Source organism: Engystomops pustulosus, chromosome 1 (genome assembly GCF_040894005.1).
Source record: "Engystomops pustulosus chromosome 1, aEngPut4.maternal, whole genome shotgun sequence".
NCBI lineage: Eukaryota > Metazoa > Chordata > Amphibia > Anura > Leptodactylidae > Engystomops > Engystomops pustulosus.
This window is the reverse complement of record NC_092411.1, coordinates 67,872,518-67,984,782: the sequence shown is the minus strand read 5'-3', so window position 1 is coordinate 67,984,782 and position 112,265 is coordinate 67,872,518. Positions and strand designations below refer to the sequence as shown.

At 41.0% G+C, this 112,265-nt stretch overlaps 4 protein-coding genes across 5 annotated transcripts in view; 1 reads left to right on the top strand and 3 right to left on the bottom strand.

Annotated features, from left to right (window-relative positions):
- PPTC7 (protein phosphatase targeting COQ7) overlaps positions 1–14,475 on the bottom strand; it is a 15,875-nt gene extending 1,400 nt beyond the window's left edge. Inside the window, exons 1-5 of the mRNA XM_072143145.1 lie at positions 13,976–14,475; positions 4,605–4,784; positions 2,273–2,471; positions 1,653–1,776; positions 880–1,009 (exon numbers count right to left, since the gene is read on the bottom strand). Coding sequence (XP_071999246.1) covers positions 880–1,009; positions 1,653–1,776; positions 2,273–2,471; positions 4,605–4,784; positions 13,976–14,177 — 835 coding nt within the window. The 5' untranslated portion in view covers positions 14,178–14,475. The remainder of the gene's footprint in view (positions 1–879; positions 1,010–1,652; positions 1,777–2,272; positions 2,472–4,604; positions 4,785–13,975) is intronic.
- A 10,452-nt stretch (positions 14,476–24,927) lies between these two features.
- Positions 24,928–56,304, top strand: TCTN1 (tectonic family member 1). Of its 2 annotated transcripts, XR_011854313.1 has the most exons (16): positions 24,928–25,337; positions 27,927–28,047; positions 30,327–30,454; positions 32,507–32,661; positions 37,850–37,937; positions 38,249–38,355; positions 39,605–39,625; positions 43,583–43,708; positions 44,855–44,974; positions 46,762–46,846; positions 48,382–48,520; positions 52,963–53,134; positions 54,249–54,371; positions 54,477–54,628; positions 55,280–55,360; positions 55,481–56,304. XR_011854313.1 is itself a non-coding variant. In XM_072143116.1 (15 exons), the coding sequence occupies exons 1-14, from the start codon at positions 25,007–25,009 to the stop codon at positions 54,618–54,620; spliced, it is 1,860 nt and encodes a 619-aa protein (XP_071999217.1). In that variant the 5' UTR covers positions 24,929–25,006; the 3' UTR covers positions 54,621–54,628; positions 55,481–56,304. The 2 variants fall into 2 exon arrangements, 1 of the variants encoding a protein (XP_071999217.1); XM_072143116.1 differs by lacking the exon at positions 55,280–55,360 and having other exon boundaries at positions 24,929–25,337.
- HVCN1 (hydrogen voltage gated channel 1) lies at positions 56,152–79,685 on the bottom strand. The gene is made up of 6 exons (XM_072143133.1): positions 79,508–79,685; positions 61,119–61,377; positions 60,834–60,938; positions 59,394–59,625; positions 59,089–59,201; positions 56,152–57,702 (listed from the first exon to the last, which is right to left on the bottom strand). Exons 2-6 carry the CDS (start codon positions 61,299–61,301, stop codon positions 57,622–57,624), a joined length of 714 nt encoding a protein of 237 aa, XP_071999234.1. The 5' UTR covers positions 61,302–61,377; positions 79,508–79,685; the 3' UTR covers positions 56,152–57,621.
- Positions 79,686–91,888: 12,203 nt separating this feature from the next.
- Positions 91,889–111,692, bottom strand: PPP1CC (protein phosphatase 1 catalytic subunit gamma). The gene is made up of 7 exons (XM_072143103.1): positions 111,424–111,692; positions 105,330–105,461; positions 102,395–102,625; positions 102,002–102,106; positions 100,358–100,581; positions 94,667–94,801; positions 91,889–92,873 (listed from the first exon to the last, which is right to left on the bottom strand). Exons 1-7 carry the CDS (start codon positions 111,476–111,478, stop codon positions 92,784–92,786), a joined length of 972 nt encoding a protein of 323 aa, XP_071999204.1. The 5' UTR covers positions 111,479–111,692; the 3' UTR covers positions 91,889–92,783.
- Between the last annotated feature and the right edge of the window lie 573 nt (positions 111,693–112,265).

Sequence of the window (112,265 nt, the reverse complement as noted above, 5' to 3'; positions counted from 1 at the left end):
ACAGATGGCAATAAGTGGTCAAGAATGCCCCCAAAAAAACCACAAACTTAATCCATGGCCAACACTTAACTGCATAAAAAAAAGAAAAAAAAATCTATAGCATCAACCATATTGTGCAGTGTCTGGGTTATTCCTTCTAGTGAATAAGTAGTAGTCAGCTAAGTGTGTGGGTACCAGCAGGGGACGCTCATTTGGAAATAACTCAACTTACTAAAAGCAATAAGAAACTAGCTGAATGGCAAAGAATACAAAAGGATGATCCATAATCATTTGTTCTATTCTCCATAAGACGTCAGTAAGAGGAGAGGTCATGCCCTGGCACAGGTTCAGCACAGCAAGTGGTAGTAATATGTATACAGTTGCACCATTAGCCATAAATTAAAACCCAATGTATTTATTGGGGCATCATCAACAGGTTAAGGGATGTTAGCAAATGTGCAAAACCGCTGTGCCGGATACAATAGGATAGTTTGAGATTGTATCAAAAATATTTAATATTTTTGGGGGATATATTTTTATCTACAGAGATAGTTACTACAAGTGCATGGTCCAGCACCTTACTAATCAGATGTTGACATGTGAACGTTGCTACTAATTAGATGTTTACATAAAGGTATTTTGACATATGTTACACTGTGATACACTGGTATTGCTGTGTTTTAATAAATAACCCCCTATAATTGAGGAAACAGTCTTTATTGGCATAGAAGCAGGTGCTGCATAGTGCAACTCTTTATATTTTTTAATTAAAATCTGCAGATCAGAATCATAGTACTCTGATATACAGTATGTATCCATTTTTATACCCACAAATTCTAACTTTCTTTAAGCATCTTTGAACACGCATTGTTGGTATCGATGCAAAATGTTCATTCTCACCTCGGACATTCAATCCATAATCGCAAGCAAACTGTGCAAATGGCGACATGTAATTGGGATCGTAGGCCAGGTCATGGGCTTGCTCTGCAATGCTGCGTGCCGTCTGTTGTATACTCTCATAGTTTGTATTCTAGATAGGAGGAAAGTTGCCAGAAAAAAGGTCATACAAAAACACACAATTAAATTACATGTTAAAAATGACAGTTTCTAACGTTTGCTGCTCTTAGGACAAGTTTTGGACAAGTCTAATCTAATAAAGTTCCTTGAGTAGGCAGCAGGGCTGAAATGTATTCTTTGCCATAACGCTATCCATATCATAAGATAATAGAATGGAAAAACACATTTAGCACGGGTCTAGAAAATTATTCTCTGGTACAACAATTTGTTGAGAACAACCCTGGATACAGTAATAATCCTTCATAGCCAATGTACGTTGCTTGTAGGAGGGCTGGGGGGGGGGGGGTTCTTTGAATACATAATCATAGCCAGCATTCAACCTGTATGGACTGGACATATCCCCTTCTAGGTGAAGTCCCCTATATAATAAGCCTTCCTTGAGACATTTGTGGCCTGAATGCAGAGAAACCCTCTGGTTTTATTTATATGCAAATTTTGGTGAACCAGGGGCACGGCCATTAAAGTGAGACAGGACCAGAAAGGGAGAGCCTTTATTATAATCCTCCATCCACTGTATTCTGAAAGGCGTTTTGCACCCAGTATTGTTCTTATCATTAGCTATGGCAGAAGGTGCTAGCGTTTAGAGATCCACGTACCTTTAGCTTTTTTAACTCCTGAAGAATCATATAATCAGGCATATTATCAAAGAGACCATCAGTCGCTGTGAGAATGATGTCACCGAGCTGAACGTCAAATGAACTACTGTCTGCAGCGTCCGGGCTGTAACAAACAAGACCAAAGTGAACACAACTTGTTTGCTCAAAATACATTAAATAAATCTCACCTCAATCTTCTACCCTGAATAGACATTTTTATGAAAGGTTACAACTTACTGATCTTCTACAACTTGTCATTATTACTTTTATTTTTTGTCTGTGCTAGAACATTTTCATTTACATATCAAGGTTCAGTTCAATGGTCATCCTCCTGCTGAATGTGCATTGTGTGCCATGTGAGGGGCTGGGGGGAGCGAGGCTGCACGCATCCTATGAACAGTCTGGCTTCTGAACACTCCCATCTAAACCACAGCTTGCTGCCAAGTGTACTGTTGCTTTCCCTTGCAAGAACACAGTGTGCTGCTGGAAATTCTTTCACACTGATGCGAAAGCAACATGAGACCACTTAGATCACATGCCTACACATCTACTAAAGGAAACGAGGGACCCTGCCCAGCACCCGCTCACCAGAACACAACCCTATGTCATCAGATACCTACCTGTCACTGAGTACAACACCTTCAGCTTCAGGAGGGGCTATAGACAGCTGGAATGGAGTGTTGAAGTAATGCTGCTGCTCATCTGACCGGTGCACTACTTCTCCTGCTCGTACCACTAAGAAACCAGAATCCCCTAAGTTTGCCGTGTGTAAACGATGACTACTTCTGTCCAGGACGACTAGGCAGGCCGTGCTGCTTCCTTATAGAAAAATGAGAAAAATGAGAAGAATGCAATAATTGTACACAGAACAAGACTCTGTAATACGCCATGCAATAAGCTGAGTTACAGGAATGTGAAGTGCACATTTATTTTCATATAACCTCTTCCCTTGCATGGGATTAAAATTTCAGCAAACTATTTATGTAAAGTGAAAGGACAATACACATTTAGTGTAATATTCACTACCAGTGTCAAAATCAAGCATTATAAACCAGGGACACCAACTCATGTTATCCATACACAAGTTCTTTCCAACATCAAATAATGATGCTAATGAGTGACAAGGCGGCAGGGGTGGGTAGTTTCCAGAGCCACTCTGCTGTAGTTTCACAGGCTGTTACACTGAGCAGGAACAAGTCTTCCTCTGCCTGCTGTAATCTCAGTGGGTGGGAGGTTGTGTTCCTGTACAGTGTAAAAAAGTCTGGGAAGCCACAGAATAGATGGGCTCTTATAACGCTGACAGAGTGAGGGAGGGAGTGTGAGGGAGCAGAGGGGTGGGTGAGAGCCTAGAGTACACAAGGGCTGTGGCAACGCCCCCTAAGAGCCCTTCTGGTTCTTCAGCATAATTTTAAAATGCTGATTTTAGAAGGAAGGCGGCCATGGATATCAGATACAAGATGATTGCCACAGTTAAAAAACCCGGATCTATGATGTCCCCAGTTTATCATCATACTTGATTCTGATGGTAGAGGTCTTAATTTCATTGCCCTATTAAAATATAACAATCATAATTTATAGCAAGCCCTTGTCCGGCCAAAAAAAAAAACACACAAAAAAAACACGACTTCTGTAAGATCATGCAAAACATTTCAAAACAGGCACCATTCAAAACTCTTCCTTGCCTGCCTGAATCTCTATATTAGCTGCCCCACACAACACTGAGTGGAGGTTTCGGAAGGGTAGCCATAATACATCAGCTTATTTGCTAGATACAAACTTCACTTCTATTAAACATTTTTTTTTGCAAAACAACAAAAAAAACACCCCAAAAACGGCTTGTCCAAAGCACTTGGAGAGTCACAGGATTCTGCTACCTGCCAAACCACTCCAAATATAGACGACACTCTGCATGTCATCCTAACATTTCACTTCTGGGAGAGTAGAGCGCCAAGCACGGGCAAGATTAGGACCTGCTCCCACAGGCAGTGGGCTCAGACACGGTGCAGAGGACTCCTCCGCCATGGAGCCATAGATAGAATAATTCTTTATATAACAGCTTATGCCTCATCAAGAATTTTTAGAATAATTTGTACTAATGATTTCTATTTCAATGTAGCTATATATTTATTATAAACACAAGCCTGTGGCTTTTTCCACATGAACATGTTCCTAAAGCTCTCATTAAGTCATCTGAACCTGTTCAGCCACATAGAACGAAACCACTGAATCCCATCTGTCCCAAGAACCCATTTGTCTAGTGCAGCAAGTTATTTATATGATCTCCTATACTTGGAAAGTCATAAAATGGATCTTCGTACTTCGGCAGAACATGCTGCTCCTTTCTGACCTTTACATTGAGATTAAATAGAACCTATTCTCCATCACAAGACCCACCAGATACATTTCACTTTAAACCTCTCCAGGACAGGAAAAAACACACACACAAACATAAAAAACACAAAAATTATCATCGCACACGGCAATAGGCAGCATGTGAGGACCATATCAATCAAACACATAAATTTGTTATGCCTAGGTTAACATTTTAAATTTACTCAAACATTTACACACATTTGACATTTCTACAAATCAGCATAAAATGTTTTGTTTCATCATGCATGTAATTCAGCACATTGAGAACTAGTCAAAATGTTATAAGCATATTTTACCTCCCTAATATACGTGCATGATCTGCTCAGCCAAATTTGCAAATGTAAATAATGGACAGCGCCAGACATCTCATTGCTAAGGAACAAAAGTCTTGTCTCCTCTCATGGAGGAAGTTACTCGCTTTGCAACTTTGAGGTTATAGTGGGAAAAGTTAGGGCTAAACCTCAATTTAATGGGATGGTTCCGCCATTCAGAACTGCAGTCAAAATTAGAAGGGAGTATTCTCTATAGACGATGCTTATAAGACAATGTAAAGTACAATGAAATGGTCCTGCCATTTACCTAGTAAGGGTACTTTGTTCTGGAGCAGCTCACAGTAACTTGAGGTCAGGATTCCAACAGGATTCGTTGGCACAAACCGTCCTTCTTTGACTAAACGTTCACATGTGCGCATAAGGGTCTCAGAAAACTGAGATGGGTCAACTCCATAGTCTCTCCATCCACCTACTCCGTCTGCCACACCTGGAAATAGAAGGACAAGTTCTAGTCAAACAGTGTATAATCAACAGGGGGAGTTGGGGGTTTGGCCCAATAAAGTATTGTTAGATTAATGTCACACAGCATAAAACCTTCTAGTTTTTGTTTCTTTCATGGCCCATGGTGATGGCATCATCCAGAAAATCTACTTTGAAGAGAGTTGCTAATTGGTTGTATAGTCAAGGAGGAAGAGAATTTAACATTGAAGTTAAGGTGGAAGGCTCTGAACAACACCTCTGATTGAAATCATGATTTCAGCAGATCTGGTCAATGATGTTGCTGGATATAGAACCATCAATTACAGTAAAGGGCACTTGACTTTAGTATTAAACTCTCCGCCTCCTTGACTTTATACAAGCAATTTACATCTCACTTCTGATTTTTTGGATGAGGCCACCGCACTGGGCCATGAAAGAAACATGACCTGTAAGGTGTTCAGCTGCTTGACAACATACTGGTAGTGGTTCATTAGGTCAATTACTGCTGACAGGTTCCCTTTAAATTCATATTTTATGTATACATTTACTATTAGGACTTATATTCTGTTTACTCCAAAACATTAAAAATCAGAAGTGTTTTGATGGAACTGAATTGTTTTTGCTGCATGAGCAGGGTGTTCTGGGGGTTACTTTTTAAATTTTATTTACACAATGGAGCCCTAGGGGGTATGAACATAACAGTGTATAAGCATCTCCCTCAGGTTAAGTGCTGCGCCACCCGTCACCCATTTGTATACCGAGGCTCAGCATTGAAAGCCGCACGCCTGCAACTTGCAGAGGGTGCGTGTACTGTTGAAGTAGCTAGACTGCTGAACCACTAAACAGACACTGACTGATGGGCGGAAGTGCACTGTAACAGAGGGAGGCAAGTATACACGTATGTTCACATACCCGAGGGCACCACAGAAAATATAAATAATCCTTGGCAACCCCTTTCACACACTTACGCATTATTGTGCAGTCTATAAGACTGGTGAGAAATGCTTTTATTTAAAATCAATATTAAAAAATTAGCAAATCTAAATATGTTTAAAAGCTTATTATGGTTACAAGAAATAACTTCTCATCACTCGGTTTCATTAGCCATGTGCATGGCAATAAAGCATCAATATCCATGCTTGGGCTGTATTCATATAATGCATTTGAACTACATTTTGGGAACTAGCACCACACGTTTGCCATGGTTTACAGATTTAACTTCTGTGAAGCATGGTTGAAAAGAAGTGTCTGCCTTTCATTTGTTATTTTCATAGAAAGCCACTTCAATTTTTTACTTCTGCCAGATTCAAGTTATTTCTGTGACCATTGTGGGGGTTTCTTTCATTAAACGAGGGGTACAAACAATTATGTCTATGTGTGTATAATGTGCCATGCATATAGCTGGAGCACCATGTCCTTCATATGGTACCTTGATGGACCGAGAACAGGATTTTTGCCTTGCCCCAGCTATAAACCCTGTAATCTGTCAGAAACACGTTGCCAGACTAACGCCGGGACAGATTAATCAGATTGTAAGAAATAGAGGTCAGCCTTTCAACCACCTGCTCCTCGAGGAAAAGGAACAGCTCCTATATACAGGTCATCCCCGCACTGACATTAGGAAAGGTTTCTATAGAGAGATTGCTACATTTTAATATGAAAACATTATGTATTGTGCATCATTTGGATTTGTCTGTTGCAAGGGAGTCACTTTCAGAACTAGAATAAAAGTTACAGGTGAAGTGTGACAGCATTAAATACATAGGGTCAATCCACACCTCATAGTATGTGCATGTCACAACGTATATCTGCTACAGAACACAAGGGATTAGAGGTCAGTGCACATGACATATCTACACATGTCTAGAAGTATGGGGACACCACCCAATACCTTACAAAACTGTAGCTTCTCTGCCAAGTATATGCAGCACAACACTAACAACTTTGTATTGATGCAGATTTATTCCAAAATCACGTTACATCACAGGCGATAAGAAACCCACAATACAAAAATGTTTTGCAGGATTTCAAAGGATGTGTCTTGCAATAACATTTCCATATCTTATAATGAATGGTATACTTGAAAACCAATAAAAATATTGTGAAAACAAAACCTCAATACAAATGAAACCAACATGAAATATACACAGACTGTAAATACATACAATTTTTCAGTGTAGTCTAAGCACACTAGACTATCATGTAAAACTTTTGCAGAAAACACATATGGATTCCCACAGGTTATATGCAGATTTACCATGCAGGTCACCAGAGGATTATTCCCTTACCATAGAGAGAAGAGGGATAGGCTGCAGATTTTCAGCAAAAACATTTTAGATTGTGGAACTAATCTGCAGCATGGCCAAGGGTCCCATCCATTCCTCACCACAGATAAGAGTGCGTTCTTTGCCAGTGGTGTGAATAAGGCCCTCATAATACAGAACAGCTGTACAATAAAACGTGTGTACTGACACAAATGAGAGATTACAACATTCGCTAACACCCTGTCCTGAGGCGAGAATAAGAAACAAATTACACTATGACACACCGTCTTCTATCAGACGCCTCAGCGCAGAAAGAAAGTAACAACGACACCAATGTTAAAGGGAACCTGTCACCAGGGACCTCATGTTCAATAGAGACAGGTTGTAGAAGCTCAACACAACTGCAGTGCAAATATGTCTTTCTGCCTTCTCTAAGTATATGCATTACAATATAATTGTGTTATAACTTACCTTGCACCCTGACAGAATCCTCTGTGTAGTCCCAGGAGTTGGGCTTTGATTTGGATACATTTTCAACATGTGACTTGGCTGTGCTGCAGACTCCTCAGCTCTCAGTCACCACCTTTGTGCTCCTGTAGTGCTGCTCCCTCTGCCACTGATGTCAGCTCACCTGGCTTTGACCTCTGTGTGGAAGCAGGAACACAAAGGTTGGGGGCTGAGAGCTGAGCAGTCGGTAGCACAGACAGGTCACATGTTTTTGAAATACATCGAAACCAAAGCCCAACCCCCTAGGACTACACAGAGGATTCTGTCAGGGTGCAAGGCAAGTTATAACACACAGTTATATTGTAAGCAGAAAGGTATATTTGCAATGCAGATGTAATGGGCTTTTGCAACCTGTCTGAAGTGAAAATGAGGTACCTGGTGACAGGTTCCCTTTAAGCACGACACCTCTGTATTATGGCTGTCCCCATAACAAACATGGGTTGGCGGCAAAACATCTATTGACCACCTCCATAATATACATACAGAAAAATGGGAAAAATTAAGTAGTCTACAATCAGACAAGAATTTCTGGTTTTTAATTTGCATTAGAAAATCATTTATTATGAGAAAGGAGTAGTGGAACACATTAAATGGTTGTGAGCCTGGAATAACCTTGAGGGGACTTTTGTAATGTGAAATCAAAAAAGGAGAGGGATTTGCCAAGAGGATGGTTAAAAATTACTTTCATTTATCGACTGCCAGGAGGTAGACCTCTAATGGACAAGGATACTGAATATCAAATTGCCAGTTAACCAGACCAACTATGCCTTAACCCCCGCAGGACTCCATTTAGCAGTTTTTTTGGTTTGTCAGTTCTCTTTTTTTTCTGATTCCGACAATACTTTATTTTTAAAAAGTCATAACATTATTTTTTCATGGACCAAGTTAACTGGGGTGGGGGAGATGTCATTTTACGGTGTGACATTTTAATCTTTATTAATACTTTTCAGGAGTAGATACAACATTTGATCAATTTATATAAATTCTGTTTTGATGGCCACACTGTAATTCAACCATTAGGGCCAAACCGTAGAATAACCAAATACCACAGCACTGCCCAAAACATAACCCCTTAAAATCCAAGAATATGTCAAATACAGCCCAAATACCACCAAAGAAATTAAATTGCAAATCCAGACAACAAATACTTATGCAGTGTAGTCCTCAGACGTTTCCTTTCCCAATCTGCACTGGGTCCTAACATCAAAAGCAGGAAATGGATACAGGCACATACAGCAGACATCAGGTGTAGAGCACCTCCAGAAGACAAGCCATGAGTACTGGTTAGCCTCCTACACCCATTAGATGCTCTACTCCTGATGGCAGGCTGCAATCTGTGCACCCCTGTCCGCCCATTGGTTACCGTGTAGACAAAATATACATGTCAATAGTAGTGCTATAATTGTGTGTCACACCTACAGGTGATAATGCAGCGTGTTAGATTTCCATGGCTAAACTTCTGAAAAAATCTACTTTTCATCCACATGGAGACAGATCAAGGAAAAAAAGCAAAAATCAATGACTTCCAGGCCTGAAAGCAACCTCATTTTATACCTCACTAGCAAATAAACAGCCCACTAAGATCAAAAGGAACAAGCGACAACATTGACCTCCATCAACCAATGTTGTGTAATATTAAACAGCAAAAAAAAAAAAACGCAACAACTTAGAAGTAGTCACATGATGCACCAACCTCGGTGTTACATGACAAATATTAATGCCTCTTGGTGTGAGGTCAGTCATTTTCTCAGCTCCACCACATAAGATTTTTGCAATATTGTTGAAATATGTGCGCCCACTGGTAAACGTCTAAACCCACGAGAGTCTGATGTGACCAACTTGCATTGTGTAAATGACAAAACGCAACAGTAACATTGAGAAGAAACTGGACGTATGTATGTATTGCTTACTTTGTCAATTTGAACTGCTTTGAGGCACCTTTGTACTCTGGTGATGCTTTTTATGTACCGTACTATACTTTGAAATTCAATAAAAATTAAAAAAAAAACAAAAAAAAAAAACTTGCATTGTGTGCGCGTTGTAATGTCCAGGCCGACCACTCAGACTGGAACTGAACTGACATACTGAGATCAGTTCGGGTTTGGGTCCAAGCAGGTCGGACATTCCGGGAAGGGTGCTATGCAAGTTAGTCGCATCAGATTTTCTTGTGAGGTAAAACTGATCAGCTGCATAGCTAAATCAGATCTATTGACACTGATGCATTGGAAGGTGCCAGAATTTCCCCTCAAATTCTGTTGTGTAACAGCCATTTAAACCTAGACACTAAGTATATAACAGTTTGAAGTTCCCCTTAAAACCCTGACTGATGCACAATATTGATCATGTAATCTATACTTCATTCTTTTCAGCCATTACCATTTTCCAAATTAGTTCTGTTATTAATATTGAGCCCCCCCCCCCAATCCATAAGCAGGATATCTAGCTCCATTCAGGATCAACCAATCTTATATTGAGGAGATTAGTACAGTAGGGTAGTTTTAAGAAAATTCCACTCCTAGTAAGCCACGGATCTTCATACTCCCCATGTAGTGGTGCAGACTAATGAAAAGATTTCACCGTTTGCAATGAAAGAAGTGAAACCTGCATGTAACCGGCCTTGGGCTGACTGGTAAGATCACTAATGGCACAACAGTAAGTGATCCTTCTAGCTTACCACCGTTTGCTATTGTTTAACCATTTACATTCCTGCCCCTTTCAATCTTCTGAAACAAAATATAGAACATTTCCAATATAAGATATGTCCTTCCTTTGACCTCCAGCAACACTAAAATGTTGAATTGGGTCACAGCCAACAAAGATCTTTCCACACCTTGAACACCTAGACAACAGAAACAATCTGAATGTGCCAGGCGGATGATGGGGAATACACAGTGCATACAAAATTAAGTGAGTCATACAGGAGACGCAAACCAAATGCAGCTGAAAATACAGAGACCATAATAATGAGAAGTGGTGCATTGTGCTGCCCTCTTATGTTACATGGCACAAGCAGCCTATAAACTGCACTCATCCCTTATATGGCAAAACTGAAATAAGAATTATTCTCCCTCCGCATGAGTCACTGAACGGTGGAAAATCCACACGGCCCAGAGCAGAACATTTCCACAGTGTAGTGAATATCTGGATTCAGGATCCACCGCTCCACACCCCATCCGACAAACATGTTATGTCATAAACAGATTGCTTACCAGAACCAACTAAGGAAATGCGACTCCCCTGCACGCTTTGTTTTACCAAGATGATCGAGAAGTCATTTATTTGCTTGGAACATGTGACACAAACTAACTCCAGAAACTAGATTTCTATAGACCGGCCTTGAGGTCACACTCACACAGCACTTATTAACCCACGATCCAAGATTAAAGATCCGCAGTGGTGACAGATCCAAACGGCCAGGATTTCTGTGTTCTAATGTTCTTTAAACTCCCCATTACAGCAGACCACTAGGTGCCTGTTCCAGTTCTCAGGGGAATAAGCGACACACACACCTAGCAGCTGTTTCCTCCCCACTGGGCACCCATGAATAAATGATACAGTCAGACCGCCAGCAAATCGATTTTCTATACAAGGGATAGGTGCCCAGCATAGGAAAAGCCTGGGATGAACCTCACGGATCATCCAAAGCAGCAGCAAACCGATGTTTATGGAACTGGAAGCTAACAGCTATTGCAATTTTTTTCCTGCCACTTACCACTATTACCCAGAGTGTTCCAAAAAAGAAGAAATAATCTAACAATGTTCTGAGTGGCTCCATTTCGCTCAGGGAAGCCCTACATTCATGGTTGTGTGCGTTACATGCACGACGACTTGGAAATATTTAACCTTACAAGACGCACGGGAATGACGACTTCACGTGGCCTTCACTTCAAAAGCAGTACGAGAGCTGGATGGTTTTGCCCGAATTCTGTAAAGAAAGGTTCTATAACATTTCCAAAGATACTGCTCATCGCTAGAGCAACATATAGAGGACAGGTGATGGGCACCTCCGTACTCACAGGTACAATGTGACTGTTCAACAGGGACCACAGCAGGTGCTCTCAGCCATTGTGGACCTTGTGTACAAAGAATATAAAGGCTCAAAAGGGGACCTGTCAACTATTTATTTTAGTCCCCCCCCACCTAAATAAAGAGCAAAACTCACTCAAGCAGGTGTAGCAATGAACAGCTTTAAATGTGCATCCACTGAACCTCAGGTACATGGACACTGAAGTCATGGTGCCGCCTTGTGTGTTCTTTTGTTATACAATATCGGGTTATGAGAACATTTCCATACACAGTCTGATATGGTCTTGTCTTGTTAGTGGTGATGATCTCTGCAGTGCCCGCTTCTCTTCCAGACCCTACACAAAAGCCAAACCAGTTACCTACCAGTTCCTTCTGGAATAGATCTACTGGTTTGGTTTTAATCTTGCTTCAGGTCATTAGGCTTCCTGAAAGTCTTGATGCTAAGGAAATCTGTCACTAAAGTACAGTAAAATAAGCTAAACATACTCACCTATTGACCTCGACATCCAGTATTGGGACACCCTTTGGGGGTCTTTAAGGGGGGGGGTGACCTACTACAAAGTAGTTAAAGGAGTTGTGGTTTTCCTAATCCCATCCTAGAAATCTTATTCCACATTTTCCCCAGGGGCATGAGTAACAGAATAGCAAGGTCATAAGGGGCTCCAGAATTGTCATTTCATGGGACCCATCACTGCCACTGTCTGTGCACATACAGCAGAGATCTTATTCATGTGTCCTGAACCCAGAGAGATCTACATTAGCTTGAGTGAAGATTTTGGTTTTCTTATCCACAGCCCAGGCTCAGTTATATGGAACACCCAGCCCCTTGTTCATGGTTTTGTGTCTCAAATAACCGTCTCCTGCAAACTGTATTTTCAAAATGCCTCCTCACCGCTACCTGGCATCATCTGTCACATGCAAAGACAGTGGCACAGGTGATCCCTATCATGTGTGACCCTGAAGGGCTACACGACAGAAAACAACACTTCTAGGTTCTAATTGCGGAAAAAAGCATCATCTGCCTGGCATACATTTTATGGGGAAGTTTTATCTCTGCTTCGGTGCCAGTTTTCTGGCATAGACGCAGTGAAATAACCTCAAATTATTGCACAGTTCAAGAATTTACGATTACAATAGGGACTACGCCACCTCCATGTTATATGGGCATTAAGGGGGCAGCGGCCTTTGAAGTGGGTGCTCCCACCCCGTGTCTGCGTTCTTTTTAAAAACTGGCAGATCTGGCATAGTTTTTTCCGGCGGCCACGACGAGGGGACATGACCCCAATCATGCACCAGTACACTCCTGCGCCGGTGTGTGATATATATCCCCCTATGACTCTTCATGGGCGTCATAGACAGCATCACATGATTCTGTTTATGATCACATGACCACCATACGGCTACAAACCAGGAACTGTATTCTCAAGCTTTTTTTTTGTTGTGTTTTTGGGGGGCAGGGTAGGGGAGAGAATGAGGCCCTAAACATAGCCATCAACATGGAAAAAAATTACACCTTCAGAACATCTCCCTGCCCCCTCCCAAAATGGATCAATGGTCCGATAAGTCCAGTACCGATGGCTGCAGCTTATATTCTGCAGGCAACAAAAGGGACACAATGCAAATGACTCCTGAACTGAAAGTGCAAGCAAGTAACAGCAGGTCGCTCCAGAGCAGCCTACCTCAGCTAGTAACATGGGCAGATCCTGTTCAGATCAGTTTACACCAGAAGGTGAGGATTAAGTTTCTTGCCAGGAAGAGGTCAGGACATGAGGACAAGCACTTGTCCTCTGTGGCTAAATGGCTGTCACAGAGGTCATAATGTGAAACAAGGAGGAGAGTTATAACAAGGTGCATCTCAAGGACATTACATTACCCCCAGACAGACTAAACACAAAACAACCAGAGCCTGGATTAAGAAGTGAATGTGTGCGGCGTGCCCCAGTGCTGGCACATCTCCTGCACACAAGTATTACCAAGAGAAGGTATTACCTACCCTACAAGGGCCTGACCTCTGCTCATCACAGGCCTCAGAGACACCACAAGATTTCCTCTATATTGAGGTCTAATCATTGCTGTCCTGTGTGACTCCCTCCTTTTGTGAGCAGGGCCTATTGTTTCCTCTGGTCTATACAACGCTCCAGAATAGGATGGTGCTATATAAAGATTAGTGTATGTTATTACTGCAACCTACTGAGAGGAGAACGTGAGCTCTACATAAAGATATGAAAATAAAACCCTTCCTGTGTCTGCATCCCCAACTCTGCAGTCTGGTAGGTGATGTCCCTTTAAGGCAGGAGTTGCGTTAACGCATTTCACGTGCCTGGTGTGTACACAGTATACAGTAGACATAACGCAGCGCCCATACAGAGCCCCGTACACACCGGCTGCGGTTTGCACTCACCCAGGACATCCGCCGTTCGGTGCCGGGCGATGAAGCACGCGTCGTCCCCGTAGCACATGCCCTTCTTGAGGATCCCCTTCCTGGCATCTTTACCGAAGCCGCAGCTGGCGGTCACCAGACTGTAGTCCCGGGAGTCGGTCTGTGACAGTCCGCCTAGTACGGCCCTGGCCACCAACCTGCCGTACGACAGAACCGAGAACATGGCCCCGGACTGTCCCCCGTGCTTCCTGCTCTCCTCCTTGTCCTCCTCCGTGCTCCCTCCTCAAGGACACACCGGCTCGTCCCCTCCCGGCTCCTCAGCGCTCTCCCTGCTGACCACAGGCCGCCCGGCTCGAGCTCTTCCCCCCCTCCCGGTGGCTCGGTCTGTGTCTTGCACGACGCACTCAGTGCCGGTTTTGAAGAGTCCGGTCGACCTCTGCCGCCATCTTGGACCGCACTGACACTCAGGAGGCTGGAGGAGGGAGGCGACTGCGGCGAAGCACGTGACCGCCTGACGTCATTCTACGTCACCAGGATTCCCAGCAGTAGGTCTGGCGGCTGCTGCTGTCAGCTGGCGGCGTGTATATGATAGGAGCAGCGCTATTCCTGTATGCCTGCCACTTGGAGAACACCTATAATAGCTAAAGATGTGTTCACAAAACAAATTACTAACCAAAAAAACGCAGTGTTGTCACTATATGCAGGTTGCCTCATCATTAATAAAGCTGGCCCATTATCTCAGAAAATTAGAATAATTAGCCCAAAACACCTGCAAAGGCTCCCTAACATTCTAAAAGGTCCCTTAGGCCCCATGCACACAAACGTGTGAAAAACGTATTAAAAGGCCGTATATAAGGGTAGCATACGGTCCCATATTCCAATGGGCAATATGGCCATTCATGGCCGTATTGTCCACCGTACCGTAAGCGAGCCATATAAAAATCTAGAGCATTACCGATTTTCCATTGTGTTTCCATTCCGTTCGACCCATAAAAGTCAATGGGAACCTATAAACTATGGGCTAAATATGTGCTGCATACGGGTGTGCAACGTATGTTGCCGTATATATACGTACTATTTCCAGTACCAGCGGGAGATGCATTCTGTCGGCCAGCCAGTAGTCAGCTATTGATTATTTGCCAGCCCAACATATTTTATATGGTACGGATATGGTGCCATATGGTTGTAATACGTCCCTTATTTATGCCCAGAATACAGACGTATATGCAGAAAAGACCATGTATTCGTGTTCATGAGGCCTTAGTCTGTTTCGGTAGGCGTCTCATCATGGGGAAGATTTCTGACGTGACAGATGTCCAGAAGGCAGTCATTTATCTACTTGGGAGATAAGCCACACAAGGTCATTTGCTAAAGAAGCTGGGGGAGATTCACAAGTAGTGGACTGCTGCAAGAAGCCCCACACAGACGTTTCCAGGACATGATCTACAAGTGTCACGTTCTGTATGTCACACCACTGCTCACCAATATACTCTTACCTGGGCCAAACAGAAAAAGAAATGGACTGTTGCTCAGTGATGCAAGGTTTTGTTTTCAGATGAAAGTAAATTTAGCATTTTATTTAGAAATCAAGTTCCCAGAGTCTGCAGGAAGAGTGGAGAGGCATAATTATTATTATTATAATCCAAGCTGCATGTGGTCTAGTGTGAAGTGTCCACAATCTGTGATGGTTTGGTGAGCCATGTCAATGCAATCAAGCTGAAGGCTGCGAGCAAAGCAACCTGGGCTTCCATAACACCTCTGCAGTCACTGCAGTCAATGCCTATGCAGTCATTCATGCAAAAGGAGCCGTGACCAAGTATTGAGGGCATTTACTGTATATACTTACAGGGTTTTTCCCATGAACAAAAGTTATTGGATAGGGCCTAACTTGCACAGACCCCACAGATCACGAAAATGAGGGGTGAGAGAAATAGAGCAGATAGACGTCCATGACCGTTCTGCTCCATTAATCTCTATGGTGCTGACGGAAATTGCCGAGCACCATGCACGTTATCGTGGTCTATGGGCTCTTATCACTGAGACCCCCACTGATCAGCAGGTTAGGCCCTATCCCGCGGATAGGGCCTAACTTTTGTTTGTGGGAAAACCCCTTTAATATTGGCCAACATTTATACTTACTCCTAGGGTTTGAATTGTTGATCAGTTTATTACTTTGTAATATCCGATTTTATCTGTACCCCTTGAATGTTAAAGTGATGTGGAATATGTTGGTGCTATACGCAATGTTTAATATTATTTAGTGAGAACCTGCCATTGAAATTAACCCACCTAAAATAAATACTTCATTTAAACTATGATTAAAGAGCATTGCTGTTATCCCTAAGGGTGATACAACACAGGGCGTTTTTGGTCCGTTTTTAAACATCCGTTTTCAGTCCGTTTTTGGCCGTTTACCATGCATTTGGCTGCTTACAACCAGTTTATCTATTAAGATAATTGGGAAAAACGGACCAAAAGCGGACCAAAAACGCCATGTGTGGCATCACCCTTAATGGTTCCTTTCCATGGCTGCAAGGTTAAAAAAATAATTTTGTAAACTTATATGCAGCTCACCTGATATGAGTCCAATGACATTAAGTATTTGCATTACCCTGCTTCCTTGTTCCTGATTGACAGGACTCAGTGCTTTGATATGCTGCTGCATGGAACAATGAGAGAGAGCCTCTATTGAAGCTTTCTGTGATTTCATATGATCAGATGCATACACGGGGTAGACGTTGGCGATGTAACAAGACCTTAAATGACATCACCCTGGTCACATGACATGAAGTGCTGAATACTTAGAAGAAGCATTTGACATGGGGAGGAGTAGATGGGAGGGGCCAGCTGAGCAGGACACGCCCCTCTGATGACGGCAAATATAACAAAAAGTTGATTTATGTCAAGGAAATAAATTTTAGCTAAAAGAAGAGTGTTAGTTAAGGCTGTATGTGAACCTGTCACTAGCTGTATTTGTGAAAATATAAATTATATATGAAAAAAATCTATAAGGAAAACCCAGGGTAACAAGTGATGTAATGCCATCTGATAGAAGAGACAGAAGAAGAAATGGAAAAACTGAGGGTCAAGTGTTCCTAGTTTGACGCTTGTCTCCTGAGTTCCAAGGTCACCTGCAGTTCAGGCTAAAATAGGAAACACTTGTACTGCTCTTGAGCTTGCCAGGCACTGTGACCCAGATCTGGGTGAAAGGTGATATACTTATGTCTAGTGAAGCTGCTTTGAAATTATATTCAGTCGCCATTTCTGACTGATCTCCAATTGGGTCTGAGTTCACAAGTGGCGTGTACGTTACATTTTACTATGTCTGTTAACATTTGCGTTTCCAAACAAAATGTAAACCGTATGTTAACATGATATCAACACATTGACCTAGATATATCATTGAGGCACATATACTAAGAACAGTGCAAACAGCAGTAAATGCATTTGCATGTGTATAGTGTAGGGTGCGGCACATTCCGACAGAGTGCACCAATTTTATTTGGTGCACCTTTAACATAAGGCTTGTGACACACTTCGGTTGGACTTCGCATGTTAAATCTGGCGCACGGTCCAACTGAGCACATTTGTGGTGCAGACACCAAATGCCTGTGCAAGCAATTTGCACCTAAAAGAATGTGCAAAGTCCACACTTTGGTGCATGGGCCTTAGTAAAACTGTCTGCTCCTTTGCACTAGAATGTCTTTTCAGCTTGCACATGTATTTATGAAATGTTTGCACTTTTGTGTTGCAGTTGCATTTCGTCCAGCACTTTAGAAAACTGTATACTTTTAAGTGCGTGGTAGCGCTTAGTCAGAGTTTGCAACACTTTTATTACTGCGACCCAACACATTTATGTCACACGTTGTATAAAGAAGGCGCACCAAAAAGAAAAAGATACAATTGTGTCCACACTTTCCACATCAGTGCAAATTGCGCCAGAAAATTGAACAGCGTACGCCGCTATTGAATTATCCAACCTGCACATGAGTAAGGCAAATTGCACCAGGGTAGTTTGCACCACTTTTGATAAATTTGGGCCATTGTATTTTGTAAATGCAAATGTTAACAAAATGGGGCACATTTACTTACCTGGTCCCTGCGCGATCCCTGAGGTGCGTTGTCCGACGAGTATGAAGTCCGCGATTCAACAAGATTGTGCGCCCAAGATCCTGCATGTGTCGCTTCCCCGCTCAGGTCCGCCGGAGTTTACCATCTTCTTCCCGGTGTATGTAAGTGCATGCCCTGTCACACAATTTGAATTTTAAATCCTGCGCTTAGTCCGAATCTGTCAAGTTGTCCGACAGCCACGCCCTCCGATTTGTCCGCGCCAAAATCTGATTGCGTGCGCCAAAAAACACTGTTAAATGCGGCGCTAAATGGAAACCCGACGGCAATGCGATCCGCGGACGCAAAACCAAATATGAAGTCCGGCCAGAAGAGTAAGGAGTAGGCTCTCCTGGGTGTCTGACCAAGCCTGTGTTCTGTGTACTCTGAGGTGGTCCTCATCGGAATTGATGATCGCAGCTACTATTTGGGACTAAATAGTCTAAAGTGAGTCAAAGGGAGGCTAAACAGGCAACACATCAAATGTATCACAAAGGAAAAAAACTTAAGATACATTGCAATGATTAAATATTCCAACTTCAGGAAACTTGAAAAAGTGGCAGCCGAAAAACTATGATACATGTGTCCCACTGTTTGTTTATTGTCCAAAATAATGGCAAACAGTGTTTAACAGCAATAAAGGATCTATCACTGGTGGTAAGCTATGCTTGAGATAAAGAGTGCTTAGGTCCAATGTTGTTCCAACTTCCACAGGCTTGTGTCTGTAAGTGTCAAACTATTTCCTTGCCTCAGGAGTTGGAATACTGCATCAGCACTGCAGTCACAGTCTCCAGGCTGGGTTTCCCTCTGAAGCCTATCTGGCTCTATGTCACACTCTGTCTGCTCTCACTTTCTGACTTTCTCTATCACTTCTCTCTCCCATTACCAATAACGCAAAACCAGGGCAGAATCAAATCCCTATTTTTATAAACAATTGGATTCCCCCTCTAAAATGTTCTGGGTCGCCAGCCAATTAAAAAACCTGCATACCACCAGATGAAGTTTAACCGCTTCGCGACCGCCCGCAGTATATTCACGGCGGTGGTCGGGTCGCGCTGCATGGAGAGCCCTCTCCATAGCCGGTAAGTCTTTGCTGCATATTGCATATTGCTAGCACCGATCGCGGGTGTTTTAACAGCGATGGCTGCCGGCAAAGCTGCCGGCAGCCTCAAAAAGATACATCTTACCTGGGATCGCCGCTCCCCGTGACGTCATTGATCCGTCTCCATGGTAGCCTCGGGTCTTCCGAAGACCCGAGGCTATTTCGTTTTAACCCCTTCATTACAATGTGCTGATAGCACATTGTAATGAATGAGGAGGAAAATCCCCATATACTGCCATATTGTAGTATGGCAGTATATGATAGGATCGATCAGACAACCTAGGGTTAAAGTACCCTAGGGAGTCTGAAAAATAGTAAAAAAAAAATTATAATAAAAAAACATAAAATTTCACCCCCCTTTCCCTAGAAATGACATAAATATAAATAAAGAGTAAAAATCATAAACACATTAGGTGTCGACGCGTCTGAAAATGCCCCATCTATCAAAATATGGAAAAATATTGAAAAAACGGTTTTTCAATGCGTTTAACCTTGTAACAGAAAATAGCACCCAAAGTTGAAAATGGCACTTTTTTGCCATTTTGAAAAATATAAAAAAATCTATAAAAAGTGATCAAAAGGTCGTACAGTCATAAAAATGATATTATTGAAAATATTATCAAATTTCGCAAAAAATTACACCACCCACAGCTCCGTACACCAAAGTATAAAAAAGTTATTAGCGCCAGAAGTTGGCAAAATCAAAAAAATAATTTTTGTACAGGAGTTTTTAATTTTTGTAAATGTATGAAAACATTATAAAACCTATACAAATTTGGTATCCCCTTAATCGTACCGACCCAAAGAATAAAGCAGACATGTCATTTGTGGCACTCAGTGAAAGACGTAATATCCAAGCCCACAAGAAAATGGCGCAAATGCGGTTTTTCACCATTTTCACTGCATTTGGAATTTTTTTCCCGCTTCTGAGTACATGGCATGGAATATTTAATACCATCACTATAAAGTGCAATTTGTTACGCAGAAAACAGGCCATCACACAGCTCTTTACGTGTAAAAATAAAAAAGTTATAGATTTTTGAAGGTGGGGAGTGAAAAATGGACATGAAAAAACAGGAAAGGGCCGATCCTTAACCGGTTAAAGTAAATACAAGATATGATTAATGAAATAGGCAAATTAACAGATACTTGCATCGCTGAGGTTCTGGGTTCAGGTCCCATACAGGTCAACATATGCAAAAAGTTTGTATGTTCTCTCCGTGTTTGAGTAGGTTTCCTCCAGGTCCTCCAGTTTCCTCACAGACTCCCAAAAAAAATAGTGGTAGGTTGAATAGATTGTGAGCACAATTGGGGACAGGGACTGATTTGGCAAAAACTCTGTGTAGTGCTGCGGAATCTGTGTGCTCCCCTACACTACAATTACACTGTGTATATACACTCACCGGCCACTTTAATAGGTACACCTGTCCAACTGCTCGTTAACACTTAATTTCTAATCAGCCAATCACATGGCGGCAACTCAGTGCATTTAGACATGGTCAAGACAATCTCCTGCAGTTCAAACCCAGCATCAGTATGGGGAAGAAAGGTGATTTGAGTGCCTTTGAACGTGGCATGGTTGTTGGTGCCAGAAGGGCTGGTCTGAGTATTTCAGAAACTGCTGATCTACTGGGATTTTCACGCACAACCATCTCTAGGGTCTACAGAGAATGGTCCAAAAAAAGAAAAAGCATCCAGTTAGCGGCCGTTCTGTGGGCGGAAATGCCTTGTTGATGCCAGAGGTCAGAGGAGAATGGGCAGACTGGTTCGAGCTGATAGAAAGGCAACAGTGACTCAATTCGTCACCCGTTACAACCAAGGTAGGCAGAAGAGCATCTCTGAACGCACAGCACGTCGAACTTTGAGGCAGATGGGCTACAGCAGCAAAAGACCACACCGGGTGCCACTCCTTTCATCTAAGAACAGGAAACTGAGGCTACAATTTGCACAAGCTCATCGAAATTGGACAGTAGAAGATTGGAAAAACCTTGCCTGGTCTGATGAGTCTCGATTTCTTCTGCGACATTCGGATGGTAAGGTCAGAATTTGGCGTCAACAACATGAAAGCATGGATCCATCCTGCCTTGTATCAACGGTTCAGGCTGGTGGTGGTGGTGTCATGGTGTGGGGAATATATTCTTGGCACTCTTAGGGCCCCTTTGTACCAATGGAGCGTCGTTGCACACATCGTTGCATCGCCACAGCCTACCTGAGTATTGTTGCTGACCATGTCCATCCCTTTATGACCACAATGTACCCAACATCTGATGGCTACTTTCAGCAGGATAATGCACCATGTCATAAAGCTGGAATCATCTCAGACTGGTTTCTTGAACATGACAATGAGTTCAGTGTACTCAAATGGCCTCCACAGTCACCAGATCTCAATCCAATAGAGCATCTTTGGGATGTGGTGGAACGGGAGATTCGCATCATGGATGTGCAGCCGACAAATCTGCGGCAACTGTGTGATGCCATCATGACAATATGGACCAAAATCTCAGAGGAATGCTTCCAGCACCTTGTTGAATCTATGCCACGAAGAATTGAGGCAGTTCTGAAGGCAAAAGGGGGTCCAACTTGTTACTAGCATGGTGTACCTAATAAAGTGGCCGGTGAGTGTATGTATTGCATAGAAGAAAGAGAATAGTAGGACAACTATTGTAAGAAGTTTGCTAGGTAAAATGGTTTAGACAGAGATGGGATGGGAATTGTCTGTGATTCCAACCAATAAATCATAACCAATAATTTATAATCTTTAGATTCTAAACTCTACACCGGTAGGCCTCATGCACATGGCCATGTGCACTCTCCGGGTTGCAAGTAACGGATTATATATTGTTGCTTGCAGCCCAACACACCCTGCCAAATTACATAGGAAATGAATGGCTGGTCAGTGTGTTCACAGTGTGGTGAGACAGAGCGCATGCACCGGCATTAATCCAACTAGTTCATGGTATACATATACATTTGTGTGTACAAGGGGGTGAGGAGGGCAAAAAGTTACTAAAGTAACCATCACCTACAGCCAACAGTTACGACCACCACTGTGGGTATAAGATCAATTTGACCCAAGCATCATACACAAGCAAGGAACATTCATTATATAATAGAATAGTTATTCTATAAATTGTATATAGTGTATTTGGGTCACACTAGCGAGATCTGCACCTGCCTTGAGAATGGGGTAAATTTCATAAACTATCAATAAATGTGGATGTCAGTGACTCTGTGCGGCACATGTATCAGTTTTTCGGTTGCCACTTTTTCAAGTTTCCTGAAGTTGACCTACTTAATCATTGCAATATATCTTAAGTTTTTTCCCTTTTATGATACATGTGATGAGTTGCCTGTTTAGTCTCACTTTTGCAACTTTTTGTGGTTTACCAAAAGTAAGTCTGGATCTAGCATGCTCTGTTTTGCAACTTATTAGAATGGGACAATTCCAAAACATCTGGGCTACAAAGATAAATTCGGCGCACTGCGTTACATCCTGGAGGCAACTAACAATGCTTGATTCTGCACCTAAAAAGTCTCAAATAGCAAAAAGTTGCACAAAAAGCTGCACAAAATAAAGATAAAGGAAGCAATAGGAATGATACATGTCCCCCTGTGAGTAGTCCCTGTGTGGACATACTTTTAGATTAGCTTTTGGCGGGATATGATGCCTGTGACTTTTACTTGGAAATCAAACTTAGAATAGAAGTGGCATCCAGACTCTTAGGACTCACAAGCAGTTCCAGATTATGCAACAAAAATAGAAAACCAAGTGGTATATTGTTACATCACCATGCATAACATTTACACTGCGCTTGCAGAAATGAGAATAGGATGAAAGTGTGTCAGAGATCTGTGAAAGACTAATTCATAACCTGTGTAATATAATTTCATGAATATTAGCTCCAGTTCACATCTTCATGACTCCATCAACGGTATAATAGTGAGATTGGCGCCTGTTCTGTTCGTTCAGCAACTTCAGATTTTTGCTCACAATAACTGATGCAAAAAAACTGATAAAATAAACCGAATGTGACCTGGCCCTAAAGTTTAAGCCAACTGCTGTTCTATGTTATACTTCATGTATTGAACTCCACTCACTGGAGTCCAAACACAATGTACACTTACTCTATGGAGTCCCAGAATTTAGACATAAACTCTGCCCACTTACACAAAATGACGTCCGAACGCTAAATTGACTCCACACAATCTCGGCACCCAGTCAATCCACTGCCACCACCCACGGGTCCCTTTTGCAAAGAAGGCCGTAGGCACCTCAACCACGCAGACAATGCACCCTGATGATTACACACCACATGCACTCACTACTTATACGATATTAAAATGATAAATTCACACAGAACATGCAATTGCTAAAGTAACACTTTAATATACATAAAAATACAGTACAATCAAAGAATAAAATTGTCAGATAAAATAAAAAAGATAAAAACAATACACATACGATACTTACAAACAGTTAGGGAAAATGGAAACAAAAAAACTCTTGCTATTGAAATAGGTATAATAGAGTCCTCAAACTGAACCAAAGCCATGTGGTTGCTTCACTAATTTAAACCCAGGGGGATTTTGACCCCTACCGCTGGCTGTAATGTCACTGTGAGGGGGAGTATTTCTATACCACCCCCACCCCATTCAGTGAGGTGCCTTCTGGGTCTGGGGTTTTATTAAAACCCCATAACTTTTGATTGGAAGATGGCATAATTGAGCCATTGCTTCCAATCAATTGGGTACCTTATTACCATTGACCCCATACCATACTCGGGTGTCTTAGCCTAATATCAGAGGTGTTCTGCTGTTGGCTGACTTCCCCTGGAGCTAAGCTTCCGATTCTCGCTCCAGGAACATATCTAGACCCCATAACTGTCCCGTGTAACTGGGGACACATAATTATGAATCATGCCCCAGTTATGGACACTTTTGATATTTCCCATTGTCTGAGTTTTGGAGGGAAAAAACACAGTCTGCTGGTTCTTTCATCCACCTTCCTAAACCACACTCTGGCCAAAGATGTCAATTTCCTCACCTAGCGAAGAGCATGTTTCTCTGATCAAAAAGCGACTCTGTGGGGTTTGGGAGACACACTGCCCAGTGTGCATTTGAAGTAGGTACTTTGGGGTGGGGGACATCTGTAGTAGGTACTTTGGGGTGGGGACATTAGAAGTAGGGTCTCTAGGTGTGGGGACATTTGTAGTAGGCTCCATGGGGTGGGGACATTTGTAGTAGGCTCTCTAGGGCTGGGGGGCATTTGTAGTAGGCACTCTAGGGGTGGGGGACATTTGTAGTAGGTACTTTGCGGTGTGGACATTTGTAGTAGGCTCTCTAGGGGTGGGGGACATCTGTAGTAGGTACTCTGAGTGGGTGGGGGACATCTTTAGTAGGTACTCTATGGGTGGGGGACATCTGCAGTAGGTACTCTATGGGTGGGGGACATCTGCAGTAGGTACTCTATGGGTGGGGGACATCTGTAGTAGGTTTGGGGTGGGACATTTGTAGTAGGTACTTTGGGGTAGGGGACATCTGTAGTAGGTACTTTGGGGTGGGGACATTAGAAGTAGTTACTTTGGGGTGGGTACATTTGTAGTATCTACTTTGGGGTGGGGACATCTGTAGTAGGTACTTTGGGGTTGGGGACATCTGTAGTAGGTACTTTGGGGTGGGGGACATCTGTAGTAGGTACTTTGGGGTGGGGAGGCTGCCAGGAGATGGCGCTGGCGGCTTCTGATTGTCGCTCTGTCTCTTCCTCCACATGAAGTCGTGCAGCGTCACTTCCTGGAGCCGGTGCAGAGCTTGTTGTGCATAGTAACGCAGGGCAGGCTGGGGATATGTCTGTGTGTGGCCGCGGTGCTGTGCTTCTCCTAGTGGTGGCAGTGTACGGGGTGGCGGCCCCTGGCACACAAGGACCGGATACTCCCCCGCTTCTCCCGGCGGATAATGTGACGGAGCCGGGCGAGCTGCTGCCCAGTGACACCGGCGAGGGGACGGCGGGAGCGCCCAGCTCTGAGCCGTTGACAGCGGAGTCTCCCGGCACTGCTGCCCCCGGTCACACTGTGCCCACACACCCGCAGGCCCCGGTGCACCATGGCAGCACATCTTCTCCTCCAGTGATTGGAGAGACCGTCCTGTCCCGCTCCATCACTCCTCTGGTGACCTCCGGTGAGCGCCTGTGTGTCCTCTCTATGTCATATGTCACACACTGCAGGACATATCAGCCTCTCCTGTGCTGAGGTGGCGCTGTATATACTGCGCCCTTGTATCAGAGAAGGAAATCCACATTCAAGTAACTGCCAATACGATTTTCAGTTCATACATCCAGTGTGAACACTGTCTTACATGCGGTACAGCCCTAATAGATACAAGGGTTACCTGACTTAAAGGGGTTGTGCAATTAGGAAAACAATCATAGAGGAACTAGGGGGGCTGTAGTGTTTCACCTTTTATTTGGCCATCATAGGACCTATCTAATACAGATCTAGTTAGGAATTACTAGTGGCAAAATCTAAATGAATGTGTGAGTGGTGTATGTGTGTCTTCAACAAAACAAACTGTGAATGAGGCTGGAGAATTCCCTGAAAAGATACAGTGGAGTTGGCAAGTGAGAGTGCTTATACTCCTACTACATATAAAAGGAGAGTGATATTTACTAAATAACATTATGGAAAGAGTGTTACAATGTATCACATCATTAGATACAATTGATGTACGTAGACTCAGGGGTGACAGCTACTGTCCCCAGGTAAAATAGCAACTATCTACATATGAATAGCCTAACACCTCCTGCTCAATTTCTTATGTAAAAGGAGTAACAAAGTGTATATACATAGAGAAGAAGATAAAAAAATTCCCATCACACACCATTTAGGCCACCAAAAATACAAAAGTGAATATACTCCTATAACTACTCTAACTTGGTCCTGATGATTGTAGATTTTTATATTCCCCTATTTGGTAGTGTCTCACAAATTATTTAAATAATGTCTTTTAAATGACCAAATAAAGATTAACATTTTAAGACTCATGTAAGTGTATTTGTCTTGACAAATGGGTTTCAGTGAGGTTCCATTGGCCCTTTTTTTGTAAATAAAAATTAACCTGAATGAATGTTTGGACCCAGTCAACATATATCCACACCCTTGTTTGTTTGATCATAGAGGAACTCTAACCCATCTGATTAATTATCTATCACAGCCAACTGATTGTTTTTAACTGATTTGTTTACTTTCCATCATACTTATGTTATTTTAATGGAAATGATAACATTGGGATGGTCCTTTTATGTCCATTAAAACGCACAGCAGCATGATAGAGGGTAGTCTCTGTCTACAACAGATTGATCTGAATGGTTATTTAATAATATCCAACATTCCACAATACTATAAAAATAAATTAAAAACAAAAACACCTGAAGATAAAACAGGCAAATGGTAGGTTATCTGGTATTTTTTTCTATTTTCTTCCCAAGATAATGTCATCTGGTCTGAGCTCTAGTAACAGTAATTTAAAGCATAACTAAACTTTAAAAAATGAATGTTATATATGTATAGTCAAGATGATAATAGTAATTTACTTTTATGAAAGAAAAATCTTCTTGTCTGCTTCCTTATCTTTATGCTGTGTACAGAACGTTAGCTACACTACTCACTGCAGGAGAAAAATGCCTCAGAGAATTTGCAGTTACCAACTTCATGGCAGTCATAGTATCACAGTGATCTCTTTCTGTATGGAGATTCTGTGGGAGATTCATCATTATGTAGTAAAAGAACCTGCACATTGGGAGGGGGGTTATCAATGTGTCCCAAGTTCCGTCACTTTAGTGGAGGAAAACCCTAGTCATTTTCTGCGCCAGATTTATCACTGTGTTAATGAATCTGGTGCAGGATAAGACTGTTGGTTTCCTGTTTAGACCTACTTTAAAGTGGTCTAAACTAAGTGATACAATTTTTGGCGCACGGAACATTAAAATCGGCCCCTCTTTTAGATCACACCACACCCCTTTTCCAAAGGCCACACCCCCTCAGTCTGACATGTCGGAAAATGGCTAATAACAGGTCTCAAAAGCCTTGATAACTGTGGTGTAAGGATTTTCACACAGTTTTTTTGGCGCAAAACCACCAGAATTGTGGCGCAAGTGTGTTAATACCCCCCCACCCCCCCACCCCCCATTGTGTCACCAATCTGGCTGTATTCAAACAAAAAAATGTCTGCATAATACTGAATGTCTCAGAATATAGAATGCCATCCCTGTGACCCAAGTACATTTTATATATCAGTTCTTTGCCCTAAAAGGACATCTACCATCAGGTTGACTGATGCTAGATTTCCAAACTTACCTGCTCGTCCTTTACTCTAGAAGATGGAAACATCTTTATTATTTTCAGAAATGTACAGATAAGGGCATCTGTACTTCTCTGCCTTCCTGTCACTTGCACAGACAGCGCAACATCACAATCAATGGGCAGGACAATGCAAACCGCGGAGTGGGTGTGCATACATAAATCAGATGTTGGCGCCTGCGGTTCATATGCATATTTTTATAAAGATGTTTTCTAAGCTTATCCAGTCATTTGTGAAGATAATCCATCCCCTGGAGTACTGGAGTAAAACTGCCTGAGAATGCAAGATAAAGGTTTTCATTCACTCACAGCAAGCAGATACCTTGAATAGGGAGGTATTGGTAACATTATATTACAACATTGTTATTGATGACATAACTTGCTGTATATGATTGTACTTTATTCTCTTTAGTTACCAGTCTGTGTGTCTGTGACCTGCTGGTGGACGCGTGCGATGTTAACTGCTGCTGTGATCCTGACTGCAGCGCTGCTGAGTTTAGCGTCTTCTCTGGATGTTCCATTCCTGTTGTAACGTAAGTAAATGTCTTTAACACGTTCCATCAATAGTTTATTCTTGTACACCAAGCTGTTTTGTTACATCTTTATGAATGTTATTAGGATCCATAATGTATTTTGAAGTATCTTTGTATATGTAATACTTTACATATGGAGACGTAAGCTTCAAGCCATAGGAGGAATACTTGATGAAGGTTTAGTATTTAGTATACTTAAGAAACAGTGTATATATAATAGCTGAAATGCGGACAAAGGAAAAATGGTGCTTCCGGCAGTATTTAGTATAGATACTAGATTGTGAGCCCTCATGGGCAGGGTCCTCCCTCCATTTGTTTCCTCATCACTGCATTTTTTGTATTTATACTTGCATTTGTTATTGTCTTAATATAATTAATGTGAACCTTTTAATGATTGTACAGCACCATGGAATTAATGGTGCTCTATAAATTAAAATAATACTGAATAGAAGTCCCATTATCCTGTAAACGATTTTCTGGTGTTAAAAATCCTTTCCAATACTGAGTAAAAATGAGTAAAACCTTTTCCCCCAAATTCACTGATATTCTCTCCAGTTTTCTCTTTATCTTTTGTTGATTGCCAAATTTTATGGGGCTTTGAAGCCTAAGGTTGCGTTCACATGTTCAGGTTTACAATGCAGTTTGTAACACCAAGAGCAGGTGTGGAGGATAATGGGTTTCATCATATAATGGAGAGGGGCTACTCCTCTTTTTTTCACTAAACTCTTGGTTTAAGGTGAATTTTTATTACTGTTTACCATGCGTTTGGCTGCTTTGAAACTTTTTATCTACTAAGCATGGTAAACGGTCAAAAACGAATGCGTTTTAAAAACGGACTGAAAACACATGCTTAAAAATGCCACGCGTGTCATCACCCTTAGACTTCAAAAACTGTATCAGATGTGTTTACAAAACCTTAACATATGTGTTAACACATGTGTTTTTGCAATGCGTTTGAAAAGCATGTGTTAATGCCATGCAAAAACACACCATTTCCATTAGTTATTGTAAGCCAAAACCAGGAGTGGTTGAACACACAGAACAGGTGCAAGTCTGTCCCTTATACCTCATGCCTGTTAAGTCTCCATTTCTTGTTTTGTCTCTTGTCAGTCACAAAAGACTGATGATGTAAATGGTATATAAACTGGTCCACAGAAATAAGGTGACCCAACTCTACTTATACCAACATATCATCAGCGCTTTTGACACAAAGCCTCTTTACTGCCACAAGGTGGCAGTCAAATCATTTGTCTCTCTTGAAGACCTCTGCCGAATATATACCTATCTAAAAAGGTACCTGACCCGGGGCTGTATCATCATATAGGCTTGATTGGCACTGTTTTAGCAAAGCATGTAAGAGTTATTTGGAAAATGCATAAATTAATTGTTTAAACAACATATAAAACCAAAGAATTGGATAAATGTTAGAGAACCTGTCCCCATCATGTATACCACTAAAGTAACCTCAGTAAGTATACATCAGGAACCCTCACGACATACACTTGCAACCAAAGGCAAGAATGAGATGTGAACCTAAGCTTTTGATTCTTGTTCTCTATTCACAATAAATAACATAGAGAAATAGCATGTTTGGTCATACACATCTGCCCTAGAGAAAAATTAGCATAAAGGTAAAAGCTAAGATAATTTAGCCTCATTATAGTATAGGGACATATATACTTGATGGTTTGCTGTGGGGACCACACTGTTGCTGTTTTTATGATTTGTAGAAAGGGCATCGGACGTTAATCGAAATATACGGTACATTGGTGTTGTCAGCTTGGCGTGTCCTTAATTTTGGAAAATGAGTGTTCCAATACAAAGATTCCCAGCTAGCCAATCATCAGTATTCCATGGCATTGCTACTGACATATAAACTAAGGCTATGTGATGACCATTGGAGCATCAGAACAAAAAATTTAAAGAATAAACGTGTATTTTCTTACACACTCTGTGACTAGTAAATAGCAGTGTTCTTGTGAAGAGTTGACTCCCAGCGGCACTAACTATCCTAAATTCTTATGGTTGACCCAAATTATAGTACTAGATGTGGATTCTCTAGCACCTGGCAGACCTGCCTCCTGTCTACTTTCTCGCCAGTGGTTGCCATAATGAAAGAGCCATACACTGCATGGACTAGTCAAGTTCACCATCTTGTATAGTGGCTTTCCATTTCAGCTGAGCTTAGACTAAGCCTTCTGTATTTTACTTTGCATTTTCTTCAACAAAGCATTATTTTCCTCCAAATTTGTCCTGACCTATGATTCTTGTTATTACAGTGGTGACAGCCAACTCTGTAAGCGTGAAGCTGTTCTCTATTCAATCAGTTCTTCGAAGGTTCCTCAAAGAGTAACAGAAACAGTAGAAGTAGTAAACCCAGATATTTTCTGCATCCAAGCAGCAAACTGTGAGTACGGTATTTTTAAAGGTGGAGAACAACTTGCAATTGGGGGCTGTAAAACTTGTTAATTCACATGGAAAGTGACATCTCAGAATCTGGGAGGATGTGCTAATCATTTATTTGGTTTATGCCATTGTGGTCGAGCGTAGGTTTTACCCAGGTTTTTTCTATAGAAAAACCCCTATTTTTCTATAGAAGATAACAGACGGAAAAATTCCATGACTTATTTACCTTACAAAATCCTATGTTTCTTCCCTTTCCCATGTAAAATTTTCACCTTTAGATTATCTTAAAAATAAAAATAAAAAATCAGCTTAGGGCTGTATGCTGTTGCACTTTACTGGTACATTGTACTCCTGAAGAAATTTCTGTCTTCATCATAGGAAATGATTATATTTTCCAGACTTTATCTCTTTTCTTATCTTTAGTTCACATTTTGGGGGGATTCAGAATAAATGATTACTTTTACCATTGCATTACAGTATAAACTGTTTATAGTAGTAATCATAAATAATTATAAGTAAATCTTGAGGGGCCACTTTGTATTGTTACCAAAAAATAAAATATATATTATCATCTTTAATGACTCATCAATTTTCTGTTCACATAATACATCTAGAAACACATTTAATTTTGCTTTGGAAACAGAAGCTGCAGTGATCACGCCCTATCATTTGCCCATGATCACTGACTATTTGACTGAGGACAATTATGGGCTGCATTGTGAGCACAATATCAATGTGATGTCACAAATTGAATACAATTTTCCAATATACTTTCTGTATCGATTTCTCATGGGTTTTCTAGATCTCTGCTTGCTGTACTTCTATAGGAAGCTTCAAGACTTACTTCCAGTGGACACAAATCTAACCATGGTCATGACTTGTTATGTCACAGAGAGTAATCCGAGCCGTGTGATGTAACGAGCTTGTACACCTGTGTGACCATGGTCAGATTTCTGTCCACCTGAAAGAAACAATGAAATTCCCTATATAATGAGCAGAGATCTAGAAAACTGTGCGGAATAGATTCAGAAAGTATATTGGAAAACTGGATAACTTTTAATGATTCAAACAAAAACATTTATTTGCTGAAATGGGAACACCCTTTTAACATTACATAGAAAAACAAACTTGAATGCTGCATACAAATTACCTAAGGCAGTGATGGCAAACCTTTTAGAGACCGAGTGCCCAAACTACAACAAAGACCTGTTTATTTATCGCAAAGTGCCAACACAGAAATTTAATTTGTGATTTATACTCCCTTCTCTGTCACAGTTTTCATTGATACCAGCACCCTGAGGACACCAATAAAGCAGAAAATAGTCCCAGGTAGAGCTGTCACTTTAAAATAGCTCTGTGCACAGCAAGTCCAGGGCTGTCTGGGACTGCAGGAAGATACCTGGAGTCATCTCTGGTGAAGGCCTGAGTGCCCACAGAAAAGGCTCTGAGTGCCACGTCTGGCACCAGTACCATAGGTTAGCCATCACTGACCTAAGGAATCACTGGGGCCGAGAACAGTCACACTAACCTGAACATCATGGATTAACTAATGTACTAATGTTCCATCGGAAAAGTACATTATCATTATTCGGGGGGGCTGGGCTATCTACAGCCCCCCCCCCTGAATTGTACAGTGTTTCAAGACCTATTTCTGCATAATGCTAAATCTCCCAAAATATAAAAGGACATCATTGTGATTCTCTATGTCCTCGATAACAGGTTGATGGTGGTTTGTGGGCTTTAATCATCATGAAAGGTTCCAATGTTCGGCAGCTACATCATGCAAATATATATTTTCAAAATGGAAACTCTCTGAACTTTCCATTCACATGACACGAAACCTGTCAAAATAGAAAGCCTGTATTTTAGGAAGCAGCATGGTTTCACTATTCTGTATGCGCTTCTGGAACTTCTATTCCTACAGCAATGATGCTGGATCTTGATGTGTGCAAACCTGTCATAATGTTAGTTGTGCATTTCCTCTTTCTTACCTCATGGAAAATGATGGCAACTGGAAGTTCATTTCTTTGTATTTTTATACTGCTTAATCTAGATCCGCCAGCATTGTCTTTCATAACTCCAGATGAACCAACAGCGGCAAACTTTGACAGTCTTCTGAGAGAATTTGGTGGACTGGAATTTAACAGCATAAGTGAAGCGCAGAGCATGGTTGGCTCAGCAGAAGCCCGCAAAGCATCAAAGTATGAGGTGAATATTGTTTGGGTCTCCCCTCTATGATGTGCCCATTATCCCCTGCATCATAGACTGACTGTAACTTTCAAGCTTTCATCTTTTTCCCACCCCCTTATGCTCCCAATCCATATTGTCTTTTTTTAATTGCCTTTAATTTTATTTCCAACTACATTTTTCACACAAATACAACTACTTTAAAATGTTATGGCAAGCAATGATTTGTTGCAAAATGATGGCGTTTGGTTTGGACTGGAAGGGTAGTTTCACACTAGTGGGTACTCTGCAGATAAATTAAGCCTGAAATCAGCTGTGAACCAACAGATCTGATACAGCATGCCCGTTTTACTGTTATACTATGAGGATCTTTCCTCTTGCCCCTCTACAAGTAAAAAGCAATTGGCCGTATGTCGTATGCAAATTAGTTGAGAAGTGTCCCACTGCCGGTGACCTCTGTAGTGTTTAGAAACTATGTATCATTTTAAATATGAGTCTCTGCTTTAAAAATGCACCAGGATTGCAGTCCTTGGTACTGTATGACTGCAGTTACAGACAGTTAATTGCATAGTTGGAAATGTGAGCTATAGATACAGTGGCAGTATGTCTGGTATCACACAGAACCAATTACCTGTTGTGTTTTTCAACGAGAGAGTCTCATCTTGAAGATGACAGAAGCATCTGGGTGTTATAGACCGCAAATAGCATTATCTAAAGTTGTACTTCCTCTTAAGACAATTAGCCTGATTCATCTCGAGCAAGATATGATTCTTTTTAAGCTCAACTGCTTAAAGGAAATCTACCATCAAAGTTAATCATTATAAACCAGGGACACTTACTCATAGAATGAGGCACTGTGACTGTGCTGATGATCTTATATTTGTTATCCATGGCCTCCTTCCTTCTAAAATCAACTTCTGAAATGATGCTAATGAGCCAGTAGGACTCTTGGGGGCATTACCAGAGTCCCTCTGTGCTGTAGCTTCACTGGCTGACCAGAAACAAATGGCTGTTAGTAGGCCAGGAGATAAGGATAGCCTTAACACAATAAAAAGATGATGGACCCTTGCAGAATAGCACAAGATAGCCGTCAAATGTTGAGTAACAAAGCTGTCTTGTGATCTCCTGGCTGTTATCTTAAATAGAAAAAACGTGTCAGTAAAAATTGACAGTAAACCAGTTTTAAGTCTGAAACCTTAACCAAAGCCTTGGAAGAAGGCAAAGTAAAGTCATCTCTTACATTTTGCCATGTAGAAATTCTCCAGGAAAATTATAGTGAGGGCATTTTAGGACATTATCACATTTTCTTATTATAAAACTATATGGTTCTACACAAGGAAGAAATCTCTACATGGAGACCGTATCATGTATGTAATAAAAGAGGACATTTGCAGTGCAAGGCTTTCTATGATGGTACAAACATAATAAATGGTAGCGAGTCTGCACTATGTGCTTCTTCTATTTTTACTCCTGGTAATTTGGTTATTTGTTGTGCCTCATATACCACAGACAGAGATTTAGTTCCACACAAAAAATTTTTCGGGACGTTAAACTCCCTTTTGTGAGATTTCATATGGAATGGGAAAGGGGCACTCATAAAATTAGAGAAATTATACACACGAATAGAAAAGGGGGGACTAGCAATCCCTGACCTCATGAGCTACTTTTTGGCTGCACAATGGGTAAATATTAATGACTGGGATAGGGAAATAATAAATTATATAATAGGGAGTAAATATGATTTTGTTAAGGTTTATGATATATGGGGAATATTGGAAACGGGGGTGTTTTATCGGGTAGAATTTAAAGCCCAATTTCCTAGTTGTGCTTTAATGCAGTGGGTATGGGAAATTATTAAATCAAAAATAGGGGGTAAAGGTTATTTAAGGATAGCACCGTTATGGGGATTTAAAAAAATATATGGTAGTTCCGACGGGCCAAACGAAGGTTTTAATAGAGTGAGGGTTACTATTTAGGCATCAGGTTATGATAAGGGGGACTTTGAAGTCGTATGATGTTTTGGCTGCAGATTTTGGTTTGGAGTTGAGGGATTTTTTATGCCCAATTGAGGAACGCCTTCAGTGTGAACCAGAGGGGTGACTACAGGGGGGAAGCGACATGTCCAATAGAAACATTGTGTTCTCGGCAGCTTAGGAAAAAAGGTTTAATATCCACGGTATATAAGATACTGGTAATAGATGAGAATACCCCCCCCCCCCCCCGTAAAGAAGGGCTATGAGAAATGGAAGAAAGATGTACCGGACTTATAAAATTACAAAAAAATCTGTCCTACACTGTTTCACAATTGTATATAATTCACAGAGTACATTACACACCAAAAAGACTGAACCAATTTGGGAAGGAGAAGGAAGAAAAATGTCCTAGGTGTGACCTGTTCGATGCAGATCTTGTTCATATGTTGTGGCACTGTCCAAAGCTGTATCGTTATTGGCTAGGAGTAGTAGACAGATTGCAGTCAGTATTTACCTTATATACTCGAGTATAAGCCTAGTTTTTCAGCACAAAAAATGTGCTGAAAAACCCAAATTCGGCTTATACTCGAGTCAAAAAAATAAATCAAAACTCACCTTTCCGTCGGCCCCCGTATATCTTCTGTGCCGCAGGGGCAGGGGCTGGCAGGCTATATACTCTGGGGCAGGGGCTGGCTATATACTGGGGAGGCTGTGACCAATGCATTTCCCACCCTCGGCTTATACTCGAGTCAATAGGTTTTCCCAGTTTTTTGTGGTAAAATTAGGGGCCTCGGCTTATACTCGAGTCGGCTTATACTCGAGTATATACGGGTAAGTGTGATATTCCAGGGAATATTCAGGTGTGTGTATTAGGCTCAAGAGTGGGTATTTTAGGACCATCAAGTCATAACAATTATATTAAAAGGTCTTTTTTTAGCAAGAAAGTTAATTTTACATTCTTGGAAGAATAGGGAACCACCCAAGGTAAAGGAATGGGAAGCAGGGGTAGACCTGCTGTGTTATGCAGAGAGGCAGGAGGCATTGGAGAGAGGTAGTAATCAGGAAAAATTCTGGGAGGAATGGATAAAAAGATCATGCTAAACTACAGAGAGTTCCCCGGTTTTTGATTTTTATTTATTTTTATTTTATTTTATTTTTTTTTAATATATATATATTTTTTGTATTAATTTTTTTTTTTGTCGCTAGAAAATGATATAAAGAATAACCTGTCAACCGCTAGAGGGAGGGATAAAGGAGGGTGGGAAAAAAGGAAATAGCTTAATGTGGTTTTGAAATTATGAAGGAGTGATACAACGATGAAAGAAAAAATGTTTTGAAGGTTTTTAATTGTAATGTGTCGTTTTGCTATAATAAAAGTTTATTAAAAAAAAAAAAAAGAGGACATTTGCAGTGCAAGGCTTTCTATGATGGTACAAACATAATAAATGGTAGCGAGTCTGTACTATGTGCTTCTTCTATTTTTACTCCTGGTAATTTGGTTATTTGTTGTGCCTCATGTACCACAGACAGAGATTTAGTTCCTCATACTATGTAAATATAAGTACAGGTGCATTCCATGAGTTTATATGTTTGTAATAGGCAGAATATGAGCCTTACTAAGATCCTGTTCATCTTTACAAAACAATAGAGACATGTTCCCATACCAAATGGATTATAGATGAAGCAAACTCCTAATCTTGTGTATAACATGTATAATATATAATCCACTCTGCTAAATTCCATTAATTCTTCGGTGAGCAAATAGACAGCAATGGATTCGTGAGACCGGGCACAATATCTGGTCAATATCTGTCAATTTCACCTCTACCTATCAAAATCTAAAACCCCACCCGATGCAGCAGTAGCGTAGGGATCAGAAATGCTCACAGCAGTGTATGAATGCATGCAGATATTCACCTTTTACTCATAAACCGAGGGTGCACCACAAGGAGCCATTATTTATGGTCGGTTCACATAATGGTATTTGTCAAATGCTGGGTCCAAAATCACTGCTACAAGGGTCTGGCAAAACTTACCGCTCATCTTATAGCACCTATATCCATATTCAGCCTCAAACCTAAAGGCTGTGGAGAAAAGAGGGGGAGTAGGAGGCCTACTAAATATAATGAAGTCAAAAGTGAAGCAGAGCGATGAAACCAATGTGTATGTGGCTCTCCTCTATCATGAAACTGCTTGGCTGCTGTTATATCCGTTTGCTCTAAGAACCAGTGGGCTGAGTGTTCGGACATATTTGTTTGAGCACTAGCATTTTGTCTTTGTCTGTCAAATCCTTTGCAAATCCTGGTGTAGGACCATAGATCTCTGTTGTGCCCTCTGACTCCTTTACAAATGGAAGTGATTGTAGTCATCTTTCTGCCCTGGGGATGATGCAACTGCAACTTCTAGTAGCTAAAAAATTAATATAACCATGCTACTCCATCATTACTGGAATGTAGTTCAATCATTTCATGACTGTGCAATGCCTGTTTGTCAGCCTCCTCTAACTTTTTCAGTGCATTGTCCACAGAGTCCATATTGTCCCATGAGGCTTTCAGTTTTGGAAAAGCTGCCTGTGTCTGGTCTGAAGTTGCTCAAATTGCTCAATGTTTCAATTGTACTGACCCAAAGTTTTCCTTACTAACGTCTTTCTGGGTTATCCCTGTGGTGTGATTGATTATGATAATCACTGATTATGATTTATTTGCAGTGTGCTAATTGCAGTATGTTCTGGTTAGAATATTTTAATATTCATGATTATTGTTAACTTTGTATTCTGCCACAAGCTAGAATCACAAGCCAAAGTTAAAGGGGTTCCTCCCATTGTGTGTAGAGATGTATGGATTATCTGAGAAGAAGTGTTTGTGGAGTGGTCTAACAGATTGGAGAGTGCTAAATCTAGTCCATCCCCAGAGTTGGGGGGGTCCACATATTTGTGTGGATTGTCATTAAAATTTATCCATATGAAAACTTGTTCACTTAGTAATACTGCACTCCAGAGTCTTCTCAATTCACTGAAGCTCCAATTATGGAAGGGCAGGTACAGTTATGTGTGAAAGTGCACGTGTGTTCATGTCTAAAAGTATTTACATTGGACTGAATCCGGATGAGGCGGTGGGTGGATTGTTATGGTGTTGTGAGTTTCTCAATGTTTGAAAATGGAAAATGTGGTGTTGGTGTTCTTAAAAAAAGATGATCTTAAAAAATACTTAAATCACATAAAATCATTTTTTTTGCAGTATGGTTCTCCCATCCTGACTCCAAGCTCTTACCTAAAACTCCCTGCTCCGCTGGGTACAGGAGAATGCACAGACAGTAACCCAGTAGGTAGGAGGTGCCCTTCTGATTATATTATATTGTCATTTTTTCCAATAAGTTTTATAAGTTTCTCCTATTATTTTACATGTTCTGTGTCTACGGATAAGAGTTGGACAGATACTTGTGCAGTGAATGTAAAAAGTTTTCTTTTTTAAAATAGATTTTCACCATGTTACATGTGATATAGAGCAGGGAAGGTTACATCTGCTTTAGGACGTACATTGTTCTCTGCCCATTCCCTATGTTTGCTAGCAGCTATATTAATGATGAGCAGAAATTTGCATGTAAATACTGAATGCATGACTTTATTTTATTAACAGGATTTTTGGAGAGCCAAGATTTCACATGTGTTCGAACCATACCTTTAGAAAATTGTTCAATCCCTGTCCTGACTCTTGCAACTTACAAAAACATTGAAGTGTTAACTGTGAGTACCTGAATGTATCCACATAATTCTATGTTATTTATGTAGATTGATCATGTTACATAGTACAATATTCTGAAATAAAATACAGTTTATGCTAGATAGAGGAGAAGGAGGAGGTGGAGGATCTGGGAGTTATGGCTCTTAGGTGAAAATGAAATAGAGGGATTGTTTGAAGTAAACAACTACCAGTTATACCCCACCATAATACCCCAAGCAGAGCAGCCCAACAAATCTCCCCATCTTCACCAAACACCATAGTGAGGACAAACCGCACACTTCCCCAGAAGCATCACAGATCAGCAAGTAGCTCAATCCTCTCAAAATATTACATGGGGGATTGCTTTTGACAACAGCTTTAATGTGATCAAGACTATTGGTCCTGTTGATGGCTTTGAAGCACTAAATATATACACTAAATGATTAATATATAGTAACAGGTTTTTCTTTGGTTGCTTGTTGATGGTTTCCCACCAGAATATTTAAACTGTAAAGGAATAAATTAGATTAGGATTTAGATGTGTTTTCAGACACGGTCAGGAAAAGGGAAATATATTGCACATAATGGATGTTTCAGTGATGTGACCTTTATCAACCATAGATAATATTATACATAGGCTAATACTTAATATTTAAAACCAGTCATAATTACTGTAAATACTCAAGTATGAGCCGACCCAACTGTAAGCCTAGGTACCTAATTTTATATAGCCAGCCAGCCTATGCCTCCCAGTATATAGCCAGCAGCCCCTGCCCCCAGTATAAAGCCAGCCAGCCCATGCCCCTCAGTATATAGCCAGCAGCCCCTGCCCCCAGTATATAGCCAGCCAGCTCATGCCCCCCACTATATAGCCAGCCAGCCCATGCCTCCCAGTATATAGCCAGCCAGCCCATGCCTCCCAGTATATAGCCAGCCAGCCCATGCCCCCAGTATATAGCCAGCCAGCCCATGCATCCCAGTATATAGCCAGCCAGCCCATGCCCCCAGTATATAGCCAGCCAGCCAGCCCATACCCCCAGTCTATAGCCAGCCCATGTCCCCTACTATATAGCCACCCCCCTGCACGAGGTATGCCCAGCCTATAAAAAATAAAGTGTGAAAGATGAGTTCATAGTTTTTTTTTATAGACTCGAGTATAAGCCAGCTTATACCCGAATATAAATGGTACGTGCACATAAACATAAATGTGAAGCCTATTTTTTGCATATTGCTTGTGGTCTTATCCTTTTTTTCTTTTTTCTCTCTTGGTAGGTGCCCTCTTCTCAAAACGCGGTAAGATTTTTTTGTTCAGGTTTTCTTAGTACCTAGCATTTGCTTTTTTCAGAAAATATGATGTTAATAATTATTTTTTGACGAGATAACAACGAGCATCATCCTTGTTGCAGTTTCCAGCATTCCTTCATAAGTTGCAGGCGCAAGGGTTTCCAGCCCTAAAACACTGGAGAGAAGACAGAAGCGGTTTGCTACTGTCTTCTCCTTTACTTACAACATAATGGAACTCTAGTGCTTCCACTGCCTATTATTGGACACGGCTGTCACTCTTGTCCCTGAAATGAAGAATTGCTGATCTTATTAAACTTATTGGGCACATTTACAAAGGGCTGTGCGCCAGTTTTCTGTCGGACTTTGCACGTTCTTTTTAGTGCAAACTGCTTGCGTCCCTTTTATAGCATCTGCACTAGGCAACGTGCGACACAAATTCTGGTGCTCATTCGGACTGTGCGGCAGATTTAACATGCAAAGTCCGACAGAAGTGTGTCGTATGCCCCATGTTAAAGGTGCACCCCAAAAAAACGGTGCACTCAGAGCTATAAATCGGTTGCCAGATTCATGAAGAACGTGTGCCAGAAATCCTGAATCTGACACCCACTGTACACTATATAGGAAAACAGCATTTAGTTAGTATATTTTCCCGTCAGGTTGTTCTTATAGATGTCCCAATAAAAAAGGAGGAAACATGGAAATATCCCCCACTGGCCTCTAATGACCTTGTAAGAGATACATGCATACAGAAAAAATTTAAATCAGTAGAAAAAAAAACCCTACTCGCATAAATCTCCCAATAGTCGCAGTTTACCCGAAACACTACACATTAATATATCAATATGACCATTGCACAATGCATTATTTTGGTTTTAATTTTCACTACAGCAAAAGCCATACTGATGTTTACATTGGCTAATCTATATCTGCATCTTCTGTTCCTGTAGTTCATCATATTTATCATAGTGATAAAGTTGGGTGTATCTTAAATAGTAAAAAATGTCTTTTTTACTATTATTATCAGTCCCCCTAGGTTGTTTATTCCTACACAATACTGCTATATTGTGTATATACAGTGGGTACAGAAAGTATTTAGACTACCGCATATACTCGTAATACCACCAAAACTTGGAAAACCGATTTGAATATAAGCCTGTAGTATATAGTCTGCCAGCTCCCTGTATTATATATCCTGCCAGCTCCCTGTAGTATATAGCCCATCAGCTCACTGTAGTATATAGCCTGCCAGCCCTCAGTAGTCTATAGCCTTCCAGCCCCCTGTATTATATAGCCTTCCAGCCCCCTATAATATATAGCCTTCCAGCCCCCTATAATATATAGCCAGCCAGCCCCCTATAGTATATAGCCAGCCAGGCTCCTGTAGTATATAGCCAGCCAGGCTCCTGTAGTATATAGCCAGCCAGGCTCCTGTAGTATATAGCCTGACAGCCCCCTGTAGTGTACAGCCTGACAGCCCCCTGTAGTGTACAGCCTGACAGCCCCCTGTAGTGTATAGCCTGACAGCCCCCTGTAGTGTATAGCCTGACAGCCCCCTGTAGTGTATAGCCTGACAGCCCCCTGTAGTGTATAGCCTGACAGCCCCCTGTAGTGTATAGCCTGACAGCCCCCTGTAGTGTATAGCCTGACAGCCCCCTGTAGTGTATAGCCTGACAGCCCCCTGTAGTGTATAGCCTGACAGCCCCCTGTAGTGTACAGCCTGTCTTCCCCCTGTGGTGTATAGCCTGTCTGCCCCCTGTGGTGTATAGCCTGTCTGCCCCCTGTGGTGTATAGCCTGTCTGCCCCCTGTGGTGTATAGCCTGTCTGCCCCCTGTAGTGTATAGCCTGACAGCCCCCTGTAGTGTATAGCCTGACAGCCCCCTGTAGTGTATAGCCTTCCAGCCCCCTATATTATATAGCCTTCCAGCCCCCTATAATATATAGCCTTCCAGCCCCCTATAATATATAGCCAGCCAGCCCCCTATAGTATATAGCCAGCCAGGCTCCTGTAGTATATAGCCAGCCAGGCTCCTGTAGTATATAGCCTGACAGCCCCCTGTAGTGTATAGCCTGTCTTCCCCCTGTAGTGTATAGCCTGACAGCCCCCTGTAGTGTATAGCCTGACAGCCCCTTGTAGTGTATAGCCTGACAGCCCCTTGTAGTGTATAGCCTGACAGCCCCTTGTAGTGTATAGCCTGACAGCCCCTTGTAGTGTATAGCCTGACAGCCCCTTGTAGTGTATAGCCTGACAGCCCCTTGTAGTGTATAGCCCGCCTGCCCCCTGTGGTGTATAGCCCGCCTGCCCCCTGTGGTGTATAGCCCGCCTGCCCCCTGTGGTGTATAGCCCGCCTGCCCCCTGTGGTGTATAGCCCGCCTGCCCCCTGTGGTGTATAGCCCGCCTGCCCCCTGTGGGGTATAGCCCGCCTGCCCCCTGTGGGGTATAGCCCGCCTGCCCCCTGTGGGGTATAGCCCGCCTGCCCCCTGTGGGGTATAGCCCGCCTGCCCCCTGTGGGGTATAGCCCGCCTGCCCCCTGTGGGGTATAGCCCGCCTGCCCCCTGTGGGGTATAGCCCGCCTGCCCCCTGTGGGGTATAGCCCGCCTGCCCCCTGTGGGGTATAGCCCGCCTGCCCCCTGTGGGGTATAGCCCGCCTGCCCCCTGTGGGGTATAGCCCGCCTGCCCCCTGTGGGGTATAGCCCGCCTGCCCCCTGTGGGGTATAGCCCGCCTGCCCCCTGTGGGGTATAGCCCGCCTGCCCCCTGTGGGGTATAGCCCGCCTGCCCCCTGTGGGGTATAGCCCGCCTGCCCCCTGTGGGGTATAGCCCGCCTGCCCCCTGTGGGGTATAGCCCGCCTGCCCCCTGTGGGGTATAGCCCGCCTGCCCCCTGTGGGGTATAGCCCGCCTGCCCCCTGTGGGGTATAGCTTGCCGGTAAAAAAAAATAAACTGACTACTCACCATTCCGACGGCCCTCAGAATGGTGAGTAGTCAGTTTATTTTTTTAATATATGTGAGTATAAGCCAAGTGGGGAATTTTCAGCACAAAATTTGTGCTGAAAATTCGGGCTTATACTCCATACCCGTACACACTGTACTCCATACCTGTACCCACTGTATACATATAAATAATAATTCCTTTATTTATATAGCGCGCACAGATCACACAGAGCTTGCCAAATCGGTCCCTGTCCCGAATGGAGCTCACAATCTAATCAACCTACCAGTATTTTTTGGAGTGTGGGAGGAAACCAGAGGATCCGGAGGAAACCCACACAAACACAGAGAGAACATACAAACTCTTTGCAGATGTTATGTGTGTGATTATGGGTGAAGGGGTTCGTTTACTGCAAAGAAGACATCACATTAGTTGATTTTCAGTGGATGAAAATGTTATATTAGTGGGTGAAGTTAATTGCTTTTGTTTCTGTAATGGCAGGAAGTTGATAACTTTGTCCACATGTTTACGTTTGTTCCTTTGTCATCTATTTAAAGGACATCTATCACCAGATCAAGAATTGTAAACCAAGCACACTGACATACTGGTGTGCGCCCCCTCTGGCAGGACCTGCTCTCTTATGCCCCTTTTTTTTAAGAAAAAGGGGCTTTGAAAATTATTCAAATGAGACTGAGGGGCTCCAGGCTCCATTAACTCCCATGGAGCCTGGAGCCCCTCAGGCTCATTTGCTTACTTTTAAAAGCTTTTTTTTCTTAAAAACTAGGGCATAAGAAGCTAAAAGAAGAGCAGGTCCTGCCAGAGGGGCGCACACACCAGTATGTCAGTGTGCTTGGTTTTGCAATCATTGATCTGGTGATAGATGTCCTTTAAAAAAGTTTTAAAGGGCTTCTTTCATTTCCTAGTCACTTATAAGCCAAGTGCCCTGCATAATGAGCATGTCATTGTTTCATCACAGTAGTACCTTGTGTACTATCAGGATCTTAGAAAAACCTATTTATAATTTTTTTTATGATTACAGATTAATGTGACTCTTCAGTCCATTACAATACACACTGTGGATGGTTCTGTCTTTCCTGGAAATCTTGGTGACTATTTTCCTTCCTATGACACGACTACGGGGGTTTGTAATGATGTTGTTCTCGGGGTAAGTACTCTTAAAATTACCTTGGCATTGAGGGAGAGTTTGATTCTTTGTTTATCACCCAAGATAAGTGGCAAAAGAGGCATCTGGCAGTTTTCCTCTGACACTATAGAGATAACGCTGTTGTAATACACCCCACTGGATTTTCTTTTATTTAAAAAGTGCTTTAAAGTGATATTTAAAATGTTACGCGCCCCAAAATAAGACCACTGAGAAGAACAACACTTCTTGCAAAAAATAAGCCCTTAACCAGATTTGTCAGACGAAAAATAAAAAAGTTATGCATATGAAAAGAGGGTGATTCTAAAATGAATAACATTTTCGCCAAATTACTTTTTATTCAGTAAAATAGCAAAATAATAATTTTAAAAATCTACATAAATGAGGTATTTTCGTAATCGTGGTGACCCATAGAATAAAAATAATATACTATTGTCAAAAAATATTACAATTTGTAGACCGCACCTCCATTTTGTTTTAACCCCTGTAAAACATTTTAAAAGTGCTTTTTCATATGGTGAGGGGTGTAGTCGAGCAGGTCCATCTTAATACGGGTTTTGGTGATTTTCCAAAAAATGTGAAAAATGGCCCCCAAATTCTGAGCCTCAAAACATTCTAGCAAAATGTGTGGAATCTTATAAAACCATGGCAACATAAAGCAGACATTTGGGAAATCTTTGTTATGAATTTATTTGGGTGCTATGACCATCTAAATAAAAAGTAGAGAATTTAGAACTTTGAAAATAAAGAATTTTTCCAAATTTCCATTTTTTTCATAACTAAACACAACTAACACAAAAGATAGCATCCGAATTTTTAAACTAAGTTGAAGTAGTGAATCTCTAAATCCCCTGGATATGTTCCAGAGCTGTGACCTCTTATAGTGGCAGATTTGGAAAATGGGGCCACGTCCTAGAGACCCCAAAGGGGTAAAAAGGCATGAAAATTGTGACAGAGGAACTTGGAAAGTTTTAACAAAGGATTGTATACTATAGCATGAGGCTGTTGCACAAACATCCTGCGCTTTCATCTGTACAGGGGAATGTATGAGAAATACAAGGTGAAAGTTCCTCTTCTCAGGCCTGATGCTTGTATGACATGAGCAGTGATGTTTATTTTACATAGCGCTCACTTATTTCTCCTTCCCAGGGAAGCTACTCCGTTACATATACCGATAAAGGTGAAATCACTAACATTGCTGGGTCTTTTATTCTTGGAGCCATTAATAAGAACAGCGTCCAGCAGAACTTCCAGATACGTTTCATTGAGGTACAGAATACTGAATTCTATCTAAAGAGCACCAGCCTCTTCTCCTGATTTGTCTATTTTTAGAAAATGAACCGTGTGAAGCATCTTTTCTTATAATTCCTCTCTGTACCTTTCTTCTGATATTCTTCCTTGAAATTTACTTGGGGGTTGTTCCTGCACATTCTCCCGAAGCAGCGCTGTCAGTGGTACACTTATTTCTGTACTTACAGTAGTTATCATGACAACAATATATGTGCAAAAACTGATTGAAATACTAAAACATAGGGGCTTATTTACTAAGAGTCAGCGGTCGCACTTTCGTTGGATTTTCCAACGTTTTGGGGGTTTTCGCGGCTGTGACAAATATCTAACTGGGGATTGTATCGCATGCGATCGCATTGTGGCGCAGCCGAGCTGGCTTTCATGCGACAGAAATCTGATTTGGACTGAGAACGGGATTTAAGATTCAAATTGTGTCCCAAGACGATGCACTTACATACATCGGGAAGAAGGTGAACTCCGATGGACCTAATTGGGGGAGTGACACATGCAGGATATCGGGCGCACGTTAGTGAATCGCGCCAGAATGCATTATCATCGGACACTCCCTACTTTGTGAACTCCTGGACGGGTAAGTAGATGTGCCCCATTGAGTCAATATTAGGGTAGCAGTCTCCACTGGTGTCCTCTGGGCCCTGGGGCAAGATTCCTTACAGGGCCCCCCTCTTATTAAAAAAAGCCTGCCTTTTATCCGAAGACTCCTGGAGTTTCCAAAGGAGCCGGCACGTTATAAACAATATAACTATAAGATATCCTTTTTTTTTTTTATGTCAAGCGCCACCTCTTTATCGCCAGGTAACCCCCTAATTTTGTTCCAAGTGCCCCCTTTTTCTTTTACAAGTACCACAGCCTGACGGACAGTGTTGGTGCAGCACTAGGGACAGTGCAGTTCTTTTAAATATTGAGAAACGCAGGCCCAGTTGTGGTCGCACTCCCTGGCACTCTTTATATATATTTTAACAATGTTACAGGGTTGCGGTTCCCGTGCCCTCAATAGTGCTGGTTAGTTGTGCGGCGTATACACAGCATGCATAGACTGCAGCTCACTATAGGTGATGTTCCCTCCTTCCTTCTTTCAAGGCAAGAGAATTTCCAAGGGTATAGGATTCTGGCTAACATGCTGCGACAAGAAATTATAGCCAGGTTATATAGCCAGGCATCTTAGACTGTAGTAAATTGGCAATACTAGAATACGGCTTAATCCTACAAATTCTTGCACAGTAAAATGAAATTTTCTCTTTATATATAGAGGCTTGGATTTGCAGATATCACTATAGTAGATATAACTACTGTAAGGGCCGGGTGTTGAATATCAGGGTTGCTTGGAGAATCCTAATGTCTTTTATATCATGATTACTGATCGTACTGATAGTTTTATAGTAGGATTACCATTTATGGCTTACGAGCTGTTACTTTGTGCTTCTGTTTGGAAAACGTACGACTGAACATTGGTGCAAGGGAGAGCACTTTACAGGAGACCGGCTTTTCCAGTGCTGTTCTTCTCACCTGAGATATCAGGTGATTAATGGAGGATTAGTATTCTATATAGTTTTCCCTGTCAAATCATTAACCTGACATAGAAACAGTTGCCGATTGCTCAAAGCCGTTGGTACAGATTGTGTGTCTGGTGTAAATACCATGTTCTTAGCTGAAAGAATGGGAAATGCTAAAGCAACACAGTCAACAATGTCTTATTGACCAAAGAATTATCCATCAAACCACAGCATTAACCCTCTGTTCTGTTACAGAATGGCACCGCCCCCAGCCCTCTCAGCGGGAATCCAGGCTATGTATTTGGGCTTCCTGTGGTCGCTGGCTTCAAATTGTCACAATATCCTTTCTAAATTTGAAGTCTAAGTAATATAATTGTTCCGTCTTTGTGGGTTACATGGTTGGTGTTATTGTTTGCAAGATTATTAGGTTTAATCTGGTTGGACATATGTGATATATTGAATTGATGTTGTCCTCACAATCATCTATTCTCTAAATCTGCTGAAATTTATCCCTGAAACTGTCACTGTAAGGGAAATATAAGCAATCATACATGTCGGCCATGTACTGTCCAGATGGGCTGGTACCTCCTACGAGTGCTGTAAGTATGCTATTCTATCCATGACAACTAGGCTCTTCAACTTGATTCTTTCTCCACTTGCGATTGGTGGTGATGGCCATTGTGCTTTCAGTGCAAACACGCACCCATGTAGTTATCTCTATTTACTAAATACATTATTAAAAGCACAATTCCACAACCGGCTATGGATTGAGGTGAAAGGTCTACTAGAAGTACAACAATGTCAAAAGTTGCACAACTTGAGACTGCTCCCTAGTCTTAAACCTGAAGCCACAATGGGTATTGAAAAGACCTGTCACTTCTAGAATATTACTAAAATCCCCTTCCATTTATTAAAGGGGATGTAAAATAAAATAATGATGTCCAAATGTATCTCAGCTGTAAAAAAAAAAAAAAAAAATCCACATTGGATTAAGTGCTAATGATCTACTATGTCGAGACGTGTCCATCACATGGCCAGGACGGGCAAAGCAACACAGGAGCAGGAATTTGTAATCATTGAGGAGATTATGACACTTTTTATTAAGGAAAATGAAGACATTCTGAAAATCATTATATTTTAAGCAGGATAGAAAATATAAAACAATAGCTATATAGAGGAATAAATGTCTTCCAGACCTAATAGAGCACAGATGATAGAACATGTTCTGTCTTTTCCGTGTGTACGGTGCGGTACAAACTTGTGGCCATATATATGACCCCATGATATGCTCTTAAAACCCATCTTTGAAATCTCCTCCCATCATCCGGCAAACACCAGATAGATACCAAGCTCCAGGCTTCTCTGCAGTCACATTCACAGGTTAAAGTGTAACATCCTGAGTTATCTTGGCCTGCAGGAGGAGAAAGAAGGTAGGGATGTGGACAGACCTGGACTAACATTGGAGCTCCTGCTCTAGGCCCCATCATTCTTCCTTTTCAGGAGACCCTGGAGGGAAGCTACAATGATAATCCAAATTTCCCCTCCTTCTTTCTACTGTATTTGTTTCCACAGGAAGCCAATAGGATTGACATCTGACAATGCGGGGAGCTACAAGTTACTGCTTTAATTGCCATGTTGGCACTTTGCGAAAAATAAGTGGGTTTTGTTAACAGTTTGGGCACTCACACTTCATTACTGCCCTAGACTAAAGCACAATTTGCAACCAGTTAATGGCCCTCATTGAGGTCTATGGCACCTGATCATAATATAGTGGGAACTCTGTGCATCACTGCACTATGACAGAGCTGGGCAACTGCAGTACAGTACTTTATATGATGGTCATGTGTGTCTTCTCCTTAACAAGCGTGTATAAATCAGGTATTATTCAGAGCACCAACAGATATGGGCAACTGACTCTGCTTAAGAGCTCCAGTGATCCAAACTGTTTAGCAGAGGAAGGAAGCAGGACGCCCGTGCTTTTTGGTTATAACATGATGTCCGGCTGCAGATTACAGTAAGGAAACTTTATACTGGACTTTTAATGCGAATACAGGAGAATTTGAGAGTGTCTTTATTATTAAAGGGGTTTTCCCACGAGGTAGTCCTTTTCCACAGGATGGGGGTCTTGTTGATGAGACCCCCACAGATCACGAGAATGGGGGGGGTCCAATGTACCTACGTCGGACTCCTCGTCACTCCCCAAGATGAACGGAGCAGCAGGTCGTTCATCTCTATGGAGCAGACGCAGTTTGCCAAGCTGCTCTGCTCATCTCAGGGACCGACAGGGGTACATCGCCCCTCCCCCCTCGTTTTAGTGATCTGTAGAGGTCTCATTACTGAGACCCCTACCGATCAGCCAGTTAGGCCCTATCCGTTTCATGGGAAAAACCCTTTAATAGATGGAAATTATGCAATGTGTTTGTTCCCCATAAGCATTGAGAGGAACAGTTACTTCCTTTCCTTAGGTTGTTTGACTTGAAAAGTATATATTTCATTATTTAATGGTTGTATGTTGTTTCATGTTTCCAGAGTTTGTTAAATATTACTAGTCACATTTTAATAAAATTGCTTATCACATTTTCACATGATAAATCAGGAGTAAGTTGTCTGAAGTGAAAAATTGACCAAAAAAAAAGAAAAGCATTTCCACTCGCTCGCTCAGTTTTGGCTTGTGATTCTAAGTGGCTAGTGAACTTAAGTGAGTTGAAAAAAGCAGAGATTTGTGTGTGTTAAGAGTGAATCTGTTGTTTGGGTGATTGTGGACTGTGTATATAGGTAATAGCAAGGCACTTTTCTTAGTGTCACAATTTAAATAGATTTTTTTTTCCTTTCTTTGCCTGGTCTGCTAATTGGGAGGAGGGATTAGTGTTCACACCTGATAAATTAAGGTCTAGCAACTCACTTTTGAGCTCGCTCAGTTTTGGCTTGTGATTCTAAGTGGCTAGTGAACTTAAGTGGAGTTGAAAAAAGCGGAGTTTGAAAAAGAGAATTCCACAGAACTGTAAGTAACCTACATTTTATATCTCTTGATTTATATACTCATCACAGTTTTGTTACTAGGATATGGCTAGCAAGATTGGTGGTATGCTCCAGTGCACACTCTGCCGCATGTATACACTGCTGGAGCAAGAGTTCCAGGGTGAATACCGCTGTGACAGATGTGCCCATATTTTTCTACTGGAAGCTCGTGTTAGAGATCTGGAGGAAGATATTGCACGGCTGCGAGCAATTGACAATCTTGAGAGGAGTATGCTGCTCACTGAGCAAGCAATAAGCGGGGTAGAAGTGGAGGGGGGAGAGGAAAGCCAGCAGGGCCAGGTGGGTAGCTGGGTTACTGTAAATAGAGGGGGTAGGAAGGGGACAAAGAAAAGGAAGGCCAACTCTGACTCTGAACATCCAAGCAAAATTGCAAAATTGTGCAATGATGTAAGGACGTCAGTGTCAGAAATGGCAGCCCTAGCGGATTCTGCTCTCCCTCACAGCCGGGGGAGCAGACCAGCTAGTAGTAGGGTGGATGGGAGTGCAGGCAAGCCAAGGCAGCTAGTGGTTGTAGGGGACTCTATAATCAGGAAGACTGATAGAATTATTTGTCGCCAAGACCGCCTCAACCGAATGGTTTGCTGTCTCCCTGGTGCCAGGGTTCGGCATGTGGTGGAAAGGGTGGATAAATTACTGGGTGGGGCTGGGGATGACCCAGCTGTCGTGGTCCATGTTGGTACCAATGACAGAATAGATGGTAGGTGGAGGAGCCTGAAGAATAATTTTAAAGAATTAGGTTCAAAGCTTAAGGAAAGGACCTCCAAGGTAGTATTCTCCGGAATCCTACCTGTGCCATGCGCTACACAAAGCAGACAGCGGGAGCTCAGGGAGTTAAATGCATGGCTCAGATCCTGGTGTAGAGCAGAGGGATTTGGGTTTCTAGAGCATTGGGCTGACTTTTCACTGGGGTACAAGCTGTTTTCTGCAGATAACTTGCACCTAAGTGGAAGGGGGGCTGCTGTGCTGGGGGAGAAGATCCTAGCAGGGGTGGCAGAGTATTTAAACTAGGATCGGGGGAGGAGGAAAAGGAAGACACTGAAGGGGTAGACAGGTCAGAGAGGGGGCAGGTTATGTTGGTGGGTGGTGATGTGGGCTGTGTATGGGGGCCTAAGGCAGTGGATAAGGAGATCCACAAGTTGCAGAACAGTGGTGAGGATATATGTGCCAGTAAAATTACTTTAAATCACATAAATAACTGTGGAAAATTAAATTGTATGTTCACAAATGCCAGAAGTATCACAGGCAAAATGGGCGAGCTTGAGGCTCTGATATTAGAGGAACAGTTAGATGTTGTTGGTGTAGCAGAGACATGGCTCGATGCATCGCATGATTGGGTTGTTAATATTCAAGGTTTTACACTCTTTCGGAAAGACAGGGCAAATAGGAGGGGAGGTGGTGTATGTCTGTATGTCAGAAGAGACTTAAAAGCGATTGTGAATGAGTCAGTGGTCTCAGAGTGTGAGGAGGCTGAAACTTTGTGGGTGGAAATTCAAAGCCAAGAGAGCTTTGAGAAAATTATTTTTGGTGTAATTTATAGACCCCCTAACATCTCTGAGGAAATAGAGGGACACCTATATAAACAGATGGAGCGGGCTGCACAGGAGGGGACCGTAGTGATAATGGGAGACTTTAACTTTCCAAATATAAATTGGGGTCAGGGCTCGTCTTCATCTATGAAGGGGAGACATTTTATGAACTTTCTTCAGGATAATTTTATGGTGCAGCTTGTAGAAGATCCCACAAGAGGTGACGCATTGTTGGACCTTGTGATTTCTAACAATGAGGAGATTGTCCAAAATGTCAGTATCAGGGAACCCCTTGGGAACAGCGATCATAATATAATTATTTTCCTCTTAAACTTTAAAAAGCAGAAACAGGTGGGAAAATCAAAAACTTTGAATTTTAAGAGGGCTAATTTCCAAAAATTCAGGGCTGCAATAGAGGATATAGACTGGGATCAGATTCTGTCACATGGTGATACTAATGTTAAATGGGAGAAATTCAAATCTATCCTGGGTTTTTATACTTCTAAATTTATTCCAATAGGTAACAAGTATAGACGGGCTAGATTACACCCCGCGTGGCTTACAGCTACAGTTAAAAGGGCAATTAATGAGAAAAAGAGGGCATTTAAAAAATATAAATCTGACGGGTCACCAGAGGCTTTCAGTACTTACAAAAAAACTTACCAAAATCTGTAAAAAAGAAATCAAATCAGCCAAAATACAAAATGAAAGACAGGTGGCTAAAGATAGCAAAACAAATCCCAAGAAATTTTTTAGGTATATCAACGCAAAAAAAAATGGGTCAGAACAGGTTGGACCCCTTTATTCTGAAAATGGGGCATCGGTGACTGGAGACCAAGAGAAGGCGGAGTTACTTAATAGGTTTTTTAGCTCCGTTTATACAATAGAAGAGAGAACTTCTGACGTGGGTGGTGCCAGTGCAGGTCATGCACCCTGTAATATACTAGACTGGCTAAATGTAGACATTATCCAATCTAAGCTCAATAAAATCAATGTGTACAAAGCTCCTGGACCAGATGGGTTACACCCCAGAGTTCTTAAAGAACTCAGTTCTGTTATTGCTGTACCGCTGGCTAAAATCTTCAGGGATTCCGTAATGTCTGGTGTGGTGCCAAGTGACTGGCGCAAGGCAAATGTGGTGCCAATATATAAAAAGGGCTCTAGAACTTCGCCTGGCAATTACAGGCCTGTAAGCTGGAGCTGGAGAGGGTTCAACGTAGAGCCACAAAAATGATAAGGGGTATGGAGGGTCTTGGTTATGAGGAAAGATTAAAACAACTAGATTTATTTAGTCTGGAAAAGAGACGACTACGAGGGGACATGATTAATTTATTTAAATATATGAATGGTCCATACAAAAAATATGGTGGTAAGTTGTTTCAGATTAGATCAAATCAAAAGACGAGGGGCACTGTCTCCGTTTGGAGAAATCAAGGTTTAATCACCGGAGGCGACAGGGCTTTTTTACTATGAGAACGGTCAATCTGTGGAATAGCCTGCCTCAGGCGCTGGTCACAGCAGGGACAGTAGAGCGCTTCAAGAAGGGTCTAGATGCCTTTTTACACCTAAATAACATTGATGGTTATGTTCTATAGAATTGTTTCCCCTAAATCCCTTCCTCATCCAATCCCTTCCCTTCCTTGGTTGAACTTGATGGACAAGTGTCTTTTTTCAACCGTATAAACTATGAAACTATGAAACTCAAATCCAGGAATGTAAAACATGATGCATCTCAATGAGCTGATATTTAGTAAATTGTTTCTCATTGACCGTGGCCCAAGCTTTCTATCAACCAAAGCATCTGCACAGCTTCTAGCCTGACCATAATATTCATTTTAAAATGATATGATTCTGCTACATTAACATTTCATTTTCTTGGTTTCCCCTTTAGAGTTAATTATACTGGCACTGAATTGTGTAAGCTTGCGGGCGCTGCCATTCTGAACGTGCTACGAGGACAACAGTTTCCAAACTATGTGGCACAATTTGGAAATTCTCAGCCTGAAAATGTTTTAGACTGGGTACCTATTAATGTCATTACCACAGATCACGCTGCAGTTCAGGTAAATTTCCCTTGTCCCAATAAAGTAGAATTACATACTATTAACACATTAAGGCCCCTTTCAGACAAACATTTTAATACAACTTGAATGGCTGTTTTGTCCACTGGACCATAATGTTGGCAGAAAAAACATAGAGCATGCTTTCAGTGTCCCGCTGCATGGCTTCCTATGGAGAGTGGAGGGGTGATGATCACTACTCACGCCTCCTCTTCTCCAGATGGCCGTATGCTACACCCGGGCCCCAGCCGGGGCGTAGCAAACATTCGCCTGAAAGAAGCCTAATACAATAGAAAATTTTGGTAGCATAAGTTCTGTTTACCCATAATTCTTACCCATTGAAATTAATTAAACAGAAAACACAAACAAACATAACAGTGTGCCCGTGGTCTACAGGGTGTGTCCCTCAATATTCACGTTGGAAATTAGATTTTGACACAGATTTTTTAGTTGGAAAACCAATGTCAAAAAAAGTACTGCCCAAGAACATACCCCAAAGCAAACCACACAGTTTTATTTATATAGCGGCATCAAATTCTGTAGCGCTTTACATATCGTACTAAAGTAATAGTACAATTTTTTTTTGCTACTTTTTATAACTGTAAGGCAATATTCACACGGCCATTTGGGGACACGGCAATGGGTGCACGGCGGGGTATGGAGCGGTACAGTGCAGCAGCATAGCATTCTGTACGTGGGGAAAACATAGGACAAGTCCTTTCTTTCCCAGTTATGCGGTGCCGTGCGCCATAGATCTCCAGCCCCTCCTCCTCTCCGGTGCGCCCGCTGTGCTGCGGTACGGCGGGCACATGTTCATGTGAATACGCCCTTAGAAAATCTACACATCCTACACAGATTCTTGTCCATTAGGGGAATCGGCACTTGCTGCATATGCTCCATTACTTTCACAGATGCATTTGCTTCATTGGCTCTGAAAATTGGTCCATGAAAATGGGTCTGGCAGTCCAATCCACATTTTCAGATCAGAGATTGATGCATATTAGGCCTGGGTGCATGTAACCTTAATTTTCAGCTGTTTATAAAAAAAGGATTTTTTTGCTTGGCATGTAGAGTGCTTTTCTTTTAGACTGTTACTTATAATGTGTTTTTATTTAAGGGTATGTGCAAAATCCCAGTTTCTTTGGAACTAAAAGTGAAATGGACAAAGTACGGCTCTTTGGTGAACCCACAGGCACAGATTGTGAATGTGGAAGAGAGAATAACCTATGCTTCTTTCCCAGTAAGTAGGACTCTAGCTGGTCACTACCCTCTGGTATAGTAAGGGCTCATTATGGCTACATAAACATATGTATAAGGCTTCTAAATGCACATGTTTTGTTCACAGAATAATCTGCAAGGTGTAAGATTTGTACAGATCTCCTCCGCTGTGACGTTTGTCGACGTGTCACAGCCAGCAAGTCCTGGCTACAAAGCTCAGCCGACCATTGATGCTAAGTTGCCCTTTGATTTCTTCCTTCCATTTCTATAAATGCACAGGTAAAACATTAGTGGGACATCAGTCTCGCCTCTTCAAATATTAATAGAGAACTGTAAATGATTGTGTCGTGTTTCTTCCCTTCTTGCAGTAAAATCAAATTAAATAGGCCATCATCTTCCCCCATGGTTGTCAGTCTGCATTCATTCTAATCATAAGACCCTTAATGCAAACTTGTCACCAACAATGTCATTTTTGACAGGTGACAGGTTTAAAAAGCCTAAGCCAGTGATGGCTAACCTATGGCACTGGTGCCAGAGGTGGCACTCAGAGCCCTTTCTGTGGGCACTCAGGCCATCACCAGAGATGACTCCAGGTATCTTCCTGCAGTCTCAGACAGCCCAGGACTTGCTGTGCACAGAGCTATTTTAAAGTGACAGCTCTACCTGGGACTATTTTCTGCTTTATTGGTGTCCTCAGGTGCTGGTATCAATGAAAACTGTGACAGAGAAGGGAGTATACGGTAAATCACAAATTAAATTTCTGTGTTGGCACTGTGCGATAAATAAGCGGGTCTTTGTTGTAGTTTGGGCACTCGGTCTCTAAAAGGTTTGCCATCACTGGCCTAAGCTATGCCGATTTTAAAAATGCCTTTATCAGTATTCTGAATCATTAGCCATGTTTGCAGCCTGTGTCTTCTCATACATTGGCAGGGAGGGGGTGATGAATGACACAGGCTGCTGTCGCTACCATCTCCGCTGGGGTCTTGCCACACGCTCCTGGCAGTGAGCAAGGTAATGTGAATTAAACCTATATAAAGTACTGAAATGATTTAGAATGCTGACAAAGGCATTTTTAAAATCAGCATAGCATAGGCTATTGAAATATTCACATAAATGTTTCTTCTCTTTCAGATTCACCTTCATCAGCACTGAATGGGAAATGCCATGACATTCATGAGGAGTGGTATGGCCAGGGGAAGTATCTTGGATGGCATTCGGCCATGATTAATATCTCCACATACCTGTCTCCGGGTATTAAATTGTATTTGCTCTATTGTTGTACTGATCTGAATAAGAAGACACACACTTCTCTAGAGAAATTGTCCTAGAGCAGTGGTGGCGAACCTATGGCACGGGGTGCCAGAGGCGACACTCAGAACCCTTTCTGTGGGCACCTGGGCCATCGCCCCAGCACACCAGACAGGACTCAAAGAATCTTCCTGCAGTTCCAAGCAACTTAAAAGATGCTGCTTTCAGTCATATTTTGACACTTACTTGGGACTGTAGGAAGAGGGAGAATTAGACAGGGTCGAATTATTTTTGGAGGACCTCATGCTGGCCCCACAATTCTGTGTACTTTCTTCTGTGTTGCTGTCCTCAGGAGCAATAAGGTACTGCTTTAATTTTTGGTTGGCACCTCGCGATAAATAAGCAGGGTTTTGGGTTGCAGTTTGGGCACTCGGCCTATGAAAGGTTCGCCATCACTGCTCTAGAGGCAGATCCTTTACTAGAGTATTTAAATACAATACTTGACATGGAAATTAAAAGACTCAGTAGAGGAGAAGAGAGTAACAAACCATATACCTGGTGGCTGGATCCATCAAGCTTTATTTTGGTCCAATAATATTTTATACTTATTTTTAGCACTTGATTCACAGTGTGTACAAAAATCACATTTAATAAGATGTACAAAATTTTATATTTTTATTATGAACAATTAAAAGTTTATGAAATTACATTTGTTTCCTTGCATTGTGCTCATGTTGAAGAAACGCTTTTATGAATTTTATTTTTTCTTTCATTATGTTCCTATACCCCAATTGAATAAGGTACTGAATAAGGTAATACATGCTGTATTTATATCTGTAAGTTATGCGATAGTATGGTTACCCCTATTAAATCTAAGGCCTATGTGTAAGACCAGCTCAGGATGAGTACCACACAAACACATACTCCCATCAGTCACTGAGGATTAGACACTTCTTTCACAAAGTTGTGATATACTGCATTATTATGGTCTCTATATCTTCTGAGATCTTTAGGAGGTTAAAAAAAACCTCTTCGCCCCAGCATGATGATTACTTCCCAAGATACTTATGTGAAGCACTACTAAGAAATCATGGGGGAAATAACAGAAAAAAGGTAAATAGATAAATCTCATGATCAAAGTGGTGTCAGATAAGAGAGGAGGCTGCTCTGCAAGGAAATCAGTATGTCGCACGCTGTAAATAGTTATGGTCATCAGGTGTGATGAACAAAATATATTTTTGCTGATGTGCTTCTTTCAACAAGATTCATTTTGTTTTTACAAAATAAATTAAAGGCCATGTACAGCTTCAGGTAAAACTATTGCATTGCATATTTGGGCTAAAAGCTTTGCTTATGGCCTTTTCTGCAGCTGCCTCTTCTTACATGGAAAGATGGTTTTATCGTGTGCAGAGGACTGTATCTAGCAGCCACTTGACAGCTCAGTGTATACCTCTTTATCTGTGTTCTCCTAAGTAGTTAGAAACTACTAGGAGTGTCTAACCACTTCAAGAGGGATCCACACCAAGGCTACCTGCACAGGAACATGTTGGTCTATTGCAGCCTATGTTGTCATCGGTGGTGGAGCTCCATTCACAATAGAAAGACTGCCCAAGCCGCAAACACAGGCATAGGACCCTGCTCTAGTGCGCGTCCAAAAACAGCATTCTTGTGGATGTGGACAAAGGCAGTTTCACACCATCTAGTCCTTCAGTAAAAATATCTGTGTCTGCTAGTTTAACTATACAGAACGCAAAGCAGCTGAACTGAGCAGAGATGCAGAATTCAGTTCAGCCCCTCAGTGTTTGAACAAGTTAATCTGGAGTAAAAATTTCTTAAGGAGACGAGCTGCCTCTGATGGATTTCTCTGCTTTTTTCTACATGTATAACCTACACTGAATGGGGGGGGGGGGTGGAAGATAAGTAAAGAAAATTGTTACTAAAATAGTTTTTAAAAACCCAGAATACATGCAAAGAAATAATTTAAAAATGTTTCTGAAGGATCTTTAACAATAAACTTTATATCTTCAAGCAGTATTTGGTTTGTACACTTCTGGAAATATGTTGTTTTGTTGCAGTAATGTTTGGAGTCTTGAAATCTCCTGCTCCTGTGAATTGTAAAATGAGATATACTAAGGTTAAACTCTCAGATGGGAACATTTAAAAAGCGGAGATTGTAGACACCCACTGCAGACTTATGGCAGGTGGTTCAGGGCCCTAAAGCCCATTAAAGCTTGTATAGTTCAAAGATGGACAATACAAATATATTATTAAAGCATCAAACTCCACAAAATGATTAGCGAGCCGCGCCATGCAGAGCTCTGACTGTAGAATATTACTAGTTGTAACACAACAATAGCAGTGTATGCACAGAGCTAATCCCCAACTCCACAAATACCTAACATGAGACATTATTCAGACTGCCGGCATGTGTTATATTTTATTGGATTGTATCAGCTGCATGTGTCATATTATGCTCCCACTCTGCCCCCAAAATGACGGCTCTTCTTTATTTTTTGGGTTGCTACGATTACGGAGAAACTAAAACTTATACAGGTTTTAATACATAAAAAATATAAACCACTTGTACAGTATGCAATAAACTCCCACCTTGTATGGAGAGGGCTCAGTCAGTACTAATACGTCACATGTCGGAAAGCGGTCTTAGATCCAGGCATTGTGACTGTGGTAATCTTAGATTAGTTATCCATGACCTCCATCCTTCTAAAATCAACTTTTATGGCTTTGGGAGCCGTTACCAGCCCCTTTATGTTGTAGCTTTACAGGCTGTTACACACTCTGCTCTTCAGCACACAGTGGGAGGAGGAATGTTCTTCTTACACATTGTAAAAGCTTGTGAATCTGCACCATGGGGGCAAATGGGAACAGTCCAGGGAGCACTTCTGGCTCAATAGCATAATTTTAAAAGATTATCAGTCACTGAGCCTGGATCTATCAGCAAGTGTCCCTGGTAGGTTTCCTTTAAATATACAAGCCAATACTAGTAATTGCCTGCAATAGGAAAGCCAACTGGAAACTGAACATCACATGATAGTGCCAAGGATGAGTAGCAGTGAGCAGGCCATCAATGGTCTTGTAAATGGTAAATTTGCCATTTTGTTTTGGGTATGACACTTATTAGTTAAAATGCACTTGAGATTTTGTTGCAGATATTTAACTAAGTGACATTTTATTGGGTGTGCCTCCGATTTTTAATGTGCCTATTGTTTTAGATTTACAAAGTATACAGGACCATTTAGAAAACATTTGATAAACAGTTGTAATTAAACTGTAATCCTTATTAATTTGTCCTTAAACTATACTTTCTTTGCTGTAATTGTGTACAGCTCATTAGCCCCCATTCCCCCGCTGGCTATTTATGTAGTTTATAAATATGTAAAGTGCCATATACGGCCTCATGCCAATTTCGTTAAACAGTTTTGTGTATCAATCAATGATTTTTGGGTTTAGTATGGTAGGTAGATGAACAATACCTGCTGGGTGCACTGTTGCTCCAGTTGAGAAACTCTGGCAAGTAAAGTTTCCTGTTTTTCCTTTAACTTGTGGATCTTTTCTTCTGCTCTGCTCTTTACAGACAAAATGACACCTTAAAAAAAAAAAAAAAAAGTTATTTATACCAGGCTGTATTATAATAACTGGCCAAAAACACTTAAAGAAAAAAAAAACTGGCATGGCAGTGGTGAAACCCTAGTCCACAACATCAAATATCCAAGCAGAATGTATATAAACGATTGTATATACTGGTATACATAGAGCAAACAAATGAAAAGATTTTTACCATTTACAATTCTCGCCACTCTCCAAAGTCTGAGTAAGATTAACAGCCCCACTGCACTGAATATATCTTCCCGAGTGACATAGACCACATCGATGATGAAGGATATTATAACAATAATGGCATCAAACACTTCAAACTTGTGGTGAAAGAATTCTAGCCGGAAGGCATATAGTTTGCCAACAATTTCCAGTAGAAAGAAGGACAATACAGCAATACTCAAATAATGGAATATCTAAACAAAATACAAAAACAAATATTAACAAAAATGATCAAGCAGTTTAGAAATACATATTGATATTTGTTTTACTACCTTTAATTATACCCCCAGCAGCAATCAGAGACGGAATTGCAGCATTAAAGGGGTTTTCTCATCTGGGCATTAGCATGCAGTTTCATTAATCTGCCATATATAAACATTACTTCAATTTGATGTTATGAAAAAAAAAATTACCTGTGTGAAGATAATTTCTCATAAATGTAGTCATATGGTCCCTTAGAAACAAAAAACTTACTCCTTGGATACGACCACCTCTGCTGGAGGGATTGCACAAAGAAACAAAGGGTGTTCGTACATGTAATGTCCGGGAGTTACTGCAGGTCCGACTGACATCCTGTGGTATTGAGCACCGAATCCAGGAGGTCAGGCAGGACTCAATACAGCAGGTCTGGCCACTGCTGCCAGAGTGTGAGGTGGTCGTAAACGAGGAAGCCATCTTGTTTCTAAGGGACAACATCACTACATTTATGAGAAATTATCTTAACACAGGAACTTTTTTTTTTTTTTAATAACATCCAATTGAAGAAATGTTTACATATAGCAAATAAATTAAATGTGAATTGCCCAGATGGGAATACCCCTTTAACCGTATCTGAAACAAACAGATTCTAACGCAGCCGGTGGATCACATACACAATGTAATGTGTTATAACGTGACTCGTTATGCCCATTGATTTGTCATTTTTTTGCCACAAAACCTTGACCTCAGTGTTCTTAATACAGTTTAGTTGAATCCTGATGCGTTGTATCAATAACGTTATACCAAAAACTGTTGATGGTCACCAGATTTTACCCCAGTAAACTACAAGCCCCCTCAGGTATGGTATGAAAAGTCCTTTCTGGAGTTTCCTCTTTTATAAAGGTAAATTTCTGCCACTAAATTATAAAAAAAAAAAATAATAGCTGGCGACTGTACTAGACCAAATAGGTTACAGATACATGATGCCTAGCTGGACAGCATAGCGCCAGTTTCACCGTTTGGAGCACGAACTAATGAGACATCAGTAATATGGACATATAGTAAAGGATTTTCCCCCAGATGCCATCATTTTAACGGTGCACTGGCCTGTTACCATTTGTCAATGAAGATATGTTTGCTCAGCATTTGCAGTTACAAGGGTAGTCCAAGTATCTTCAAAGTGTGGAATATGGATTCCTCTTACCTCTGGTACAATGTCATCAACTTTATCATGTAATAGCTCCAAGTCCAAAAGTACTTCAATAAGGACAAATAGGGCATCCAGAATAACTAGACACACAATAACAATCTGTAAAGACAAAAGTGAAGGGTGATGCCATTTCATGACATTGTAAAAACAAATACAATAATTCTCTAGTGACTTATGTTACATAATCTGAATATCGCTTATAAGAAGCTTTGCATCAGGAAATAAAGTCTTCACATTAGATCTGAGTAAGGATGCCCTATTATATTGAATGGGAATTACCTGAAACTTGTGGCAACCAAACAGCCACTTTAGAGCATCTCTGAAGGAGTATGAAGAGGTAAATGGATGAGGAGTCTTTTGAGGCTCTTCTTCAGGTTGCTGCTTCTCCTCATCATCGACTTTCCACTGCCTTTCATTCTGTTTGTCACCAACAGAAGTAAAATGCTTCAGGTACTTGGACATGGTTGACAGCAGCTAAATGTTCATCCCTCTGAGCAGCAGGACTGAAGTTCTGAAAGGCTCCACTTATCTACAAGATCTGCGAGAGAAGACGTTGCAAATTTACAAAACACACTGACCAGTGGAAAAAGGTGGGGAGGAGGTTATGAACCACAACATTTCCAGCTGACCCATCCCAAAGTGCCAGGATGAATTGTTTGAGGGTTGTGTTTTTCTATTGAAAGGCTTCCAAAATGTATGTACTTCTACTACTTTTTTTTTCTGCGCAGAGTTGCACGCAGCCATGTACATGACGTCCATGCCTATGGTCTGACACTGGTACACGTGCACCAGCACTTATGCCTCTGTACACACTGTACCTGCTCTTCTAAACAATATTTTTCTGTATTTAAGTAAAATGACATGTCCCACCTTACACAGCCATACAAACTTTATTCTATTAAATGTTTATATAATTATGAAAATGTGTTATCACTGTCGATGCAACCCCTGGGACCACAAAGCAAGTCCCCATGTAAACATCATTTAAATCATGTACATACAGTACAACATTACTGCTCCATTACCTTCTATAACAATAAGAGAGAAGGCAGAGAAAAGTGCCATTCAAGTAGTCATCTAGCCATTTACACTGGGGACTCTTCTCTCCTGATCACTGGGAATCGCAGTGGTCAGAGCTGCAGAGATCTGATACAATGGTGCTCATGAACACTACAGAAAGCGTACAATGCTATTTTCATATTAATATAACCCATCACCCATAACTAGCATGTGGTTTGTGAAGTCATAGTTTATACGGTAATCTGTAGATAATGACATTGTTCCGCATTGATGACTATTGAGTCAGTTCCTGTTTTTTCCCCTTTTCAACACATTGTGCATTACATAATAAAACACTGTGGTTTTAATTGTCACATTCCTTTATTCCTTGTAAAACTACAATTTCTCTAGATTGATAAGGTCGAAGCACGGCCGATAGACAAACACTGGCAGGCACAAGCAATATGCAGACATGGTAAAGGACAGAAAATTACTATATTTATCCATTTTAAAATTACAAAATCATTTGCGGCTCAGACAGTCTTTCTGCAGTCACTGACGTGCAAGAAAACCTGTATGCAGGTAGCTGAAGGTTTATTAGAAAGAAATGAGATGCAGAGCTAGTATTCTTCAGGGTTTCCTCAGTACCTCTGTCCAGATTTTTCTCACTCTAGAGCAGGGGTCTCAAACTCAATTTACCTGGGGGCCGCTGGAGGTAGATTCTGGGTAAGGCTGGGCCGCATCAAGTTTTCCACACAAAATGCGCTTACAAAATATCATTATTCAGATTCAAATGTCATGGCGTCTCCCAGCGCAAGGAAAGCCCCATGCTGGGAGACGTGTTCTCTCTATGAACGCGTCCTGTGCACCGAGGGGTCCCAAGCTCCTACCGCACTGAGCCCAGGACACTCCATCCCCCCCTCCCCCCCGGTACTTGCCTCCCATCGAAGAAGATGAAGTCGCCGCTCTGACCTGCACCAAGTGCGTTCAGAGCGGCGACTTCATCTTCTTCAAGTACCAGAGGGAAGGGGATTAACCGGTTACGGGCCCTTTCCTGTTTTTTCATGTCCATTTTTCACTCCCCACCTTCAAAAATCTATAACTTTTTTATTTTTACACGTAAAGAGCTGTGTGACGGCTTGTTTTCTGCGTAACAAGTTGCACTTCATAGTGATGGTATTTAATATTCCATGCCATGTACTTGGAAGCGGGAAAAAAATTCCAAATGCAATGAAAATGATGAAAAAAACGCATTTGCGCCATTTTCTTGTGGGCTTGAATATTACGTCTTTCACTGAGCGCCCCAAATGACATGTCTACTTTATTCTTTGGGTCGGTACGATTAAGGGGATACCTAATTTGTTATAGGTTTATAATGTTTTTTACAAAAATTAAAACCTCCTGTACAAAAATTATTTTTTTGATTTTGCCAACTTCTGGCGCTAATAACTTTTTCATACTTTGGTGTACGGAGCTGTGGGTGGTGTCATTTTTTGCGAAATTTGATAATATTTTCAATGATATCATTTTTAGGACTGTACGACCTTTTGATCACTTTTTATAGATTTTTTATATTTTTCAAAATGGCAAAAAAGTGCCATTTTCGACTTTGGGCGCTATTTTCCGTTACGGGGTTAAACGCATTGAAAAAACGTTATCATATTTTGATAGATCGGGCATTTTCGGACGCGTCGATACCTGATGTGTTTATGATTTTTACTGTTTATTTATATTTATGTCAGTTCTAGGGAAAGGGGGGTGATTTGAAATTTTAGGTTTTTTTATTATCATTTTTTTTTTTTAACTTTTTTGTATTTTTATTTATACTATTTTTCAGACTCCCTAGGGTACTTTAACCCTAGGTTGTCTGATCGATCCTATCATATACTGCCATACTACAGTATGGCAATATATGGGGATTTTCCTCCTCATTCATTACAATGTGCTATCAGCACATTGTAATGAAGGGGTTAAAACGAAATAGCCTCGGGTCTTCGGAAGACCCGAGGCTACCATGGAGACGGATCGCCGCCCCCCGATGACGTCACGGGGAGCGGCGATCCCAGGTAAGATGGCGGCGCCCATGCGCCGCTATCTTTTTGAGGCTGCCGACAGCTTTGCCGGCAGCCCACGCTGCAATATGCAGCAAAGACTTACCGGCTATGGAGAGGGCTCGGCCCGTGAGCCCTCTCCATGCAGCGCGACCTGCCCTCTCCATGCAGGTGGGGGCCGCAAAATATTGTCCCGCGGGCCGCAGTTGGCCCGCGGGCCGCGAGTTTGAGACCCCTGCTCTAGAGAGATGTGGAAATATGAGAGTGGCCAAACTGTGGCCATCCAGCTCTAGGGCCATAGATAGTAGCCCACAATGCAAACAGTTGCTGAGCAGATAAGAATTCTATAACGTTATTTATAGCAACAAGAACATTGGAGCTGAATAATTAAAGAATGCCATGTAGGGCGCCAGTCATAATGATGTGCTGTATTGCCATGAGAAGGAAACAAATGTATTAAGAGGTTTATGCATTTTAATAATTTTGATTAATCTCTGAATGTCCCCAAAGTGAAAACAGGAATCTAGATTTCAACAATACTGCCCATATTTGTTTACAGCCCCCACTGGATTAGGAATATTTTTTTTTTTTTGTGATGGAACGCATGCAGGCTCAGACTGGCACACAGGTGAATCCAACGGTGGGCCCCCAGACCCTACATAAGTAGTGCTGGACAAGGTGCCCGCTCTATAATTTATACATATATTTATTTAGCAAAGAGCATCTCAACTATCCTATGTATTTAAGGTGTAATACTGGCATTTACCAGTGTGCCCCAACGTCTTTTAACTCTGGTCCCATCGCTGACTCCACCTCTGAGGTCCATGTAGTCTGGACTTCAACTCTGTTTCTGTAGAGGGCACAGATAGAGCCGAATAACCGGATGGGGCAATAACCAGATGACGCTCTGCATCACTGTTCGCTCTGCGGCTGCTGGCATCGCAGCCTCAACAGGAGATGATGCCATCACCTGCCAGCATCACAGCACTGAAGAAGATGAGGGCTGCTGGGGAGTTTTTTTTTATTAATTTGAAACAAGGATAGGAGGACAAGTGGGGGGGGGGGGCTACAATATGAGGAGGAGGGGCATGGATTTCTTATAATAGGTCCTACCTAATGCTCGATTACTGGAGACTGAATTACATTTTTGGTGCATCTGGAGAATCTCCTGCTTAAACGCAGACGTGTTTGGACTTGAATGCTTGCGCTGTTTTAGTAGCAACAAAGCACGTTACTACTTACAGAACACAAGCATTTAGGTCTAAACACGTCTGCGTTCAGGGAGGAGATTCTCCAGATGCACCTAAAATGCATTTCAAAACACAATTGCACCTTGCGCACAAGGTCTTAGGCTGCGTTCACATTATATGTTTGCATTGTGTTTTAAAACACACTCTAGAAAGAGTTAATGAGATACTTCTCAGGAACCTTTATATCTTAAATCGGCAGTCGCGTGATTTGTTCTCCATCTCTGTTGGTTTTCGTCCTGTTCCAGCACCTCCAGCACATCATTTGTCTGGCTTACCTGTGCATAACAACTAGGTAAAGATAGCGGCACATGCCAATATCCTCAAGTTTTTCTTGTTATTTCTAGCCATGGCATTTTATTCCTTAAGCTTAGGCCTCCTGTACCCTGTGCAGACTATGAAAAGGCCCATATCTTGGCCTGATACCTTAGACCAGTGGTGGCAAACCTATGGCACGGTTGCCAGAGGTGGCACTTGGAGCCCTCTCTGTTGGCACCCAGGTCTTCACCCCAACATGAAGTACAAAACAAGACTTATGTCCTCCTCCTGCAGTCCCATGCCACACAGGTCAGTGCTTTTAAAGCAACACATCCTTAGATACCTGGGACTACAGGAGGAGAGAGCAGGAGGGATTATATTATCACTGGAGCTCCTGCTCTAGCCCATACAATTCTTCCTATTCGTGGAACCCTGGAGGGTGACTACAATAATAATCTGTATTTCTCTCCATACATTCTACTGTATTGGAGTCCTTAGGATGCCAATACAATTGAAAGTTGTGACAAAGTTAAGTTATTGCTTAAATTGCCATATTGGCACTTTGCAATAAATAAGTTGTTTTTTTGTTGTAGTTTGGGCACTCACTCAAAAAAAGTGGAGTCCTCATGTTGATTACACTGCCTTAATGATTACAGTGCTGGCACTGACGTCCAGCTGGCAGATAGAAATTCCTTGTGTAATATTTTGGCATAATGCAAGGATATCCCTCTGTGTGCAGGAGGCCTTGTACAGAGTAAGGCTACATTCACACGATGTATGCCCACCGTACCGTAGTACGGCGGGCATACATCGGCACTGCAGAGAGGAGCAGGGGATGAGCGCTGCTCACCCCCGCCCCTCTCCATAGCAAGATACAGCACACGGCGCTGTATCACGGAAAAAGATGGAAAAGATAGGACATGTCCTGTCTTTTCCCGGGCTACGGAGCGGTACGGTGCCGCTCCCGTACAGGGCCATGAGTCCATAGAAGTGTATGGGGGCGTATATACGGCCGACGTAAGTACGGCCGATATACGTACCCCATATACTTCTATGGACTCACGGCCCTGTACGGGAGGGGTCCCCCATACATGTGTGTGAATGTAGCCTAAGAGTAATGCAGCTCTATACCCCATAATAGTATAGAGCTGCAATGTTAAGCATGTATGGAGGGGGCTTACACCCTCTACATACACAACAGGTGGAACAACGCTCGTGTTCAGGTAGCCTTAGAGTTAAACATCTAAAGTTGACTTAAAAATAGTTTAACATTAAAAGAACTGTAAAACATGTTAATTGCACTTTATATTCCAAACCAATATAATAAAGTAGTTTGCAGTGTTGTGGACACGAGGCTCATGTGTACACTGTACATACAGTTATGTCGCAAAAGACATGGTCTCAATTATCTTGTTTAAACGGTTTAACCTAATAATGGCCAAGCATCAGGAATGTAAGTACACGGCTGGATTAAAGCCGCCTCCACCATGCATTGCTGTATGTTACAGAAAACTGAAGACACTCAAAAGGTGTATACAGCCTCATTATTCATCATTATTTTAGGGCAAATAAAATAAACGGGTTTAATACACATATGGAAAAAATTTTCCTTGACACCACACATCTTCTCTTTAGAACCCATTCCCAATGTTGGTATAAAATACTGTGTGTAAACATACTCTGACCATTTCCATCTGTTCTTCTGAATCTTATGTAACTCTGAGTAGTGAATAGGGGGATACAACAATTCTGATGTATATATAGAACCAAGCAGGTCAGCTATGCCAGCGACTTTGGTGCCCTAGTCACAGTAAAAAAAAAAAATAAAAAAAAAAATATATATATATACAACCGATTTGAAAAATATTTACACCACGGCACGTGTTAAAAAAATATATTTAATAAATTATATTACATAATATACATTTTTTTTTAACTATAAAATTATAACTTGCTGCCTTCAGGATTTTTCTCATTTGTAATTTTTAACTAGATCCTCCAATACAAGTGAAAATAACATTTTGAAGAGAGTTTGGTTTTATGAATTCAAGGAGGCGGAGAGTTTAACACAGAAGTCAAGCTCTCCTTGCCTTAGATGGTCCTGCATCCAGGGACATAATTGATTAGATCTCCTGAAGTCCGGCACACAATGTAAATCACATGGAAGGAGGTGGGGAGAGCTTGACTTCTGTGTTAAACACTCCCTGACTTAATACATCCAACTTTAACGTGATTTTCAGAATGATGCCACCAAACCAGGCCGTGAAAGAAACATCATCTATAAGCTGTTCAGCTGCTTGACAACATACTGGTTGTTGTTTATTAGCCCCATTTCTGATGACTAGTTCCCTTTAAGTGCCCAATGATGTAACAGAACTCTCCATACTGCAGAATATACAGCAGGGTAATGTAAGCAGCATTTAATGTGAGGTTTAAATTACTCACATCAGGTGAGCTGCATATAAGTTTACAAACTGATTTTTGTAACATTGCAGCCACGGAAAGGAACCAGTTAGGGATAAGGGCAATGCTTTTCAATCAGTTTTTAAATGAAGTCTTTATTTTGGGTGAGTTAATTTGCATGACAGGTGCTCTTTAACCTTTGAAAGCTCGAGGGACACGGTGGGACATTCATCTGGCACCACAGTATAAGGGGACAGGAACGACCAACGATCACGAGAAAGCGGATGAGGAATTGATTATAGACCTGGGTAGGAATTTCCCACTGCTGAAGAAGGAATAAGGCCACATCCCCTTTTTTTTTTTAATTCAGGTTCCTTGCATCATACGAAATGTTATTATTCTGTCCCAAACAATTTGATAAATCTCCCTCATTGTCTTGAATTTTGCGCTTATTCACTTTTAGTAATTACTATAGTTTTAGTTAAGCATACATGTTTTACATTGATATGTTTTTTTATGTAATCCTTCCTGCAAATTTTTTTTTTCTAGACCTATATAAACTGTAATAGAGATTGTTAAATGATAGCAATGGAGACTGGGGAGAAAGAAGGGCTCAGTCAAGGCAAAGATGGCTGCACCTATCCATCAGCAACAAGAATTAGGGGTCGTAAGTAAATGCAGCGGATGGGAAAGCTAATTAAAATTTTCAATACACAGAATGAGTGGATGTTAGGTGACCTTCAGATGTGACCAGCTAGCCCCTGAGTCACCATGTATAGAGTAAATGGAGTAGGAGTGGAATGCTGCAATAAAGTAGCAATGTTTACATATAACATATCTACAATTTCACTTAACTGCAGGTCAAACCCTTAGTAAAAGGTTACAAGATTTCTGGTTCAGGTGAAACCTAGCAAAGGCGTGTATATGTGGAGCAAAACCAAAAGGGTTTCTATAAATATGCCATCAACAAGTAAAAATAAATTGTATACTAAACAACCCTTTTATTATTATTTTTTTACAATCTACAAAAGTAGACAGGAAGCAGACTCTCATAAAATAGGGTAGTTATTTTTTAGATAAATAAGTATTATACCGACCCCTGTAAATCTGGCATTCTATGGACCTGGTAGATGCCATATTCACTTTATTGATTCCATAGGGAATTATTTTTGTATATCGCATTCAGTCCTTTACAAGTCACACATATGTTACAGGTTGCAAGCAAGTTACATGTAATTTGGGGTCAGGGAGTCTGTTCCAGTACTCCAGTCCATATGGTGCTGGTCATTGTGGGATACGCTGTGCATCTTAGTGCTTAGATAACACCCTGTGCATCATTAAGTGGCCCCGGGTTCCAGCGCCATTTTGGGCCACGTGACTCAGGTATGGCCTCAATGTGCCTCCAGCCTCTTCTGGATGTCGGCTCTATGTCCAGAGTGACTACCGAATGGTATGATGGAGAGTGTGGACAACGACCAGCAAGATATGTTTTACTGATGCTCTATCCATCAGAGGTAACAGAGGGCATCAATAAAAGTATTTTTTTTTTTTAAGAATGGTGGCTCTAATCTCTGGGATAGAGGTATATGCTAAACAGGTATAAAGACATCTATGTACTGTGTGTGGTTTGTGTGGGTGTGGAGGGGGGGGGGGTTGCTGGTGTACACAGGTGACCTGTAATAGTGTCCAGTTTGTGTTATTCTTAGGCGTTGTACCATTATTCCAAAAATTCACTTTCATTCCTACTTTAGCTTCCCTGAGAAAGTCAAGTAGTCGGTGTGCTCAACCACAATCAGATAAATAGCACAAAACACTATATATTTTTCTTTTCAACCACATCACTCATTCAAGTATTTGAAGGAAATTTACCCCCAGGATGAAGGATTGTAAACCAGGCACACTTATGTACTGGTATGTGCCCCCTATGGCAGGCTCTGCTCATCTTTTAGCTTCCTATACTCGTTTCTGCAAAAATTGGCTTTATGAATTACGTCTGAGGGGCTACATCCTTCAATCCTTCATCCTGGTGATAGATTTCCTTTAAGCTTTCATTTTCAGCATAAGAAGAAGTGCATAAACAGAGCAAGACTGACAAACCTTTCCTTACCATGTTCTAAGGTTATTGATTGCCTGTACCGAATACCAGTACCCACACAAAGCGTGAAGTTTCGGGGAACTTTTGCTGAAAAAACTATTATAAAATTATGATAATTAGGCTCTGTCCCTCCTGTGGCTGTCCCGACACTCTCCTCTCGCCCTAATTATGCACTGCTCCAGCCTTGTCCTGCCCAGCATAAGCCGAGAATGCGTCATCACTGTGTTGTCCCCGAAAGGCAGAAGTAATGAACCACTGCACCATCTCCCAGATGCTGTGTACGAGCCATCCAGCTTAGGTTGATTAGTCCTGTCTGGATAGTTCAGGAGGCTCTGTGTAATGCGTTTATGTAGGCAGCCTGCAACCCAGCTTTCCCAGGGTCCCGAATTTTATGATTGTTTTTTGAGCAAACCCACTCGGTTCAGGGATTAAACAAGATATGTTTCTGCATCAGTGTAGCTACAGCATTCTCAAGGTATGTTTGGCTCAAAATGCATAAAAACAAATGGTAGATATCCTTTGTATGTAGCATAAATTTCAATTGCACCATTTAGTTTATATTTTTAGGAAACAGGGCTGAACTTAGCAGTCCATGTCCAATAGAGTCTAAATATATTAGAACCATGTAGTATACACTTATCTTACCCAAGAGCTGCCCTCTACTACACAACATATTTCATCACAGTGCGGCTGCCAGGTTACTTCACTAGTAATGTTGCCCAAATTAAATTGGGAAGTTAAAACGCCCTTTCCACATTAGTGGTGATACTTTTTGCAGGCGGTTAGTGTTGTAACTTGGTCATGTTCTTAATCTCATTGCCCACATACAAAAAATTATATACAGACACATACTTCATATAACATTTGTATTGTTTATAAGCTCCTTCCACCCACATTTCCTACAAATTTTGGGGCAGAAAACCAGTCAGCTAATGAAGTAAATCTAATTTGAGGGACAGTCCAGTCTTTATGGTTTCTGGATGTCATCACATGGCTCAGGGCTGCATTATTCATGACCTCAGTGTTATATAAAGGGTTATAGTGCATGTGCATCTTGTGTGTTCATAACCAGTACCTGCCCACTTTCAGGACATGTGTAGACAAACCGGTAAGCCATGGGAGTGGCAGAAATGAAGGGTTTCACACACATATAGAAAACTAAATTCTGTCATTAAGAAACTTTAGAATTAAACACAGAAAATACAGATTATATATCACAAACACACATCTAAATACTATATAGCATGGGCATTGGGAGGTAGATTGCTCTTATCTAGTAAGCTTTTTAAAAAAATTCTACACAAGAAGTTGGTCTACTCATGAAGGCCATAACCTTTTTAAATCATCATCATAGCCGTGAAGGCATTTGGGATACACTTTTTTGTGAGATGATTAGGGACAAAAAGTTAATTTCTGATGTTTCTTATTTAAAGTGGTCACCATGCTGTATAAAGAACATTAGAACAAAAAAAAAAAAATAATAATTATATATACACACCACGCCACATTTCACATTTGGGCTTTTTTTTTTCAGTGTACAGGTGGTCCCCTAATTAAAGGGGTATTCCCACGAAGACAAGTTTCTTATACAGTATGTACTCAGAGAATGTGTTATTTTATTATCCTAATTCACTGTTATTAACAAAAATGCAGCATTTCACAGATATAAGTCCAACCTGTCTATCAGTCTTGCTGTACACAATTTCAGTTGCCCCTAGATACGACCCCGTAACTTCTGACTTAGGGTCGGGCCGCCATCTTGCATGAGATTTCTGTCTGTGAGCTCCGTGCAGGGGGCATGGCTACTGACACTCACTGATTCACATCCTGGCTGCACATGGTGAGCAGACAGAGAGGCTGCAAACTACAAGGAAATAAGTGATCCAGGGGAAGGGGGAGACAGGCACATATCTGAGATGAAGCACAGCTCACGGTGTAAATGTCTACACCCTTTGTCTGTCAGCCTCTGTGTAATCTCATGCATCTCTGATCGGTCTCATCTCTCTATGCGTCAGTACAATGTCAGAAGCCAGATGAAAGTGTATATACACCTGTTCCCTGATAATCTAGAGACACATTGTCACCCCACAAAACTAGATGGGTGATAATGTGTCTACTTAGAGAGGCCCCACCCGCACCCTGGGATTTTGCATTGAGCAGCCGAGGGAGAGATAGAAGCTAAAACAGCAATAAAACTAAGTAAATTTGTAAAGGGTTGAAATGATCTTTATTGTGTTAACCTCACTAGGGGATAGAAATGTGAGAATTTTCTTTTGTGGGAAAACCCCTTTAAAACCTAAATAACATTGATGGTTATATTATATAGAATTGTTTCCCCTAAATCCCTTCCTCATCCAATCCCTTCCCTTTCTTGGTTGAACTTGATGGGCAAGTGTCTTTTTTCAACCATATAAACTATGAAACACCCGACTTCTAGACGACCCCTAGTTATTGACGGACCTCTCTACCCACTTTGACCTCTGGTGTAGCTCTCTGGGTGCTTTTCTATAGTACCAGACTGCAATGATCAGGTGTAAGGTGTCTGTAATGAAGCTTTATTGATAATCCTTGTTCCTATTACAGCAAAATAAATTTTGTCTGGAGTTACAATTATAAAATATACAGTTCCATCTTACGTACAAGTTCAACTTAAAAACCTATTTTTTAGATGCGTCTTAATGTTAATGTCTAATTGTTAGAACGCCATTTTGCACTTATGTCAACCATAACAGAATTTGGAAGAATATTTGTTTTCAGGAGAATTCCGAAAAATCTGAGGTTCTGATGATAAAGCTGAGGGTCCTTTTAAGTGATCTTCAGGAGCACTTAGTGTATATACTTGAGTACAAGCTGAAAAACCCAAACTTTGCTTATACTTGGGTAAAAAAAAACAAAAAACAAAAAAAACGCCTGGCAGTAGCAGGTCCGTGTAAAGTCACAGGCTCTAATGCAACCACAACTGCAATAGTATTAAGTGTACTGGCAGCCGGCACACAATCGGATGTGAGTGGTGGCTGACGTCAGCGCTGTGCGCCACACGGACCTGCTCCTGCCAGACGGATCGCACAGAAGACCTGAAGGGGGCGCCGGAAATGTGAGTTTTCACTTAGTTTTTTATATAAATTGGCAGGGACTGCTGGCTGGCTATATACTAGGGGCAGGCTGTGACCCACCCTTAGCATATATAGGTTTTCCCATTTTTTGTGGTTAAATTAGGCTTATACTCGAGTATATACGGTAAATATTTAGAGGCGGTACAGCTGCCCCAGTCTCATTGTACAGGCTGTCCCTGCGTTACAAGATAGGGTCCTGAGGTTTGTTCTTAAGTTGAATTTGTATGCAAGCCTAAACTGTATATTTTACAATTGTAGATCCAGACAAAAGAAATTTTTGGCCCCAGTGACAATTGGAGTTTAAACATTTTTTGCTGTAATGGGACCAAGGATTATCAATAAAGCTTCATTACAGACACCTTACAGCTGATTATTGCATCCTGGGACTATAGTAAAGCATTCAGAAAGCTTCACCAGAGGTCAGAAGGGTCTGTCTGTAACTCGGGTGTCCTTAAGTAGGGGACCGCCTGTACTCACAAAACATTTCTCCACACATTTATTATAATAGTTGAAGTCTTGGAAACATTTTTGCTCCTCTTTCTCTGCACCCTGTCACTTGATTAAAATGAAAATATCATAACAGATTCAAACTTTACTAGTCCTAATCAGGAAATCGGATATTACATTTCTTTTCATGGATTTTAGGACATTTATTAGGGTGAGTGAGTGGAGAAGTCGCATTTAAACTTCAGCAACATAAATCTAAATGGGGCTGAATGTGGCAGATATCTTTCTTTATAGCCTCCCGAAGAATAGGAGATATGTCTCTGACTTGTGACAAAGATTACCACACTTGGAGAAAATTCCTTTTGAAGCACAATTTTTCCCTCAATTCTTCCTTGAAACTGATGTCGGATACAGAGTTACCAACTTTACTATACACACATTGGAGATTACAATACGAGTATGGAGACAAGCCGCCATCTTTGTGGTCTGGATAGCCAGCTATTCTCATTTCTATCTTTTTTAGGAAGGAACCAATCTGTTGCTAGAATTTGTAGACCAGAAATATGAGGCCCTCACATTAGAAATTCCCAGTGCTGGAGAGGAGTCACTTTGAATATTTACAGGTCAGTTACACCTTAAATAGGCCTACCACAGGCGAATCTGGGTCTGGGTTGCTTTTTTTTTCCTTAAAAGAGATAGCAGCATGGTAATGTCTGTCAGCTCCATTTACAGATTACATAGGCATGCCCTTTTATGGGATACAGTTATTGCGGGACCCCCTAAATGTAGTATTAGCAGATTTTGATGTGAGATATACTTGAGGCAACCCCAAGGTTGGAGAAAAACATTTCTATTAGGATATGGGTCTAACGATCTTTCAATCGAGCACATAGTACAGCTTATATTCAATATACCGTAATATGTCACTGACTATGTTCTTGCCCTAAACAAGGTGAAGTCGGTACATCCAACACCATTTCTGGGATTATAGTTGTATACAAGGGGTCTAGTGGGAATTACAAGATTATATACAAAGTACTTATGGTATTTTCTTTCCCCTAGAGCAGTGATGGCGGAGCTTTTAGTGCCCGAGTGCCCAAACTGCAACCCAAAGCCACCCTTAATTATTGTCAGGTGCCAAGCAAAAGCAGTAACTTATTGCTGCCTGTTCTTCAATAACTTTCGATCATATTGGCCTCCAGAGGACAAGATGGAAAATTTGCATCATTTTAGCTTCTTTCTAGTTTCCCTCTGTACACAGAGAATTGTGGGGCCAGCAGAAGGTCTTCCAAAGATATTTCGGCCCTGTCTACTCATTCTCCTCTTCCTACAGTCCCAAGTAAAAAAGAAAGGATCACTTTAATATATGATTGATCAATAAAAACAGAGTACAATTTCATTTGCCCCAAGACAACCATGACAGCACCCTTTGTTGGCCTACCAGACATTCATAGGGCATTAATCTGCTTTCTGGAGTGAACAATCTGACCCAAACCCTGGGTATAGATCTTGATCTCAGCCATTTGTTACAGACCTTCCCTACTACATTAACCCCTTAATGACCTGGCCCTTCCCCCCCCCCCCATTTCTATTTTTTACTCCCCACCTTCAAAAATCTATTTTTACACATAGAGAGCTCTGTGACAACTTGTTTTGTTAGTAACAAATTGCACTTCATAGTGAGGTTTTTTAATATTCCATGCCGTACAGGGAAGTGAAAGAAAAATTTCCAAATGCAGTGAAAATGGCTAAAAACCGCATTTGGCCCGTTTTCTTGTGGGCTTGGATTTTACGGCTTTCATTGTGCGCCCTAAATGACAGGTCTACTTAATTCTTTGGGTACATGCGATGGAGGGAATAACCAATTTGTATTGATTTTATAATGTTTTCATACATTTACAAAAATAAAATCTACTGTATACATTTTTTTTAAAATTATTTTCCATTCTCTGGCACTAATAACTTTTTTATACTTTGGTGTACGGAGCTGTAGGTGGTGTCATTTTTTGTGACTTAATGACGCTTTTAATGCTACCATTTTTTAGGACTGTGTGACCTTTTGATCACTTTTTATATTTTTCAAAAAGGCAAAAAAGTGCCATTTACAGGGTTAAACGGAACGAAAAGCTTTTACTAAATTTTGATAGATCAGGCATTTTCGGACATGACGATACCTAATGTTTTTTGTAATATAATTTTTACCTTTTTTTTTTATTTTTACTATTTTTCAGACCCCCCTAGGGTACTTTAACCCTAGGTTGTCTGATTGATCCTAGCATACTACAGTATGTTAGTAAATGGGCATTTTCATCCTCATTCATTACGATGTACAAATCACACATTGTAATGAATGGGTTAAAACGAGACAACCTTTAGTCTTCGGAAGACCCGAGGCGGTCATGGCGAACGATGGCCGCTCCTGATGACGCCACATCTTTTTTAAGCAGCTTTGCTGGTGGCGATGGATGGGATAACTTGTACCGGTTAGCAAAGATTACCAACCCGCGAGCCCAATCCATGCACCTGCACGCCATACTATTACAGCGCATGTCGGGACACTTCAGATTTACTGCAACATCTGGAAGGACTGGCACTAGAGGATCCAGATGTATGGGAAGCGTTCAGCGATAAACCCACAATTACCGTATATACCTGTGTATTACACTTCAGATTTACTGCAACATCTGGAAGGACTGGCACTAGAGGATCCAGATGTATGGGAAGCGTTCAGCGATAAACCCACAATTACCGTATATACCTGTGTATAAAAACCTCCCCTCGGCTTATACACGAGTCAATAAAAACAAAAAAAAAAACTTCCATACTCACCCTCCGGAGGCCCGATGGTCCGCATGGCTCCCGATATTCGGCGGCTCCTCTTCTGTCTTCCCTGCAGCTGGTCTTCGGTCTTCTCCGTGTTGTATCAGCCGGCAGACACGCGATCAGCCGGCTGGTGCACAATTTCACCCGACGGTGTCGCCGCTGATGACGCTGATGACGACACCGCCACGTGATATTGTGCACCAGCCGGCTGATCGCGTGGACGCGGCTGATACAACACAGAGAAGACCGGAGACGAAGACCAGCCACGCGGAACGGAGCATCAGGAAGCCGCCTGTAGGCGAGTATGAAAGTTTTTTTTTTTAATGTGCTTGGTGAACGGGGCTGGCAGGCTGTATACTACAAGGGGGCTGGCAGGCTGTATACTACAAGGGGGCTGTGACCAATGCATTTTCCACCCTTGGCTTATACTCGAGTCAATAGGTTTTCCCAGTTTTGGTGGTAAAATTAGGGGCCTTTGCTTATACTCGGGTCGGCTTATACTCGAGTATATACAGTACATATAAAAAGGTTCGCTTGTTGAGAGACAGGCTTGTACATCGCTGCTTTATTCCACACAAAAATACTACCTGGCTTGACCAATGTAATCACTGGCACATTTCGTTGTAGTGGATGTGGCGCATGTCCCTTTATTTGGTCCACCAAAACGTTCATGACCAGTGTGACAGGTGATACTTTTATCAAATATTTGACATGATTTGTGTAAGGAAAAGTTATACATTTTTTTTCAATCTACTTTCTGTATCAATTCTTCAAGGTTTTCTAGATCTCTGCTTGCTGTCCTGCTATAAAAGCTTCTATTTTTACTTCCAGTGGATAGAAATCTGTCCATGTGATGTGATGGAGGTGCACGAGCAGTCACACGGATCCTATTACTCTCTGTGATAATAACGGTTTGTGCACATGTATGTATATCACATCACATGGACAGATTACTATACACTGGAAGTAAATAGAGAATCTTTCTAGATAAGCTGCAGCAAGCGGAGATCTAGAAAGCTATGAGGAATGATACAGAAAGTATATTGGAAAATTGTATAACTTTTTCTTACAAAAACCATATATCGTTGTTGTTGTTTAGATCGGCTGTTGTGGTTGTTGTTTATATCGGCTGTTTGGAGTAAGTCGGCAAGAATATACAGGAATAGTGACAAAGTGAGAGACCATATGGGGGATATCACTATTCAGAGACACCCCCTTGGCAAGAATTGTTATCCAGATACATCAATAGCTCTACTAATGTGATTAGGTTTTCACAGGATAGGATAAGGTATGTTTTGCTGTGTTTTTTAATTAAACAAAGGCTAGTTCAAAATTAACAAATGTATTTTTTTCTCTCATTTTTCTTTCTTTGGGGGGGGGGGGGTTAAAAGTAACAAAGTGAAAAAAAAAAGATTTTTGTAATGTATAATACTGTTTTTATATTAAAATTAAATAAAAATTATTATAATAAATGAATTTCCTAGCGTCGTTTTGATAGATTTATATACACATTAATATCTCCCAATAAATTTTTTTTAAAAAAACTGATGCGCTAAAACATTGCCATAGTCTCCCTGAAATTATTATGGTATTTTTAGTTAATTTTAGAATATTACAAAGTACTATACTATATACTGAATACAGGTGGTCGCACAGGGCTCAATAGCGAATGTATTAGCACCACTGCCAGGATGCAGGTGGTCGTATCCAGGGACAACTATGTAGTTTCTAAGGGGCAACATATCTACATTTATAGGAAATTGTCTTCACAGAGGTACATTTTACACCAGGAGTGTCTCCTATAAGTGCAGTGATGGTGAACCTTTTATAGGCCTAGTACTTAAACTACAACCAAACCCACATACTTATTGAAAAGTGCCAACACAGCAAATATAGCTGTAGCTTTAAGGGGTAGTCACAATTTTTCATGGTTTTCTAGATCTCTGCTTGCTGTCATTCTATAGAAATCTTCTATGTTATTTCCAGTAGACAGAAATCTGATCATGGTGCACGGCTCGTTATATCACAGAGAGTAATCAAAGCCGTGTGTTATAACGAGCCGTGCACCTGTGTGACCATGAACAGATTTCTGTCCACTGGAAATAAACAATTAATCTTTTTATAGAAGCACAGCAAGCAGAGATCTAGAAAACTAAGGAATTGATACAGAAAGTATATTGGAAAATTGTAGTTGGAAGTTTCCAGCATAAATTCTGCTCTAATAGGAACCCGTTTCAATAGGGGGCAGCGATAAAACATGCCCTTCCTCAACAGTAGTGACATCACCATTGAAACTACAGTGAGTGGCAACACTCAGATTACCCCCATTCTGCCAAGGGTTCCACTGGGGAATTTTTGAGCACTCTGTAAAGTAAAAAATTGTCCAAAATTCATCTAAAAAAAATAAAAGTTTATGTGGGTGTTCTCCGTACTACTGTCATGTACACATAACAGTATCTTGTCCACGGAGATAAAAGACACAGCATTGGTCATTATAAACAATGGGGTCCATCACGTGACTATGCAGGGCTTTACTCCTACTTTTCTGCCTCCAGTGCAGGTGTGAACAGAACCGTAGTGCGGTCTAATCTCTATAAAAGACTGACACCATGATCAAAGTGGTCATGCATCCTCTTTCGCTTTGTGCAGCTGTTTTTTCTTCTGCTATTTTTCTTTTAAGATGTATCAGTGGATTTTCCATCCCGATACATACAAAATGGTTAGCTCATTTGTGATTTTGTTGCAAAATCCTACTCCTGGTGGGAGCTGCTATAGTGTTGCACTTATATTATTGAAAAACACAATACAAGCCTAAGGTACATTTGGAGCAGGCAGTACACCACAGCTGGCCATGCAAGATACTGGTCTACTTCTGCCCCAAGCCAAAAATCCAGTGTAAAAGGAAAAGTAAAAAAAAAAAAAATGCCCCAAACTATTTCTATGCAATGAAAAGATTTGTAGCTCTTTCTTGTTGTTTGCTTCTAAATACGAATGTAAAATACGGCAGTGTGGAACAGCAAAAGGTATTCAATACAACTCATGTCAACATCAGCAGCACCGTGCACCTCACACACAGGGCACACTGCTGCCTGTGTTCACACCAATGCGGCTTCTACCCGGGACCCTACATCCCTGCTCGTAAGGGCAGTACAGGGCAGGAAAACCGCACACAGCTCCCTGGCAGGATGAAGCGCAGCTCAGACCAAGGTGTGTATATAACGTTACTACTCACCCGTACAGGAGCGTGCCCACAGCACGTACAACGTCCCGCGTCCAGTGCCCGCTGCCTAGTACCCAGCGCCCAGTGCCCGCTTCCTAGTGCCCAGTGCCCGCTACCCGCACTGTCTCTCTTCTCTCTTCAAACTTTACAGTTCATTTAAATCGGGGTGGATTGATCCCTATCGTTTCCTTCCGCTGCTGTAATGTGACCAAGAGCCCTATCACAGAGAAAAAGTAGTTCCCATCTGAACCTCCCTAAATCCTGAGTCGGCAAAGTCCATTTCCTCACACATCACAATACATGATAGTTGTTTGGCTTCCTGTTGTGTATCACAAAGCCTCACAGGCTCCACATCTCACTGTAGTCTCTCAACACAAGCCTGTACACAGCTGCAGTGTGATATATGTGTACTATTATATACAGCACAGAACATTGCGCTTCAAAATCCCTATTTCAAGTAACTATTTGTTGTTGACTCTATAAACAGTAGATTTTATTTCTTCAGTTTTTTTAGTCCATTGCTCTATATTGCCAATTTCTCTATATTTTGATGCCCCTTGACCCACATGGCCCACCCCTATCTTATTTCACCCCCTATCTACTGACTCCCTCTCCTATGGTTTGATATACTGTCAGCCTGGGGCCATCTGGTGAAACACGAAATTTACTTTTCTTGGTCCTGAGGATACCCCCTTTGTAACTGGACACCAAAGACACAGGCGCTCATTTTAGCTTCAAAAAATCCCACTAAAAAATAACAGGGCATTAGAGGGAATCCAGGTCTCCATAAATCTGGGAATTATGGACATAAATATCTCTTTAATCGACTGAATTTGGTTGTGGCGCCTGCGTGGACCTTTGTTTGCCTCGTGAGTCATCCTCAGGGGAGCTCTGCACATGCACCAATGGCCATTGAAAATTACTGCCAGAGATGCAAAAACAAGCAGAACTAGGGCCTGCTCCATCTTTTGCATCGTGGATGCCCACAGACGAGTGCATGAGCCTGTAGAAGTGAATGAGGACATGTTCTAGGTGTAGAAAACAAATCATCATTTCCCCGTCACGTAGCCTTATGCCGTAAGTTGTGGTCATAACTTACCACCTAAGTTCAAGGCCAGTATGCAATACTGGTGCACAAATGGCCCCATATTAAAGGGGTTGGTCCCATTACTGCAGATTTTTTTGTAATGTGTGTGAGTTCTGCTCTGCTTTCTTGATAAGTAAAGTGAAGTCTCCTGTATTTTACCTCATCAGCCAGAGATACCTGACCATCAAATGACTGCAGATGGAGGGTGATGTGCTCTCTAACTGTCCATGAGCAATCCCGTGCAGGACCTTATGATAGTATTCCTAAATATAAGATGAAAGTCCTGGCAGGGCAATTATTCATGGACAGATAATGACAGGAATCTCCATCTGTGGCCATTTTATGGTCAGAAATGTTTGGCTGCTGAGGTAAAAGATAGGACCTCAATGGTTTACTCGGATTTCCAAATACTGAATCCATATTTCCCTTCGAATGCTACAGGTTTACAGTAGAAGGTTAAACAAAGCAGTCTTAGAAAATCACCAAGCAATTGCCAAAGAATCCCAAAACCTCATTCATGTGACTTATTTATATGTTTGAAGCATTATTGTGCAATCTAAAACTTCACTACCTCCTACCAGAGAGTTTTTGTACAATTGTTCAGCAGAAATCTGACACTATGACAAAACAGCCTTTGGGGGATTATTGCCAGGGGGTTTATAATTTTGGGGATTTTATTATATACGTTTTTGCAAATATTTTGAACATATGTACATTTGGCTATTTAAACCTATGTTATTTATACCAAATACAAAAGTGCAATATGAATTTATAAAGTTTGGTTAGGAAACTTTAGTCTCTACGTCAAGCATGAATCAGCAGAGAAGCATTTAATCTTTTTTCACTACATAGTAAAGCCAAGTCCTCAAGTTGTTTGCCTTTGTATGGTGTAAGTTCACAATGACTTTAGTTTATTTACATATAAGCAATGCTATCAAATACATAATAATCTTTTATAAGATTGTGCAACTTCAATGGCAGAAACCTCCTGTAATCTTTCTCTCATGAAGTTATACAATGTACAAAAAATAAAGGGAACACTCAATAACACATCCTAGATCTGATTGAATGAAATCACGGTGTGTAATGTACTCAAAACTCTATTGTATTAAGGTTATAGGTAAATTGGACTGAATATTTGGATGCAATATCCCAATGAATGAAAAAGTTTGTATCTTGGGATCCAAAATGGGGTGACCGGCTCGCCGTGTGGTGTGCTCTATGCAATAAAGGGCTAGAAAATGTATTTGATATAATTGGGAAAATAAAAATTCACCCAGCTGTATGCGGAGGAAAGTCTGGCTTCATAGAGATACCCAGGATGGTTGAAGTAGGGATAGTAAGTAGTTTAGGAATGACTTTAGCTTACTTGTTTCTCTATTTTAGGGACAACCGTCAACCCCCATGGGAGGGAAAAAAGGTAACTATGTAATGCTATGGTAAATGTTATTTTGTACATATATATATTTATATATATATATGTATAAAAACAAAGTCCTGACAGACCATTAGCCCCTTAACCCCTACGGGACACAGCATCTTTTGGCCTAAAGGACGCGGACCCATTTTTCAAATCTGACCTGTGTCACTATAAGTGGTTATAGCTTTGGAACGCTATGAGAAATCCAGGGGATTTTGAGATTGTTTTCTCGTGACACATTGTACTTCAAATTAGTTTAAAAATTTGGATGAAATCTTTTGCGTTTAGTTATGAAAAAAAACAAAATTTGGCAAAAAATTGGAAAAATTCTATATTTTCAACGTTCTAAATTCTCTACTTTTGATGCAGATAGTCATAGCACCCAAATAAATTCATAACTTACATTTCCCAAATGTCTGCTTTATGTTGGCATGGTTTTTTTAAGATTCCACATATTTTACTAGAATGTTATGAGGCTCAGAATTTAGGTATCATTTTTCACATTTTTTGTAAAATCACCAAAACCCGTATTTAGATGGACCTGCTCAACTTCTAATTGACACTGAGAGGCCTAAATAATAGCTAGACTCATAAATTACCCCATTGTGGAAACTACACCCCTCAACGTATGAAAAACCACTTTTAAGAAGTTTGTTAACCCTTTAGGTGTTTTATAGGGGTTAAAACAAAACGGAGGTGCAGTCTGAAAATTGTAATATTTTTTCACAATACACTCATTTTGGGTGGAAAATTAAACATTTACAATGGATTAAATGAAAAAAGGCTCCACAAAGTTTGTTACCCAATTTCTCCCGAGTACACCGATACCCTATATGTGGTGGTAACCTGCTGTATGGGCGCACGCCTGGGCATAGGAGGGAAGGAGGCGCCATCCAGATCCGATTTGCTATGTCACATTGTACAGGCTATAATTTTTTTCTTTTTTTAATGTGGACCTATAGGGGCTTATTTCTTTTGCCACATGAGATGCACTTTTCTGGTACATAATTTTGGGGCATCTATAGCTAATTGGTGAGATTTAATTAAAGCTTTGTTGGTGGAGGACATGAAAATCGTCAATTTTTAGGAACATTTTTATGTGTTTTTTTTTGGCCGTTAACCATACCATAAAAATAGTATATTATTTTTATTCTATGGGTCGCCACGATTACAAAAATACTTCATTTATATATATTTTTTATTTTTTCCCATTTTTACTGAATAAAAAGTAATTTGGCAAAATTGTTGTTAATTTTAGCATCACCGTCTTTCATATGCATAACTTTTTTATTTTTCACCTCACAAATCTGTTTAAGGGCTTATTTTTTGCGAGAAGGATTGTTCTTTTTAGTGGTCTTATTTTAGATTGCGTAACTTTTTTAAATCACTTTTTAGAGCATTTTTAAAGGGCATTAATAAAAAATCATCTTTTTTTCAGAGAGAGTTTTTTGAGGTTGTTTTTTACGGGGTTCACTTTGCGGATCTAATAACGATTCTGTTTTATTATGCAGATTGTTACGGACGCAGGGATACCAAATATGTGGGGGTTTTGTGTATTTTATTCAATTGTACTGAATAAAAACTAATTTGGAGAAAATCTTATTCATTTTAGCATCACCATCTATTCATATGCATAACTTTTTTATATTTTGGCTGACAAATCTGGTTAGGGGCTTATTTTTTGCGAGAACAGTTGTTCTTTTTAGTGGGCTTATTTTAGAGTGCATAAAATTTTTTAAATCACTTTTTAGAGCATTTTTTATAGGGTATTAATTAAAAATTATCTTTTTTTCGGAACTTTTTTGCGTTTTTTTCCTCTGGCGTTTACCGTGCGGGTCCAGTAATGATTCTGTTTTATTATGCAGATTGTTACGGACGCGGCAATACCAAACATGCGGGGTTTTTTTGTGTTTTTATGTTTTTTATACTTTATTAAGTGTTTTTATGGGAAAGTGACATTTTAGGGGCTTATATTTTTATGTATTTATTTTTTATTTATTATAATGTGTAGTGTTAAGTGTTTTTGCATAATTTTACTTCTACATACTTGAACTTAAACCAGTGATACTCTGATCACTGGTTTAAGTTCAATACACTGCTCTACAATACTATTTTATTGTAGAGCAGTGTAAACTGTCTAAGCATGCTTGCGCATGCTCAGACAGTTTACAGCCAGACCCGGAAGGGTTCTGGCTGCCATGGAAACCGGGCAGCTCCGGGGCACATGCCAGTCCTCGGAGCTGCCCAGGAGAGGATCGGATCCCCCGGTAAGCGGCACGGGGGATCCGATCCATAGGGGGAAGACCCTTACACGCCGCGGTCATGCTTGACCGCGGCGTGTAAGGGGTTAACACCCGCGATCGGAGTCGGCTCCGATCGCGGGTGTTAGCGCAGGCTGTCAGCTGTACTAGACAGCTGACAGCCGCTGCTTCTGGTACCGGCTCCGTTCGTGAGCCGGTGCCAGAAGCAGGACGTTATAGTGCGTCCTGGTGCGCTAAGTATCTAGCCACCGGGACGTACTATAACGTCCTGGTGCGCCTAGGGGTTAACAACCATGCCCTTTTTAATTTTCGCGTTTACATTTTTTACTCCTCATCTTCAAAAATCTGTAACTTTTTAAATTTTCTATGTAAAGAGCTGTTTTAGGGATGGTTTTCTGTAGAACAAATTGCACTTCCAAATGCAGTGAAATTGGTGAAGCATTTGCGTCATTTTCTTGTGGGTTCACTGTGCACCCCAAATTACATGTCTCCTTTATTCGTTGGTTTGGTACGATCACGGGGATACCACATTTAAATAGGTTTTATTGTAGGTATTATTACAATACATTTAAAATGTAAACATTCTGTAAAAAAAAAAAGCTTCATTTTGACATATTCTGGCGCCGATAACTTTTTTCTTCATACTTTGGTGTACAGAGCTTTGAGTTGTCATATTTTGCGAGTTGAGATGACATTTTCATTGTTACCATTTTGAGGACTGTACGACCTTTTGATCCCTTGTTGGCGAAAAAGGTGGCCTTCTGGACTTTTGGGCGCTATTTTCTGTAGTTAAATGCAGGGAATTATTAAATTTTGACAGATCTGACATTTTGGGACGTTACCTAACATGTTTATGATTTTTCTAGGGAAGGGGTGGGGTGATTTAAATTTTCATGTTTTTTTTTTTTAACTGTTTTTCAGACCTCCTAGGGTACTTTAACCTTAGGTTGTCTGGTTGAGCCTAACATATACTGCCATATTATACTGATCATGTATTACAATGTGCCTCTGGCAGACTGCAATGATTGATTAGAAGCCATACAACCTGTCAGATCATCGCTCCCCAATGAGGTCATGGGGAGCGACGATCGAAGCCAAGTTGGTGGTGCCGGATAGTTAATACAGTTCCGGCACGGCTGTTCAGCTAGCAGGCTCTGTTTGCAGCCCATGGGATCTAAGTCTACTAGAAATAAATAAAATAGTAGCTATTTGTCACTAACCCAAAGTGAATAGCAACTAAGAATTAAGTGCAAACATTGTTGTAGAGATGTTATTTCCATGTGTTATTCAGTAATATTATACAATTGTATGCGATCGCTATCTGTAACAACAACACCCTCTAGTGTTTGAAAATGATATTTTATAGCTATGATACATTCACAGGAAAATCTTACCTATGATAAATATTCACTAAGGCCCTATAACATACATAAAAAATTAACTTCAAAGTCATTTTCAAATGCACAGAGTGGTCACTTTTGGAGAGGAAGGACAGAAAGAAGATGATCGTGGGAGTGAAGAAATGTATTTGAGTTTATTTTTTTGAAATTATAAATTTTGTGTGTAGGGGGTCTGCTACACACACAATTTATCATTTCAAAAAAATAAACTCAAATACATTTCTTCACTCCCACGATCATCTTCTTTCTGTCCTTCATCCTCCGTCTTCCTCCTCTTATGTGCACGGAGTAAGGCGCCCAGCAGTGGCAGCGTGATGACGTCACATGCTGCCAGTGCTAGGACGCTTACTTCATGTCCAGTGCACAGGGCCGGATTATAGGGGGGGCACAAAGGGCCCGAGGCCTGGGGCCCCCACCAAATGTGGGCGATTCGGGCAGTCGCAGTGTATTTTGCTCCGGGCTGAATCCCGCCGATGTCCCGCCGATCTGTCTATGGCAGAGCGAGGGAACAATAAGTTCCCTGCTCTACCATAGATGATTTGATGTAACTAAAGATGACCTCCTGTAGCAGGACGCTGCAAATATTTGTTTACATCCAATATCCACCCTGACACCGCGATGGAAGGCAAAGCGGTCGGCGTGCATTGGGGGAACGATGGAAGGTGAGTACAATTTTATTATTTTACCTAGGACTGTGTATAGTTATTATAGAGGGATTGTATATATTTATTATGGGGGGACTGTATGTAATTAGTTATCATAGGGGGTGTATATAGTTATTATAGGGGGACTGTATATAATTATATGGGGACTGTACACTCACCGGCCACTTTATTAGGTACACCTGTCCAACTGCTTGTTAACACTTAATTTCTAATCAGCCAATCACATGGCGGCAACTCAGTGCATTTAGGCATGTAGACATGGTCAAGACAATCTCCTGCAGTTCAAACCGAGCATCAGTATGGGGAAGAAAGGTGATTTGAGTGCCTTTGAACGTGGCATGGTTGTTGGTGCCAGAAGGGCTGGTCTGAGTATTTCAGAAACTGTTGATCTACTGGAATTTTCACGCACAACCATCTCTAGGGTTTACAGAGAATGGTCCGAAAAAGAAAAAACATCCCGTGAACGGCAGTTCTGTGGGCGGAAATGCCTTGTTGATGGCAGAGGTCAGAGGAGAATGGGCAGACTGGTTCGAGCTGATAGAAAGGCAACAGTGACTCAAATCGCCACCCGTTACAACCAAGGTAGGCAGAAGAGCATCTCTGAACGCACAGTACGTCGAACTTTGAGGCAGATGGGCTACAGCAGCAGAAGACCACACCGGGTGCCACTCCTTTCAGCTAAGAACAGGAAACTGAGGCTACAATTTGCACAAGCTCATCGAAATTGGACAGTAGAAGATTGGAAAAACGTTGCCTGGTCTGATGAGTCTCGATTTCTGCTGCGACACTCGGATGGTAGGGTCAGAATTTGGCGTCAACAACATGAAAGCATGGATCCATCCTGCCTTGTATCAACGGTTCAGGCTGGTGGTGGTGTCATGGTGTGGGGAATATTTTCTTGGCACTCTTTGGGCCCCTTGGTACCAATTGAGCATCGTTGCAGCGCCACAGCCTACCTGAGTATTGTTGCTGACCATGTCCATCCCTTTATGACCACAATGTACCCAACATCTGATGGCTACTTTCAGCAGGATAATGCGCCATGTCATAAAGCTGGAATCATCTCAGACTGGTTTCTTGAACATGACAATGAGTTCACTGTACTCAAATGGCCTCCACAGTCACCAGATCTCAATCCAATAGAGCATCTTTGGGATGTGGTGGAACGGGAGATTTGCATCATGGATGTTCAGCCGACAAATCTGCGGCAATGGTGTGATGCCATCATGTCAATATGGACAAAAATCTCTGAGGAATGCTTCCAGCACCTTGTTGAATCTATGCCACGAAGAATTGCCACGAAGAATCTGAAGGCAAAAGGGGGTCCAACCCGTTACTAGCATGGTGTACCTAATAGAGTGGCCGGTGAGTGTATATAGTTATAGTGGGTTCATATAGTTATTATAGGGGGCTGTATATAGTTAATATAGGAGGGCTGTATATAGTTATAGGGGGATTGTATATAGTAATATTAAGAGAACTGTATATAGTTGTTATAGGGGGACGGTATATAGTTATAGGGGGCTGTATACAGTGATGGCTGGGCGGGGTGTATATAGTGTTTGCTGTGATTGGCTGTGTATAGTGATTGCTAGGGGGCTGTGGATAGTGAATACAGGGGAGGCTGTATATAGTTATTGCTGGGGGGCAGTGTATAGCGATTGCTGTTCTGTCTGGACTACTTTCAGTGGGGGGCCCCCACCATATATATATATTTTTTTTTTTTCTTACAGCCTCCTCAGGCCCATGGACTGATGAAACAAAGATTGAGTTGTTTGGTCATACAAAACCGCGTTATGCATGGCAGCCGAAAAACACAGCATTCCAAGAAAAACACTTGCTACCCACTGTAAAATTTGGTGGAGGTTCCATCATGCTTTGAGGCTGTGTGGTCAATTTTAAAGTTGAGGGTTGCATGGATTCGTCTCAGTATCAAGAATCAGTGACAAAGTTGAAGTTACGCCGGGGATGGATATTTCAGCAGGACAATGATCAATAACACTGCTCCAAATCTACCCAAACATTCATGCAGAGGAACAATGTTCTGGAATGGCTACCCAGTCCCCAGACCTGAATATCATTGATCATCTGTGGGATGATTTGAAGCGGACTGTCCATGCTCGGCGACTAAACGTAACTGGAATTGCTTTGTAAAGAGGAATGGTTAAAAATACCTTCATCCAGGATCTCTGAACTCATTAACCCCTTAAAGACGCAGGGTATTTTCGCTCATTTCTCACTCTTCAAAAATCCATAACTTTTTCATTTTTCCATGTACAGAGCTATGCGTGACAAATTTTACTTTCCCCATGATGTTATTTCTTATTCCCTGCCATGTAGTGGGAAGCCAGAAAGAAAATTTCAAATGTGGAAATAAAAAAAAAAAAGTCACGTTCTTGTGGGCTCAGTTTCTACAACTTTCACTCTGCGCTCCAAATAGCACGTCAACTTTATTCTTTGATTCGGTACGATCGTGGTGATACCAATTTTATATAGGTTTTATTATGTTTTAATACATTTTAAAAAATTAAACAAATGTGTACAAAAGAGAAAAATTTGCCATCTTCTGATGCTAATAACTTTCATACTTTTTGCAAAATGAGCCTATGTTTTCATTGCTACCATTTTGATTAGTAGCACCTAGGTAATTTTTAAAATCTCAAGTTTATTACAAATTTTCTAAAAATTAGCAACTACTCACTAAGGAACAAGATGCGTTATGTCTTCTTATTTGACACCGCTACTTTACATTGTCAAAGAGATACATAGATAGACAAAACGAGTGAACAAAATACGGCTAACAAAACAGATATGTATATATGGTACAAAAATGCTAGGTGGCAGATAATGTAATCGTGAAGAGTTTAACAGCCTCAGGTTGGCTGACATTATTAGAGCCGTGTGTTCACACCAGGTGTGAACACACGGCTCTACCGAGGGATGAAGGCACTCCTTCCCCTTTAGGCTAACCAGACTTGGAGGCATTAGCTGTATGGGCTACTTCTGTGCTGGTCTATATTCTCCCTCTGATGAGACCTCTGTCGAAACGCGTCAGGGAGGTGTGTTTTAGTACAAGGGACAGTTTTTGGGACTGCCCTTGTAAGGGGGTAATAGGGTTAAGACTGTTTAGAGCCCTACACCTTCCTGTCTGTAATGACGATAGGCTCCCACCCAGCCCTACATCATCCTCAGGTATCGTATGCTGGTAAGGTAAGAAACAACATACATCAGTTGAAGGTATAATGTCAGCCAACCTGAGGCTGTTAAACTCTTCACGATTACATTATCTGCCACCTAGCATTTTTGTACCATATATACATATCTGTTTTGTTGTTAGCCGTATTTTGTTCACTCGTTTTGTCCATCTATATGCATCTCTTTGACAATGTAAAGTAGCGGTGTCAAATAAGAAGACCTAACACATCTCGCTCCTTAGTGAGTAGTTGCTAATTTTTACAAAATTTGTAATAAACTTGAGATTTTATAAATTACCTAGGTGCTGCTAATCTATGAATTGTTGATGGTAAATACATGTGTATATTTTTGAATTGTTTGCTGCCATTTCGCTACCACTTTGAGGACTGTGCGACATTTTGACGCCATTTCCCGTCTCAGAGGTCACCGCCGGCCGTAACAGTTTTTATATTTTGATACATCGGGCATTTTGGGACGTGGTAATACCTAATGTGTCTGATTTTTGCTGTTTATTATGTTTTGTATCAGTTCTAGGGAAAGGGGGGCGATTTGAATTTTAAAAATGTAAAAAAAAAATCAAAAACTTTCCTTATTTTTTCTTCACCATTTCTTAGACCATCTAGGGTACATTAACCCTAGATGGTCAGATCGTTCCTACCATATACTGTAGTACAACTCTATTGCAGTATATGGCATTTCTGCACACTATACATTACAATGAGCCACTGCAAAGCTCATTTCTGTATGAAGAGGGCTCAGCCCATGAGCCCTCTTCATAGCTCTGTGGCAGATATATCCGTAAGAGCGTGAAGGGGTTAAAAGCTACAGGAGGATCTACTAAATATTAATGTCACTTTTCTGTTGTGGTGCCCATATTTTTGCACCTGCCAAATTTATTTAGTTTTAATGCACATTGCACATTGTTAGTACAATAAACCTCATTTCAATTCTGAAATATTAGTGTCAATTAGATATTAAACTGAAATAGCTGTTGCAAAAACCCAAGTTTCGAGAACTAAAAATGATTAATAGGGGTGTCCAAAATTTTTCATATGACTGTAGGAGTTTATTTTTACTGCATTCATGCAAAGCAGAAATGTTACAATTATGTAGAGAACTTAGGGCTTTATCACAGTTTTGTATATATGACTATTTACGTATAGTGTAAACCATGAATGGAATTCATTCCTCATGGTGCAATCCTAATCTATACAAAAATGGGGACATTTAAAATAAAAAAAACTCAAGATTGTCAAAACACAACTTATGGATTCAAGGCAAAATCCTTCACCTCATTAAACTTTAATACATCAAAGAATAATCAAACTTAAAATTTAGTCAATGGTATGGGGCCATGTGTCTTTTTCCAGCCTTATATAATATGATACGGTGTATAATGTCCGTTCATTAACTTATCACTATTGGATAGTAAGGCTAATGCCATTGCAGATTGAAGTGTTAAGTAAGCGACCGGTGATACATACAAAAGGATACATGGCCCCATAGCATTGATTTTATTTTAATTGTTTGTTATATTAAAGTTTAATGAGATCCAGATTTTGCCTTGACTCCATAAAATTTGCTGAATGTTCCTCTTAACATTAACTATTTTTGTACCAGCGATGGTATTTCACTCTATGCACACTTCGTATTTGCACAGTGGTCATGCTCCCTATACATATTATCTTATTGTCAAAACACATCCATTATAAATAGAATATTGTGTCCGGAAAATGGTGATCTCTCCTCTTGTTTCTCTCCTACCCGTCTAATGTTACTTCCTCTTAGTCCGATGTGGTCTTTTTACCTACTACGCATCTTTGGCCTGTAAACACAGAATGATTCCCTGAAGTAAAAGTGATCCGAGCAAGTGATTTGAGCCTGATACACAATCATATTGATATCTTTGGACTCATCTGACTTGGGAATGAGAAGATTATATTCTCCAAAACTCCAAGTCAATTCCTTATCCCCCCCCCCTGTGCTATTACTCCCCGCTTCAGCTCTGCCCCTTGTTTCCTTTAACCAAGAATGGTTTAGCTACACATGTGATTTTCTAAATTGACCTGTATTTATGAGATTTTAATCTTTGCACAGCATCTCAATACTAACACTTGCTTGGAAAAAGTCTGGACTAGTAGGTTTTGCTTCAAACAACTGATGGATAGGATTGTCTTCTATTTTACATTGTCTTTATGTAATCGTGTCATGTGAATGTTCACTAAAGCTTTTGAATGATAAAAATAAATTGTTTAATCTGGAACAGGCATGTGTGACAAAACTTTTCTTAAAAATTATTAGTAACCAAGTTACAAAACATCACTCAACTACTAAAACTACTAAATAAATGTACTATACATTCAGCTGAAATAAAGTTTTTTTTATTAAGAAAAAAACAAAAACGGCTGGTAAACATTAAAGTGACAACTTTGGCATTTCCTTATTCTGATAACTTGTGAGTGGTAACTATGCCTTTAGGGCCACATTAAAAACCAGTCACCATGTTGTAATGTCTTTTGGAAGTGCATTGTAAATCTCATTAACCTTTTTTTATTTTTCAGTAACCATGCAAACACTACAGACGCTAGTCGAACCTCACTGCTGTGGAAGACATGAGCAATACACTGGTACAGATGCTAGGTTTCAGGAAATGGAACACAACAGTTAAAATAATGGCTTTAATTTCAGTTAAAGAATACAGTACGGGAAAATGTGCTTCAATTAAATATACATCAAACCAGTGATGCTGGAAAGTCGCGGGAGATCCAATATTGAAAATGGCTATACATTTGTGGACATGACTTTAAGAGAATCCCTTTAAAAATAAAAGTTAAAAGAAAAGCCTTCACAGTGGTTTGTATAAACAATATGCAAATAGCAGTGAAATTCCTCGTCTCACCAGCCATCGAGTGCCCTCTTTAGTACTAAAGTAGTAAACAAGCATTTACAGGTAATATGAATTGTACAAAGCTACACGAATTAAGAGAGAAGGACCTGGAGTGAACAGTAACACTGGCATAAAGGAAACCATTTTAGGAGCAAAAACAGTATGTGCTTTCAGACAAAAGAAAGGGAAAAAAAAAAAAAAAAAAAAAAACACGAACGCTGTAGCAAATACAATCCATTAAGAAGGAAGCAAAACAAAGTTGAGAAAAGGAGCCACCAACATCTAGATGGATGGAGCGGACCAGTACACATTACACAATTTAAAATAAAAAATGATTATATACTATATTACAAGTCCAAGGAAATAAGAACACTCATTTCTTTGCCTGCTTAGTTATCATGCCTCGAGGTGGTGTGACGGGTCTGCTTGCATTCGGCTTCTTTTTCTCTGCAGGTTTTAAAATCTAAAAAAAAATAAATTTATACATTTAAAATATGAATATATTACTTTATACAGAGTTATTACATGGAAACAAATATGAGTTTTTTTTTTAAACAACATCACACTTTTAGACTGCAAACACTTGCTTTTGGGAAGGGGAAATTTTGCAGCAGTTTTAGCTAAAGCCAGGTATGGGATAGGAAAATAAAGATGTGACTATTCTGTACTGCTGAATTTAACATTGTTAGTAGTAAAAAAAAAAAAAGTCCATAAAAAATATCTAGCTAAAAGGGAACCTGTAACCGGAGTACCATTACTTATCAGTGGACAGGTTGTGAGAGCCAAAGTACTTTATGTGCCAAGATTTTAAACCTGCCTGTTATTAGGGTATTGAAATAAAAGTATGTGAAATTTTACCTGGCTCACGGCCAGATGCTTCAGCCCGAGTCCCAGAGAGAAATTTCAAATGACAACTTCAGTCTGCTCAATAATATATTCACTGCTCTCCTGCCCCCACCTCCCCCATATGACATGTCAGCTCACTGCAGACTGCCACCTGCATGTCAGTGGAAGAAGGGGGAGCAGGACCCCAGAGAGCAGTGAATATATTACAGAGCAGATAGAAGTTGTCATTTGAAATTTTTCTTTCTGGACTTGCGATGATGCATCTGGCAGGGAGCCAGTTTTACACACTATGTTATATGGGGTTTGAAATAAAGATTTTGAACCCCTTAAGGACACATGGTTTTTTCGCTCCTTTCTCGCTCACCACCTTCAAAAACCCATAACTTTCATCTTTTTCCCCCATGTACAGTGCTTATTTTGTGCATTACAAATTTAACATGCCGTGTACTGGGAAGCAGGAAAAAAAAAAATCCAAATGTGAAAAAATTGAAAAAAACAACAACCCACATTCTTGTGGGCTCAGTTTTTAAGACTTTCAGTCTGCGCTCCAAATAACACCTCTACTTTATTGGTTGGTTCGGTACGATCACGGCGATACCAAATTTATTTAGGTATCATTGAGTTTTAATACATATTCAAAAATTAAACAAAAAGTGTACGAAAAGGGGGTGGGGGGGGGTGGGGAATTGCCATCGGACGCCAATAACTTTCATACTTTGGTGTACGGTGCCGTGTGATGTCGTTTTTTGCAAAATGAGCCGACGTTTTCATTGCTATGATTTTGAGGACTGCGACATTTTGATCACTTTTCATTACATTTTTTATGTCATGTAAAAAGGTGTAAAAGTTGCATATTGGACATTTTGGGCGCCATTTCCCGTCTCCGAGGTCACCGCCGGTTATAACAGTTTATATTTTCATTGGGCATTTTGGGATGTGGCGATACCTAATGAGTTTCAGATTTTTACTGTTTATTATATTTTATATCAGTTCAAGGGAAAGGGGGAGATTTGAAATTTTTATATTTTATTAATAAATTTTTTAAGCATTTTTCTTTAACAATTTCTCAGACGCTCTGTATGAAGAGGGCTCAGCCCGTAAAGGGGTTAAACACATTTTTGGCATATAAAGTACTTTATAGCAACATGTCCCATGATGAAGGGAACGTGTAACTAGAGTGCCACTTAATTGAGATATTTGACAAGTTTAAATACTAGCATTTTTCATGTACTGCTTCCTGCTCCCTGTACAATAAAGATTTAAGTTATGACGGTAACTATGCATTGTAGTGTATGGGGTATTTTTTCTACCAACTCTTGGGTTGAAAAGGTAGCGAACATTTAACCACACTTCAATATAACTCTAGGATAAAGTTAAAGGCATCTAGTGTAAATAAATTGATTTACGTACCTGGAAGGAGCACATTAAAGTCTCATCAACGCTCATCATAGCTCCAGCATTGTCAAACTCGCCACAATAGTTAGGTGCAGAGAAAAGTGTTACCAGCTGTCTTTTTGCAAAAAACTCATATCCATCTTCAACAACCTATAGTTAAAATAAATGAGAAATTCAATGCACAGTAATAAGAATGGTGAAAGCCAAGAAAGCAGTTTGACCTTTAATTTCAAAGCTTACCTTAGCTATTGTCTTAAACCGTTCTATCGCGGTTTAAACACATTTTGATGAACAGACCCAAAGCAGCTTCGGCGCTGCGCGCAGCCGTGTGCACGCACACCACCATAGGAAGTGCCGGAGGCGCCATGCGCGCACGGCCGTACGCAGAGCCGAAGCTACCTCGGGTCTATTCATCAAAATGTGTTTAAACCGCGATATTCTGAGTGAGAAAATATTCGCGATCCAGCCAATGTCCGATACACACTTCTTTATTGAATAAATCACCGGTACAAAAATAGAGTTGTAGGTCAAGTCAACGCGTTTCCAGCGGATCAACCGCTCTTAATCATGACTGGTATATAATAAACATATGGTACACACAACACATTTAAAAGTCCCGCCGGGAGAGTCTAGCTCCTCCCCGAAGTAGCACGTCACTTCCCATCAGGTGTTGAATATTCATGAGTAGGGGATGTGGTCCGTGGGGATCCGGTAAGTTTCACATACCTTGTGCAAAGATACATTGTATACAACAAACAACATTGCTGCGAAACATGCCAGGAAAAGCCATAATAATGTAATTATATAGTTACTAAAGTTCGGGCGGTAATAAATACAAAGCAATAAATATTGATAATGAAAACAAGTACATATGGTAAAAGGTGTTGAAAAGAAACGCCGTTCCACGTCAGGGTAGGGTCACAAAATGATTGGTAGAAAGGCCGATAGGCCAATATATGAATCTGATTCAACACCTTTTACCATATGTACTTGTTTTCATTATCAATATTTATTGCTTTGTATTTATTACCGCCCGAACTTTAGTAACTATATAATTACATTATTATGGCTTTTCCTGGCATGTTTCGCAGCAATGTTGTTTGTTGTATACAATGTATCTTTGCACAAGGTATGTGAAACTTACCGGATCCCCACGGACCACATCCCCTACTCATGAATATTCAACACCTGATGGGAAGTGACGTGCTACTTCGGGGAGGAGCTAGACTCTCCCGGCGGGACTTTTAAATGTGTTGTGTGTACCATATGTTTATTATATACCAGTCAAGATTAAGAGCGGTTGATCCGCTGGAAACGCGTTGACTTGACCTACAACTCTATTTTTGTACCGGTGATTTATTCAATAAAGAAGTGTGTATCGGACATTGGCTGGATCGCGAATATTTTCTCACTCAGAAGCTCAAATGCCCCAGCAGCGGGGTGGTCCGTGCCGTCTCCATCACACATGAAATCATGTTGGGAAGGTGAGCTCTACCTTTTTCTCAAATTAAACCGCGATATGTCTGTTTAAAACACTAGCAAAGTTAAGCTCCGGTACCAGCTCACCCTGAGCTGGTGCCCGGTGTTTACAGCTAATACCTACCCATTACCAGTGGTAGGTTTCCTTTAAAGAACTGGACTGTCAGACAGGGCCATAATCTGAATGGGCAGTTTTAATAAGACTGGACAAAATCAGATGAAATGCTGCCACCGTTTTATCCTTTTCGGTTTAAAGGAAACCTACCACTTAAAAGTGGTACGTTTTACACACATACATAGCACCAGCTCAGGGGGAGCATATTTTTGTTAGGGGAACAAAGCCCCTATCGCAGATTTACAATTTATATTAACTTATAACTCGGCGCACCGCACTTGGGCACGGCGCACCATGCGCGTGCCGGATTCTAAAGTGCTGGAGAGCCGGTGAAGTCACCGAGCTCTCCGGCACACGCAGGGAAACAGGCCGTGCCAAGTTGCGTAGGCACGCGTGTGCCGGAGAGCTCGGTGAGAATCCGGCGCACGCACGGGCGCGCGCGTGGTGCTGTTCTGTGCCCAAGTGCGGTGCACCGAGTTATAAGTTATTATAACTTATAAATCTGCGATAGGGGCTTTGTTCCCCCAACAAAAATATGCTCTGGCACCAGCTCACCCTAAGTGGTAGGTTTCCTTTAAGGTTTCAAAAAAGATCAACTACACTATAAAAAGTGACCAGGCTCCATATTTAAAAAACACACCCCACAATAGATACTGTTCAAATTTATGCAAGCTGGGCAAACTACACATCTGAATATCTATCTCCTCTGAAAATAGGCAATGTTACAGCTACATGTTATTCCACAATTCTGTTTATCTAATATCAAACAGCGATGTCCTAATCCTGATGAACACCAACAGTAGGAAAAAAGTGCAAATCGGTATTCTAGATACACTGACCCGAAAGTCTTGATTTCCAACTACACAAATTAAGTTTGGCTTTACCAAGCCTAGGTCAATAGGCTTTAGAAAGGTCTCCTCTTCCAACTACACCTAAGTATTGAACTGCAGTGTAGAGTTCAGTAGTTGTACATGTGCACCATGCACTTGCAAGATTCAGCAGACCAAATAAGTTGGACCAAACTTGTTCGTGGTCAAGTGGCTCAACTGTAAATGAGCTTGGCTTGTGGGCTCAGTCTCACCAGACTTATACAGAAATATAATGCAAAGACCTCCCGTGTGCCAGCAACCCAGTTTGGTCAGCAGGTGGGAAGTCCTTGCATTATACAGATATATGATGCAAAGACTCCTATGCAATGTGATCAGTTTATGATATTAGGCCGACATGCGTGCATGTTTTCAGCCGGCCCGAGGCCTTAAGAATAGTTATGCTACGCCAGATTTATCAATGTGTCTGAAGCTGTGTGGACGCAAATTATGAAAGCATTTGTCACGGTAGGCTGAGACGTTTTCTTGATATGTATCACTATATGGTGTTTTGTAGTGTGTTTCATATGTATTTGTATATAATCATGAGGTAATAAACCTCAAGAAATAATCGCCCAGTGCTTGTCTTCTTTGATCACAAGGGCCTTTAATGAAAGCATTTAGGTCACATATTGATAACCGTAGTCCAATATCATCCCTATTCAGCAACACATTACAACTGTCAACAAACTTGATACATTTTAATACTAACCCCTACGGGACTCAGCCTCTTTTGGCCTTAAGGACGCGGTCCCATTCTTCAAATCTGGCCTGTGTCACTATAAGTGGTTATAGTTATGGAACGCTATGAGATATCCAGGGGATTTTGAGATTGTACTTCAAATTAGTTTAAAAATTTGGATGATATCTTGTGTTTAGTTATGAAAAAAAACTAAATTTGGCAAAAATTTGGAAAAATTCTTTATTTTCAACGTTCTAAATTCTCTACTTTTGATGCAGATAGTCATAGCTCCCAAATAAATTCATAACTTACATTTCCCAAATGTCTGCTTTATGTTGTCATGGTTTTTTAAGATTCCACATATTTTACTAGAATGTTATGAGGCTCAGAATTTGGGTATCATTTTTCACATTTTTTGTAAAATCACCAAAACCTGTATTTAGATGGATCTGCTCAACTTCTAATTGACACTGAGAGGCCTAAATAGTGGGACTCAAATTACCCCATTGTGGAAACTACACACCTCAACGTATGAAAAACCACTTTTAAGAAGTTTGTTAACCCTTTACGTGTTTTATAGGGGTTAAAACAAAATGGAGGTGTAGTCTGCAAATTGTAATATTTTTTTCACAATACACCCATTTTGGGTGGAAAATTAAACATTTACAATGGATTAAATGAATAAAGGCTCCACAAAGTTTGTTACCCAATCTCTCCCGAGTACACGGATACTCTATATGTGGTGGTAACCTGCTGTATGGGCGCACGGCCGGGCATAGAAGGGAAGGAGGCGCCATCCAGAGCAGATTTGCTATGTCACATTGTACAGGCTATAATTTTTTTCTTTTTTTTAATGTGGACCTATAGGGGCTTATTTCTTTTGCCACATGAGATGCACTTTTCTGGTACTTAATTTGGGGGAATCTATAGGCTAATTGGTGAGATTTTATTAACTTTGTTGGTGGAGGAAATGAAAATCATCAATTTTCATGAAGATTTTTATGGGTTTTTTTTTGGCTGTTTACCATACCATAAAAATAGTATATTATTTTTATTCTATGGGTCGCCACGATTACAAAAAGACCTCATTTATATAGATTTTTTATTTTTTCCCATTTTTACTGCATAAAAAGTAATTTGGCAAAAATGTTAATTTTAGCATCACCGTCTTTCATATGCATAACTTTTTTATTTTTCACCTCACAAATCTGTTTAAGGGCTTATTTTTTGCGAGAAGGATTGTTCTTTTTAGTGGTCTTATTTTAGAGTGCATAACATTTTTTAAATCCTTTTTAGAGCATTTTTATAGGGTATTAATTGAAAATGATCTTTTTTTCTGGAGCTTTTTTTTGTTTTGTTTTTTACGGGGTTCACTTTGCGGATCTAATAACGATTCTGTTTTATTATGCAGATTGTTACGGACGCAGGGATACCAAATATGTGGGGGTTTTGTGTATTTTATTCAATTGTACTGAATAAAAACCAATTTGGAGAAAATCTTGTTCATTTTAGCATCACCATCTTTTCATATGCATAACTTTTTTATTTTTCGGCTGACAAATCTGGTTAGGGGCTTATTTTTTGCGAGAAGAGTTGTTCTTTTTAGTGGGCTTATTTTGGAGTGCATAACATTTTTTAAATTACTTTTTAGAGCATTTTTTATAGGGTATTAATTAAAAATGATCTTTTTTCGGAACGTTTTTGCGTTTTTTTTCTACGGCGTGTACCGTGCGGGTCCAGTAACGATTCTGTTTTATTATACAGATTGTTACGGACGCGGCAATACCAAATATGCGGGGTTTTTTTGTGTTTTTTATACTTTAAGTGTTTTTATGGGAAAGTGACATTTTAGGGGCTTATATTTTTATGTATTTATTTTTTATTTATTATAATGTGTAGTGTTAAGTGTTTTTGCATATTTTTACTTATACATACTTGAACTTGAACCAGTGATGCTCTGATCACTGGTTTAAGTTCAATACACTGCTCTACAATACTATTTTATTGTAGAGCAGTGTAAACTGTCTGAGCAAGCTTGCGCATGCTCAGACAGTTTACAGTCAGACCCGGAAGGGGTCTGACTGCCATGGAGACCGGGCAGCTCCGGGGCACATGCCAGTCCTCGGAGCTGCCCAGAAGTGGATCGGATCCCCCGGTAAGCGGCACGGGGGATCTGATCCACAGCGCAAACACCCTTACACACCGTGGTCATGTTTGACCGCGGCGTGTAAGGGGTTAACACCCGCGATCGGAGCCGGCTCCGATCGCGGATGTTAGCGCAGGCTGTCAGCTGTACTAGACAGCTGACAGCCGCTGCTTCTGGTACCGGCTCCGTTCGTGTGCCGGTGCCAGAAGCAGGACGTTATAGAACGTCCCCGTGCGCTAAGCATCTAGCCCCAGGGACGTACTATAACGTCCTGGTGCGCCTAGGGGCTAAGTGACAAGCAAGAATTTTCATGTGAATGGTTTGCTAGGCTTGACAATTATTGGAAAGAAGCATTCCGAGGAATATTTGCCCTGGATAATTACCACAAGATCCTTTAGTTACATAATATACAACATACCTGGTGAGCTCGACATATGAGATCCAAATCATGTTTGTGAAGAAACTTTGCCACAACTTCTGCTCCAAATGTGAACGACACGCCTCTGTCATTTTCACCCCAACCCAAGACATCTTTGTCAGGATCTGACCAAAGCAAGTCACACAACAGACCCTGATCTGGAACATCAGTAGGGCGCATAATTCTCCTAATTTGTTCCATTGACTGAAGATCTGGAGATAAACCTGCATAAGGAATGATCTGTTAGCAGCAGTTCTAGGTTGAAATACATTTAACCTTGTAAAGGCTGCCCATAGTACAGGCAAGTTGTCAAGAGGCTAAGGGTGGTTTTACATTGTTTTTTCACATCAGTGATTTTTTTCACTGAACCCATTTTGGCTTATTGACGCAAACAGATTAGTGATTTTTCACTGATGCCTTACTGAACCAAAGCCACAAAGAAAACCCATCTGTGTGTCCATAAGCTGAAATGGGTTCAGTGAAAAATCACACCAATGTGAAACCATCCTAAGGCTGTACAGTGAAGGTTTACAGTCTGTCCACTCTATTCAGGGCAGGTATTTGCGGTATTATAAAGCAGACACCAGTCACCATAAATCTTATTTTCAATCCTTTAAGACAAGCAAAGCAACAACGAACAAAAAGGCAAAGCCTACACATTTGTATCAACCGTATTCATGACTTAAGCCATGAATATCGTTTGATCTGAAATGTGTAGGCTTTGCCCACTTTAGCATATGGAGTGTGTAGTGAAGAGGAGCAGGCAAGATCCATCACACACAATGACAGGTTTAACTGAAATTTTGAATAATGAATTTGGTATTATAGACCTTTTGGTGATTGGTATAGCACAGTGGTGGGTGAACCTATGGCACGGGTGCCAGAGGCAGCACTCAGAGCCCTTTCTGTGGCACTCGGACAGAACTCTTGCTGCAGTTCCAAGCAACTTAAAAGATGCTGCTTTCAGTCATTTTGATACCAACTGCGTTACTTGGGACTGTAGGAAGAGGGAGAATGAGTAGACAGGGCCGAATTATCTTTGGAGGTCCTCATGCTGGTCCCACGATTGAGAATGCGGAGGGCGAGTACTAGGTTTATGATATACACAAAAATTGTGCAGAAAAACGCTTATACTTGAGTATATACAGTAATCTGTATAGCATGAACACATGGTCCTTAATCCTCGTTGCAAACATTTTATTGCACAGATATGCATTTGGGCCAAGTCCCTCCATGCGCCTTTTAAACGGGTTTCACAATGCAATTTAAATGCAGCACGTGAAAGTCCTCTTAAGGTTAACTGGTGTTAGACCAAGCTACCAGTCCAATGGTATTCCTTAGAATATGTCACCAATATTTATCAATCTACTTTTTACATTACAAGTTTAGTTTTAATCTTATTTTGGCTGCCACTCTTGAGGTGTGAAAATCATGATCAGAATGAGTCCATTCAGATAAACTTGCCTTAAAAGGGTACATTTGGTGGCAACACCTTGGTCATTGGTAAGATTCTCATATTCTCCATATTTGATTGCCTAGTCTACCAGGTAAAAAACCCTTAGCAAAAAGCAACCCCCCCACACACCTTTTTTTGTGCACATGGTTTTGCTGTGTGAGCAATGCTTCAATTTTTTTTTAACTTACCTCCATGACAGCAAAAAATCTTCTCATCTACTATTGCCGCTATTGGCAAACAATTGAAGCAGTCTGTAAAAGTTTTCCATAATTTAATGTTATACCTTCGCTTACCTAAAATAAAAACACATACTTATTATATACAATCATATTCGACCAGGTGGCATGTTCAGCCTGCCAATATATTTGTAGAAACTTGACTGACTACCATCTTTCTCTCTCCAATTTAATAAAGAAAGCAGTAGGAGGCAAACTGTAGCTTAACCAACCATCTGTTCAAAAGGAACCACAGACCTCAAAAGTCACACCAAGCTAGAAGTATGATATTTTCATTACATAGATATTACATTTACTACACCAAAATATATAGAGATATACATACACACACAAACTCACACTTACATTCATCATAAAATCCATAGATTCTGTTAATGCTGGCACACTCATGATTGCCTCGGAGGAGAAAGAAATTCTCTGGATATTTTATTTTATATGCCAAAAGTAGACAAATCGTTTCCAAGGACTGTTTCCCTCGATCCACATAGTCTCCAAGAAATAGGTAGTTGCTTTCAGGTGGAAACCCACCATATTCGAAGAGTCTGAGCAAGTCATAGTACTGCCCATGAATATCACCTGCAAAGAGAAATATGAATAAATGTGTGCCTGTGACACAATCACACAGGTTCATGTGTGTAAAGTCCATTTAAAAAGTACTTTATATAGAAATGTGAAGCTTTATGAAAGCCAACTTTTCATTGAGGAACAAGTAATACAGTCTGTTGCTCTATTTTTCTCTTAACTAAATCCTTTATTAAATTTTGTATTACAAGTTTGATCCTTCACCTTTTATTTATAAAGAATGCAAATAGTTAGGTGGGTGTTGCTACTGACTATCCAGGTCCAGGGACCCATGGCCTTCCGGATAAAAACTCCAGTACAGGCAGTTCCCGGGTTACGTACAAGATAGGGTCTGTAGGTTTGTTCTTAAAGGAAACCTACTACTTGAAGTGGCAGGTATAAGAAGGACATACCGAGCACCAGCTCGCATCGCAGCATCGCGGTTTAAAACACTTTTTAAACTTTATGGCCTAAGCAGCTTCGGCGCAGGAAGGTACGCGCTCAGCGAACCATGCGTGCGACCGTGCACGCGGCTACATAGGAAGTGAATGAGAGCCGCGGGCATGGTCGCGCGCATGGTGTGCCGAGCGCGTACCTCCCTGCGCCGAAGCAGCTTCGGCCATAAAGTTTAAAAAGTGTTTTAAACCGCGATGCTGCGGTTTAAAACACTAACAAAACTAAGCTCCGGCACCAGCTCACCCTGAGCTGGTGCTCGGTAGTTCCCCCTTATACCTGCCAATTCAAGTGGTAGGTTTCCTTTAAGTTGAATTTGTATGTAAGTCGGAACTATATATTTTATCATTGTAATCCCAGCCAGAACTTTTTTGGTCTCTGTGACAATTGGATTTTAAAAATGTTGGTTTGTCATAAGAATCAATATTAACACTAAAGCTTCATTGCAGACACCATTAATAACTGTTATAGCTGATCATTGTAGCCTGGGGATAAAGTACAATAAATTACCAATATCCAGAGGTCCGTTTGTAACTAGGGGTCATATGTAAGTTGAGTGTTCTTAAGTAGGGGATCGCCTGCATCTATAAAAGGAAGTAATTTCTTTACTCACAGAATGGAATAGCAGCAGCGTTTCGACTCGCAATGAGTCTTTAAGCATACTTGAAGAGGACTCATTGCGAGTCGAAATGCTGCTGCTATGCCCTTCTGTGAATAAAGAAATTACTTCCCTTTATACATTTGGAGTGCTGTGGTTGTGTTTATCCTATATTAAAAAAATATCCATGCTATTACCTCTAGTAGTAGCTGTAGGTTACAATTATGTTAGGGATGGATGACTAACTGCTTACAATGTCATCAGAAACTTATGTTGTCAAAGAACCTTTGACATCTGCATCAATGAGCTAATTTTTACACAGCTCTGGAAATCGCAATTGTGAGAAGTCACTTCAGTCCAAGTCAAAACAGACTGACCAGTGCTGGTTGTAGTTTATTACTACATGCAACAATTTTGGTGAAATGCTGTAACCATCGGTAACCACTGCCCTAGCAAACGCAAAATTACATTTCTTTAAAGGGAACCCTTTGCTTTGCAAATTTCAAAAATGCCTGTCAGCACCGTAAATAATTTCAGTAGTATACAGTTTATTTTACATTACCTTGCTCAGTCAGCATCAAGTGGAAGTACTGAGTGGGGGCAGCTGAAACCAGTGTGTGCCTGTGTCCCCTCATGCTTTATTCTACTTCACACCATTCCCCTCCTCTGCCTGCTAAATACACATACCAGGCATTTTTAACATCAGCATAGCATAGGCTATTGGAACCTGTTTAAAGCCATCAGACAAAATAACCCCCTAAATATATTTTTAAAAAACTGCCATTAGAAAGCATTGCCTCTATCCCTTCATTGTCCCTCTACATGCCTGTAAACTTAAAGTGCCTGTCACCCAAAATGCACTAGGAGGTGCTTACTCAAGTGCTTGAAGTGCTTTAGTAAGCACCTCCTAGTGCCGAAATTTTGGGTGACAGGTCCTCTTTAAGCAATGAGGTCCTAAAGCTGTATGCAAATGACCTGAGATGTCCAATGAGTCATTATATTCAAGCAGTCCAGCTTATTCATGAGTGGGAGGTGCAGACACCCCCAGTGCTTGACTGACAGCCTGTATAATGAAGTGAGGTATAATGGTGTAATGGCTCCTCCATGTGCTTCCTGGTGCTGGCGTCCCCTGCAGCCTGTGTGTGTATAGGAGGCAGCCATGTTATAGCAGAACATGTCAGGTACTGTAGTTGATGTCTGTCTCGCACATATGTATTAAGAGGGAGAGCATGTCAGCAGGTAAAGCACAGACACTGGCAATGCTTTACTATACATTACACACAGACGCAGAAAGAGGAGAGGGAGGGGTAACAGGGGCGACATCACTGCCTCTGACCATGTGACCAGCCTCATTTACATAATATAGATGATTTTATGATGATTAATGTATGAATTGAGTAGATAAAGGCTGGGATGGGATCCTTGTGAGCTGCTCCAACAGGTAGAGGTGACAAATAGTGACAGACCTAATGACAGGTGTCTTTAACCACCACAACATTCCTGGTAACAGGTTCCCTTTAAAGAGATTCTCAGATTAATTGTTGATACAAAGGGCTAATTGGGGACCTGTGGGTATACCATGAGGAGTCTTTTCACCAGATGAAAAAGCTTTTAATGCACCATAGATTCATTTATGCATAGAAAACATTGTATGGAAAAAGTACATACCACAGATTTTCAAAGGGGCTTCAAGTTCAAGCAAAATTGGTTGACTGAGAAAGATTTCCCGAGATTTCAAACATAACCCTCTAATTTCGTTTTCTTGGAGCTGGACATTTTTTCCAGGTTTTGACCCTCTTACTATAATGAGAAAAAAAAAAGCCACCATTAGTCACAACATTAAACCATCTACAGCTGCTATGCATAAACCTACAATTGTGTTTTATGACATTCCAAATGAGGAAAAAAAATAAATTTTAGGAAAGGTATTTTTTCCCACTTTTTGGGGGCTATTCAAACCATAAAGCATAGTCAAGGTTCATCTTTAACCCCTTAAGGAACTACTACATAAATGTACATCTATACTGTTAAGGATGCATGAAGAGGGATGACAGGCTGAACACTTCATATATGGTGGATATTGGCTTCATTATGCAATGGGATCATCAGCGACATCAGGGAGCTACAATCCGTTCCCATTGTACCCTGGAGGCTTTAAAGGGGTTCTCCATTCACAAAATGGACTTTTCTTTAACCTGGCCTTTTCCTTTGCATATATTAGTTATACACCCTTACCTCCCCAGCCTTGGCTGTATGCTTTGTTTTCCTTCACATCTCACTGCTGCAGCAACACTCCAAAACAGCTGCCCCCACTCTGCCTAAAAACTACAGCGCCCACAATCCCCCTGGTCAGCACAGCTTCTTCATAAAGAGAAATGTGCAGCTAGAGCCCCACATGTGCTCATGCCCGACTGGAGAGCAGAGAAAGCATACAGGTAATTTCTGTGGAAACTAAGGTTACACTCACATGACAGAGGGGGTGGGGGGCTATGTACAGGCACAAACTTGCAGCCGTACACACATCCCCATAGGCCGGCAATGGAGCAAGGGCTAAAGCAGTGGTGGCGAACCTATGGCACGGGTGCCAGAGGTGGCACTCTGAGCCCTTTCTGTAGGCACCCAGGCCATTAACCCCAAAACAGTATGCCAGCTAGGACACAAGGCTTTCTCCTATTTTAAAGCAACATCCTTGGCTGCCAGGACTACAGGAGGAGTGGGAATGGCTGGATAGAGATGGATTGTCATTTGTGCTCCTGCTCTGGGTCCCCTGATTCTTCCTCTTCAGGGAACGTTGGAGGGAAGCTACTATACAAGTTTTTCCATCTTTCTATTGTATTGGTGAACTCAGGACACCAATACGATTAAAACCTGTGATACAACAGGGATCAATAAGTTACTGCTTAAATTGTCATGTTGGCACTTTGCAACATACAAGTAGATTTTGGTTGTAGCTTCGGCACTCTGTCTCCAAAAGGTCAGCCATCACTGGGCTAAAGTAAGCTGGACAGAGGGGAGGGGGGCGGGGGGGGGGGGTTGTCCTGTAAAGTAGTAAAGGAAAATTTAAACTTAAAAATTCAAGTCATGCCCTTCCTCATTCCCTAGAACAGATCCATAAATAAAATGATATGCGAGGCATCGACGTGTCCATCACTGACAGTTTAACCCCTTAACGTAAACTTGCACCCAAATGGCCAAAATGGCACTTTTTGCTTAAAAAATGGTAAGAAAGTGATCAAAAGGTCATTCAGTATCCAAAATGGTAGCAATTAAAATGTTATCACACCACCACAAAAATTATGATACCTTAGGCCTCATGCAGACAGCAGTTTGCTCACCGCACTGCGACCAAATGCCATAGACTTCTAGGGAGGCAACAAAGTCCATACAAAGTACGAAAAAGTTATTTGTGTCAGAATAGGGCAAAAGTTGTTTTATAAGGGGTTAACAATAGAGTAAAACCAAATTAAAACTGAAACAACTTCAAAAGGAGTTTAATGGCTCCTAAACTAGTAACTGTCATGGTTGTCCCAGATAAGTGTGGCTACACAATCCCCTGAACTGGAGAGTTCAGCCAAGGACTGGGGTCATGAAATTTATTTTTCAAGAAGTGGGGCACAGTGATGACACTTTCAACATGGTACTGTTTTATGTTCATTTGTTTGTACATGTAATGCAATATGAACCTGCTTGTATGTGCTGAAGATCATTTCTTAATGTCATGTTCAGAAAATTTATAATGTATAGTTTTATTTTTTTTGGGAGAAAATGGTTAAAAAAAACCCAAAAACAATCTAGGGTGAAAAGTCATAATCTGTAAGACGCTGCTGTTCCGGCAGGGCTTTTGATAGAAAGTGAACTACAGTGAGTAGTCGGTGAAGAATCTGCAAGAGGCTGCTGGTCAGACAGGGCTTGGGATGGAAATTCACCCAGAATGCTTCTAATGCATATACAGAGCACCAGAAACCAAACATGTTTGCTTACTGTAGAAAAATCACATCAGGTCAACACACGTGTGCATTGAGACAGTGGTGGCGTTTTAATCATTAGAGGACTTTTTGTTGGTCATTTTAACACATGTATTCTGTTGGAATGAACATGAGTTTTTAATGAGTTAAAAAATGTTTGTAGAACTACTCAAAGCGAACATCCAAACAACCATTTCTCTTGCTTAATCCACATTAGCATTTCACTGTTTGTGAACTTAAGGTTGGAGCGATCCACAAAAAAAATAAATAAATAAAAAAGTGAGATTTAGGACAAGCACTATAACAGAATAAGGCCTGTTGCACACAAATATGTGTTGCCCATATAATATGCCACATGGTGGCATAATGCCATGGGCTGCACAGTGCAGTGGACGGGAGTGCCTGAATTATATAGAAATATAACGCAAGGAGGTTCCCTCTGCTGGCTTAACAGCTGTGCCAGAACTATAAGAGTTTGTGTGTAACAGGCCTTATGGTAATGACTGCTAATTATGCACGTCATGTCATCTGCCAGCATAGGAAGAGGCTTTAATAATGAGCGGCCGGGAGCACCGGACAGATTGTGCCAGCGCTCCGGCCTGCTAATTAATGCTTTTTCCAGGTGTAGCCGGTGTGTCAAGATGAAAGACCACCAGAATGAATAGGAGCGTAGGTGTGGGTGTGTTTTGTTATACTTGCTGGTATACTTTCCTTTAGAGGTGGTATTGTTTTAGATCAACATTTTTCACAAAAAAGTTAAGATACACACAGAACTACCCGAATAGTTAAAGGCGACAGAATTTGCAGCACAGGCTCCCAAAAGGCCCTTGTCATAATGAATCACAAACCATTCCCGCAGAACAAGTAATCCATAATTGCTAAACGGATAATGGATGAGGAAATATTTAGAGGCAATTAAGTCATCACTGGTACTGAACCTTAGGCATATTAAAGCCTATGTGATCTAAGCAAACACTGAAGCCAATTAATAACTATGCCAATACTGCTGCTGCCCAATTTTAAGTTGATCTTCATGTGCAACTTCATTAGTTTTGGGGTAGAAAAGGTACAGTAATAAGAGCCAATTTGACTCGTCAGCAGTGGACTCCCAGTTATCACTTGGACCCACAAATAAAGTAACCCATATCCACATAATAAAGGGATAACTTGTGATTTGCTTTTCAAGTAAGGTTGAATAAGGAACACATACAAACATTTTTATACATTACACATCACACAATGTGTGGAGGCCACTGCTTGCCCCCGCCCCTCTATAGATATATGGTGCCGTAAAATGCGAAAAGATAGGACATGTCCTACATTTTCCTGGGTAAGGAGCCGCACGTGTTCTGCGCTGTACCGTGCCGTGCACCCATTGCCGGCCTATTGGGGACAGACATACGTCCACCCCAGATGTAGTCTGAATGTAGCCTTAAGTTTAAACTAAAAACCAAATTGATAAACAAAAGCAACCCCTTAGAACAGCTGTTCTAAATAAAGCAAGATGACTACAGGAGTTATGGAATGCAAAACAATTATAGCAACGTTTTAAAAGATAATTGGGGAACGCATCATTGCAGTTACATCAGTTTTCTGTCTCATAATCGTTACATCTGCCGATTTTTTTCGGCCAAGTTTATGATTTTTTTTCCAACAGCAATTGAACAAAATCTACTTTTCACTTCAACCTACATACTTCATACAGATCCCAGGGTCATGTGGAGAAGAATGAAACCATATAGTTATCCAGCTCAAGTTATCTTATTTAAGGGATATTATATTTATTTAATAAAAGGGATCCATCTACTAGTCAATGACCATCAAACTTTTTAGAATCTGATCACATGTTGTGGTGTTATGGTTCTGGGGAGGTTTTGCTCAGAGCAGTCACAGTAGTGCCTGGAGTGGTGGGCCCATGTATGGCAATGGTAGCTGCGTAATCTTAGTTATTGGTTTTCGAAAAGCAAAGATCACTGTATAATTAGTTGTGCGATTCGAGTCTAACAAAAAGGTTGAAGCGTGAAGCACCGGGTGACTACATTTTTCCCAGCAATAGTAGGTCACTTGATTGCAATTGGAGACTAAGGACACTCCCACACAACAAAAATAAGATGAGACTGAACAAAACTAACGTTAAACAGATTTTTTTTAATAAAAGCATGTCGTGTCACAAACTTGTGCCTTTCTTGGGCTGCAAACAATGGATCAGTTAGACTGTTAATAGTCTAACTCATTATAAGGCCCGATCACAACCGAGATAATAGAAAGTGCCCGTGATGCAAAGTCGTGCAGTAGTAGGACCATCTTTTGGGGTTCAGGCATTGGCAAATGCACAGTGCCATCTGTGCCCCAACCATTTCACAAGCATTAGAAAAAAGGTAAAATCATTTGAAGAATGTGCCAAGATGACCTATTTAACAACATATAGCAACATATCTGATGCTTGTGACATTTAAACATCTGTCCAATCAGTTTTTTTTCTCTCCACATAGATACATTACATATTTGTGGGACCAAGTTCTGAGGAGGAGTTTGAATGGAGTCAAAGTTAAACATTATTGGTGGCCCAAAGATTTTATTCTACAGTCCACTAATACACATTTTATACCATGTGGTTCTTATTAAGTCATACTTTAAAACTTCCTATTCACAACACAAACAAGGCACCATTTCCAAATTAGCAAGATTGAGCTATGGATTTAAAAACATTCTGCAGTACAATCTTAGTCTTGAAAGTTAATGAAAAATTAATAAAGGGGAGGGGGCGAGTAACACCTACTCCATAATCAAGACAAAAGATGCACTTTAAAACAAGATACTAGCAACAATGAGAATTAACAGGGATGAAGAATTTTCTTAGAAATTGGTATAAAAATAAAGTCAACCACGTCAGAACACCGGCAGGAGGCCTCAGATCCAGGACAAAACATAATTCAAAATAATCCAGCTGGTGCTGCCAACATGTAACACATTGTGGACTCATGTCTAATGTGCAGTTAGCATTTGCTCTGAAACAGTCACATGATGTATAACAATCGCACCCAAAAGACCCCATTCACTGGAAAGAAGTTTTATTCCCAGCAATAAAAAAAAAAAAAAAAAAAAAAAAAAGCTGTAGAGCTCATTGCGTGCAAGATTATGGGAAAGAAATGTGGGTGCTAGAAACGAACCACCAGGTATCTATGTGGAATAGTCAAAATACACAAGTGTATTATACTATCCTTAGATTGTAAGCTCTTGCGAGCAGGGGCCTCATTCCCATTTCATATGACTAACGTCTTATGATCAGTACAGCAGTTCAGCATAAGATGTAGTTATGTAAAGATTTTATTCTTCCACTACCTCGGATAAGGGGGGGTCAACAGAAAAATATAAACCACACAGTAACAGCTAACAAGAGGGCATTAGGCCAATTCAATCACTGCATTTTTACAAATGACAGATTTGACAGCCTGAAGGGTGAAAGGTAGTGAACACCAGGGGCACAGGACAATCACCACCTTGTGTGGATTTACAGGGTGACAGTGAACTTGAGTTAGAAACTTTCCCAGCCCTGGGGGTCATTTCCAGTGGGTGAGCCGGCAGCCAGGGTCAGGGCTTGCAGTGCGCTGTACAGCTGGGAATGCACGGCTCTATACAGCGCTGACTGCTGGACGCTCCTGCACAGCTGCCAAGGCTGACAATAGCGCGCAGATTACATGGCGCCTGCAGCTGCTCGGAGGAAGGGACAGCCCTGTCAGCAGGCGGAAGACCTACATACCAGAGCGGCAGTACCAGGCCTGCACGGGACGCCTCACCTTCTAGCAGCCGCTGGATGATGCTGTCGATGTTCAGTTTGTCGACATCCGCCATGACCTCGGAATACTCAGCCAGACACCTAAGACAAGCAAGCGGGTGTGGCGGTAATAGCAAAAGCCCGGGCTGGACAGATACAGCAGCACAAGCTGGCGACTCGCTGCCTCAGATGTCGCCTCTTCTCCGCTTCCGTTACAGGCTTCAAGAACAGCACAAAATGGCGCCGCCTCCTCCACCTCTGCCGGCCTGCGTAGGGATCTCGCCTCTGTGAGAGGAACTGTTTAATGCTGAAGCGAGAACACGTAAAGGTCTGAGCACAGCTCACGTCGCGTGTTACTCCGCGGGAGGTTTAGCAAGTTCAGCTGAATCGTGTGGAGGACTACTTTATGTGGCGTTATTTTCTGTTGTAGAAGAGTGTACGCTGCGGTTTTGTGGGGGAGAATGATAGTGAGCACATGAGGGAACGCGTATGTGTGCAGAGGCGAATATTTATTTGCATGCTTATGTATATAAATTTACATGTCCTTGTGTTAATAAATGTATAGCACAAGATTGCTTATGCAGAGGAGCCTTGGGTGAATTCTGTTTGGTAAGGAGACATAAGGGTCAGTATGGCTTCCTGTGGCACCAGCGCCCTAACTAGGAGAGGCAGGACCCCATAGCAGACTTCTGAATGGGGCACCCCTTCCCCCTCAAAAATATACATATATGTACATATATGAGCCGATGGCTGACGTAACCCTGCCCCTAACCAGCTCACCATGCCCCCTTTAACCCGATACAAGCGGGTTTAAAGTGGTGTGGAGTGGGGATACTGGCTGGACTGCGGCTCCCTACTATACAT

Excerpts from the sequence above, each read along its gene's own strand:
- TCTN1 (XM_072143116.1), top strand. The coding sequence starts at position 25,007 with ATGTCTGTGTGTGGCCGCGGTGCTGTGCTTCTCCTAGTGGTGGCAGTG. Across the intron at positions 39,626-43,582 it reads TGCCCTCTTCTCAAAACGCG|ATTAATGTGACTCTTCAGTC; the intron begins GTAAGATTTTTT and ends TTATGATTACAG. Across the intron at positions 44,975-46,761 it reads TCCAGATACGTTTCATTGAG|AATGGCACCGCCCCCAGCCC; the intron begins GTACAGAATACT and ends GTTCTGTTACAG.
- HVCN1 (XM_072143133.1), bottom strand. The coding sequence starts at position 61,301 with ATGTCCAAGTACCTGAAGCATTTTACTTCTGTTGGTGACAAACAGAAT. Across the intron at positions 60,939-61,118 it reads TTGGTTGCCACAAGTTTCAG|ATTGTTATTGTGTGTCTAGT; the intron begins GTAATTCCCATT and ends TTGTCTTTACAG. Across the intron at positions 57,703-59,088 it reads AGCAACAGTGCACCCAGCAG|GAGCAGGAGATTTCAAGACT; the intron begins GTATTGTTCATC and ends TACAATTCACAG.
- PPP1CC (XM_072143103.1), bottom strand. The coding sequence starts at position 111,478 with ATGGCGGATGTCGACAAACTGAACATCGACAGCATCATCCAGCGGCTG. Across the intron at positions 102,107-102,394 it reads CTATGGATTTTATGATGAAT|GTAAGCGAAGGTATAACATT; the intron begins GTAAGTGTGAGT and ends TTTTTATTTTAG. Across the intron at positions 92,874-94,666 it reads CTTTAATGTGCTCCTTCCAG|ATTTTAAAACCTGCAGAGAA; the intron begins GTACGTAAATCA and ends ATTTTTTTTTAG.